The sequence below is a fragment of the Hippopotamus amphibius genome, chromosome 13 (assembly GCF_030028045.1).
Source record: "Hippopotamus amphibius kiboko isolate mHipAmp2 chromosome 13, mHipAmp2.hap2, whole genome shotgun sequence".
Classification (NCBI taxonomy): domain Eukaryota; kingdom Metazoa; phylum Chordata; class Mammalia; order Artiodactyla; family Hippopotamidae; genus Hippopotamus; species Hippopotamus amphibius.
Genome location: NC_080198.1, coordinates 67,242,275 through 67,386,453, shown reverse-complemented (window position 1 = coordinate 67,386,453; position 144,179 = coordinate 67,242,275). Strand labels below are relative to the sequence as shown.

Below are 144,179 nucleotides of genomic sequence, written 5' to 3'. Positions count from 1 at the left end.
TTGTTCTAATGTTGAAAGGTTGAAAGACTTTCCTCTAAAGATCAGGAAGAAGAAAAGGGTGCCTTCTCTCACCCCTCCTATTCAGTGTATTAGTGGTAAGCCCTAGCTAGAGCATAAGGCCAGAAAAAGAAATAAAAGGTATCAGAATGGGAAAGGGAGAAGTAAAGTTGTCTCTATTTACAGATGATATGATTTTATATATAGAAAAACCTAAAAACTCAATCAAAAAAATGTTAGATCTAATCAATTAATTCAGTAAAGTTGCAGGATACAAAATTAACATACAAAAATCAGTGATGTTTCTATACACTAACAACAAACATCCCACTTATAGTAGCACCAAAAACAACCAAATATTTAGGAATAAATTTGCCAGGGAAGGTGAAAGATACATTCTGAAAACTACAAGACATTAATGAAAGAAATTAAAGAAGACACAAGGAAGTGGAAAGATATCTTGTTCATGGATTGGAAGAATTGATATTGTTAAAATGTCAATACTACCAAAAGCCATCTATACATTCAATGCAATCCCTATCAAAATTCCAATGGCAATTTTTATAGAAGTAGAAAAAAACCCTCCTAAAATTTATATGAAATCACAAAGGCCCTGAATAGCCAAAGAAATTATGAGAGAGAAGAACAAAGCAGGAGGCATCATACTTTCTGATTTCAAGCTATTCTATAAAGCTATAGTCATCAAATAAGTATAGTAGTGGCATAAAAACAGACAAATAGATTAATGGAACAAAATCAAGAGCCCAGAAACAAATCCAAGCATATATGGCCAATATTTGACAAGGGAGCCAAGAATACTCAACGGTGAGAAGACAAGTCTCTTTAATAAGTGGTGTTGAGATAATTGAATATTCACATGTAAAAGAATGAAACTGGATCCATATCTTACACTCACAAAAATTAACCCAAATGGATTAAGACTTAAATGTAAGACCTGAAACCATAAAAATCCTACAATACGACATAGAAATAAAGCTCCTTAACATGGGTCTTGGTAGTGATTTTCTGGATATGACACCTGAAGCACAAGCAACAAAATAAGGAAAATAAGCAAGTGGAACTACACCAAACTGAAAAGCTTCTGCACAGCAAAAGAAACCATCAACAAAGTGAAAAGACAACACACAGAACAGGAAAAAGTATTTGCAAACCATATATCTATTAAGGGGTTACTATTACACATACGTAAAGAACTCCTATAACTCAATAGCAAAAAAACAAATATGCAATTCTAAAATGGGCAAAGGTCCTAAATAGACATTTCTTCAAAGAAGATATAAAAATACCAACAGAACCTGAAAAGATGCTCAATATCACTGGTCATTAGAGAGATGCAAATGAAAAGCACAATGAGATATTACCTCATGCCTATTAGAATGGCCATCACCAAAGAGACGAGAGAGAAGAGGGAATGCTTGGGTACTTTGCTGGGAATGCAAGTTGGTACAGCCACTATAGAAAACAGTATGAAGGATCCTTGGAAAATTGAGAATAGAACTACCATATGATCCAACAATTCCGCTTCTGGGAATACATCCAAAGAAAACAAAAACACGAACTTGAGAAGCTATTTGCGCCCTGATGCTCACAGCCATGTTATTTACAATAGCCATGACATGGAAACAACCTAAATGTTCACTGATGGGTGAACGGATAAAGAAGTTGTGGTATATACAGACAGTTCCATTATGTATAAACACATATACATATATACATGATAGAATATTATTCAGCCATAAAAAATGAGGAAATCCTACCATTTGTAAAACATGGATGGACTTTGTAGGGATTAGGCTAAAAGAAATTAGTCAGACAAAGACAAATACTATATGATCTCACTTATCTGTGGAGTATATATATATATATTTTTTTTTGCACATGGGCTTAGTTGCTGTGCAGCATGTGGGATCTTCCTGGGGCAGGGATCAAACCCTTGTCCTCTGCATTGGCAGGCGGATTCTTAACCACTGCGCCACCTAGGAAGCCCTGTGGAGTATATTTTTTAAAAAATTCATAGAAAAAGAGATCAGACTTGTGGTTACCAGAGGTGAAGGGTGGGGGGAGAGGGAATTGGAGGAAGGGAATCAAAAGGAATAAACCACCAGTTGTAAGATAAATAAATGCTAGAAATGTAATGTACAATATGATAACTATAGCTAACACTGATATACAGGAAAGTTGTTAAGAGAGTAAATCCCAAGAGTTTTCACCAGAAGGAGAAATTTTTTTCCTTTCTTCTTTTCTGTTGTACCTATATGAGAAGATGGATGTTAGCTGAACCTATAGTGTTCATCATTTCATGATATATATAAATCAAACCATCATGCTGTATGCCTTACACTTATACAGTGATCTATGTCAATTCTTTCTCAATAAATTGGAAAAAAACCTAATATTTGAAACTTTATTTTGACAAATGATTTAAAGAAAGACTATAAAATTGCTGTTAGTTTTTGAGAACTTTATTTGCTAAATTTTACTGTTAAGTAAATTATGTAAGGAAGAATATTTACTCTCAAAGCTTTAAAAAATATTTTTTAGTTGTGAGAGCTTTGACAAAAACTTTAAGAAAGTATTATAATTATTTCAATTTAATTTAGAAAGGTCCCCTCAAGATCAACTGTATGGTGATGGATGGTAACTGGACTTGTGGTGGTGGTCCCTTTGTAGCACATGCAGATGTTGAATTATGATGCTGACACTTACATGATAATGATAAAAAAAAAATTCCCCTCAGATTTTATAGAGAAAAAAGGAACCAGAGAATTGTCAATGACATCATGGTGACTCAGGCTTGCTATATGAAATACATACTCTTTGATGCCTCCAATCACTACCTCAAAGAGTTTGCCAAGCAACTGATAGATTTCTCTCTATAAATTGTTGAAAGTATACACTTGTGGGATGACATGTAGAGGAGGCTTATCATTAGGTTGAAGATTTGAAGCCTCAAACTAAAATGCTTTTATATTGCATCATAACTTTGCTTCCTTAGAACTGTACTTCCTACAGGCAATAAGTGAGTAATTCCAAAGCCATGTTTAATTATAAAACATGATATGCCATAAGTAAATACTTCACAAATAAGTAAATACTTTAAAAATACTAGTGATAAACATTATAGTAAGAACATGAAAAAACTGCTTTAGAAGCTTAAGTATACTAAACTAAGGGTAAATCATGACAAATTTCAGTTAGTAAAGAGAATTTTTATATTCATGTCAGCAAATGCAAACAGGAATGGAAAGTGACTTGCAACTTTACTATGCTATTTGCATTAGCAAATAGTAAAATATGCAATTTAAATACAGTTGTGTAAACTGGGCAAGAATGTGTGAATACACAGTGAGGTTGTTTTTTGAGAACCTGAGAAACATACCTAATAATAGGCACTCACACTTAATCTTTGTGTATGTGTTTCTGCACTTATGGTTTTATTATCTTTTTGTTAAGTACTTTAGTTTTAGGGCTTTTATTTAAACCCCTCTGAATTGTATTTTTAAATTTCTGACTCATTAAGCTAGTTTCCTCTGGTTTTAAGGAACATTTTACAGCTAAGATATTTTCGTTTGTTATTGTTAAACCAGTGAGTATACAGGAAAAAAAGTTTTAGAAAGAGAACTCCACATTGAGACAGCTTAACTAAATAAAGTCTTAGAGTGCAAAATGTCTTCAGAATATAAGCCTTCAAATGGCATGTGCTTTAAGTGGTGATGTTACTTACAAAAAAAGAAAATAGTTAAAAAAAAAGGCATCTTAACAGTTTTTATGGGAAAGCTTTAGAAATGGATCCTTTACAAGGCATCACCCTCTTCTTTTGAAACAATAGTTCCATCTAGTGGACATTTATTTAGAAACAAACCTTTGATTCCAAAAGTTGAGAAAGTTTTTTGTTTCTTTTTGCTTTGATGAAATCAGCATTAAAGGAAAATAAGGATAATAGCAGAAATAACTTGTTTAAAATATTAAACACAAGTAACAGGGTAGAAACCAAATAATTAAGCTGGAAAACAAAAAAAATCTACCTGTAAATGAAACAGTTTCTTGTGTTTAAGAACACACTAGAAATTTGGTGTAAAAAAAAAATCAGATAATCTAATTATTGTGGAGAGCCAAACTAGGTAACACTGGAATGACTGTGATGCAAAACAAAATACAATTTGATTTTAAAAAAATCTGGTACACATCTCCAAAAACAGAGAGTAATAGAAATCATTCATTTATTCATTTCAGCAACAATATTTATTGGCCTTCAACATCATATATATGCTGGTCACTTCCTAGGTTCTATGACACTGACAATTGCTTTAGTGCTATAGCATGAGAGGGCTTTCTCATCAATATCAGTGGCCATCTAAAGTGAACTATTAGAAATACAAAAACTTGAGCTCTGATAATGGCTCTAATTTGCAACACAATAGCGACGGCCAATCTATTCAGATGTTTCATTCAAATATTAATCATCTGGATGATTCCAAATATTAACACGGTAGGATTTTTTTTTTTTTTTTACTGATTTGGCAGTGTTATTTCTAATCAGGTTATGTCTAAAAGCAGATTGGAGGCCTACAGAGTAAACTTGGAATAAAGTAAGCCGGAAGAAGTCACAGTTCTTGTTATTGTTATCCTGGTTTCATGAACTATATCTATGAATGGCTCGGGTGGATTTCTTTTATTTCAAAGACCAAAATGGTTGATTGGATCATTATTTAATTTTAGTTTGGTTCAAAATTAAAATGATTAAGCTCTGGATAAATCTTTTAGAATGTGCGGACTGTGTTTCCAGGTGCAAGAGTCTGGATTGAGGTTGTTTCTGGCTCTCTTGTATCCCTTATATTCCTCAACCCAGAGCAGACAAACTACCAGGGCAATTTTGAGTTAAGTAGAATCTCTGTAACCCTTTTGCACACACTGGGACCAGTTCCAGGGTTTCCCAGGGTTTTTCCTGGATTTAGGCCTATGAGCTAGGATCCTCCTGGGGATCCCCATATATTTGCAGGGTGACTTAAATGCCCCTTTGCAATTAAAAAACAGTAGTTAAGTGATATGGTCCATGAATGTCTTTTATCTAGGCCTTAAAGGTCAATCATCCTTGCCCTTTCACTGTGATGGAAGAAGTCTTTGATACCATAAAACACTTTAATAGATGGGCCTCAAAGTAACTCATGCATGAATGATCTTGAATTTCTAAAAATATATTTTCCTATGATCTTTCTCCAAGTTATAAAATAGAGCAGAAAGTAAACTTGATAAAATAGAGTTTTTGATAATAAAATATTAAACAGGTCCAAAAATTGGGGAGTGGTATTGTGACCTATGCAAGTGATTGAAATAAAACTCTTGATAGCAATTAGAAGAAAAAGTGGGAACAAAGTCCAGATGGGTGACATGGGGATGACGAAAGCAGTTTGGTTAGATTAAAAGTGTAGGGGCTGGAGTATGTGGCCATTTGGAAATAATGCTAATACTTTCCAGTTGCTACTGTCTTAACTTGTTGCCAAACATTAGACCGGGTGCTTTATATATGCAGTCTCATTCATCCTCACTACAACCTGTGCAACAGAAATTATTACACCGGTCCATTTAACAGATGAGGAGATTAAGACCCTGAGGAGTTAAATTACTTGCTCAAGTTCACATGGAAAACAGAAGGCAGAAATGGCATCTCATCTGACTTCAAAGCCTTTGTTTGTTCTACTTTACCAGTAAGACTATTATTTTTAACCCTCAAATGGGATGCTGATATATAAAGAAAATGAAACTTCATGGAAAGCAATTTGAAACTACTGCATTACTCTGTACAGTAAAAGCTTTATTGTTCACAGTAGCATCATTCACAAGAGCCAAAAGGTTGAAACAATCCAAGTGTCCATTAACAGGTACATGGATAAACAAATGTGGTGTGTACATACAATGGAATATTATTTAGCTTTTAAAAGGAGTGGAGTTCTGACACATGCTACAACAAGGGTGAACCTTGAGAACATTAAGTGAAATAAGCTAAGTGAAATAAGCCAGACAGAAAAGGTCAAGTATTTTATGATTTCTTGCTACTGACTGAATCAGCATCTTAAGGGTCCGCTATGTTCATTCCCTGATCCTGTTTCCATGTAGACCTAGAAATAGAAACAAATGCTGCCCTAGACACAAGTCACTTAAATACTTTAATAAACAAATTTTATTATTAAACTAAAAGGGAGCAAAACAACTGAACAAGAGGAAGTAGCATATTATTTCAGATGCAATAAGGAAGGATGTTTTTGCTCATGAGTTTGTGAATTGATTGGAATTTTATACAAATGAAATTTCCAGCCCAACATCCTTTGGGGAGGTACCAATTCCCAGCCTGGTGACTACTTTATTCTTTGCCTATTTACTTGTTTACGTCTTCCTTCTGTGCTTTCTTCTATGTGAATTGAGTTCCTATTGCAGACAAAGCACTGTGCTGAGGGCTACAAAAACAAAGTTCAGTAAACACAGGTCCTACCCTCTTCTCCTCTTGAAGGAGCACTAACTTAAGTCACGGAAAGAGACATGTTGTCCAATGCAGTGCGTTAAACCTCATTGCACAGGGCAGTGATACAGACTTGGGTGAGAACACAGAGGGGGCATAGCCAGATGAGATGGAGGCCTGAGGAGGCTCAGGGAATGATGCTTGAGCTTAATTTTGATAAAGTTCATTAACTCATTCAACCAGCAAACATTTACTAAGTACCTGTTACCTGTCAGATAGTTTTCTAGTGTTTCCAAACTTTAGTGTGCATCAGAATCATCTGGTGGGCTTGTTTAAACAAAGATTGCTGCCTGCTGAGGCAGGAGGTCTGCAGTAGGGTTTGAGAGTTTGTGTTTCTAACACGCTTCTAGATGATGGTGCTGTTGATCTAAGAACTCTACTTTGAGAACCACTGATTTAGACAGAGCAGTAAGAAATGGGGGAAAAGACAAGCAATGCCATTGGTTGGGTCGTATAGTTTTATCATGAAACAAAGGCACCAACATGGGCTTCAGGTGGCAACGGAACTTGAAATCCAGCCTACTGCACTTGCTGGGCCCTGGAGGCAATGTAAGCATAAGGGAAGGGCCACCTGTCTGTATTTTGTCCACCCAGAAGGGCCTCTTTGTTAAATGTCTGCCCTGTGGGTATGTCTGCTCAGAGGGACCACTTTTTTTTTTTTATTTTTGTAACTTACACAAAGGCATGGGCTAAACCAAAAGCTGGAAGCAACAGGCATAGCAGGGCATGTGAGATGGAATCAGAGGTGGCTCCGAGTGCCCAGAACAAAACAAGTGATGCTGAGGTTATGGCTCCAGCTGGCCAACCTGACTTCCATCTGTGGTCTGTTTCACTCAACAACATCAGTCCTTTTCCACATACAGATAGACTCTATGTTAACAATGTTTCACCCACAAGGAGATTCTCTGCATCTCATCCTCTCTTGGATCCACCCTGTCACTGTGGACAGCCCCTCGGCTTACTTACGTTTAGGCCAGGAGATGCTATCAGAAATTAAACAGATGCCAGGAAAAGGCAAAGAGAAGAGACTCAAAGGACCAGTTGAAGGAAGTTAAGAAAATAATGGCTTGGGTAGAAGGTGGGTGAATGAATGGAGAAGAGCCACACAGAACCAAAAAGCCTGGTGAAGATTACTGGAGGGCATTAGGGCTCAAGATGTGAACTGGGTGATTAATGGGAAAAGACGAAAGGAAGTTACTGGCATGTCAAGTTGAGAAACAATAACAGAAAAGATGATCAGAGTGGCTGTATCTGGAGTTGACCTGAGAGGATTAAGAAAATGTTGCTTAAGAAGAAAGCCTATTAGGAGAAGGCTAGAGTCCATCGACAAAATTACATCCTAAATAAGAGATTCAGCTTAGTAAGGAGGAAAGGGAATAGTCTACAGATGAAGATTCTTATTTTTTAAATATTTAAAAGAAGCACAGCCTGTCGTTACTTTGTGGGAACCGTGCTTACTGTACATATCTAGGCTGTTTGCACTGCCTCGAGTTATTTACCCGCTTCTTTTCAACAGGACTTTCAGTTTCAGGGAATAAGATTCATGTGATAAAATGGATTGGGGTGAGAACAAGAAAATATTGAAATTTCAACCTTTCTGTAGTAAAGGCAAAAGGCTTCAAAAAGATTATTTAAGGTCCTCTATAGGGTGCTTTGTTTAGACTTTCCTCAGCACATGAGAGACTCTTCTCTGTGTTATCCAATTAACGTGCAGGTAAAATCTGCCGTCTGCGAACTCTCTCACACGTGAAAGCTCAGCAGGCATCAAGGCCCCGGGACAGATTGTTAAAACACCCCGGAGCATCTGATTCAACTTCGCACATACAACCCAAGAATGTCTACCAAGTTCCCGGCTGATGCTGTTGCAGCTGGTCTGGGGACCACACTTTGAGAACCACCATTTGTAAACATTCGCAATGTCATTTCTTACAGTGAAGAAATCAGTGTCTAAATGCCCCGAAGTCACAGCTGTTGGACAGTTCATAAAGCATCATGGTAAAGCCACTGAGTTAAGACAACACCCCAGGAAATATGGGCACCTCTCACTTTGTCACAAAGAGAGATTGCCAGTTTTCCCCAGTCTGCTATCGAGGATCTCATACCCAAAATGACAGATGCAACACAGCAGTGTTTCATAAATTTGACCTCAGTGGGTGAGAGGTGATGATAATGTCAGACAAGGCTGATCGGGTCACACCAAGTGAATGGAGGATGTGAACACTGTAGACAAGTTTGTTTTGGATATTCTATTAAAAGATGAAAAGATTCCATAAAGGTAAATGTGAGGGCATATATTTGCTCCAATTATGTCAGAGCCAAATTTACGCTACATATATCTTTGAACGTGCCACCCTGTATTTGAAGAACACTGTCGGCTGGAAACAAGCACAAAGAGAATAGCATAGAATAGACTTCCTGGTGGTGTCCACGGGCAGGTCTGGGAGCCCATAAGCATCTTAAATCAAAAGAGCCACCACTGAGATTCAGCTACAGCTCACCCGGGCGTTATTTAAACATGCCTAGATTAAGTGGCTTATTTGGTCTCAAATAAATCACTGAAATAATTGGAAGCAGAAAGAGCTTTTGCACACTGTCCTTCTTTCTTTGATCACTGGACTCATCTCTTCAGTAAACAGGTTTCATCCAACAAAATGATATGTGGTTCGGAACTACTACGGAATAAGCTCAAATTGGTGAACCAACAGCACTGTTGGTTCCGAAAATAAAATTGTGCAGGCACTGAATAAGTATCATAGGAAAACATTACCGGGTCTTATTAGGAAGGCTGTTGGAAGTAGCTGTGATGGGAGGGTGGAGCCCAGTTCCTTTAAGAGGAAGGTTGGGACTATTGAGTTTGCTCTCAGCTCCTCTCATTAAAAGGGACTTAAATGAAGACTCCTGACTGCGAAGGAGAGGCCAGGCAGGCTGGGTGAAGGAGGAGGCTTCTGCTAACAAGCCTGGTATGGGGCCTTACACAGAAATCAGCACAATTGACTTCCTTTGTTGTTTCTACATGGACTGATGTATGGGAGAGAAGGCCCTGATGGGTTAGTTAGGGATATCCCTTTTGAGGAAGCCCTGGAAAAGGAGCCAGATGGTGGAATAAAGACTAGCTGAGATCAATGTGACAGAGCCTTCACAGCACCTTTAGTTATGGCTCTGTTATACTGGGAAAAAACAGTTGTTCCCCTTCTTGTTACATGCTTTGCTTTTGTGGTGTGAGTGTCTTGAATGTGCCCCTATAAATGCAAAATGCCAAGACCAATATAGAGTATCGTTCACACGGTACACACAAAGACTCCTCAGTTAGACCTCTTCCCATGATGTAAGTATTTTGATGGTTGCCACGTTCCGCTCTGCGCATGGGGTAGAGCTAGGTAACCGTAAATCCCCGATGGGCTGATGGGCAAAGACTCACTCTCTCCCACCTCAGTCAAGCAGCTCATGTTCCTTTAAGCACTTAGGTCCTACTCAGCACCCTTATGTCCTCAGCGCTGGTGAGTACTTCGGCTTCCCCAGCATGGAGGATGACCTGGTCCCTACAGCTTATTCCCCACTGCTTGGCCTTCAGACAGTGCTTACCGTAAATGAGTCCAGGGAAAAGAACAGATTCAGGATCGGATTCAAAGTTAGTGGAATTCGACTTGAAAAGGAAATATATTTACCTCTTAAATGTAAGATTCATAGTGCTTTAGAATAAATTAAAGTTAACTTTAATATTACTACTATTAATAACAATGTTCAACACTACCATGTTTAATGCTATGGTGGTAATGTAGTTTCTGAGGCTTTGCTGAGACATGACTACTGCTAGTAACTACTGCTTTTCGAATACCTACTACGTGCCAGGGGATTTACATACATTATTAATCATCTAAAAACTCTGTTAGATGTGTAAACCTTGTAATTAAGATATAGGAACTCTGGCAAAAAAAAAAAAAGAGAAAAAAGAAAAGCCCAAGTAAATTGCTTGAGACTGTCCAAGTATTAAGTGGAAGAGATGAGCTCAAACTTAGGTCTGTCTGACTCAAAATCCTATGAGTTACCACAACATTGTGTTATTATTTTGGTATTTTTCGTTAGGAAGAAGGAAAATTATTTTAACATACTTGGAAACAATATTATCTTTTTATTTTAAAATTTTGCAAGGCAGAGTAGGAACATAATCTATCATAAAGCAAGTTTGGTATCTCAAACTCCAGGAAAATAATGGACACCTTTCCAAAGGATGCAGCCTTTCTCCTCCATTGATTTCGCATAGCTTTCATCTACAGAATTTAACTTTTTCTAGATTCCTGGTGAAAATATCCCCATTTTAAATAAAGCTACTTTTTGCATCTTCTACATTAATGACATTAATTTTAAAATATACTGCTTAGATGATGGACTGTGAACTAAGGAATTTTCACCTTCTAGTAAATGATGTGAAGTGGTGGCACCTACTGACGATGTATGATATTGCAGTCCTGCATCACTAGAAAAAAATTCGAAAAACTTTAATAAGGGAAGAAACTGTTTTGTTAGGTTTTAAAAATTACAGAATGCACTTTCCTGGAGAAATATAGTATGTCTGGAGTATAAGTAGTTACAGAATACGCATGGCATATCTTTCTGACATCTCAAGTTTGTTCAACATTTATATATGAAAATAAATATTTATTGTAGTTAGACTATGTAATTAGCCTGAATTTTTTTTTTAATCTATGATGGAAATCTTCCAAAAGTGTCTCTGTTTCAAACATGTTCATTTTCATCTTGCAATTAGAGATTCTTCAGTGGAAAACTTTTAGAAATATTGGGTCAATCTCATTTCCTTTGTATGAAAGATGAGAAAATCATGTTCCAGCTCTGGGTCTATGCTCAGAGACAAGCTCATGGAAGACAGAGTTCCAGACTTATTCTTCATTCTTTCCATCTGAATTTACCACAGGATCACAATTTGTATAGTAGATACCCAAACAAAATAGAAGAAAAAGTTCAATTTGGGGAATCACAAACATGGTTGAAAGAATTTGGGGAATGTGAGAAGTTTGATAACCTCAGAATCAATGAAAATTGGTAGCAGTGTTAGAATAAAAATCTCCCATGGGAGAAATTCTGCAAATTCTCAAAGGACTGTGAGTGACATCTAGCTATTCCAAGCACATCTTCTAACTGGATCATCAGTCTCTTTTTGCTGGAAGTTTTAAAATTCAATTCTGCTTAGGGGAATTTTTGGTTATGAATATGCCTTTAATTTTATCATGTAAAACAGCAAATAAACCTCCAGCATTAACTTTATAGCACAGTTAACATTCTGAAACACATCTATTCCAGATAATGAAGGATATTCAAATTTAGGCCAAATTTTTAAGTTCAAAGAATAGCTTTAAAATAAGACTGCCAATGAGTCTATTTATTGTTTGATTTGCAGCTAGTTAGGTATCCAGATTTTTCGGGGTCATACATGTCTTTGTGTTCTACTTTGCTTTATCTGAAAGCAAAAGACTTGGATGTAGCCTAACAATAAACAGATCACTTCAAAATTTCCAAATGATTCTTCAAAATGAAGTCATAGACTGAGGTTGGCAAAAAATAAGAACTGAAAATATGTAGGGGTCATTACTGTAGCAGATAGCCAAGCCGGGCTCAAATGGGTGTAAATTAGCTGCCACCATGTTGCTGAAGAGGCATGCCTTTGGCTTTTACTCAAAGTGACTTGGTCAATGTGGAAACTTTATTGTCCCACATAACTAGTGTTTCACATAGCCTGGGGAGGCTCCAGGGTTTGTTAATCCAGCAACTCAAGAAAGCTGTTAAATACCAAGAATTATTCTTTTACTTCTCTCAGCCTTGCCATCTGGGATAGGCCCTTTCATGCTTGCAAAAAGATTCCATCTGCAGACTTTACAGTCTCACACATCAATGTCCAGAGGCAAAACAAACTCAAGAGCCCTCTCTCACATGTCTCTTTTCTAAGAGCTTAGAATCTTTCTCCAGGAGTTACTCCAACAGATTTCCACTGATGCCTTATTTCTTAGATTTGGATCAGTTACCCCTTTCCAGCTCAATCTCAAAATTGCAAGGGAAATTGAACTACTATCTTATGATTAGTTGAAGGTAATCAAGATTCACCCTCTTCGGGCCGTGACTGGGGCAGGACCAACCTTCCCTAAGCCCTAATACCTGCTTCAAATATGGGTTCTACAATAGGAAAAAGGGCTCTTGGCAAAAAACCAAGTGTCTCCTAAATGGCACATCATAAAGCAACAGAAATTAACATCCCCAAAGACTGATGAGGATAAATTTTAGCATGGAAGGTACTGTGATAAAATAAAACGTATAAGTGAAAGATATGCTTAGAGGACTTGAAGAAAGGAAAACACATTAGGTCAATGTTTCCATCTGTCCCTTCTGTTATCTGGGAATTTTATCTCCAACTCCTAGTCACCAAAGGCAAGGGCAGCCTAACATCTTAAGGCCACTTTCCTCGGCTAGTAGGTATGCAAATACAAGAAGGATAATGACTTGTTCTGCAAAATACTAGGCTAGCAAAAGGGATTTGGTCTAGCTGCCTCATCCCCAGCACAACTCCATGGGCTTTTTGTGCTTACACACAGACACACACACACACACACACACACAAATTCATGAAGGCTGGGTCTAGCATTGTTGTGTGCCTGATCTTGGGTTGTGGTATCCCGTGGGAGGAGAGGGAGCACAGGAGGTGAGAAGGAAGGCATTTGTTCTCAGGAAGAGTTGTGAGCTCTTAGGGTTCTATGAAGTCAACATAAGGGTCCTGTCAAAAAATGTAGACTATGTAGATAATATAATGGAAGTTTATGTTGATAGTTTCAGTTATAGAGCATATTCTTATCATGTTCTACATTATCTTTAGAAAGTGGATTATAGGATTTTTTTTCCCTCAAACAAGAGTAAAAGGGCCAAAGGGATGTTGTTTTAATAAATCACTAAGCCAGAATCACATGACAATATCATTTGAAGAAGAATTTTTAATCTTCTCTGAGGAAATTGAAAAACATTAAAGAAAGGCAAACCTCAAGATTTTCTACTAAAGTGGTTATACACATTTTTTAACATAAAAGAAAATTGTACATGGATATCATATTTAATAGTAATTAATGCCCTACAGTTATATTTGGCTAAACCATATTTAGGTGTAGGAAAGCTCAGGCTCCTTTGAGATCTAATATGATTCCAAGAATTCTGAGATTCTATGTTGCTGTTCTTTTTGTTACTGAGTATTTAAGTATTGTCATTATAATATCATTGAAAGTATTTTCACTGCTCATAAAAACTTCCCCTCTCCCCCACAAACTCCTGGCAACCACTGATCTTTTTATTGTCTCCATAGTTTTGCCTTTTCCAGAATGGCATATAGAATCTATTTTTCTTTTTTTTTTTCCTTGAAAAGAGAGGTTTAAAGCCTTTATGTCTATAAGGCCACTCATGGCCCACCCACGTGTAGACCAGACAGGCTCTAGGTGGCAAACTCCCCCACTAAATACTGTAGCTTTTCTTCCAATTTTGAGCCCTGTCCCACTGGTCCTGTCCAGCAGCCACGTGGAGGGGCAGGGGGACATGTGTTGGGTATTTGTTGGATATTTTGTGCCCCTTGTCACAGTGAACCCAGATTCCTGTCGAGTGTCATGCAAACAGACGAGCCATTTCTTCAGTGAGGCAGGCTCCTCGCATGGTACCATCGCTACATTCTAACTAAATCTAGGTATGGTAGCACTTTAATGTATTTTTAAAATGAATTGGGAGATTGGGATACCAAATTGTATGCTCTAAATATATGCAGTTTATTGTATGTTAACTGTATCTCAATAAAATTTCTAAAAAAAAAAAGCAAATATATACTACTAAGAAATAAGGTACTTATAATCACTATCATAAATTAAGCCATTATAAAGCCATTTATATAAAATGTAATGCAATTTAATTTTTGCATATTATTTGTACAAGGATACCTGAAAGATGACTGAAAAGATAAATGAAAAATGAAAGTATAATGCCAAAAAAATAAGTGCTGCTCCATTATCTGCTTGTATACCACGTTGTCCAGCATTGGTTGGTATTCCCTCTACAGTTCCTTTGGAGACAAATTGATATTTTTAGTTTGGAAACTTGTATGAGAATTTTTTAAAATTTATGATTATTATCCTTGTAATACAAATACTTTTTTCAGAATGTGTCCAGACATTGTTTATTTTAGTTCATTCTGTCTGGATCAAGATGAGCTCTTTTAATTTGCCTGCTTTGGTTCATTTTCAGCTGCTTTCACATTGAACGTTACTGTCACTCCGTGTTGGGTCTTCCTGGGCTTACATCTAGATTGGTCTGCCCCTCTATCACCATCGGCTTGGCACATCCACGCCTCCCGTCATCTGCGGCTACGTCTCCCTCATCAGGGTCTATACCACCCACCCTGTGCGTGTGCTGTACTTCCTTCCTCACACTTCTAGCCTGTCCCAGCCACTGAAGCTGATCCTCTGTCTTTGAGTGGCATGTGATAGGATAACGCTTTCTGTGCTTGAGCCACTCTTTTAGTAAGCATAATATATCTGAACTTAGAGAATAATCACTTTTTATGCTTTTGTCTTGCAGAGATAATCTTTGGATGGCATCTGATTTTTGTGTTAATTCTATTTACGGTATCTTTATCAACATGGCTTAAAATCTCCACAAGTTGGAAACAGTACCCAGTGTGAATTTTGTAACTTGCAATGTCACATGAAAAGATCTGAGAAGTCCTACAATAAAAGCTGGGTTGGACAAAGCATATCTTACATTTACGAGGAAATCCTTTCCTGCACAGCTCCTATTTTCCTCCTACTAAGCCCCTTTTGGGAAATGTTACCCAAGAGAAGTTTCTTTAACCATTACAGTAAGCAAAGGGAGCTAACATATGATGAAAACCACCCAACTGCCAAACATTTCATATCTGATATCATTTAACTTTTCACAAAAATCTGAGATTGTTCTCCCGTTGTCCTTTTGCAGTTATGAGAACTGAGGTTGATTCACATCAGGCATACTTGCTCACGTTCATACTTGGGAAATCAGGACCAGAACCTGTACCTGACTCCAAATCTTGCGCTCTTTCTACAAGATTTTCTTTGAAATTTACTCATTATATTCTTATTTGATAAAAGTGAATCTCTTGCAAGACTTCAGATAAAAGCTCTTAAACTGTCTCAACTATTCCTATTGGGAAAAAAAACTCTGATTTTTACCTGATGATTTTTTCATTTTACTGGAAAGCAATTAGCGGAGGGTGAAGGAAATAGATGCTAAATTATTTGGTAACGAAGCAAGAATTAATTTCTAAAAGTAAATTAAAAGTTTGCAAAATATTGTTAGTGGTGATTTCTTTTGTAAAACATATAAAATTGGAAAAAAATTAAATTTATGAATATAAGTATAAATTTGTGTCAGAAGCATTGGCCTACCACTTCCTTATATTTAAAAAATTCATTTTAACTTTGTAAAATTTCTTAGTGATTAATCTATGTCCTGGGATTAACTTTAATGTTTTATGGGCAAGATAGATTTCTACCATGCTATGAATAATATAACTATTGAACTAGGAATAATATAAAAATAAATTAAAGGCTAGTTATTCTTTTGGGGAAAATGGATCTACATTTGGCTAGTTATTCGAATAATACATTTTGATTAAAAATTTACAAAATTTTGCTAGAATATTTGATTATTATAATAGTTTGCTCAATTTAAATTGCCAAATTTTGACTGATTGCCTCCTGTGATTTATAGACAGAAGAAAATACTTAGAGACCTTGAAAGACCAAGGAAGAGGTTAGAAATTAAAAGAAGATTCAATCTCCCCTGGCTTCCATGTATCCTCCCCACAGCTGCTAGAATACATTTCCTTAGACAATGAAAAGAATAGGAACTGCCTCTCTTTGGTATCATCCACCCACCGTGCCACACACAGTACAGTTTTAGGCAAACAAAGGAAGTTTCCAATAAAATGAAACTGACAAATAATAACATCCAAAATAGATAATTCACCAAGATGAGAGTTAGGATATATGTAGAATTGGCCTAATATCCAAAAATGTGTTGCTTTACAGAAAATTTTGAAGCCATCAGGAATTTTACCTTAACTTCTCATTGAGGAGCTGCTCTGTATTTGAATTAACATTTTGCTACAGAATAATCTGAAGCTTATAATGCTAGAGTTTAACTTTGCTGGAATGTAACACCATCATCTCACTGATTTTTATAGCAGGACTCATTTGGTATAGTTCTTTCACAAAGGAATTCTACTTCCTATGGTATATTTATTAACAACCTATTAAAATGTAAATTATCAGTTATATGCAATAGGTACTTCATAGAAAGAAATAAGGAAATTAGACATGGGCTTTGGTGGTTTTATTTCATTGGAACTTCTCCCAAAGTTGCTTCATTAAAATATTTTCTGGAGGGGTTCTGTCAAATTTTGGAGGAAATTCAATGAATAATTGTATTTTATTTTTATTATGGTGTTTTCCACTTTAAGATATATTAAAATGTACTGTGCAATGATCCAAGGTAATATTTTGTCAGACCTGCAAGCATAGCATTTGAATTGTTTAGCTCATCTGATTATATTGGATCTGATTATATTATTATAAGGCTACCACCAGTCCTACTTTCCATTTTCAAAGATATAGTAAAAAATATGTATATATATTCTTCACAAGACCCTTGACCTAAACTCTGAGCTTTAACTCCCACATTTGCGATTCAGATTCTTTTGTTTCAAACTAGAGAAGCTAACTCTGGCTGACTTAAAGAACTGGCTGGAGAGATACTAGGTTACTCACATGAATAATAGGGAAGCTGGAGAACATGGTCTGTCTTAAGGAGCTAAGGTAGCAACCACTGCCTCCTCAAGGCAGTCTGGGGCTTGAAGTTCAAATGTCAGCAAAGGAGAATGCAGCTGGTCTGGGCTGGATCACGTGGTTGTCCTTTGCCTAGGACAAGGCAGGATACTTTAGATCAAAGTGGGGATAAAGATAATTTTCCTAAAGGATGTTAAGGTGCTATTCCAAAAAGAAGATGGAATGGATGTTTGGAAATCAGGAAGCAACAAGCTCTCGAATACCTGTAATAAAGTATTGTTAGAGTAACTTTCCTCAGAGAACCAGAAAATATTACATTTATTTGTTATCATTCTTTTGAGTATGGACATGCAATAGAAGCCAAAGATATATAAGGAATAATATTGCCCAATAATTAATCTTAAAACATATAATTGACAAGGGGTATCAAGATATGTCTAAGATTGAGTTAATCGGAAGTGTCCCATTTTATAAATGAGCTAGTTATTGTATATGTAACCCAAGTTTTAACTTTGAGCTCATATAGACAGAGAAATTTATTACAGCATTTAGAAAACTGGTGATTTTATTCACACCTATCTGTTGGGAGAGAATTCTCTTTGGGAATATCCCGTTTCTTTGCATCTTGCAAGCAGAGGCAGTGATTGCCTTAGTTCTGGGTTACCTTTTCAAAAATATTTTTCAGAAGATAGTAGGAAGTATCTCCTTCTGGAGTAAATGGCAGACAGATTTGCTGCCCAGTATAATAAAGATAATGTCTCTTTCCAAAGCAACAGTCAGGCAGGCTTACTGCCCATTATAAAAGGCTTGTGTTCTCTAAATTTACGGTTCCTTTCCTGTAATGTGGCTCACTGCATGTACAGGTGTCACCTGGCTCTCTTCACTTTGCCCTGTGGGGATCAGGCTCAGATAACTGGCACAAGGAAATGCTGATACTGTGTCTACTGCTGTTGCTGTGAGTAATGAAGTCTTCCATCTCTGATGTAGGAGTCTTGTGTCTTCTGCTAGCATTTCTGAAATGATAGCAGGCTGACTTGTATATTTCAGACTTTTTCGGTTCTTGACTATATCAACTTTTACCAACATTGACATTTTTCTTTATAGATATAGAAACAAAGAATTTATTGAGTCCCTACCACGTACCAGCCACTGTGTTAAGCTCTGTATGTGCATTATATAATTTAATCCTTAAATAATCCCATAAATTAATAACTATTTTCTTCATTTTGTGCCTTAGCACTTAGAGAAAATTGAATTCATCAGAATTCATTTCAGAGAGAGACTTGCCATTTGTTTGTCTGCCTGTTTGTTTTGGTGACAGAATGCATTGATAATCCTCTTGAATAGAGGGGAAGACCTCAAGGACACATTTGAAAAATAAGTGACTATCATTATATTTACAACAAAGGGGTAAATGTTTGTTGCTACTGAAAGAAGGGAAAGAGTTGAAAGTTAGAGAAAAGATCAGAGACTGAATACTAAGTGGAAAAAGGCAGAAGACAAAGTAAAAATAACAAGGCAATAAAGCTGTGGTAGAGGGCCAGGCAGGGTACACAAATATTAGATAGGAACCTGTAGTGGGATGCTATGAGTGCAATCCCTGTGACCCCACAAATCTTCAGGACAGACTGTACAAACCTTGAGAAACTCATTGCAGGGATTAGATTACTTGTGGATCCTCTGTAAGGTTCTGAATTTCATATCCAAGTTTACATCCAGGGTGACATGAGGTTTGGAGGTCATGGTGAGTTGGTAAAACACAGATGGCAAAACAGAGATGGCAAGCCATATCAGAGGGTCCTGAAGCCCCCAAATAATATGTGGGATACTTATTCAAGGGAAACCTGAAGGTCATAGAGGTTGAGTATTTTGGTCAGACTCACAGAGTTACTGTGCTGTGTGTCAGAGGTATAAAAATAACTAGGGTACCTCTTTTCAGGAGCAAATAGACAAGCAAGGGAAACAGGCACATAAACCAGTATTAGTGTTACTAGTTATAATATTTTTTTCTTCCTTAAATATTTATTTATTTATTTATTGTCTGTGTTGGGTCTTCATTGCTGTGCTCAGGCTTCCTGTAATTGTGGTGATTGAGGGCTACTCTTTGTTGCGGTGCACGGGCTTCTCATTGTGGTGGCTTCTCTTGTTGCAGAGCACTGGCTCTAGGTGCATGGGCTTCAATAGTTGTGGCACATGAGCTCAGTAGCTGTGGCTCATGAGCTCTAGAGCACCGACTCTAGGTGCGTGGTTGTGGCACATGGGCATAATTGCTCCAACGCATGTGGGATCTTCCTGGCTCAAGAATAGAACCCGTGTCCCCTGCATTGGCAGGTGGATTCTTAACCACTGTGCCACTAGGGAAGCCCAATAGTATAATGTATGAAGCAGGTGTGGTTGGGAACATAGAAGAGGAAATGAGCAGTGCCCGGGAAAAACTCCTCTGTGGGACGCTCTCTAGGAGGCCAGGAAGGAGGCCACTGACTATTGGCAGCAGGAAGATGTTTGAGGAAGAGCTGTTTGGGTGTGGATTGTCTTGGAAATCATAAGAAGGATTTGTGCATTATTCTAAAGGCCACTGTTTTTTAAGCTTTTAAAAATAGTGTACACCTTTTGTCAAATGAACTCTTAAATGGAGCTCTATCTCCACAACCAAAGACAGTGGAGCTTCTCTCTGGATCAGACACAGGGCCCAGGCCCTGAGCACTTGTCTCTCTATCGCCCCTAGTGGTAACTCTTAGGACTGCTCCAGGGGACTTCAAGTACAGTTTCAAAATACCAGAGCCTCTGCCACTTTTACTCAGCTGCCAAAGGATGAAATATAAACTTTCTGATTCATTACTTGAAGTTTACTATTTCCACTTTTTCCCTCCCCTCCTATGCTCTGTGAGTATATATGAGCTGTATACAGATTTATTTTTTCACCAACATGAATTGTATTCCCACACTGTCTCCTTAGAAGATCTAAGCAATTGCAAACTAAAAATAGAGTTACCATATGACCCAGCAATCCCACTACGAGGCATATACCCAGAGAACACCGTAATTCAAAAAGACACATTCACTCCAATGTTCATAGCAGCACTATTTACAATAGCCAGGTCATGGAAGCAACCTAAATGTCCATCAACAGATGAATGGATAAAAAAGATGTGGTACATTTATACAATGGAATATTACTCAGCTGTAAAAAGGAATGAAACTGGGACATTTTTAGAGATATGGATGGACCTAGAGACTGTCATACATAGTGAAGTGAGTCAGAAAGAGAAAAACAAATATCGTATATTAACACATATATGCGGAATATAGAAAAGAGAAAAACAAATATCGTATATTAACACATATATGCGGAAATATTACAAAGCAACTGGTTTGCAAGGCAGAAATAGAGACACAGATGCAGAGAACAAACGTATGGACACCAAGTGGGGAAAGCGGGGAGGGGTGGGGGAAATGAATTGGGAGATTGGGATACCAAGTTGTACACTCTAAATATATGCAGTTTATTATATGTTAACTGTATCTCAATAAAAGTTCTTTAAAAAAAAGATCTAAGCAATTGCAGAGTGTTGGTTATAAAAAATAATCTTTAGTATATAGTATAATAGTGTCTTCACTGATCTCCCCAAGTTTCTTACATAGCACACACACGTGCATGTGAGGGATACTGGAGAAAAGAAGTCAGGCACCCTGGCTGGATGGTGGGGGTAGCTCAGTGTAGAGTGGGAGCTGCACTGAGATGATCTACAAAACTGAGCTCGTTCATCAGAAGCGGAAGCTCAGGGCCCAGTGCTGCTAAAAAATGTAAGCCTCCTCTGGAGAGGTTAGGAGGGATGCAAGGCAAGTTGTCCAGCCAACACTTGAACTACAGGTGTAGCCCAGGTGAGGACTAATGCGGGCGTGAACAGATGCTGAGGGCGAGGGATCTGGAGAGGAACAGAAAGAATCAAGAGATATTGGGGAGGTAGAATGGGCAGCGCTTGAAAGCCACTGCTTCACAGGTGTCTGGTTTGGGGGACTAGATGAATGACAATTCTGTAGATGAAAATAAGAAATATATTGAAGACGGTGGGTTTAGAAGGAAAGCTGTCATTCTTCACAGTCTGAGACGCATTGTGCTCTTTATGAGGAATCAGGAGAGGGGTCTGGATTAAGTCATGGGAATCTGGAGACCCGCATGTGAATTACCACATCTCCTAAGAGAACATGAGATCATACTGTTTACACGCATGCTAGCATCCACCATGCCTTTTTGAAACTTGTTGCTTAAAAGGAACATGGGAAGAGTACGAAAAAGGAAATAGAGGAAACTGAAGGGAAAGACATGTTTTTTGTTGGCATTCAAGAGCAGTCAGGAAGCAGGAAGACATGAGGGCCTCGAACCAGGAACAGAGAGAAAGAACCTATGGAAGTTAAACAGAATCAAAGGAGGAGAGAAGGCTTAAGTCTCATTCTTTACACGCTGAATCCTCCTCAGTGCTGTAACCCCTTCTGAGAAATGCAGCGTATTTCAGCATAGGCTGGACCCTGAGATCTCGACACGTGTTCCCTCAGCCCCCCTACCCAGGGGCAGATGGAAAGGGCCTGAGTGTGGCAAATGTACGTGATGCGACGCACTGAGCAGCTTCACCAGCACAAAGCCAGCCCCCTGCAGGGTGTCTCCAAGAGGAAAGGGTCGTGCTTGTCAGCTGCCTCTGTGTCTGTGTTGGCTGATGTGGGTCGTCGTCTGATGGCCGCAGAGGAGGAATAAGGGAGCTGTGAGTTTCCCCAGCAGATGTGCAAATGGGGTCGCCAGTCCACTCACGCGCACTCCCCCCAGGTCAAGGGCAGACTCAGGAAAATCAGTTCAAATGATGGGTTCTCCTAGCAAATTAATTCTCAGTAATAAGTTAAGTGCATTGGGAAGCCCTAAGGTTGGGTTTAGTTTACCAAAATACTTCATGAACCTCATAAATTGTGCTCTTCCTTCTGATGTTGGAGTGTAATAAAGTGGAAGAAGAGCAGAGAGAAATCATATTAACTTCTTAGTGCAGGACACACATTACTGAAACTCACACATTTCCACAAACATTAAATTCCCCTCACATTACTCAGCAATTATTGGCAAGTTAATTTGTTCTAGATCTCAACATTATCACTTCCTGTAGGAGGCTTAAGATAATTTGTCAATATTCTTGGCAATATATTATACACACACAAGCATTTGAGGCAAAATGAAAGAAACAGCTTTATTATGCAAAAATTTCAAGTTGAATATATCTATCCAGCTACAGATGGAGAAACTAGAGGCCCACAGTGTTGCCAGGAAGGTTGGGGAGGCAGAGGCAAGGGGTCTGTGTGTGTGTGTATGTGATGTCTGGTGTATATGGGTGTGTGTATAGCATGTGTGTGCTGGTAAAACTTTCCTTTTCTATGGAATCACAAAGGCTGGAGGTATAACTGTTTCCCTATGACACCTTTCTCCCTTGGAGCAAAGACTGATGAAAGTGAAGAGGTAGATATATAAGAAGGAAACTAGGCAAGAGAAATTATTTCTAAAATTATTAAAAAGTAAGGATTATAGCAAACATTTTCTTTTCTTTTGAGCTTGTACTTGGAGCGTAAGCAATTTTAAGCCAGCAAAAGGAGCACAGTGTGGCTGTAACAGCAATGCAACTGATTTTTATATCTCCCTAGAATTTAATATCATGCATTTAATATCATGCAGGTGCCCAGGAAGATTAGAAGAAAATGACAGAAATGAAATGGGGCAAAGAGACCCTCAAATTGGGGAGAATAATGGTCCTCCCCTCCAAATATGGAATCAACCAAAATTAGTGCACTGAGAAAGAAGCAGTGTGAGACGTTTTGAGCTGCCTGGACATTTTTGAAAATAAGTGAGTATTTACAGAATAACTGTTAAATTGAATTATTGAATTGGGAAGATAGATGTCTGTTAGAGTCAATCCTACCAGTGACTGAGCTACATGAAAAAATATCAATACATGAAAGCAACCAATCAGGCCTATACTAACTACCTTTAATGCATTTTAACATTAACTGTATATTTTTTCTATGTAGGAGCTTAAATGAGATACTTCTCTTAACTCAGGGGGTAACAAATTCTATAAAATACACAGTATTAAAAAAATAAAATATATAGTATTTTTAATCAAAATACTTTCTCCTAGAAGTATGCTCTGGTACTGCAACTTAATGAAGCCCCAAAGAAGCATATAACAAGTAGAACTTGCTGTAGTACTTTAGGGAGCAGAATTATAGCAGGCACAGGACTGGGTGGCTGACCCTGGCGCAGTTTTGAATCCTGGCTCTGCCATCTTCTTGCCTTGAGACTTGGATTAATCACCTGTATTAATCCAAGGGGATAATTATACCTATTTTGCCAGGTTATAGAGCTTAATAAATAAATTAAGAAAAATCATCTGAAGTTAGTCCATGCTTAATAATATTAGAAATTTACTTTGAAATGTTTTTGGTGATAAGGAAAATGGGGTTAAAAAATCCACGCTAGTGAGCGTTAGAGGCTGGCCTCACTCCCAGACCTAACTAGACTCCAAGGAAGGTTTACTTCTGACCTCACTTCACAACCATGACAAAGTGAATGCACCTTTCTCTTCATGTGATACCTTCAAGTCAAAGATCGAATTCTCCATGATCACAGAAAACCTAAAACAGGCCTGGTCTTACATTTCCAAAGTAATAGAGACCATAGTGCAGTGTGGCTTCCTCTCTTTTCAAAGAGGCAGAGCTATTCCTCACACAGCGTCTACAAACTGTGTGTGAAAATGAAGCCAGTGCCACAGCACAGGGGTATGACCTTTATAATGAGCTGAGACAGAGACGTCCCAGATGACTGGGGGAGAGGGACACAGGAGGGACTGGCTGACTCGCAGGCCAGGGATGTGGAAACCTGTCTTCTTGCAACCACAGTAGTACTCTGAGCAAGGGGTCCTCTTTGCACATTTGCAGTCACCCACTGGGAGTTCAAATGAAATTAGGTTTCACCTAAATTGGATTTTCTCCCAATACACTGGCATTTGTACAATCTTGCCAATGTTTGGCAATTTGCTAATTAGCAACAGGATGACTTCAGTAATAGTAATGGGATGATTAAATCATGTTTTACTGCTGTTGAATTGACCTAGAACAAGCCTATCAAGGAGCACTTCTTGCATATATGTTCAATTTTTATTCTGGTGGGCACACCTTGGTTGGCAAACAATCCATTACTTAGAAGTTGGATTACAATGACTTTTTCACTAATTCAAGGAAATGGAAATTTTAAAAAATACACCAAAATGTTACAATGCAACTGTTGTTTTTCCAATTCACTTATACTGAAGTATTGGCCAAGGATAATTTGTCTCTTTAATAAGTAGTAGAAAAAACAAAGCTTTAGTGAATTAATGTAACAGAAGGATAATTCTTTCTCAAGAATTATCAAGAATTAAGTAGCCAAAGGCTGAGGTTGAAAGTATTTAACTTCCTAAGTCTCTTTCATCTTCCTATTACACAAAGCTTCAAGTATTCCATAAATTGAAAAAAAAAAAAGATTGAGCTGGAATTATGCAGAATAACTTCTGGAAGTTGGAGCTAGATAGTCTCAGCTATATCTCTGGATTGTTTATTTGACTGCAGCTTCAGCTGACGTTCCTGGTTTTCTTTAGAAACTTCTAGAAATACAAATGTCTGTGGATCTCACACTCCTGCTTTATACCTCTGCACAAAGAGGATCTCCAGTTGGTCCTAGCAGAAATCTTATTAAATTGATGAACTTAATACTTTTAAATCTGCTTAATCTTTAGACATGTCATGTCACAGTATAATTTAATTGCAATAAAATTTGGATACATTAGTTTTCCATTTTAATTGGTTTGGAAAGACAGAGTTCTGTTTTTTGTTAATAATTATGCAAATGCACAGGAAGGAAAAACACAGATTTAAGTGCAAATCGATGTATCTCTGAACTACTTCTAGAAGTATATATACATATATGCAGCAAAGCCACCACCATCACATTAGGATTTTATCTTTTATAATCTAGTCCACCTAAAAATTAAGTAGGCTTACAATTTCTCATCTTCTTGGAATGATTTGTTTATAGTTTTAAGTTTACCATTTTATTCAGATTGGACCACTCAGTTTAAGAAAGTATATACACCACTTCAATTCTATTTACAGGTTCACTAAGGCCCAAAATGATGAACGTAGTATCTAGATTTACTGGCTAAAGAACTAAGCCCCTACAAAAAGAATGGGAGCAATGTTACAATTTTACCACCACAGAAACTTTTCCCCCAGGGAACACATATTTAAATCAACATACAGTATCATTGCACTGCAAATGGAGCTGCTGAAATTACGAAATTGTCCCTGTAAATCCAACAGCAATATGCTGAAGAGAGTTTCAAGGCATGGAGCATTAATCCTTCAATCAAATCTCATGCCGAGGAAGCTGGAAGTTGTGATAGGCTGTAGAATTTTGGCCTCTCGGAGTTGATCAGGATATCAGCTGTTGCAGCCTTGTCCTCCATCCGTGCCAAAGGGAAACATTCCCCAACACACGTGGTGGAGGTGGTGATGTGCAGCCGTGGTAGACACAAGCCACAGCAGAAAGGGGAACAAGGGCCCTCGGCCAGGCTCTCACTCAGCCTGTGTGCTCCTCCGCCACGTGTGCTTCTACTGATTGGCTTTCTTTTCTGAGGAGAAACCTATGAGAAACAGCAGGAAAATGTTTCAGATTGAAAATTAAAAATTCATTCTCTTCTTCTGGCGTAGGGCTAATACAAACTTCGACGCTGGCAAGAAAAGAAATATTTTACTCACGAGCCTCCACAAGTTTGCACTGAAAACTCAAGAGGTGGCCAATGGGAGGTTATTATTTTCAGGACTGACAAATGCTTCTTACTATTTCGTGAAACCACTGTGGCCTAGTTCTAATCAGGCCTGATGAAGATACACTACTTTTCATTCTTGCTGGCATTTTGGTGGCTCTGGCATTTGCTTTTGAAAGTGAGTCATATATGTTACTATTCGGTTCATTACTCACCCCACAGAGATAACTGCCAAAGAAACTACTTTAAAAATATGATACTGGGTGCATTATTGCCAAAGCCATAGAAAAGGTCACAGTTCTTACGATGTGAGAGTGTATTATGAAAACCTATATGAACAATTTAAAATATTTTAATAAGGCCAGGATAAAAATGCCATAAATGAGTGCCATAGGGAAAACACAATCAAAGAAGTCTAATCACGGCAATAGAAAAAAAATAACATATAGGCCAAGAAATAAGGTGTTTTCCTGATTCATGATAACGATTTAGTATATGCTAAATGTTTTATACTTGCTGCCCTGCATTCAGTATTTCAAAGACATGCTAAACTAACATTTTAGTAACAGTAAGATAAAAAGTTACTTTCTCAGGCTGAAAAAATATTCTTCTGAGGACGGTGGCCATTACATAAAAACGTATCTACTGGAAACCATAAAACTCCTAGAAGAAAACATAGGCAGAACTTCTTTGACATAAACTGTAGCAATATTTTTTTGTATCTGTCTCCTAAGGCAAAGGAACAAAAGCAAAAATAAACAAATGGGACTTAATAACACTAAAGAGCATTTGCACAGCAAAGGAAACCATCAACAAAATGAAAAAGCAAGCTACCGAATGGGAAAAAATACTTGCAAATGATATGACCAATAAGGGGTTAATATCTAACATATATAAATAGCTCATACAACTCAACATCAAGACAAACAAATGAACAACACAATTAAAAATGAGCACAAGACCCAAATAGACATTTTTCCAAAGAAGACAGACAGTTGACCAACAGGCACATGAAAAGATGTTCAACATCATTAATCATCAAAGAAATGAAAATTAAAACCATAATAAGATGTTAGCTCACACCTGCCACAATAGCTATCATCAAAAGGACCAGAAATAACAAATGTTGGCAAGAATGGGGAGAAATGGTAACCTTTGGACACTGTTGGTGGAAACGTAAATTGGTGTTGCACTGTGGAAAAAAGTACAGAGGTTCCTCAAGAAAACTAAAAATATAACTGCCATATGATCCAGCAATTCCACTCCTGGGTATATATCTGAAGAAAACAAAAGCACTAATTCAAGAAGATGTATGTACCCCAATGTTCACAGCAGCATTATTTACAATAGCCAAGATATGGAAGCAACCTATCAACAGATGAATGGATAAAGCAGATGTGGAAAGCAGATGTGGTACATTTATACACACACACAAATATGTGTGTGTGTGTGTATATATATATACAGGAATATTACTTAGCCATTAAAAAAGAATTTGCAACTACTAAGATGGACTTGGAGAGTATTATATGAAATGTCAGACAGAGAAAGAGAAATACTATATGATGTCACTTGTATGTGGAATCTAAAAAAATACAACAAACTAATGAATATAATAAAACATAAACAGACTCACAGATATAGAGAACAAATCAGCGGTTACCAGTGGGGAGAGGGACTGGAGAGGGACAAGAAAGGGTTAGGGGATTAAGAGGTACAAACTACCATGCATAAAATAAATAAGCTACAAGGATTTATTGCACAGCACAGGAAATGTAGCCAATATTCTATAATGAATGAATACTTCATAATGAACTATGAATGGAGTATAACCTTCAAAAATTGTGAATCACTATGTTATACACCTGAAACTTATATAATATTGTAAATCAACTATACCACAATAAAAAGAGAAAAAATATTTAATGCCTTTTTGGAAAGTTATATTAAACATAAGTATCTTACTTTCTCAGAAATGTTAGCTACAGTTTCTACAGGAACTTAGCCACATAACATTCATAACATATTTGTGGTGTACACTTTTGAAATTACATGCAATTTATGGCACTGAATTATAATTGATATGTAATTTACAATATATACCTGGATTTTTGGTGTATTTTAAAGACAAAACAGACATGATTATGCACTGAATTGAGAAAATACAAAAATATAGGTAAAACGTGTTTATATGGGAATATGATAACTTTATAATAGTTTTTTAAAATCTGGAAGCATTCCTTATTTTGATTAAAAAGCTCTTGCACTTCCAAAAAGAAAAAAAATCTGATATGGTAAGAACACATATTTGGACCCAGAAGCATAATCTACTGGTCTAGCCAATCCTGAAATTTAGAATTAGTCCATTAACGATACCTACCTCTAGGTATCTTAAAATATTAAGAAAAAGTAATCCCTATGTAGTTTTTACAGCACTCTTGTGAAATAGGTATAGAGGCAAGGGCTACTATCCCACGTTCTAGATGGAGAGCAACTATGGCCCACGAGACAATCCATGGAAGAATGGCAATCTGAACAAAGGTAAAGACAGGCCTCCAGTTCCTTGAATGGTAGGCAGAGTGTCTCCACATGGTGGAGGTGCTTAGAGACCTCTGTCGTGAGGACTTGGCTCTGTGGTTATGAGGGCAGGACAAGAGAAATGCCACAAGGGAATGTGGGTCCTCATGGTACTAGGAAGAGTTGGCTTTGCTTATTGGTTAGTGAAGAATTCCACACTAATTGTGTGAGTAACCATCTATTAATGATGTTGGTTACATTCTAGGTTTCCATGTTCACAGGAGCACAGGTTAAGTAGCCTGATGCCAAAGTGATCTGAATAGAACCCAGAGATCTTGGTAGCAGAAGCCATGTTTTGATTCTACATCAAGTGTTAGCTGAATCTGAAGTTCAGTTGGTGTTAGGAGTGGAGGCGGTATCCGTGTCGCAGAGGTGTTTTAACAGAAAGGATTGAGAGGACTCTGCTTCTCTACACGCTCGCCAACCTCTTAGAATGTGAACTCTTAGGCATGAACAATGAGGAAACCTAGATAAGCAGACTTTCTTCCCAGTTGGGAAGCAATAAAACAAAATACCAATATATACCTTGCTTTCCTTCCCTATGGATTTTTACCTTCCATTTAAGAGAATTACTACAATTTTATTTACCTGGTGGAACTGTGACTAGTCTAGACTTACTGTGTGTGCATATTTAATATTTTCTTAGCAAAATCACTTAGTTTACTGATAAGCTGACCTTTAGAGCATTAAAAGTGAGGTGGCTTTTCTCCTGTAATTCTTTTCTAACAATATGCCTCTAAGTTTCAATTAATTTCCTCTATTAACTAAGAAAGTAATGTATTTTATAAAGCAAAAATACTATTAATATTTTATCCATCCATATTTAAGATTATACAGAGTATGGTCTTTAAGTTTCTTCTGTTTCTTACATTTCTTAAGTACTTTTTACTGTTTACACTGGTTCCTTTATCTCTTCATAACATTAGGAACTGAAAAAAATCCAACTAATCCAAGCCATTTACCAATGTAAAATCATCTGTAATATTTAAATATAAAGACAGTTACATGAGACACACACTGAGAAATAAAGATTCTGGCTTTCAGGACAGGACCATTAGAATTTATTTAAATAGAGTAAATGAGAAGTAGGACACTATTACATTTTACAGTGTGGTCCACATTGTTTAGTGGTTACAATGTGGGCTTTGGCGCCAGACTGTGTGGGCTTGTTTGCGTCCTAGCCGATAACCAGCCATGTGGTGTTGGACAAGTTACATGATCTCTCTGCTCTTCAGTTTCCACATTTACGAACAGGGATAACAGCAATCTTCATTTCACATGGTTGCTATAAGGTTTTGACAAGATTATAAATGTAAAGCACCTAAAATAGTTACTGGCATATAGTTAGTGTTATGGGGTGAACTGTGTCCCCCCAAAAGATGTGTTTAAGTCCTTGCCCCTGGTACCTGTGAAAGTGTCCTTATTTGGGAAAAGGGGCTTTGCAGACATAATCAGGTTAATAGAGGTTATGCTGCATTCGCCTAATCCAATATGACTGGTGTCCTTATAAGAGGAGAAAAATTTAGACACAGAGGGAAGATAACCGTGTGAAGATAGAGGCGGAGATTGGTGTTATGCTGCCACAGCCAAGGGACATCTGGGGCTACTAGAAGCTGAAAGAGGCAGGGAAGGACTCTCCCCTACAGGCTCTGAAGGGAGCGCGACCTTGCCAACACCTTGATTTCAGACTTCTAGCCTCCAGAGCTGTGAGAGCATAAATTTTTGCTGTTTTAAGTCACCTAGTTTGTGGTACTTCGTTATGGTAGCCCTAGGAAATGAATTCAGGCAGAATTCAGTTAATCAGTTATTATTAGACATTGGTAAAGGCCAATTATAATGGTTGGGCTTTGATCTTCTACATTGTAAAGAAATAATGATGTCTGCTCACAACACAATCTCGCATGCCTACATTTCATGCCTTTCCAAATATGTAAGAATTGGGCTCCAGCTCATTAGACATAGCTCCATGCTACACCATGTGAAAATTTTGGAAGGTACAGAAGTGACTGGCATACAATACAATCAGAAAACATAGCCTTTTGACATTTCACAAAGGAGGAAACAAACAACATGTTTTCAAGGTTATACTAACTCTACTCTGCCATAATTGTTCTGGAAACATGGAAGTCATTTTGCATTCCATTCTGATAACAGATAAAATGAGATTAAAATGTTCTTTGCAAAATCACATGTTTAAACAGAAACTGTAACCCATTAATATCTGTGGACTTCAATGTAAAAAAATGCCATTATTTAATGCTATGCAGAGAGAAAGCCAAGAAAGTCTCAAAGCCTTGAAAACCTTTATTCAAATCTTTAGTTTCTGAAAGAAGATTTGATTTTCAGTGTGTCCCCAAAGCATTCTAAAATAATCACAGCCTGAGAGCGAGGCTAGAAATCAGTTGACCTGAAGACAGTTCCATGTGGTACTCAGTACCCACTGACCTTAATCCTCAGCCAGGGAGCCCTTCAGTGGGTCCCCACTCTTCAGAGGACCCTGCTCTGACCTTCCTCCAGCCACACTCCCCCTCATCACGTGAGCCTCCCTTCCTTTAGAACAAGCTCCTGGCCCACAAGCAGGCCCCCAGATTCTCTGCTAGGTGACCCTGGGTCTGCTTTCAGGCCCCATGTGGTCCTCTTCCCCAGGCCTGAAGCCAAGGGGTGCTGTTTGCAGGGTGGTGAGGGGTATATGAAAAGTTGAGTTGCGCCTGCTGGACTGTCCTCAAATTCACACTCAAGACCCCTCCCAGTGGGAAGGTGGGAGGGGGAGGGGGTGGGCCACGGCTCAGGTCTTCCTGTGCCACTGCGTTCTGGCACAGAACTGGCTGGAATCTGACGCTGGCCTTCCAGGTGTATTTATCAATAGGAGGACAGACTAAACTTTAATAGCTTCTAAGCCTGATCCATAACGTTTAAATATTTACACATAAAGTATACAGCACTCCTTGTGTTCTTGTCCCAGACCCTGGGAATGTCAGAGGAGGAGCTGGTGGTAGCACAGAAATTTAGTCACCCATTTTGCACCCACTGTACCTTTTAAAAACCACGAGGTACCGCTCTATGTATAGACATCAGAGCCATTATTTCAGGTTAAATTACAATAAAAGGAATGAATACAAAGGAAAATACTAAGATAAAAATATCCTATGTATATTGGGGTCAGAAAAATAAATTTGTCAGGAGTCACAGGAAATTAATAAAAACTGAGACCTACAACAATCCATAAAGCACAATTTGTGAATTGATATCGGTTTAAATATCCACATTTTAAAAAGGATCCTTTTTTATTTAAATATAAATTAAACATTTTATGTATTTATTGTATGAATAAAACATAGTGGTTTTCAGAAATAGTTTGTTTATAGATTATCAAAAACAGAGTCTAATTTTTCCACTAATTTTTCTTTCCATTGCTTGAATTTTGGTATTTCTAGACCCTAATGCAGGTTATATTGACTAGCAGTATATTCTTGAATAGTGGAGAATAAATACATTAGTCATATAATGAGACAAGAAAAATATCTTTATAATAAAAGATTTTTAAACCCATATTTTTAAACAATCAATACCACAAAATTATTCTTAAGAATTCTGAGCAACTGCGTTGGATTTGCAAAGCAAAAGGAGCATTCCAATTAAATGAAACAGAAAATAATAAGAATCACTAGAGAAATTAAATAATGGCATACACGATGTTCGTGACAGGGGTGATTTCAGAACTTCTGCCAAGTCTCATGACCTGACCTGACCTCTGAAACAGCACCAGCTTTGGAAGCTAGAAGAGGAGCAACAGGAATTCCAAGCAGGTAGATTTTTCAGTAAGGAGTTTCTTTCTATGGTGGTCCCCTAGTCATGATCAGCCCTCTTCCCTGCTCTAGGAAAGCCACAGTCAGCTGCAAAGCTGTATGGTACAGAGGACAGGTTTCAAATGGTAATATATTGCTTCAGTTTCCACCAGGACTGTCCAAGCAAGATTTAGCTCATAACACATTTCTTATGCGCTTATTCTTACATAGTACTGTGTCTTTTACCTGTGATATTCTAAGTGTCAAATAAGAAGCACAGAAAATATATGCTATGAGTTCTTAGAAAGAAGAGATTATCGAGGGTTGGATACTAGCCCTATAATTATCCACGTTAACACCCCCATTATCATTTTTATATCTATCATTTTAGAAAATTTTAATATAGTGAGAGAGGTAGGTTTTCAAGGGCACTATAGGATATGATTCAAAGCATAGGTTTTGAAGTCTTATACACTTGGAATCTAATCCCAGGGCTAAATCTTCCTAACTCTGTGATTTAGGCATACTACTTAAATTCTCCAAGCCTCAGTTTCTTCATCTGTAAAATGGTGTAATAATAAGACAATTTAGAGCATCACTGTGAAGATTAAAACACTGTTTTAAAAATACTTAGGTTGCCTAAATGTCCATCAACAGATGAATGGATAAAGAAGATGTGGTACATATATACAATGGAATATTACTCAGCTGTAAAAAGGAATGAAATTGGGACATTTATAGCGACATGGATGGACCTGGAGATTGTCATACAGAGGGAAGTGAGTCAGAAAGAGAAAAACAAATATCATATATTACTACATATATGTGGACTATAGAAAAATAGTACAAAGCAACTGGTTTGCAAGGCAGAAATAGAGACACAGATGTAGAGAACAAACATGGATACCAAGCGGGGAAAGCACGGGGGCGGGGGTTGGGGGGGAGATGAATTGGGAGATTGGGATTGCCATATATACATTACTAATAAGAAAAAAAAAATCAAATTGTACACTTTAAATATATGCTGTTTATTGTATGTCAATTGTATCTCAGTAAAAGTTCTTTAAAAAAAAGAAAAAAATACTTAGGTTGCTACATAATAGAGGTTTATTTTTTATTGTAATTTTACCTCTGTAGACCCTGTAACACATGTTTATACATCACAAAGCTCTTATATTCTTCCCAAGTAGACAAAAATCAGTAGGTCTCACACTCTGACTATAAAATTATATTTTTGGATATTATTTAGTTTCTGAAGGCCATCACAATTCATTTCTATTTTATATAATCATTAATTTCTATTACTTTGGTTCAGGATGAATACAATAGTGATATATAAATGGCTTTACGATATTATTGAATTCTCTACTGCATAGCTGTATTTTCTAGTGATTAAACTCCAACTCAGGAGAAAATACCTTTAATATTCATTCCAGACCAATATAATATAAAACGGGAAATTATAATTGGGTGGCAACTCAGCTATTATAAAATAATGGATTTCAAAAACACAGACATTATGCAGAAATCATTATGGTTAATAGTACGTCTTTCTATTAAAAGCTCTCCATTATGACTGGAACCCAAGAACTTCATTAAAACCAATGGTTATATTAGTAGCAGAAAGAAAAGAAAAAAGAAAGTCCTACAGTTTTCTGATAAATACCTAGACATATTATTATAGAGTTCCCACTTTTTATCTTTCTTCTCCATATTGGTACTGTGAGCTATGGTCTTTGCCACTCCCAGTGCTGCTATGTACAACTGTCCAGGTTGTGTACTGCACAGCTGTAGGAGGCTCCGTTTACGTAGACTACCATGAAAAGCCTTTGGACTTGTAAAGTTCTCAACCTGAAAAACTGCATATGGCATCCTTGGCTCCCTACTTCCACTCCATAATGGACTCCTTGTATTAGAAACTAGAATTCTGTGACCTCAGAGCTGAACTAAATGAGATAACATTTCAAGTGTGGCCTGAAATTGGAATATGGCTCATCTTCAGCTTTTCTAGATAAGATTCCAATCTCCGGAAATCAACAACTCAGAGTCACAGGTGTGTGTCATATGGGATTTTTAAACATGCAGCAGACATTGCTGACATTTGATTATATGTGATGAAAACAGAAGTGGGATTATGATTATAGCCCAGCTTACTCAGCCCACTCCTGGGTGGCCTCATGAGACCAGAGAAACAAGCAGTAGAAAGTATAGAAGATTCTGGAAAGAAAGAAAAGAATGGTAAACCAAAGAAAACTAAGATAAAAGAGTACTCTTAGTTGTACTTGGTAGGTGACTTTTTAGTTTTTCTCTGCATACTTAGAAGTGGGTGTTGTGGGCAACTCTGGCCTAAGCTTGGAGTCTGACATTTAGTCATTAGGGAACACAGCTCTGAGCCTTTGGTTTCCTCTGTCTGCCAGTGACATTTAAAACATCTGTCTAGCAAACTCAACCAGGAATAGTGGATGTGCATCTGTCTTTGTAGTAGAATCACAGAACTTTGTTGTTGTTACAATGCAGCTCTGCTGGAAGTTCTCATTTCTAACCCCAGATGGAATGCTGACTCTGAGATGGAATAGGAGCAGAAGCCAGAACTGAGATCCATGCATTTCTGCACTCGAACATTTTCTAAATGAGTTCAACTTAACCCCAGGTGCATCACATTAGAGTTGCGTATGCAACACAACTTTATAATGGGTCCTCCCCGAGTACGACTGAATGTATGTCAAGTAAACATCCCCAAAAGATCCCATTAAAATATAAACATGAAAGAATGCTCAATACATCTGTGGTCTTACCATTCGCCTTGTGCTGCACATCTGGCGGAAACGGGTCAGGAGCATACCACTGATGGTCTGCCTGTGTGGAACAATAAAGCATTACTATAGCAATATGGGCTTTAAACCAAACACAGTGGCACGTTAAAAATATAACTACTCTATGTGACTTTTGTTATGCAGGCAACACAAAAGGAGTTTCGATCCAAACCTGTGGCCAGTCTTGCTCACGTCTCTTTTCACCCTTGTTACTATTACCATCTCTCTATCCCCCTCCTAAAGCCCCTCTGTGTTCCGCCAGAATTTCTACCACTTTGAGATTGTGGCTTAAAAAAAAAAAAAAAAGATGTATTTTGGATATGTGCAGAAGTATAAACACTTTTGTAAAACTTACTATAGCCCATAAATAAAACAAAAGAAATTATCATCAACAAATACTCTTTTTAAAACCCTCACACAGGAGGCAACAGGAAGACCAAGACAAAAATGTACAAGTTTAATGTTTTCTGGTGGTTCAAGGAAGAAATCTAAGCCATTACATGAGGACATGGCTTGTAGAGGCTCAGGATGATAAAGGAGGGAAAATCTTTCCCTTTGCATTGTTCCTCTGCAAAAACTATTCTAAATTGCTTAGATAGTTTAGACTAGAGAGGCTGTGAGAAGAGAGGGCAGACCTGGATTTTTCTCTTGGGATTTTCTCCTAGATTTACACCAATTAAGAACAGCCAGATATTGAACATCCGGAAAACTGTTAAAAGAATTGCATTGTAATAAATCATAAGCTATAAACCTGAATTTCAAAATACAGTTCCAAGGCCAGAATCTTTGTATTTAACCACCTGGTACAAAGCAATCTCAGCTTTACCTGCCCAGGAGGCTGGTCTGTCTTCCTGCCCCAGATGCTTGTTCCTGCCTCCTCTACCTCTCTCCAAGACACAGAGAATACAGACCTTTTGTTTTATTATTCAATTACCACCTGAAAATAACTCAGGAAAATTTTCTTTAACAGCGAGCCAATAGAGGGCATTTTACAGGGCTGCCAGACCACTGAAAGTAGCCTAAAAATTCAATTACCTGACAAGACGCTAAGCAATGCTGCATTTGGTACAGTCTGACCCCACTTTACCCTCACTCAGACACCTAGGCTCTTGGCTCCTTTTGGTCCACAAAAAGTTAAAAGAGGAAATGAGATCACCTCTGTTTTTCATCTCCTCGTTTATTTTTAGATGTCTCAAATAACACATAGGATAAGTGACGTGAGCCTCAGTTTTATATTCCACAACAGTTGCCAAAAGAAGGTGAATATATCATAATTTTACAAACATGATCGCATGCGCTTTAATTTAGGCTTACACATAAGCATGAAACATGAAATATTCTTTTAAAATGAACTCTGGGAGTTTCTACAACTTCAATCCTTATATTTTGTTTAAGTGAATACTGCTTGAAAACGTAGTCTATACATGGCTTGGAATCTTGTTTCAAATACAGACATTTATTTGGTGATAATTTTACGTGATCTGGACTGCCTTATCTCTTGTAATTGATGAGCTTTTTCAATTTAATTATTCTTTTTTTCATTTTATTTATTTATTTATTTATTTTTTGAGGTACACAAAGTTCAATCATCTGCATTTATACACATATCCCTGTATTCCCTCCCTCCCTCGATGAGCTTTTAAAGTAGGTGAATTTCTGACTGCTTTCCATAAAAGAAGATTTGAGGAATCATTTTCACTTCTAGGGAAACTTGAATGACTTATTGGTTTTATAGTTAACCTTCTACAAGAGTATTTTCCTCAATTCCCTAACTTGTAGACAACAAAACTCCTTAGTAAATTTCTAGCTCTTTGTTACCCACAATATTAATTTCCTTCTACATTCTGGAAAAAATCCAGAATTATAGCTGTGGTTGGAAATTCCCAGAAATGTTTCTAGTGAAAAGTAAAAAGTAAGCAAACGGGTAAAGAAAAAATAAATGGAAGATGGAGAACAGACAGAAGTAGCAACCAACAGCAACACAAAAAGAACCAAACTCTTAGCTGAACGCTGGTCACGCCAGGATCCAATAAGAGATGCTTATTAAATTCTGACATCCTTCCGCCACCCAAAGAGTCATTATCTCCTCCCTTGGGAAACGGGCTTTTGAGTCACACTCAAATACAAAAATGTGAGAAGTGTCAGGCAACTAAGAGAACCATGCACTCCTTAAGTGTTCTGCTAGGAAAAATCCCATTTAAAATCTCAGATTCTTTGCATAATTAGAAACACAGTTAATAACAACTAAGGGGAAGGAAGTTGTCTTGAGCCAATCCAAAAATGCAGAAAAATGCATGATTTATTTCCTGTATAAAGATTCTGTCTATGCAGGCAAAATAGAGAGTAGAGACAAACTTCCAGACCATGGGGGAGGGTGGGTGGAATACTGCTATTGAGAACGAAAGGGAGGGTGCTTTGGGTCTGACTTATTCAGGTTGACTGTCCAAATCAATCCTACTCACAAATAATTGCTCCACTGTTCACTTCATTTTGCTTGGGTAGACACAGCCACAGAGAGCAACTTAAGTGGGTCACTTTTTCTTGGATCCTTTAAGAAGATCCTTTCAATTGGAAAATGTCAAAAACTATTTTGCACAGATGTAGCAATATTCATAGTAGTTGAATATAAGTTTACAACTGAAAAAGGCATCTCCCAGACTGTTTTGCTATATTCACTTTGCTTTTCTTTATGCACAGAAATATCTTTTTGGTAGAGTCAGGTATGTCATTAAAAATGATCCATATAAAATGTTATATGTGTGTTTGTGGAATTTTAGCTCAATTTGATACCTTTTGGTTAATGTATTCATATCTATATGTCCTGTGGACACAGTGTCCCAAAGGTAATTATAGTGTACACCAACCACTATAACTCTGCAAACTAGAGGCTGAGATAGAGGCTCTTTATGTAGACAGTATTATGTGCCCAAATTCCAGAGACAGACATCATTTCTTCCAAAAGAGAGTATTAGCACTTATTAGAGATATAAGCACTTATTAGTTGGAATGAGAGCTCTTACTTACTGGGTGCATCTGTAGATCCTGCACAGCCCCAGGGCCTGTCGGTAGGCATGGATCCCGCAGGTGGAAATTCCAGCCACAGTTACAGGTTGGGAAAAACATCTGAGGAGAGCAATGCTATTGGTTCACTGGAAGCGGGTGACACTGGGGATCACACTGACACTTGCTTTATACAACCACAAAGTTTGGTTGAAATCTTAAGGTTTAGCCTAAATCTGGCATAATATAAGTTCAAGATAGGTGGCCTGTCAATGCAGACTCTGGACTGATACAGATGAAGCTCACAGGCCAAATTTTACTTAAGGTGAAACTGTAGTTATTTTTCCATGTTGAAGAAATTAAAAATCACTTGAAAATTGTATATAGAGTTAACTCTGTGTTTCTGAGTTACCTTCACAGAGGGTCTTTGCTTAAGAAGAACCAGACTTTCAGCCATAAAATAAATTTTCTTAAACTGTAGCCAGAGACTCTGATGACATAACAAAAGTCTAGAGAGGAAATTAGGAACTAAGAGAAATAATATTCACTCCTTAAGGCTACCAGAGAACCAATGGAATAGAATGCTCTGATGTCCAAGAAGATACTCTACTTTCTCAAAAGAATGCACAAGTCTTTGATGCAGTTTTCCATTGTTGTGTAAGCAACTGCAAGAAATACCAAGGAAATATATTTCCCAGGTGTTTGTGAGTTTATGAGGAAATCTCCATTTGCATGAACACACACTAAGGCTTGTGCTACTATAAAAACATGCTCTGTAAAGCATGTGCTTTTCATGACTGTTAGCGTTGAGAGGCCTCAGTGGTACCTAAGCATTATCTCTTCACTGACATTTTAGTAGGCAATGAAAAGCATGAGTTGTCCTAGGCCATCTGTAGCAGAGCTTGAATATGCTTTTAATTAGGACCATGAGGAACTGCCGTACTTGGGAATAAGTGTGTGAGTAACACTTAAAGTTGGCATTTCAAACACAAGACGACTGGTGAATTTAAGTAAGGATCAACATACCTGTTTTAATTGCCTTTCTAGTTTTTCTTTCTCCATCTGACAAGCTTTTATCTGTGGACAAAACAAAGGTATTTGTGTATCAGAAAGAGCTCAAATGTCCTAAAGCTACTCTTAGCCCAGCTGGCACTGATTTGCTCAGAAATCGGTGGGGGTGGGGGGAGGGTGGGGGCGTGGGGGTGGGGGTGGGGGCGTGGGGGTGGGGGTGGGGGGGTGAAGCACTTATAACAGTAATGCCAGTGAAAATAGTTGAGTTTTGGATTTTTCAGACATGCATTTGTTCTATCTTGAAATTCCCCCACATGAAGTTTGGAAAGTTGGATAGTTTAAAATTGTTATTCCAATTTGTGTGGGCCACTATAATTCTCAGTTTTAGGCTGATATATTTATCTCTAGATATAAATATAGATATAGGCATAGATATGGCTATAGAAACAGCTTCTACTGCTTATTGAACGTAATTGGAATTGGTCAATCGTACAGTCAAAGGCTTCCACAATAAACTTTAGAAGTTGCATATACACTTAATACATGCCAGACACTGATCTAAAGTGCTTTACACTTAATAACTCATGTTCAATCCTTCCAATACCCCTATGTGATACTTAACATTATTATACCTGTTTTACAGATAAGGTCACTGAGGCCCGAGATGCTGAGTAACTTGTTCAAAGTCACACTGCTATACTTCACGCTTCTCACTATTTAAGGTCCAACATCATCCAGAGTCACCTACTCTGGGTTCCCCAACTTCTGACACATCTAGGGAAAGCTGGTTTTTCTTGGACTCTTTAGTAAGGCTATTGTCATCCTTACATCCTTCTAAAGCAAGGTCAAATGTCCCCTACTGTATGATATCTTTCCAATTCTCACCTATCAGCATTATTCTCTCCTTCCTTGGTCCTTCCACATAGGCAGCATTTTACATTCACTATATGACTTTTTAGAGTCTGGTGTGTACTATGTACAGTCAATTCTCATGATTCACAGTAAGAATTATATTCTATAAAGTCACTGTGAACACTGAAGTAGCAAACACTGAACCACTGCTCCCAGGGTAATGCAGGCTTAGCTTCCTGCCAGTCTCTGGTCATGCCATTTTTGTTAATCAATCAATACATAATCTTGTTTTATGTGTGTTTTTGTTAAAGATACCTCATTTAATAAATATTATAGATCCATTAACATTGAACTCATGGCCAATAGCACTATATTCACCCCTGAACGAAGCTTCTCTGACACGTCTTTTCTCCTTTAGGTACCTGATAGCCTTCCCTCGCTTAGGAACACTGGGCAGCACTTCAGCACTATGCTTGGGGTCCATTTAAAAAAAATGAAATCACCAACAAAAAAGCACAAATATGTGAAAAATGTGGCGCTAAATAGACCACGAAAATGACACTTTTTACAGTATGAGAGTTGAAAGAAGAAGACAGCATCACCTGTTGTACCTCCATAGGAACAAGTGTGTCAGGAGGCTCAAGTGTTTTGCTGCTCTGTACAAGTTCACAAATGACCTTAAAGGTGGCATAAGGATTGATTTGGGGGTGACAAATACATTTTAGTGAGTAGGCGAATTCACAAAAGTGGAATCTGTAAATGGTGAGGGCAGACTATACATGTCCCCTCATTATATTGTGAATCTTTTAATAGCATGGATCATTTTTTAGTTTCCTCACAACACATAGCAGAATGCCTTGCAGAAAGACAGCATCAAAATTAGATTACGAGGCACTGAATGTCGCAGGCTAATTATACAACTAAATGAAACTATTAAGAATTCTCCCTTCCAATAGACTATTTATGAAATACCTGTGAGCCACAGCTTGAGCTACGTGTTTTCACATAGATTTTTTTTCACTTAACCCTGAGAACAACTTTGTGAAGTCATGAGGTAGGGATCATTATCTATATTTTACAGGTGAGTGTGCTAAGAGAGGTTAAGCAACCTATTTTTAGAGACAGAGGTTTTAGAGTTGTAAGAGATATTTTAGAGATCATCTAGTCCAAATTTGTCATTTTACAGATGAAGAAAAGAGAGCACACAAAAGTTGAATATTTGCTCAAGGTTCTCACTGACTGTCAAATTTTATCCTTAAATTTCTCCTAAATATTTTTCACTTCACTACACTGTTTAACCTAGTCTTTGCTTTAATACATCCTTAGTGATAAGAGGAATAAACTCTGGTATGTAAGCAACTAGTGCCAGATTGATTTGACCTAAAAATTCCTTTGGTCAAGTGGTTCATTTGGATCACAGGTAATATGCTACTCAAAGAAGGTAATGCCTATTCTACTATATCATGGCATTTAATCTACTGTTAATACATTTAACATAGATTGTTAAACCATGTGTTAAATCTTATGAACTCTATCATCCTTTTACCTGAGTAAATGAGACTTTTGAAGAATAAATGCTTGGACTATCACTATAAAAATTTTTTTGATAGTTTTAACATATCACTAAGATCCTCCCTTAGTTCATAAGCACAGTTATACCATACTGTAATTAGACAATACATTTATTTTGTTGATATCAATAAAAAATTACAGATGACACAGGAATGAAAATTATTGTGGACTACAGTCTATAATGTAAGTAGATGGTTGTGTGTTTCTGGCTGTACTACAGCTTGCTTCTACAATGGCAAGAACATTGCCAATCTAGACAAGTATTTATCATCAATCTGAATTTAATGTAGAAGAACGAATAAAATTAAAATACGGCAGCAAGTGAAATGATTTGTGCCGCGACAACTTCAAAGAAATTAAGGCAAAGTTGCATGTAAGACATAAAATTGAGAGAGTGATTTTCTCACCAAGAACAATCAGAACATGTTCTCACCCACTGTTGTAAAAGTAGATTGCGTGAATTATTTTCAGAAAAGCATTTTATTATGTTTTTACCATTATTTTATTCCTTCCAATTTGTTACAAAGGAAATGATTCTGCCAAATAATTTTCCATGTAAAACTAGGAATTTAAAGTTTTAAAAAAGATGTCAAATAAACTAAATTTAATTCATGATCTACTTTGTATTAGGAAGAAGAGGATGACAAAGAGCTTAAAATTTCTTCTAAAACTAAGAATCTTGAAACTACAGAGCTGTCACAGCATGTTCCACAACAATTTCCTATTTATTAAAAAAGTTGCATAATTTTGCAAATTAAAAATTTGGTGGTTCATTTTCTTTTCTTAAGCCAAAATTGTGTTAGCTACATTTCCCTCATTAACATCAATATTTACCCATCATGTTCACTTCCTGAGTCTATGTTTAATAAATTCTATTGCACTTAATTTTATGCTTACAGTTAATATTCTATTCCAATAAAGTGGCTAACATTATCTGGTTTCCTTGAGAGTGCTCCAGTTACATTAAATCTGGAAACCCACTGAACAAAATTCTTGGTTTCGCTAGATATAGAAATGACATTTAGTATGTATGTTTTTGAAAGACAGGAACATTCCAACATAGCCCTTCAAAGAAACTGATAAGAATTTAGAAACAACCTCACTGTACTGAAGTGTTTTGGCTTTGAATTTGAGTGCTAGGTAGTTCCAACTCCTATCCTACCAAGGTAAATATTATGAGAAAAAGATCAAAAGAATTGGATTTTATAAAAGACTTTGGAATCCAATGTCTTGGATAACTCCTTAATATACTTAAGTTAAAAGAAATCTGCAGTCATTTTCATCTCTTTACAAAATTGTTTAAGAATGATTTCATCCCAGGTGCTAATCTCTCAAAAAAACAAACAAAAAAAACCCAATGGCAATTAACAGAAGCCAAAATGTCTAGATTTTTAAATGAGAAAATAAAAATACATATGTGCTGACAAAGATTATTTGGATGTATACCTGAGAATTCAGCCTGTTCAACTGGGATTGTGAAGTTTGATTAATTTTCTGTAGCTCTTCTTTTTCTTGATTCAGTCTTTCTCGGTCTGATCGCTCCTTTTTGAAGTCTTCTTCATATATTTGCACCTAGGAAATATTAACTTACTGTTACTGCTAGCTTCCTTTTCTCTTAAGCCATTTAAATGAGTTCTGGAGAGTGCTATTTGGGTTTGTCCCATCAGAGACATTTCCGTCCCCTTTTCATGAATATATACAAATTTATAAACATAAATAAATTTCCTTTTCTTGATACATATGACTATAATTTTATTTTTCACTTTGTTTAGAATGGCAGTTTTCAACTTTTTTCTCACTGAGCCTTTATCAGAAATTCATAAGTAAAGTAATAGCATGGATATTTTGAAAATAATTCCCCTCACTGATTTTTTGTTGCATATTCCATTCTTGTGATGAAACCTTGCTCCCCCCACCCCATCAGTGTTAAATGTCCCTGTTTTGGAGCAAATCATCCATCTCTAAAACCGGGCTTTTACGTATAAATATTGCTTGAAGTTCTGAAAGACAGTTTACTGACAGTTTCTAAGTGAAGCCACTAGATACTGACATCCCAAAGTTTTTTCCTTTTTCTTTTTTAAAAAATTTATTTATTTATTGGTCTTTGTTGCTGCACGCAGGCTTTCTCTAGTTGTGGTGAGTAGGGGCTACTCTTTGTTGTGGTGCGCAGGCTCCTCATTGCCATGGGTTCTCTTGTTGCAGAGCTCGGGCTCTAGGCACATGGGCTTCAGTAGTTGTGGCACAAGGGCTCAATAGTTGTGGCCCACGGGCTTAGTTGCTCTGTGGCGTGTGGGATCTTCCTGGAGCAGGGGTCGAATCCGTGTTCCCTGCATTGGCAGGCAGATTCTTAACCACTGCACCAACAAGGAAGGCCCATGTCAAAGTTTCTAAATATAAATTATAAGTTGAGCACAGGATAGAAATGAAAGGCTCATGTATGTGGGGAAACAAAGCATGTTTATTGAAAGATATTCACCACAGTTGGCATTTATAAGCAACTGTGGGGGTATATATCATAAAAAAGAGTAACATTTTAGTGGAATGCCTCTCAGGAGATACTCCAAATATTCCAGAAAAGTAATCAAAACAACCCCCCTCAAAAATCAGATTTAATTATTGTTGTTTTAATTGGCATAGTGTGGGCTGATGGCTTGGAAACTAGAATGTGGAGTTATGAAAACAATTGAAGCTTAAGAAATGAAACAAAGGAATTCCTCCAAAACCAGATTTAAATGACAACCTACATGGGAACCTACTAGCTAGATGTCTATTAAAGTTAATGTACATTGTACCGTCATCAGCAACAGAGCAACAAATCTTAACTAAAGGATTATCAACTTTAAGTCAATAATAATAGAGCAAAATGTAATAGCAGGGTGGTGGGGAAATTAAACATTTTACATGGGTCTATATGCAGATATACATATTTAATTTCAAGGCTTTATTCACTAGAAGCGTTGCAAGGGAATTATACCCAGCCAAGTTTTTGTTTTGGGGTGTTTTTTTTCTTTTTTTTTGGTTGAGAGCTGAAGTTCAAATCTAGACACAGTTAAACCAATGCTCTGTAAATAATTACCAGAGGCATTTGAAGTGGGAGAAGCTCATCTCATTAGAACAGAACACTCTAAAGACACTGATAGCGATGTCATCACTTAGGTGGCCAAGAATCAAGCTCAGTTTTTTTGTGAATTTAAATCCTTTAGGGTTTCACGCAGCACTTGGTAATGTAATAATTGTGGTACCCAATTAGAAACATACACAGTTAAAATGTGAATGCAGAAAGCTAGCAAAAGGGCCAAATAAAAATAAGATGGATTCTGGTCTACTCTTAGGGATTATGAGAAAAAGAATACCTGCCATTGTCTGTATCAAATATGAATTAAGCCATTACTGTAAACACCACGTATAAGAGCAACTCTCTCGCATGTGGTGTACATTACATGAGAGCACTGAGGATGACTCAAGTGTCTGAACATAAGCAGTACTTTTTCAGAGGAATCCTGGCTAGCACCAATGGTACTTCAGGGGTTGAGAATTTGGCAGAGTTTTAACACTCTGATTATACCCTTATTCTTTCCATGGGTCTATTTTTAAGCTGTATATTTGATCCTGAATATAATGAAGTAGATTAGTCGAATGGAGTTGATAGAAGAGAAAATCCAGTTTTATGTCAAATGCTCTGAATTTTTTAGATTTATAGATTACTTCCTATGAAGTACTAAGAGTAAAGTAAATAACAACACTATCACATTTGCTCTATTCTTCCTTATATTGTGTCAAGAATCCTTGTAATTGGCACTTGTTCAGAGCAAAACAGCCTACAAGTCATACCCAGGGATATCAGAAAATAATACTTCTCAGCTCTTTGTTCTGTTACATCCTCTCCTCCACCCCTGCCATTGCTAATATATGACTGACAATGTGTGCTTTGGGGATTGGAATTCCTATATTTCCTGTACTTATCAATATCACTTTGAACTGTTCCAGCCCTTTACCAATATTAGTTTATTTAACCTCTCATAGGAAAAAGAGATGTGATATGTATGGGTGGTCCCTCAGCTAAGCCAGCTCCAGCTGGCTGAGCTAAATTTAGACTCAAGTAGTTCAGGCAGTGCTATATCCCCACAGCCCTATGCTGCTGATGTATGCAGAAGCTTAGAGAGAGCATTCTTTACTCTTGCTGTGTGCTTAGAAACAGTGAGTGAAGCTGGGTGAGTGAGGAGGAGGAAGCCACTGTACATCAATAAATTTGTAGGTGGTGCCATCCACATGTAGGGGTAGATGCACAGATCTGGCTCTTCAGTGACTGTGATCAGTGCAGAGTATTCCCTTTAAAACTGCCCTCGTTGTTCAAAAGCCTGGAGGCTTGCAGCTATAGAATAACAGCCTGGATGCTACCATTTTCTGAAAAGGTCCAGAGTTTGGGTTAATAGTGTCTTCAAAATAAATCATGTCTACATGAAACTCTCTAGACCCAGTGCTAATAGAATTTCACTAAAAGGTTAATTAGCATGCCCCCTTTTTAAGTGTATGATCTTGGGCAAGCCACTTAACCCATCTGAAAATCAATCTTCTCTTTTATGAAGTGTGAGAGTTGGACTAGCTGATCTATATTTTCCCATAAAGCTTTATAATTAGGTAATTCTAATTTAACTACATGCAAAAACCTTTGGCGTTTTGAATAGCAGGGCTTCCAGAAATGTCTAAAGCAGCATGACAATGGGCCCTAAGTTCCACAAGATCACGTCACTTTCAACTTCTCACCTGCTGTTTGAGAACTTCCATTTCTGTTCTCATCTCCTCATGGCTGCACTCCATTTCAGACTTCCCCAAACAGTCCTCAGGAGGTGAAGAACACTCCACCTTCAAGGCATCCTGAAGGGCCTATATTATAAGAGAAGCACACTGTTGACCTAAGTGTTGCCACATCATACCAATTTCTCTACAATTGTTACAATCATCTCAAAGGCCTTCGCAAGGTAGAATTTCATTTTTAATGCTAGCTTCATCATTGGATAACTGTCTTCTGATTTTCTAGCATATATGCATTTTTTTCAGAATCTCCATCTTTTCTCCATGATGGCGCTTATGTTATTCAACTCTCACTGTTACTTGAGAAGGCTTTGATGTTAGAGCTCCCTTCACCTAGCCAACCATGAGTGGAAAACAGATATACAGCCTTTCTCTAGAGTCTCTGCTTCAGTCAAATATATGCTCCATCAGCAAGGCTCAAACTTCAGGGAGCATCAGAATCACATGGAGAGGTAGCAAACATGCCCACCCCTGGGCACTGCCTCCAAGGATCCTGAATCAGTATATCTGGAAGTAAGGTCTGAAAATCTGCATTCCTCAAAAGCTGATGCTGCTGATCTCAGATGACATTTTGAGTAATATATTTCTGCTATATAACCATGTCCCCTCCGGGAGAGAGGTAAACTCACGTAAACTGGAACCCATGCAGATTCATTATCCATTGTTGTACTGTTCTGCTCTGTACTTCTTCGGCATACCAAGCCCTGGCCTAGCCACAGTCATATATATTCTCCAATAAAACATCCATTAACCCACTACAGGGTGGAGAGAGTGCTCTGCTTTCTTGACATTCGGTACAACTTGGTATTTTCACCATGGGGTGAGGAAGTGAAGGAAATAAGAGGCGCTTAGATTTGCCAACCAGATCATCATCCTTACTCATAAGTCCATGGTACTCTTACATATGCTATACTTTGTCAGATTATATGAAAGACACTGTCTCTATTCTGAAGATTTTTGGCTCACGAGTTAAATAAAATAGCTACTGAAAACTCTGACAGGACATACCTCATCCTGTTGTGGCCTCAGAGCCCACACATGGGACTACTTGCTCATTATCAAATGAGTCCTTTAGACAACTAGAAAAGATTTACTTCCAAAGCTCCAAGACTTCACTTCCTCTGTATTTCTTTAGTAGCTTCAATGATGTTCATTTGATGATTCTATTAGTAACTCACTTCCCTGCATCACTATACAATATGGTCATATGGGTAGAAAAGAAAAGCAAACTTATGGTCTTAAATACGTATAGTTAAAACTAGAAATTTCCTAGTAGAATGTCTTATAGTCTATGGACACTGTCTAGCCTGATGTAAATATCATTTTTCAGGAAGTTGTAAGAAAAACAAGAAATTTTTCTTCCTCCAGGAATTATTAGACAACAGAAGTTGTTTAATGATTTGTGTTTTGTTAGAATTTATTGGTAAGCTACATAGTTCTAGGAATTATTGTAATAGTTATTTTTTTTTTAAATGTGTTACTAGTAATAGAGAGAATCTAGGGTGGGGTGGGCCAAGTGGGTCAAGATAATCAAATATGCTGGTTCCATATCCTACAGCTATGAATAGACTATTTTTGTGGGTCTTGTAATATTTGAATTTCTTGATCTTTCACGCTATTCAGACTTCTAGAAATCTTTTGCAAATGAGTCATGAATGAAAGGTGAGTCTAGTAGACATTTATTCCATCTTGGGGTTTTCCAACTTCCTTGAATGAACACCTGTAACCTATTCTAGAATAGCAATTTACCATAAGCAGAGATATACTAAACAGATCTACCATCTCCCAGTGGTGAGATGTCAGACACATCAACATTGCCCATGGGTGGCACTGGTTAACTACCCTCAGGTAATTTCTCTCACTTTGATTAAACATCTGGCTTCTCTGTCAAGAACTTGATGAAAACAATACCCTTGGGTATCTCCCTCAAAGCGAATAAGTAGAATTCAGTACACATAGTTGTGTGAACTCCTGAAAACCGTATGTTAATTGCTAAGCTGACACGCTACCAATTTCTGCTGAGAGACTGGGTCAGCAGGCAGTGGGTTTGTGCAAGCAGAATGAGCCCCCAATTCCATGCTGTGATGAATGGTGTGTACAATTAGCTACCCAAATCATCATTTTGAGTAACTTTTATTTACTACAGTAGTGAAAGAGAAAAGAAAAATCTACAGTGTAAAACAGAATAATAATTTCTTACATTTCATTAGACACATACTAAATGAGAAAAAAATCTAAATGAGAAAAAAATCTCTTTGCTCTAAACAAGAAAAAATCTCTTTTTATAGCTCATCACTTTCTATGTTTTTAAAGTGACAGTTGAAGGTATAGATGTGTGAGATGAAATCTTTTCTGGCTTGAAATACCCTTTTATTTTTTCTCACTGCTCATAAGTAATGTGTTACACCTATTAAAGCATTAATCTTAGGGACAAAATTGGCTATTGAACATACTACGTACCAGCAAATTACATTAATTAGTTAATTCATCCATTCATCCAGTCAACCAATATTTAAGAACACATGATGAGCAAGGCCCTGTTCTAGGCACTTGAACAAAATAGAGAAACTCAGGGCCCTATTATGACGTTGTCTTTGTGAGTCCCTTTCTCCCAATAAATATGTAGTAAAAGTATGTATTATAATTGCATTCTTACAAAGATGAATATGTTAATATTAACATGAAAAGGTTTTTCCAGTCTCAACCTTTAGTCTTTTTCCTCTGACTTTAAGAGAAATGAAGCATATTATTGGGTGGGTAAAAGTATTGTGAGCCCCCAACACTGTGTCCACTATGCCTAGGAGAGAAGTCTGTCCTGCAAAAATCCTGTCCCCATGCAGCTTACAATCAAGACTGGGAGACAGGAAACAAATAAGATAATAAACATAAGGCTATGCATATATTAGATAGCAATGAATTCCAAGGAAAAATTAAAACAGGAAATATTAGAGGTGGCGTATGTAATTTTAATTAGGATAACTGGAAAAATCCTCTTTGATGACATTTGTATTAAGCTCTGAATTTTACTCACATTATTTTTTCTCATTGACATTTTATGATTATAATCATGAGTTATAAAATGTTTACTAATTTAAAAAAATTTTCTGTTGACTATAAACACAGATACACAAAAATGAAGATTATACATGGGCTTGAGTAAAAAACAGAGTTCTTGGCAGCTCTAATTGGAGAATAGGCAAAAACTGATAAGTAATAACATATCATATCTTTGCTTTTCTATTATGCACATGTTAACTTTTAAGAAATACATGTTATTTTAAAAACCTTAAAAAAATGGGAGAGATTTCAAATATAATCTCAATTAATGTCAGTTCCTCTAATTCACTTGCGAAAGATTTCCAGCAGAGAATAAGAGAAAATTCATTTGCCCTGAATTTGTATCTCTGAACACTGTTTTTCTCTCTTAAAGGATCGAGAAGTACATTGTTTATGAAGTTAATCTCTAATTTCCCATTTTCTCCTGAATAACTTGCCCCATAAACAGATCAAATATAGCATCACATTTGTAAAGCACCCTATCAACTATACAGGCACACAGTTAACACTTTGGGGATCTTGAAGTTATACTTGTGAACACTGCTTAACTACAAGAGGGCACACAGTCCCAAATGCAAGCATGGAGCATGTGTTTAAGGCCAGTCAACCACCTAATCTTTTTTTAGAAGACAATTTCTGTTACTTTGGTCGAAAAATATCTAGCTTGAGAGATGAATATCTCAACTCAAGCATGTACTACAAGTATCCCTGTGGTCCACATATGACGTGGCTCTTGGAAAAGTCAACAGCAAAGGATTTACTTTTTTCTCTCAACAACTCAGCAATCCCTTCCCCCCAGAAAATTAAGGTTTAGTCCATAAAACAACACACACACACACACACACACACACACACACACACACACACTCTCACATGTCATCCTTTTGCAGCAGTTCACAGGTAGCCCCTCTGAATAGTTAAGTTGGAGCAAAGGCATTAAATCACCAGCATTTTCTTAGTAGACCTACACCCCACCCCCCCACCCCCTCATTAAAGGGGAGTTTTAGGCTTCTTCTCAGGAAGGCCGCCATTGCATTTTTGGATTTGGCATTTAGCCTGCTTCCATACAGTCTGCATCACACCCAGCAGCTCACCGTGATGATTTTAAAGAGCAGCCTGCTTCCTCAGGAAACTTTTGTGGTTGACCAAGAGATATGCTACTGTTCGCAAACACCCACTTGCTTTATGTGGTTCTTAGAACTACCAAAAAAAAGTTCCTATTCTCTTCTATAATTTCTCCTTATCTCTCTTTTTCATGACAATTCTTTGAATTCCTAAAAAAATCCTTAGCCAAGTATGGCTGAATGAGGCAGATAAGAGTGATTTGTAAAATGACAGAGACCTCCCTGTGCAAGCCCCTAAGACTGCGGGCTGCACTGCAGTGTGGATTTTGCTGTGGGTCTCAGCCCAGAAACTGCCTTTTATACAGAAACCTCTCATTTGATCTCTCCAACTTCCTCTGGACCAATACCTTATTGAGACGTTTTATTTCACATTCATAATGTTGCTTCTTCTGGTTCGCGAGAGCATTTTTTTCCTTCAAAAGCTTATTCTCTTTCTTCAATTCATGTAGTTCTTCATTTAGGCTCTCCTTCTCCTTCTGAAATAGAAAGCAAGAAAACAAATCCAAAATCAAAATTCAGATGAGGTGATATTGTAGGAATGCTTCTGAAATATTAAAAAAAAAAAAAACCCAGGATCTGCTAGATTTTCACTTAACATTTCATTTGAGCGATAATCTCTGGGTGGAGGTCAGGATTAGGATAGAAGAAATCTTTACATTATCCTTACTGCTACTAAGTTTTGTGACCCCAGAACAAGATAAAATCCCCAGTCCTCACTTTCAAGGTTCAGATGGGTCTGCAGAATAAGCTACTTGTTATGCACTCTTACATGGTGATGAAAGAGTGACTCACTAAAAATAATTGAAAGTTCTAAAATGCAAAGTATTATTGCAACAAAAAACACCAAATAACTCAAAGCCCAATTCTGCATCATTCTAGACTAGAGAAAGAGAGAAAAGGATAAAAGATAAAACCTCAGGCAATAAGACCCTTCACTACAGCTAATTACTCAGAGTACTGTATTGCTGTGACGATTACTTTTAAAAGGTAGAGAAGGGATAGTTCAAGTGCCATCATCCCTCCACTTTTCAGATCACCTTCAAGGAATGCAGTGTTTTAAGTAACTGAAGCAAAGTCGGTGGCTTAGACACTAACAGGCTCTGGATTCAGACAACATCTGTCTCCTATCTCTTAATTTTATACTCTGGGCAGTAAACTTTTTGTGGAGTGAATTGAAATTTTAATGAAACTGCAGTTTTAACCTAGTAAAATAAACATTCTGGAATTTAGGTCAATCAAGAGGAGGAAATAGCTAAGCTATATGTTAAAGTATATTATTTTAATAGCTAATATCGCCCAACACAATGATTAAAGAAATCAACTTTAGGTGAGTCGTTTTCTTTAAAAGCGAAAATATTTCTATTTGCCTTTGTTTAAACAGAATAGGTCTATATATACACATAGAAATTTTACCATTCTTTTTCTAATTTAGCATAGTTTAAGAGAAAATGATTTCAACAAGAAAATGGTCCGAACTGCAAAGGGAAAAATTAGCATAATTCCTGTGCTTTGTGTCAATGGAACCCAAAGGGACTCTTAAATGGCAGAAAGGGAGCTGCTAAAGATATCCTTAGTAAGGTAGGAAATCTGGACTGATGTTGTCTGCACTGATTTGTGACTGTCTTAAGATTTATGCACGTTTTAAAATACAGCCACTGCATCACAATATCAGTCACAAAACTTCACCTGAGAAAATTTATCCTTCTCGTTTTTTCCTAACATGCCTGAAAAAATGAGAGGCTATTAGAGCTCACGGGGCTCCTCCCATTTTCTACAACATCCATGAAGTCCCATAACTAAAAGCAAAACCGGAAGTCTATTCTTAGAGAAGCCACCTGCTAATTCTCAGGAGGATTAAAAGGGCCTTCAAATCTGGACACTGGGTGCAAGTCCTATTTTCCAGGTGCTATGTTATGGACACTGACAAGTCATCTAAACTCTACATCTCGACCTCCTCATCTCTAAAATGGCAAAAGTAAGATTTTCCTTACCGATGAGAAGGTTCAGTGAGATGCTGAGGGTGAGGTACTTTTCAAAAACGTTATATTTTTAGGATGACAAAAGCAATACTTATTTGTAAAGCTCTCTGTAAGCTGAAAAGCGGCTGTGCAAATACAAGATATTGTCATATCATCGACACTGGTAATTAAAAATAATCAGTATGATTAAAAGCAAAAAAGCAAAATGAACTTTCTGCTAGGTTGCAATGCCCTAGAAAGATATTCTCCAGTCCCTGGCTCAGTTCTCCCCGCGGGTGGAGCCTGGAAAATTAAGTCCTGCCCATTTCTGCGAGAAGGAAGCGAGCAGGGCACCTCCCACCTCCTGATTCTAGAGAAGTGGCGCCTATTTTTGGCTCTGGGGACTTGCGTAACCCATACCCCCGGTCACCTCGCCGCAGAGGGTGGATTTGAATAAACGGTCGGTTTTCAACGGTTGGTTTTCAACGGTCTGGAGGCAGGTGCCCCCCCGCGCCGCTGGGGGCGGGGAGGTCGCTGCCCGAGCCCCGCCCACCTCCTGGCGCCGCAGCCGCTCGCGCGTCTGGTCGCGCTGCTGCTCGCTCTCGCTCTGGCTCTGCAGCGGCTCCTTCTCCAGCGTGCTCGGGAATCTTTCCGCAGCGTCCAGTTTCGTTTTCAGCTCTGCGACCTGCAGCAGTGGTTCACAGACAGCTGCAGACACCTTGTCTGAGGCCTACCACCCCCTCCCCCCCCCCCCCCCCCCCCCGCCGCCCCTGGATGTATTCCCAGTCTAAGAGCCCGGGGACTAAACCAAGATCAGGTCTTTTGCTTTTAAAAAGAAGCTTCCTCTGCACGAAAACAGCCAACACCAAAACAGCCTCCAGCCTCCTTTCTCTAGACCACACCACTTTCGAGGAAATAAATCCTTAGACCTCGAGGGCGCCTTCTAGGCTTGTCATTCTATTCTCAGCTCTCAAGGTGAGACCTGCCTGATCTGAAAAGGACAGGGAAGGATAGGGGATCGGTGAATAGGCCTACATCACAGAAAAACAGACATCATCAGTAACCGGCAGCACTTGACCTGCTACGAAATGCCTCCTTAGTCGTCTGAGTGCCAAGACTCCAGGGAAAGAAGCCTTGGGACAGGCACTTCAACAAAGATGGGAACTGTGACCATTGTTAACCCTGGGTCTTCACGCCGCTGTCAGCCGTTCAGGAAGACAGCGGAAACATTTTCTCTGGGATCCAGTGCTTTAAAATTTGGAGACCCCGAAGCTGCCCTGACTGAATGTTATAAGATGGCTTGACCGTGGCCTGGTGTAGTGGGAACATTATCCTTCTCTTTCTAAATTTAATACTGCTGAATATCAAAAGGGAGAAGAAAACAGCAATACTGCTGTATTAGTCACTTGTGGTCAAGTTTCTTAATTCTGAATTATTTAGGGGAGTTTACTTTCTCTTTCCTCTTTCTGAACATGGAATGGTTTTAAACTGTAAGTTGACTTTTACCCTTTAAAATATATTTTCTCTAAAAAAAAATTCTTTCTCACCAAAGCAAGTTTCTGGACAGAGGACATGCTTTAGAGAGAAGAGGGGATGCCCCACTTCCCCTCACACTTTCACTGTTAACACTGTTTCTTTATCTGTGGAAAACAGTTTATGCTATAAATGATTAGAGAACTAGCCTTGCATAAAACGGTATAACCTTTAAGCCATCTCTCACCTCACATATAACTTTGTGTTAGTAATAAAGCCAAGGCCCAGATGCTCTGTGAGCTATGATAAATGTGTGTAAGAACTCTAGAGACATCGCTGGAGGCTATGTTTAGCACCTTTCTTCTGCCATGCTCAAGACAATTCACTGGCATCTTTCCTCCGGTCATTAATCTTCAGTACCAAGAGGCCAATAATGCACTCAGCACCCCCTGCCCCTTATCATTTTTTAACAGACAGCTGGCTATCCACAAACCTCCTGTAGCTGAAATCAATGAGAATCTTCACATACTTGACTCCCCCAGATTATTGATTTAAAGCAAACACCAGAGACGTGTTTACCTTTCTTTCATATAACTCTTTCATGCTTCTAAATTGCAGATCCCATTGCTGGTTAACGTCCAGGAGCTGAAATTATTAAAATTTGGTAAATCAACAAACGATCTTGCCCATTTGGAAATTTAGCCAAAATGAAATCACTTTTCAAGGTTACTAAGATTTTGGAAGCTATGAATGAAGACACTATACCTTCTACCAAGTTCTGGTAGATCTGGGATGAGTTAATTGAAGTTTCATAATCACCGTTCGTACTTGGTTTCACATATGAAGAACTATTAAGTCTTAAGTATATCTTGACTAGTCAGCTGAACTTTTAACTTTGCTTAGTTATTTGAATTTTCATCTTTGTTTAATACAACCAGAATCTGGTAAAAAAAATTGTAAGTATTAGTGGTTTTCTATAAGGTTTATTAATATTTGAAGGGCCTTTTTTTTCAAACCTTTCCATATTTTTTCTGTGTGCTTACATTATAATGAAATATTTCTTCTAGGTTTTTAAAGACAGAATTTATATTAAAAAATTCCAAGTCCCTTTAACTGATAGTCATTTGCTTGCAGCAATATATTTTTAAAAAATCAGTACCTGATTTGTATTCTATACTCAACTAATGGATAATATCACCTTTTTGAAAGCATAGATTTTTCAAGGAATAACAGTTTTGTCATAAAATAATATTTGGAAACAATTTAGGCTGGAAACAATTTGAAAGTTTTAAAACTGTGTGCTAAATAGATTAAAGAGAAAACACTATGACCTGTTCTTAGTTTTCTTGTAAGGGAAGTCTACAGCTTTCCACATTAAGAGAAATTCCCACACCTATAAATATGAGACAGACATGAAGAGGACAGTCACAATGACTAAAAAGTAGCAAGACTTTCTCTAAATTACAAACCAAAATATCTAATCCAGAGTGGTAGTTGCTATGTAACTCTTACGCTGGAAATAGACAGGACTTATTTAGTATAAGAATATATAATATTATTATGTAAAGATCCCTGATCTGTTATTATTTTAGGGACTAACATTTCTATGCTATGGTAACATTACTCTGCTATAGTTCAGTAATTTTCCAGTAGGGCTCACTGTTTTATGCAGTATCAAAGAAGGGTAGAGGGCACCATAGGAGAAAACATGAAAGCTGTGATACAGAAAATGATTTAGAAAAGGAATTACAAAATTGACAACAGAGTGCCAAAATTCTTAACTTTTTACCTCTTTCTCTGTCAAGGAGAATAAAGAGGTCCTAATGTAAAACTCAGAAAAACGGAACTCAAAATAATATCCATCACATTCCCAATGACATTTTAAAACAAACTTCTTTTATGATAATGCTCCTTAACCCTCATTGGCCAGATGCCCAGCTCATGAAGTCATATCACCAAAGTCAACGATACAATAAAGCCTTTGACAGTTTAAGTTTCAAGGTGTGTCAAGTTGCAGAGTGTAAAAGGCAAAGATGATAAGCTCACCTGGCTCATGTGGAGGAAACATCTAAGTTTTGAAAAAAAGATTATAATTATTGGATTCATGGCTTTGTCATTTTTTATTCATTTGCACAAGCACTGAGATACCGAGTAAGAGATATGTAGGTGAATAAGAAAGAAGTATTTGCTCTCAAAATAATGCAGTCCAGTATCCTAAAGATAAATACTGTGACCCCATAACAAAAATAAAAGGCACGAGGTGCATATTTTATTCTCAGCATTAATCCACGGCACATGTTACTTCAAATAATATTTCAAAATTACCTCTTTTCTCTGTTTTTCCAGGCACCTTATCTTTTGTTCAAGAGAATTTAAGTTCTTTCTTCTCGATGACTGAGCACACTTAAAAAAAAAAAGTGAAACAGAATAGTCTATAAAGTAAACAGGAGAAATGCTGCCCTTCACAAACTCTCATGTTATAATTTATAAAAATATTTTAGCAATAGTAATCCTCACACCATAGTCCTTCGTAGAGACCCGTTGATGAAAAAGCTTTATATTTTAGACTCATGTGAATTAAGTACCAAAATAATTCTCTAATAAATTATAAATGTATCCATATAATAGGCAAACAAGAAATTAGGATTTTATGAATTTGGATTTCAATCCTTTTCCAAAAAAAATGAAAATTCAGAGTATAATGTGTATAGAAGTCAGGTAAGTTTCATGGATACATGTTAGATATTTAGACACATGTTAGGTATTTACTTGGTAAACTTTTCTAAAAAGTCATTTTTGTAGAATACAAGCCCATGACCTGAAATGTGGCCCTGGCAAAAGTCAAAAGAGTGAAAGAACCATCAAGAAAAAAGACCAACACACTACAGTTAAACGGCAACAAAATGATTCTGAAACAATAATAATATAATAAATTAACTACCTCAATAATCATCATCTGGTTATGTTATAGAGGTGGGCATAGATTATCCGGTATTTTGTCATTTTAACCAGCCCTTTGTGTAAAGCTGCTAGGTGACAAATTTAGATTAATAATAAAACATTGGCACAGTGAAAAATTAACTACCTTTTCAATCTTTTAAAATACCATTCATTTAAAGAAAGCACAAAAGCTCTAGAAACTGCCTGCCATCTGTCTAAATCAACCACCAACAAAGTTCTTATTTTCTCTGTTCTAACTCAATAGTCTTAAAACCATTGCATGGCTGAGTCATACAAGTAATACAATGGATCAGGTGATGAGGATCGTCTCTAAATCTGCTATTCAGTTTCAGGCTTAATAGCTATTGTGGACCATGAAATTGCTTAAGGGTATTCACGAACAATTAAGAAATATTTTCAAAACATGTTGGCCTTTGTCAGAAATGTTACAGGAAATACTGTTTTGCAATCATCATGGGATTTCAAGGGCTTTTTTTAAATTAGATATGATTTATAAAACTATTTTTCTATCTTCAGTTTGTCTCACTCAATGTTTCAGGATTCGATGGTATTTTATACCTCTATAGATGCTGTTCTTAGTGTTCTTAGCTACTTCCTATTCAGACCCATGTATAACTAAGACTGCATTTGAAAAGAGACATTCTTGTGTAGGTCAACACAATCAGAATGATTATACCTGCTTCTGACCTCAAGCTGGTTTAATTAGCCCAGTGCCAGAAGCAATATCAATTTCTAGGTGACAAGTATATTGGGTTCTGCAATTGAGATTTCCTTTTTTAAGGAGGACTTCTGAGGGACTGGACTTATTCTGGATCAGAATAGACTAAATGTTAGGCATCTTTGATTTGGAAAGTGCTGTGAGCTAACCCTACTTAGTGTGTCCTGGGCTCAGCGAAGCAGAGGTGCAGTGAGACAGGATTCTAGAACAGTGGTTCTCACCACTAGAGCTCATCAGAGCCACTCTGGGAGCTTGCTAAACATAGGGCACCCTGAACACTGATCAGAATTTCTGAAAGGGAGCCATAGCATCTCTATCTTCTTTTTAATAGACTACTTTTTAGAGCAGTTCTTGGTTCACAGAAAAATTGAGTGGAGAATATAGAGATTTCCCATATACCTGTTGCCCCAGCGCATGTGTAGCCTTCCCCATTATTGGCATCCCCCACTAGAATAGTATGTTTGTTCACAGATGAGCCTACACTGACACATCATTATCACCCAGATCTACAGTTTACACTGGGGTTCCCTCTTGCTGTTGTACATTCTGTGGATTTAGACGGATGTGCGATGACCTGTATGTATCACTGTAGTATCATGCGGAATAGTTTCACTGTCTTAAAAATCCTTTGGGCTTCACCTATTTATCCCACCTCTATTTTTAATAAATATCACTGATTATCATGATTCACACTAAAGTTCAAGATTCTTGCATTCCACACCATGCTTCACAACATGAATTTTAGGTCCTCAAAAAGTCTTTTTTCTATTTGCAGTATAGACAAAAAAAAAAAAAATCTGTGACCAACGAACATTTGTATGACCCTGCCTTCTGGGAATCTAGATTAAGAATAATCAGATAGTATGTATTTTTTTCCATATATAATTTTCTCTGGAGAAAATATGAAATATTTTGACCCTTGATTTCCTTATAAATAAGTTATTTTTAAATAACTCCATAAAAATCATTTATAAAATGATTTAGGAAAGATCCTAAATCTGCAAAACAGAGAAAGCACAGCAGTTGGTATGGCTTATAAGTCATAAAAGCATCACTAGGGATTTCTCTGAAGATAATCAACATTTTACCACCATTCATGTCTTAGGTATGTATTAAAATGAAAGAAAATCAATTAAATACAAAGTTTTGGGGAAATTTTTCACTTGTTTTTGCTGTGCTTCCCAGTTGCTAATAAAGACATAGAAAGATTTTTAGTCACTGGTCCTTTAAGGGCTCATTTAAAGAACAATTATTCCCTATTAAATATAATCTGTGTTAAAAGTATTTGGACCTTACTTTCTCATTTACCCTAATTGCAGACCAATTCCTAAGAGATCCAAGTTCTGAGACTGCTAAATTAAATACCTACATGTACAAAAAAGTCTCAGTTTCCTATTATATCTTAGTTATCTCTAAAAAAACTTTAAGAAAGCACTTTCATTCATTCACTCAATTAGTAAGTATCTGCTATAGTAACCAGCAACAGAACAAAGACTGTGGTATTAATTGCATACATAGAAGTAGTTTGCCATAGATACTCTATGTTGATAATTTTATTTCTAACCACACCAATACAATCTTTTAAAATTTTACATTCAACCAAATTCCTTTAAACCAAGAGCAAAATATGAAACACAGAGTTGAAAAGCTGACAGGACAAGATTTTATTTCTCACTTTGTAAGAGAAGAAAGTAGCTCAGAGGTGTCAAAGAAAATGCAACCAGTCACCCAGATATTTTTTCTTTATTGAATAACATTGTTGAAATATATAGAGCAGATCTTCACTAAAGAAAGCAAACTAGCCATTTCTATTCATTAATCATTCCATAATTAGCCATTGGCAATGCTGTCAATGCTATATATGGTCAATTCATCCCCTAGAAATGTGTTCTTACCTCTGCATGCTCCGTAGAACTTTCTGCACCACTCATTCTAGTTGTGCTCTGTAGGAAATGTGCCACGGAAGCTGTTTTTCCTGGAGGCTTGGAGAGCAGAAAGAAAAAAAGAAAAGAAAATGTCTCTTATGAGTCTTTTAAAGTGAGAGCAAATATATATATAATATAAATATATATATAATTTTTAAAATACCACATAAATGGTTAACTCATGATAGAAAATAATACTAACAGTTTTTCACTGAAAATGTACAGAAGTGACTCTGTATATGAATTACACAGAATAAGATTAAAAGCACAGCAACTGTGATTATAACTTTTCTTCTCTTCCAGATAGGGATTTCCCAGGATGTCTCAAGCTGGCAGGCTGTGACTAACACACAAGGCAGATTAGCCCTGCTATGGTATGTAAATTGTCATTCTTCCTTTACTGGCAGTTTCTCCCACTGGAGGAGGAAGTTACCACAGAGAGCCTAGGCAAACCAAGTCTTTCCTCAGTAGCCTAATTGCCATAACTTTACTGTATTTCCCAGATCAATTAGGTAACTGTTGACTTTTTGACAACCCAGTTACTTGCTTCCCTAAGGGCAGGATTTTCTGGCAATGCCTTATACATGTCAGCTTAGCTGTGTAGAATTTAATGAGTCATACATAATTCTATAAGTGCTACTAATTCTTATGGAACTAAGATAGAAAATAATTCATTACAGAGTTATTGGGTATTGTTTATAAAACTAATCTTCTGTATTGGCAGGAAGTTTAAACTTGGTTCTCAACTTTAAAGTCTTGACTGTCTTTCCCATAAGTCATCCACATTTTCTCCATGACTCCACGGAAGTAAAATTTTTGTTTGCACTAATATTTAGGTTTAATGAGTTGGCTTGTTGTTGTTGTTGTTTTTTAAGCTCTATTGGAATATAATTGCTTTACACTTTTGTACCAGCTTTTGAGGTACACCAAAGTGAATCAGCTGCATTTATACATATATCTCCATATCCTCTCCCTCCCGTGACTCCCTCCCACCCTCCCTGTCCTGGCCCTCAAAGGCATCACCCAACACTGAGTTGATCTCCCTTTGTTATACAGCAACTTCCCACTAGCTATCTATTTTACAGTTGGTAGTGTATATATCTCTGTGCTACTCTCTCACTTCATCCCAGCTTCCCCTTTGCCCCCCACCCCCCCAACCCCATGTCCTCCAGTCCATTCTCTGCATCTGCATCATATTCTTGCCCTGTCACTAGGTTCATCAGTACAATTTTTTTTTTTTTTTAGATTCTGTATATATGAGTTAGCATACAGTATTTGTTTTTCTCTTTCTGGCTTACTTCACTCTGTATGACAGACTCTAGGTCTATCCACCTCATTACATATAGCTCCATTTCATTCCTTTTTATGGCTGAGTAATATTCCATTGTGTATATGTGCCACATCTTCTTTATCCATTCATCTGTCGATGGGCATTTAGGTTGCTTCCATGTCCTGGCTATTGTACATAGTGCTACAATGAACATTGTGGTACATGTTTCTTTTTGGATTATGGTTTTCTCTGGGTATATGCCCAGGAGTGGGATTACTGGGTCATATGGTAGTTCTATTTGTAGTTTTTTAAGGAACCTCTAAACTGTTTTCCATAATGGCTGTACCAGCTTACATTCCTACCAACAATGCAGGAGAGTTCCCTTTTCTCCACCTCCTCTCCAACATTTATTGTTTCTAGATGTTTTGATGATGGCCATTATGACCGGGGTGAGGTGATACCTCATTGTGGCTTTGACTTGCATTTCTCTGATGATTAGTGATGTTGAGCATCTTTTCATGTGTTTGTTGGCCATCTGTATGTCTTCTTTGGAGAAATGTCTATTTAGGTCTTCTGCCCATTTGTGGATTGGGTTATTTGCTTTTTTGGTATTAAGCTGCATGAGCTGCTTGTATATTTTGGAGATTAACCCTTTGTCCGTTGCTTCATTGGCAAGTATTTTCTCCCATTCTGAAGATTGTCTTCTTGTCTTGTTTGTGGTTTCTTTTGCTGTGCAAAAGCTTTTAAGTTTCATGAGGTCCCATTTGTTTATTCTTGATTTTATTTCCACGATTCTAGGAGGTGGGTCAAAAAGGATCTTGCTTTGGTGTACATCATAGAGTGTTCTGCCTATGTTTTCCTCGAGGAGTTTGATAGTGTCTGGCCTTACATGTAGGTCTTTAATCCATTTGGAGTTTATTTTTGTGTATGGTGTTAGGAAGTGTTCTAATTTCATTCTTTTACATGTTGCTGTTCAAGTTTCCCAGCACCACTTATTGAAGAGGCTGTCTTTTTTCAATTGTATATTCTTGCCTCCTTTGTCAAAGATAAGGTGCCCATATGTGCTTGGGCTTACCTCTGGGTTCTCTATTCTGTTCCATTGATCTTCCTTTCTATTTTTGTGCCAGTACCATACTGTCTTGATCACTGTGGCCTTGTAGTATAGTTTGAAGTCAGGAAGCCTAATTCCACCAACTCCATCTTTCCTTCTCAAGATTGCTTTGGCTACTCGGGGTCTTTTGCGTTTCCATACAAATTGTAAGATTTCTTGTTCTAGTTCTGTGAAAAATGCTGTTGGTCATTTGATAGGGATTGCATTGAATCTGTAAATTGCTTTGGGTAGTATAGTCATTTTCACAATGTTGATTCTTCCAATCCAAGAACATGGCATGTCCCTCCATCTGTTTGTGTCGTCTTTGATTTCTTTCATCAGTGTCTTATAGTTTTCTGCATACAGATCTTTTGCCTCCTTAGGCAGGTTTATTCCTAGGTATTTTATTCTTTTTGTTGCAATGGTAAATGAGAGGGTTTCCTTAATTTCTCTTTCTGCTTTTTCGTTGTCAGTGTATAGGAATGCAAGAGATTTCTGTGCATTAATTTTGTATCCTGCTACTTAACTAAATTCATCAATTAATGCTAGCAGTTTTCTGGTAGAGTCTTTAGGGTTTCCTATGTATAATATGATGTCATCTGCAAAGAGTGACAATTTTACTTCTTTTTCAATTTGGATTCCTCTTATTTCATTTTCTTCTCTGGTTGCTGTGGCTAAAACTTCCAAAACTATGTTGAATAATAATGGTGAGAGTGGGCACCCTTGTCTTGTTCCTGTTCTTAGAGGGAATGCTTTCAGTTTTTCACCATTTAGAACGATATTGGCTTTTAGTTTCTCATATGTGGCTTTTATTTTGTTGAGGTAATTTCCTTCTATGCCCATTTTCTGGAGAGTTTTTTCATAAATGGATGTTGAATGTTGTCAAAAGCTTTTTCTGCATCTATTGAGATGATCATATGGTTTTTATCCTTCAGTTTGTTGATATGATGTATCACATTGATTGATTTGCATATATTGAAGAATCCTTGCATTCCAGGGATAAACCCCACTTGATCATGGTGTATGATCTTTTTAATGTGCTGTTGGTTTCTGTTAGCTAGTATTTTGTTGAGGATTTTTGCATCTAGGCTTGTTGTTTTACAGGGCACTGAGCCAATGGTAGTGCAGATAAAAGCACAGAAAGCAGATGTTTGGAGCTACACAAATGGGCTGTGATGGAGCAGAAGACCTCATTTTTGACTTGGAGTAGAGAGAACAAAAGAAAAGGCAAGAATGTAGAAAGGAAAAAATGTGTCGCTGAAAGGAAAAAGAATTTAATTTAGTCAATCACTTAATTTACTTTTTTCTTTAGACCTCCCTATTTGATATCCACATATATGTAGGATAAATCCTAAAACTCCTGAAATTCAGACTCTTTAAAAGGGAATGAATGGGTGCCTAAGATTTGGCCCTCCTTTGTCTCCTTTAGATCTTCTACCCATCTCCAGTTCTTCTTGCGCTCCAACCGTACTGAATTTGAATTTTCTCTGCTTCCTGAACTGGTCACGCCCCTAATATCTGTGGTTCTCTCCAACTGGAGTGTGTGTGTGTGTGTGTGTGTGTGTGTGTGTGTGTGTGTGTGTTTACTTTCTGCTAGTTTCTTGGTCTGTTTTGGGGGTACACTTGAGTGAAACAGAATGATATTTCCTGAAGGCAATATCCAAAAATACAAGTGGGAATAAAATTGTTCAGCGTTCTAAAGGTAAAACTTATGACTCACATATGTTCTAATTTTAGGGAACATAAACAGGAATTTCCTGGAGACTGACACTTCATTAACAGTAAAATATACTCATAAGAAAAGAAAAAAAAGACAAAAACATAATAATATATTTTTTGCCCTCTCAACCTCCCCCCCCCCACCCTGGCCAAACACATACACGTACACAAAACATAGTTATATATGGTTCAGGTTTCCCTTCAGCCTCATCTGTGTATTTGGTAGTAATAATCCAGTGGATGTGTTAACACTGACCTAAAGAAATGGTTGGAAAGAACATTTTCTTGCCAGGCACTGTCATCCTTGGTCCCCTCTGTATAGGTATCCTGTTGCACATTAATTGTTGTAGCCCAGCATGGTGTGAGTGCTTCTATTGAATGGAAATCCTGTATCTTTGCATTTTTTCATTATAATTTTTTTTGCCTCTTCTGCTATGGCAGTTTAACAACAAACAGATTTTCTGTTAGCTCCAGAGAGCCATGTGGTGATTTATGAATAAACAATAACTCTTCTGGAGTGCCCCGAGTTTGGTTTGAGAAAAAAGGAATTTGCATTAGTACAGTTCTAGGAATAAACTGAATATTTTTTGTTACATATGTCCTCTTCGCTTCACCTCCATCCCTCTCATATATGTTATATACTTTAAGAGCCTGGCTTTTAGTCAAGCTTTGTTTCATGAGAAGTCTTATTAGCTGTAATACCTTTCAGAGAAATGGACGTGTCACTCCATGCTTCCAAAGTAATTTTGAAGAGCCCTCATTTCTCATGTGACTAAAATAAAATCTAGAGGAAAACAACTAACAGAGGGAAATATGATGAAGAAAAGGACCAAGGAACTACCAGTCAGTGGTCTGTAACTATCATTCTGGTTGATGATAATTCTCTCCAAATTAGTCCAAGGGAGATCATCACATTTCTATAAATGCTTGGTAGGTAAAATAAACATGGCTTTTTCTTTAATATCCTTTTAGAATGAGGGATGAAAAACCTCCTTTGCTTCCTGAATCTATTTGCATGGATTTTTAAGTGAATGTCCTATCTAGGTTGGAGATGGAGTACCTAGCAGTGACTAAAACATCTGACTCTGGAGTCCAGTTATCTGGATTCTTATCTCAGCTCTACCTTCACTGCTGGTAAATTTAGGAATGATGCTTAAGGCCCCTAAGTCTCAACTTCCACATTTGTAAACAAGGGATAGTAGAGGTGTCCTCTTCCTAGGGTTGCTGTCTATGATAATACATATAAGAGCTTAGATGTTGATAGTAATATGACCTTAAAGATCGGGACAATCAATCAGTTACATATCACTTACTATGCACGTGGCACTAAGTGGGTTCCAAAGGAAAATAAACAAAAGTTCCTACTTCCAATGAGAGAGAGAGACAGAGACAGAGAGAGCTGTAAGAGAGCTCATTCTGAGCTTTAATTGTTACTGCAGGAGTTGGAATTTCTGCTGGGCTTTGAAGTTTGGATAGGGTTTTCATAGATGGTGAGAGCTAAGATACATTACCATAAGGGGAGCAAGTTAAATGAAACAGGGATGGATAAGCCTAAATATGAAGGATTCTAGCAAGCCCAGAAAAACTAGAGTGGGGCTCATGTGATCTCTCTAAAGCTGATTTGGATCAAATTGTGAAAGGCTTTTAATTTCAGACTAAGAAATTTTAACTTTATTGCATCGGCCATGGGGCACTACTGAAGAACCTTGAGCAAAGGAATTATATGATCAAAGAGGCTTTTTAGTAAAAATAAACCTGGGTATATGCATTATGTACTAAATAGGTTAGACTGACAATTGCAATACCACTTAATAGACATTATCAAAAGTAATATTCCAAATATTTAACAACTCATGGTAATCAAAATATTTAATAATCAGTTCACCTGGGGCACTTAGAATGAACCACACCTCTGAACTCTAAACACCTATATTAATTGCCTACTCTCCATATCTGTTTGGATGCTTAATGGGTAACTTCTCCACTTATATAAAAGCTATTTCCTGATCTTCCCCCACAAAACTTGTCTTTCTCTTCACAATGACAACTTTCATGCTCTGGACTAAGAAGCTTGGAGTCATACTTGACTCCTCTTTTTCCTCACAGCGTGTACCCAATCTATCTGAACATTTTTTAGGCTCTCTATAAACATAAACAGAAGGGAGAGCAGCATGTTGCCACAAGAGCCTAGAGACTTCCCAGTTTAAGGAGAAAGTGAAATAAACATGCATTTTTATAAATTTTCAAAATGGAAACTTTAATGATTGCTTCCTGATTTTATTCACATGAAAATTCTTAAGAGAGCACCCAGTAGTGACTGATATCTGCCTCTGTGTCAAATCCTAGTTCCATCCTTTACTAGCTGTGTGACCTTGGGCAAGATGCTTAGCATCTTTGCACTGACCAAGCCACCCTCATCTTCTACCTGGATTATTGCAATAATGTAACTGCTTCCTTGCTTCCACTCTTGCTCCTTTCCCATCTATTATCAGCCCAGTAGCCACTGTGAGTCTTTAAAATATGCCATTTCATGGTCACTCCTCTGCTCAAAACCTTTCAATGGCTTTCCATCTCACTCAGAGTGAAAGCAGAATTCTTCATAGTGGCCCACAGGGTACTAGACACTCTAGCCTGGGCCCCTCCCGCTTGTTAACTTTGCGCTGTATGTCATACTCTGTATATTTTTCTTCTTTGTTCATTGCCTCATACCATTAGAATGTAAACTACATGACAGAAGTTGTCTGCTGTGTTCATTCTGCATTTCTCAAACTTAAAATAGTGTCAATTATTTTAGCGCCTATGCAAGTACAAGTAATGCTCAGACTCATGTACAGCCTCTTCCTCACCCAAAACTAAATCTGTAATGTTGCTGAATCAGGTATCTTCTCAAGAGGTTATAAATCTCAAGATCAGAAACGTCAACTTATTGGCCTCCAAAGTGGCAAATTACCTCTCTTTCATACCCCCAAACTGGGCTTGGACTAGAAGTGTTCCATGAGAGGCGTGTCCCAAATTCCACAACCTCATGGGGGATACAGGCTTATGTCCCTCCAGGTTGGAGCTTTGAAGCACTTCTTCCATGCAGTACATTCATGTCTGTTTCCACTGCACACTTTCAGTTTTTAGGGCATCTCAGATACATCACAGGGCAAATTGGACTTTGGTGACTATTCTCTAGTCTTTATGAAACTGCACACTTTGTGAAACTTGCGTGTCTAAAGATTTCTCAGCACTGCCCAAAGTAGTAAACCATCTGACCCAGCCTGACCACCACCCCCTTTGAAGGCTCCTGTAGTTTTCCAGAGCAGTTAGTTACTTCCTCCTTTGTGATCCCAAGGTGCTTTGTGAAGCATCTTGTTGTAAAACCGTCATTAATTTTATGTACCTTTCTCTCCCAAGGCTGTAAGTGTCTTGAAATTAGGGTCAGTATTTATCATTACAGCCTTGGGAACTAACATAGTACCTTCAGAGTACAGAGTAGTGATATACACATTTTAAAAAAATAAGTCTATTTATGTATAAATTTTTAGTAGGAAATCATAGTACACTTTTACAACTTAGAACACAGCCGGGAGGAGAATGATCACAGGGATAAACAAAGTTATATGTTTTGTCTCTAAATCAGAAAGGATCAAGTAGGAGTATGCATTTTTAGAAAGCTGTTCTGTTTCAATGTATTTTCTTTTTATTCATTTTATAGGTAAATATTTCAGCCTGATTTTGGTTAAGTGATCAATATTATTTTGTCTCCATACAAAGCCTTCTTAAATTTTTTTCTCCTAATCCTAGCTAATGTTTAATAAATACTTAATATAAATGATTATACATGCTATGAGGGAGTTTTTAAAAGGTATCAATGTGGTCTTCAGTAATATTTCCTATATTTGTACAGTGCTTATAAGTTAATCTCTTGAAGTATTAACTGGTGATTCCCCAAAAACACATGGTTCTTTGTTTCATGTAACTAATCCTTTCTTTGCTCAGTAAGAGATATTTTTTGTCTCAGGGCTGAATAAGTTTGTCATTGAATGCAAAGGGAAAAACAGTCCCTGTTCAGCTTTTGAACTTCAAAATAGACTTTTCAAACTCTAGAGACCATCCTGAAAACCAAAGCTTTGAACTGCAAGAGCTACTAGTATTTCTGAAAGTAATATATATATTTAAAAATTTTTAAAGATTAATTTCTTTTGTGAAATTTATTTTGAAATGCCTCAAAAAGTAACATGGATTGATGGATGAAACAAGTGGTGGGTAGATGGATAAATACATGATAAAGAGAGTGAAGTTTTAATATTAAAATCTATAGGTGTACACCATCATATCCTTTCAGCTTGGCTATATATTTGAAATATTCTTAACAAAATGTTTGAGAAAAAATCAGAATCAAGTCATAAAATCTTATACCATAAACAACTGACAGAAAAGAGGGTAGATGAGGAGATGGTATAACCTATTCCTCACATCTTCCACACTCCCTGCCTACCCCACCCAGAGAAGAGTAAATAAAGGTGCATGGCCCTGAGGAAAAATGAGAACAGAATCAGGGGAAAAGAGTTACCTGAATGTTGTGAGTCTACTTGGGGAAACTGAGCCCGGCTCGTCTAGGGACTCCTCTGTCATCTATCGAACTGCCTAGATTGAACATCAAAGAGCAGAGAGAACTTTGGCCTTACCCCCTGAGTTAAACCTGGGAAGGGGCAAGTCTTGAGATCTTCTGCACAGCCCTACGGCACACAGCTGAGACTTTGGGGCATGTCTAGGTATGGACGTCCTGAGACAGACACCTCAAACCCAGAGTAGTGCGGAAGCAGAGCCAGAAATTTCCTGCATTTCTGAGAAGGATGGTTAACTAGGGTTTTGTGGATTTAAGGATGATTTGCTGTCAAATTGAGGAAAATGCAGTATTTATCACATGGATCTGAGGATAGGAGATGAGGAGAGGGACCTGGAAGCTTCAATGATTGCCAGTGAAACTGTAAGGCAATGAAAAGACCATAAGGAGTAGATTATACCAGTGCTAGTGGCAGTGTAAGATGATGGATTATTGCAACCTGGTGCCTTTACCCTGAAGTTGCCAGAAAAATGTAGGACATCCAGATAAACTTGAGTGTTAGAAGCACAATAAATTTTTTTGTAAAAGTATGAACCATGATATATTTAGTTCTTTATCTGAAATTCAAACTTAAGTAGGCATCCTGCATTTTCATTTGCCACATCTAGCAACTCTACTGCACCTGGATTTCTTCAGAAAATCTCCTTCACAGACTGTAGGTTCTGCTATGGAGAGAAGAAGACAGAGGAGAGAATTCCTGCATAAGGCTGCACTAGAAATATAAATTGCCTGAGAAAACACTGAAGTGGCTGAGATTTCTTGTAGTCAACTGGATTAAATTCTAAAAGTCAGGATGGGGTCCTAGATTGAAACTAAATTCAGCTCAAAAAACAGAGAAAATTACAATTTTGCACCTGTGAGCTCTGTGGTTTGAAAAATTTTATCTGCTTCAATTTGAACTTCATAACAGCCCTGTGAGGCCGTCAGGAGCGGCATCTTCGATGTTAAGAAGGCTTAAATTGAAGTTCAGAGATGTGAAGTGACTTGCCCATGGTCATTACATGATGAGTGGGTGACTGAACCCACACCAGAACTCAGCCCGCCTGGCTTATTTCCCACAAAAAACCTTTTACCTCTGTGAGGAGACATGAATAACATAGCTAAAGATCATTGGACAAAACATAATTTACTTTGTTTGATGTAGGAGCCTGAACCATTAAGAAATATAACTCAGAAAACTTTTAAGGGAATTGAGCTTTCTTGAGGGCTCCATGTGAACTGTCTTGACCTTCAAGATCATCTCCAGACAAAATCTTACCAGTTCCTGTCACTACTTCCCTAGAGATTAATTTCTACTGCCAATGACTGGTGGTCAGAAAAGAAAAAGCCTTCGAGAATTGTAATCCTGCATTTGAATTTTTTAAAATGTTCTCTTCTCGGCCAGGACTTTAATCCATGATCACTCAATATCTTTGCAAATCACTTAATTTTTTTCTTGTACTTAGCTTACGTGTTGACTTCACCTTCATTCATATACTTATTCTTATAATAAATATTTATTGATTATGGGACTGTGAATTGAGTATGTGATAAGTACTAGATGAGCAAAACAGACATATCTTTCATATATTTTCTGGGTTTTGAACATAAAATCTGAAGATTAGGGGGACTGCTCAATTGATGATGAAATCATTTCTGCATCATTTTATAATCACCAAGTGATTAGCCTGGAGACCTCAGGTGAAAGAGACTACTTTCTTCCTGAGACAACACATCTCACCATATCACAGATTTAGATACTATTTTTAAATATCAAAAATTATAGTTACATATAATAATTAAGAAAGGGTATGTACATATAAAGATGATGTAGGAATAATGGGATCCTGTGGTGATGACTTGTGGAAACACAAGTGATCAAATAGTGTATATCGGGGCTGTTTTGTCTGAAAATGAGCCTGACTGAAAATCTCTCAATATGATAGCTTGCAAAAATTTCAAATATTTGCTAACCTTAATGATTTAAGGAACACTTACTTTAAAAAGTAAACCTTCTTTACTGGAGAGGAAAAGAAAGGAATAAATGATCCAACTTTTTGCTACGTATCCCAGAATCCCATAGGAAAAGATATTTATATACTTTGTGGGTCAAACTTCACCCTCCTCACAAGTACGAAAGACGGTAAAAAGAGTCTTAAGATGCACTTCATCTAGAAGGTGGACGTTAGAATGCTATGAGCCTTCTTCAGTGAAAGCTGAAAGTGCCCACTTTGCTAGTACTTTCCCTGCACCCATTAAAGAAATTGTTTTTAACCACACTAGAAACGGGGAGGCTTGCTTGAGATAGAAGTCTTCTTGAGGCATTAGATTTCAAAACCCAGCTTAGGTATGGAAGTCCCTAAAGAGATTCACATTTTATCACAAAGCTAAACAGATCAAGAACATAAAGAATACATATTAGCTGTTTATTCATGGTATCTCCCAAGCCAAGAATTTTGCTTCCTTAATAGTGTCACAAGTTTACAAATCTCTGAACCCAGAGGCTGATGTTACTCTTCTTTTTGCATAATAAGAAAGACACATCTAAAGTTTTTTCAAACGTAATTGCTGAAGTCACATAAGTTTAGGAGAAGACAATGCTTCCAAAAGTAACGATAATTTGAGCTCCAAAAGTCTGTTCAGTAGAAGCCCTGAGACTCCGAATTCTTTTTCTTCTTTTTGCAGCCTCCTGGATGCCTTATGATCTTTTAATCAGTGAAAATTATAAACTCTATTATAATTCCCACCCAGATGTCACCCTTCATTTCAAGCCTTGGTGACTTCCTCCACTAAAACCCCCCTAGTGTTGTGGCACTGCTCCTCTGGCCACCAAAGCAGCCTGCATTGGAGCTTCCAGGAGTATTATTTTCACTGAGGCAGAAGGAATCCTCTTGCACCTACTGCTTACATCTTCCAAAGGACAGCCTGCATCTTCCAGTGTTCTCTAACCCCTCTCTTGTGGAACTTGAGGCACATCCAGCAAAGGAAGAGAAAACCTTTGAGTAAGAAAATGTCCTACTCAAAAGTGTCTCTTACTTATCAACCAAGAGGAGCCTGAGTTTATCGCCTCACTTCTCTATCCAATAGACAGCCATGTGTCCGACAAATGCGTGCCTCTCAAGTGTTAGGGAGAGTTTTTGTCTCCCTTCTTTTCTAAGAGTTCTAATTGTGTCTTAGAGTTCGAGTTTAGCTTACAGACCTGTGTCTCTGTTTTCCTGTGGTGCCTGGTGTCATACCTTATTGTAAAATAGAGCTCAAGGCGAACATACACAACAAGATCTCCTTATCTGGACGTATACCTGATAGTCACGCACAGTGGAAGCTTTTAAAATCTTTGTAATGAATGAAAGGAGTAATATGCCATAGATTTGGCATAGTGGTATTTTGGGAAACACAACCTGGCCTCGTTATCCACTAATCTGTTTAGTTTTGAGATTTGATTATACTTTTAGAACTACAAAACTAAAAACTGCTAGCTAAACTTAGAGATAAGAGAAAGATACATAGCTCATTTAAATAACTTCACCCAGGTTGCCAACTGTGAGCTTCAAACACCACACAGTGCATCAGCTGAGTTGAGACAGACTTTCTCATTGCCTAAGAACTTGCTGTTTTTCTAGTCAGTTATTCAAACATTTCCCAGGGGATAGTAAACAGATCCTCACACAACAATACAACTTTTTTTCCTAACAGGAAAAAAAAAAAAAGAAGGATCAAAACATTCCACAGTTACCACGACTAAAAATTAAATAATAGGATTCAAAGAGGAAGCCAGCAATTGTATGACAAAAACTAGGGTGACTTGGAGGCTCAAAGTAATCCCACTAGCATAATAATAATATTAATATTAATAGTGTTGTGTTTTAGCTCTTTAGATTCACAAAATGCTTTCACATGTTCACTCACTTTAGTATATTCTTGTCACAACCCATTTTAGAGATGAGAAAACAAGATTTCAATAATCAGAATTTTACTTTGATAAAGAAATAGCTTAACTTTCAAAAAAGGGAAATAAGGAAAAGGAAACTAGATCTTTTTTTTTCCCCCAACATATGTGGTTACAGAAAACGTGTGTCAACTTACTGTACTTTCCAAGAAGTTTTTCTCTCATAATCTTTTAAAGTGTCATAAGTTCATATTACTCTTTGAACCTTTCAAAGCATTTCCCAAGGCTTTTTGCCTTGAGAAGGATGTCCAGAGAATTTGTCTCCAGTTACTGGGAAATCTTCCCTCAGCTGGTACCAAAGTTATTAAAAGCCAATTTCTAGTGCTCTTAGTTAAAATCAGAAAAGCAAAATGGAATCTAAACACAAGACAATGCTCTTAAGCAAATTCAGTTCTGGTAGATCCTCTTAAAATTTGGACACTTTTCTCTCCCACTCCCAAGTTGCACCCTTGTTTCCAAGCATTACTGGAATGTATTTGTTTGTCCAAGAAATACATCCCAAGCCTCCTACCACTTTCTTTTGTATTTGAAGACATACAATTACTGAGTCATAAATTAATGTTCATATATTAATTTTCTCATAGTGTTAAGACCATGTCTTTGTTCAGTGTAACTTCCATTTAACACCCATTTTGGAATTGAATATTATTCTCACTTAGAAAATTATTTGTCCTTTGCCTACAAGACTTTCAATGCCTTCTGTTCACTAACTTTCTACTTGAACTCTCCCAGAATATTAAAACCTACTTTCATACTGATAGAGTTCCTCATGTTCATCAATAATTTTTTTTCTGTTTCCTCAAAGCAATGAGTCAGTCTGCTCATTTTCTCTTATAGTAATTCTCTCTCTTATTCTTGGCAAAGTAGAGCAAAAAGGGAACATGACATATGTCTCAGGACTTTTCATTAAATCATATTTCTTTTATTCAGCTACACTCTTCCCATCTCATAAAGTCATAAAGAAATCCATTTCCTCTTCCTGAAAAGGGAGTCTACCTTACTGCTATTATGCTTACTTCATCCAGTGGGAAACTTAGAGATGCCCTCCACAGTTCTTCTGTTATTGGCTCACCCTTGTCTCACCCCAAAAGATTTTTCTTATACTTTTTCAGTTCCATCAATATCTCGGTGAGAATGTAAAAGTTTTTGTTTGTTTTGAATGCAGGATTTACTTCTGCAGAGTGCTTTTGTAAATAGTAATTCAGCAGAGCTTCCAGTTGGAAACTAAGCTGTGTTTATTTAAGGAATCAAATATTTGAAGATAGTTCATATAACAATTGAGGAGAAGATGCCAGAAGTCTGTGAGATAAAGAGAGACTTCCAGGTATTGTTCCTGGGAGACCTTACCCTCAGAGAGAGAGAGTAAAGGCACAGCAGCTTGATCCAATGGTGATGCTTTAAGCCAGAAAAGAGGGTTTGCTCTGACAACAGCATCATTCCTGATGCCAGATTGAACATGGGCCCAGTCACTGAAAGATTCTTATGTGAGGGAGGGGGAATTAAGAGCAGGATATACAGGGCAACCCAGACAGATCTCAGTGTAGGTCCAGAATCCAATTTCTACTAGCTGTAGGACCATGAGAAAATTATTTTAGCTTCACTGAACATCAGTTTCCCCATAGGCAGAAGGATGAAAATCAAAAAGACTATTACACATATTTCTGGCAAATACTAGATGCATAAAGTAGCATTGGGGGCCCGTGTAGCTAAAATTGGGAAAGAAAAGATCTTTCCATTGAAGTAGAGAGAGAAATATCACTTAGCTACATTTGGGCTCTGGAGAATATATCCAAATATTAGGCTTACTTGTCACAGTGAGTGGTACCACAATAATGCCACCAAGAGTGGTACAGCTAACATCTAGAAGCAGCAGAGATAGGTGGACATCTGACAATCACTGGCAGTCAAAAGCTTTAAGATGGTAAACTGGGCTTATAAGTGTATAGTCAATATTCCCCTGTAGACTTTGAGAATTATTTGTGAAGGGATTCTAGAGGTAAGTTGATTGTAAATCTAGTTTTCTCACAGTTCGTGAAACCAAGCATGTTTTATAACACTGGTATCTTCTAGAAAAACCTATGTTGTGATACTTTACACGTCCATGTGACACTTTATACCCCATTCTCAGGAAGTCCATGACTAGTGGGGAAGACGTATCTATACATGAATGATTACAAAACCAAGGTGATAAAGCCTATGAATCAGGTATAAAAAGGGTATTTATTTAGGACATAGCAAAAGGGGGCTGGAGAACTCTGTGGGACTAAATAAAGAAGGGGGTACCATGAAATGTTCAAACTTTGGCATAAAAGTCAGTTTATCCAGTGGGCAAGGCGACAAGGGTTTCCATGAAGAATAAACAGCATGTGAAAAGACATAGCACATGAAACCACATGGTTGCTTAAAGGATTGTGGGCTGGTGGGACATGGTTGCATCTTAGGAAACGGGAAATGAAGAGTGGAAAAAAAATCAGTTTTAACAAGAAAGATACTGAATTCACCTTTGAAAATGCTGAGTGGAGTTGATATGAATATAGAATTCCATGTTTAGTAAGTATATGTGTCGGAAGTCATAAGCATATATATTTTAGTTTAGTAAGCCAACGATTACAGACAGATCCCTGGGTGACAGTAGTGTAACACAGGCAGGTGGTGTAAGAGAAGTCAGTGAAGGTCAGTGAGAAGAAAAGATCAGAGGGAAAAAGGAGGGTGTTGAGGGATACTTCTATAGATGTAAATGGAGTAAGACATTTTAAGAAAGTTGAATTAGTGAATAATATCAAATGCAAATGCGAGGTCAAGTGAAAAATCAGATGCAAAATGACCATGGATTTATCAGGGTAGAGCTTACTAGTGGTGAGATAAGGGGCTGGAAAGTCTTGGACGTCATGATCAATAAGCTTTGCTATGATGTGTAAGAGTGAATTAGAACATTTCCCCTAAAATGAGGGCTGGGGAGGGATAAATTAGGAGTTTGGTATTAACAGATACACAGTACTATATATAAAATAGATACATAGCAAGGGCCTACCGTATAGCACAGGGAACTACATTCAATGTCTTATAATAACCTATAATGGAAAAGACTCTGAAAAAGAATATATACTTATCACTTTGCTATCCACCTGAAACTAACACAACATTGTAAATCAACTAGACATCAATAAAAAATTAAAAAATCAAATCAAATCATACTTAATGGTGAAAAAAGAACATACACATAAAATAATATGAAGTCTCATAAATGTTTAAAAGTTGAGGAGAATTAAGCTGGTAAGAGGTGATCGAGAGATTGCGGATTTAGGAGCCCAAACACTCTTTAATGATTGGTCTTATAAAATGGTCCTCACTGCTACTCAGCAACTCATTTTAGTTTTGTGGCTCTCTCCTGTCTCTGTGTCTCTCAATGGCCATTTTGTATCTTCCCCTGTTTTATCCACTGGACTTCACCTCTACCCTCTCATTCCCTGTAGATGTCTTTACCTCACACTTCATAAGGAAAATAAAAAAACATCAGCCAGGTATCTGTTCTCCTTTGCCTGGATATGTATAGAAAAGTGAGCAAATTTCATCAACAAAGTCATAGGGGAAACAGTATCTAAAAGAGAGAGAGAAGTTCCAGTTAAGTCCCCAGAACAGAGGGAACTAATTACCAGGAGGATGGCAATAAGGATGCAGAAGAGGTCTTGACCACATAAGGAGGTCAAGGAAACAAAACAAACAGAATGGGGAGGGAAGTCAGTCATGAGCAAATGAGTCTTAGGGGCTGATTATCAGAGAATATCAGGCTCAGGGTACCGGAGGGGATTCAAATTCTCATCATTAAATTTCTTTCCAGGATTAAAGATGGCCACTACAAAAAAGCACATGTTTCCACGAAGGAAGAAAGTCTTAGCTGGGAGTTAGAGGTATGTGTATGAGGGTGAGGGTGGAGGTGAGACAAGAAGAAAGGAAGGGGAGAGAAAAGCCTCCTTGGCCCCTCATCATTAGCAGAGAGTCATTTCTTACTTTGAAAAGAAATTCTTCTTTTTCAGGGAGAAGCGGGAAGAACACACACAATCCTACTTGGTCAGTAAATGAATGAAAGAGGTACAGGAGTATCCACAATGTATTATTAAGTGAAAAACGGTGACTTTAGCAAAACAGGGTGTGTGTGTGTGTTTGTGCGTGTGTGTGCACGCGTGTGTGACACAGAAGGAGAAACACAGACTCCAAATGCTAAGCGAGGCTCTCTAGGAGCATGTTTGGTGCCGCCTGGGGCTTACACAATTCCAGGATCTCCTTTAAGAGAAAAAAGACACAAATTTGTGAATGCAAATTAGTTACAAAAGTAAATATTTGTTTGGAGGAATCCAAGCTTCATTAGCTCCACAATAAATCTGTCTCCACATGGTTTTTATAGTTTTCTCTATGCTTAGTATAGCTTTTCCACAATGAGCAGGAATTATTTTAGAGCTAAGAACCAAAGCAGAAGTTATGTAAATGTTTTTAATGTCAGCCATGCTCTCTAATTTACTTACATTAGATTAATTTTGAAATGATTATTAGAGACGGTTTCTAATCAGAGATGTTGCAGAGCGTAAGAGCTTACGTTGTCATTTATGATGTATTTCTAGAAAGTCATCCACAAAATTCCTAGCTTGAGCTTACCCTTGAATTTTATTTGCTTATGTAAAGCACCATAGACAAATATCCTGAAACAAAGGAAATTCAAACAACTTCTCTAATCAGGAAAATCTTGTTTTTCATTAAAAAATGGACATGAGTTGTGCAGATTTTAGTAACCCAATGTAAGTGGGTTTACAAAAGTCAGGTTAGGTCCTCCTAATGAAAGAGCTGTCGCTGCATTAAGCATTTTTTCTCATGGCTTGAGCTCCGCCTCCCTTTCCTGTAGAGACACTGGTATCACACTTTAAACTGGAAGGAGCTCCTGCTGAGTGTTTCTTTAGTAACAGGAAGTGACTGTGTCAGAGACGTTTGTACTGGTTCACTTTGTCCTCTCAGCCATCAAGGAAGGGCATTACTGTAAATGATTCAGGGACTATCCCCACACATGCGTCTTGGTGAACACGCTGCTGAAGGTATATTGAGAAAAAGTAGAAAGAAGGTGTTTTCTTACCTTCACAGAACACGGACTTCTGTGACTCGGCATGGCCCCCACGGTGACCCCTCTGGGATCAGAAACATTCCTCTCAATCAGATCGCGGATTTTATTATCCAGCTCCATGCTTTCACATCTGGCCGGGGGACATGGGAAAGTCACATTTTACAAAGGTAATTAAAAATGATTGTGTTTGTGAATGATGTGGAGGTGTTATTTGTGTATGATACTCCTTTAGAATCTCCAGGTCCCTAATCTCATTTTGTGTCTACGGCCATACCACCCTGAACATGCTGGATCTCATCTAATCTCATTTTGTATTCATTCGTTGCTGCCATTAGAGAGCTTTAAAGAGTATTGGAGTTTAATTTCTACTTATTCTTGCACACTTATTCTAAGTAATCAAGTAAGATACAGGCAAGTTTAGGATTTTCACAGTCTGATAATGATGGCCAGAACTGAGCACTCACAGTAAGCCCGGGGCTTTACATCCATTTTCTTATTTAGTGGGTACAGTGATCTGTTATAGCAGTTGATAATACCTGCATTATATAGATGGGCAAACTTGGGCTTAGGAAGTTAACTAACTTACTAATTTATGTCACACTGCAGAACATTGGCAGGGCCAAGATCAAACTCAGATCTGTAGGACTCTATAGCCTGTCTCTTGGCTATTTTTGCTGTGTCTTCAATTAACCTGAGAACAAATCTGTAAGGATTACTTGCCACCAAATGGAAATATTATATGAGTCAAAGAGTATCTGGAAGTTACCTTAAAATGAATCTGGTCCAACTTGCATCATTTATCTGAGAACCAGAATGAAATTGCTTACATTCCCATGACTATTAATTGATAACATCAAAATTTAAATCAGGTTTTTTTGACTCCAGTCCATTTTTCTTTCCATTATATCATGTTGGCATGGTGGAGAAATCATCTCACTGAAAGCACAATTCATCAGTACCATGTTTTTAGATTCCATATATATGCGTTAGCATATGGTATTTGTTTTTCTCTTTCTGGCTTACTTCACTCTGTATGACAGACTCTAGATCCATCCACCTCACTACAGATAACTCAATTTCATTCCTTTTTATGGCTGAGTAATATAAATACAGCTGATTCCCTTTGTTGTACAGCAGAAACTGGCACAACAGTGTAAAGCAATTATACTCTAATAAGGAGCTAAAAAACAAAACAAAATACAATTCAAGGGAAAAATGCATTCATTTTGCGATTTTTCTTTAAATATATATATATATGTATATATATATTTGCCATAAATATATGTCTTTGCCTTCCTTGTCATTTTTCATCCCCTAAAAACAACTCCTTGGATTGGGGTAGGAGTTTTTTCAGAAATATCTCTCCAAATTGTCTCCAAGTGAAATCAATATGTAGGTGGCTAACCTAATTGCATGTCCATGTGGCAGAGGTTGCTTGGGCTGTCTGCACAACCCTCTACCAGAAGCAGGCTCTAACAGCTTTGCTTGCTGACAGTACTTGATCTCACTTGCTTGGTTACAGCTAATTGGACCAAGCATAAACAACTGATTCCATCTTGGCCAATGAGATTCTCTTCTGTGTGCAGAGGAAGCCAAGAATGAAGCAGCTGGGTAGGGAAAGGAAGAGCTGTGAGATGGAGAGAGTCTTCTCTCCTAGGAAACTAGTCCTGAATCAGCCCTTTCTAAGGCATGACTGCCTTCCTACCCTTATAGTCTGCTAATCACCCCATATCTTTGTAATGAATTATCTCTTTTTTTTTTGGTATCTGTGATTTGTAATAGACAAAAATCTCTAAATAATACACCTTAACCCTCATATTTCTATTTATTCTTTCTCTTGGGCTGTGAAATATCTGTACCTTACATCCCACATATGATATCACCATATACAACAAAGTACTGGGTATACAGTAAACCCTTCATGGCCCCAAATTCTGTATATGTGTAGCATTCAGTTTGGACCTATCTTCAAAGTTTGCCACAACCCTCTGAGAACAGTCACAAAATTCCTTTAATAACTGCCCCAAATCCTTCAGCTTAATTAGATTCCCAATTAATTAGTCCAATGAAACTGGACTAGACTGAATGTTAAGCCCCTGAGGCAGCTTTCTGACCTACTCTGAACCATACTTGCCTGCCAAGAGGTCACAATACTTTCTGGTACTACATTCCTCTGTGGCAAACATGTTACTGAGCCCAAACCCTAGGGGAGATCATTTTGATAGGACCCTCTGTGACCTCCAAGTCCCCAAATGATCTGGCTCCCTCACTACATTGCTGAGCTCACCGTCCACCCCCTCCCCTCTGCCCTGCCATTTTCTTCTTGGTACACTTGCTCTATCACAGTTTACGGAACATGTCAAGCACGCGTCCCACACTGGGGTGTTTGCTGTTTCCTCCGTGTGTCTTGCTTCCCCCGTGCTGTTCAGGGCCTGCCTCAAATGTCACTTTATCAATAAAGTCTCTGCTGATGAAGTTATCTGAAATAGCTTTCTCACACCCATCATTACCAGCCCTTATTTCTGTCTAATTTTCTCCATAGAATTTTTTATTATTTTGATTTCTTATTTGTTTACTGTTCTTCTCCCCAACCCCCATATAGGCCTCATATATGTCCCATGAAAGAAGAAGGGCACTTGTCTGCTTTTATTCACTGCTCTTTCTTGGCACATAGTATGACCTCCCTCAATAAATATTTGTTATTGAATAAAAGTCATTCCATGATGAAGTTTCATTCAAAACATTAACTCAAATCTAATAGTAAAATAGATGCTTATTTAAAATGTATGCAAATAACCTCAAACTCATAGGACTGATAAAGTTGGGACACAAATCATTAAGCAAGGAAACATTACGGCAGCTTTAGAATGGACACTTAAGCTTAGCGATTACTACCTTGTGCTTTTTTCCTTGAATTATGTTACTTCACTCTTCAACAATAATTCATTTAGTATCCACTATTGCAGGGTCCTGACTTCACAGAAATAATCACAATCAGCTGAAGATCCTCAAACTGTTTCGACATTAGTGGTGAACCTGCTTAGAGGCCAGCAGCCACCCCTTCCTTTCTTGCTGGGACAAGTGAGTGAAGTTTCTGCCTCAGAGCGGGGGCCACACACGTCCCTCAGAACAATAGCCAAAGAGTGAGGGGCCCTTGTGGGGCTCGTGACTTCCTGGACTTGGAGCAGTGTAAGCCTCAGGGTGGTGACGACAGCTTCAGTGACGCTGGCTGCCATAGGAAGAGGAGAAGTGATGGCAAAGGGGAAGAGAAGCATGCGGTGGTGACTGGAGGCAGGGAGCTTCCGGTCACACCTATGGAGATGGTGGGTCTTGGTGCTCAGGGACAGGGCTTGGCGCCCAGGAACCCAGCTGGGAGCTGAAAGGACATGGGCAGGACGGAGCTCCAGGGCGTATATCTCAGTCAGGACTCAGCGCTTCTTTGTCTTCTCATTGCCATTGTCACGGCCACTGTCATTGCCCCAATAATGAGTATGCCTCAGAACTTACGTATGAAACCCCTGAAAGAAGCATTATGATGCAGAAGAAAGTAGAAAATAAGTTTTTAGGTTTGAACATATCAGTGGGACCTAGCGTAAGTCCCTCACCTTCTGTGAATCCTATTGGCCTTGTTTATAAAAAGAGAAAAATAATGCTGTACCGTGAGGCTGTCAGTAGGATTAGTGATAACATATGCACAATGCACAGTGCTAGGTATGCTGTAGGTACTTAATAATTGATATCGCTGTTACTATTCTGAGGGTCTGGCACAGTAACCAAACATTCTAATAAATGAGATTGGAAAGTAGGAACCATAAATTTAGTATATTGCTGAAAGGAAAAATAATTTAGAAAGCACAATCATTTTAATTTGGTTAAAAAAATAAAAAGTTTAGTCACACCTTGGATAAAAGCCATGTTACCTACATGGGTTTCATGAAATTCTTAGCAAATCTTTTGGATTATTCTTTAAGAACTTAGTGAATGAAAATATATTTATACTCTGTTTTTTAACTTGTGAAATTCATTGTGTCATTAATTTCAATTGGCCTTAGATTTATTTTACAAAAGAGAATACAATTTTCAAGATTTCTTTCTTTCTTATAAAGCTCAAAATTGTGACAATTGAGAGGCAGAATTAAAGTTTATAAACTCTGCTTTCTTCTTTAGATCACTAAATAATTGCATGCAACAAAGGTATATTCTTAATATAACATTATAACCCAAGGTTTGGAGTGGAGTAAAAAAAGAAAAAGGCTCTACCAAACTTTTAAACACAAATAGAACAAATCCTACATAACCTTGCATTAGGTTTACTGGATACACCTTATCCTCACCTGGGATCTGTTCCCTGATTCTACTCAGCTGATTAGATGAGGGGTGTGGCTCCAGTTGTCTGGGCTTTTGGCATCACGCCTTAATCATCCTTATTTTTCAATTAAGAACACTTAGCCTTAGTGAAGTTAAGTACCTTTTTTTTTTTAAGGTCACTTGACTTATAAGGGGCAGGGTAAGAATGCACTCTGAAGCCCATGACTTTTTAATCCACCTTTGGGTTGCTAGTGATTTTAGGAATTCTCACTACAGCAGGACCATAGAGGACTGTGTTATTCACAAATAATTGGGTTTAGGTTTTCCATTGTGATGGGCATTTCTGCTTTAGTTCCATAGAAAACAACCTATTGGTGCCTGCAACTGGAAGGTAGCTGATTTATAAAGTCGGATATCAGGAGAGGCTTGGGAGACAAGCTGTGAGGACCAGGTGCTTCATGGATGGCCTTTTACATGGCTCCTTGTTTTTCAAAGTTGGGAGTTATGGGCTAGGGTCCAGGATGAAATGCAGGGGGTCCATGAGTCATCCCAAATCAAATTAAGTACAAAAATTATATATATATATATACATATATATTATAATATATGTGTTATATGCTCATTGTCTTTTTCTTAGAGAGGGCCTATATTTGTTCTGACCTCCCTAAAAAGCTAAAACTCAATGACCCATCTTAAGTTTTTGCCGTGAGTGGTCACTTTAAATCTCATCGTGGCTTTCTTTGTCTAAGAATACATTTGATTTAAAAAAAATATATATTTTTTACCATGGAAGAACTATGAAAATTCAAAAATGGCTCAATTAAATGTTATTAAGTAAATCTTTATTTGAGGTGGCCTCCTTGTGAAATTGCAAGTTAGGCTAAGCATTTTGTTGTTAGGCTAAGAGTTTTCCAAGATGTTGGTAACAAAATTCAATGAAGCCCAATAAATCCCTGTTGGATCTTTGGCTTATTCATTGCTTGTTTTAAACTTACATGGAAATAAATCTCCTATGTTAGTATTGCTCCTCCCCACCCTTCACTCAAAAAGAATAAATCAACCTAGAAAGTGAATAGAAATGATATTAATATGAATTAGATTTTACCAATAGGCTAGTAGGTTAGGCCAATGTGGCCATGAAGCTTATTTTACAAATAGTTTCCCCTAAGTCACATATGATGTGTGAACTGTTTTTCCCCTAGACTACTGTTGGGAGGTAACAGTCTGCCCAGTAACCCAGCAACCAGAGAGATCAGGGAAAGAGGCGAATGAGTTTCCAGCATATTTGGAGCCCTCAGACTTTTATTACATATTCAAGGCTCTCCAGTACGGACGCCTCCAAAAAATTATCCAATAAAGCGAAGTCTTTGTATGCCATTGTTTAATAGCCTCATCCAAGGATTATTTATTTAAATTTTACCATTTGATTAGAGCCAAGACATTGTTAATTTGTAGAATCCTCTCTGGTAGAAAAGATAATCTCCAAGTTTATGGTTTACTGCCGTTTAGGGAATTACCGTTTTTGTATCTAATCTAACATTTTATACTAACATTCCTTTATTAAATTGCCTGTAAATACCCAGCTCTTCAAATGCTCTTTGAATGAGCCTTCTTATCTTTCTGGATACCTCATTAATTAATGAGTTGAATTAAAACTGTGGACACATGTTCATTTTATTTGTAGGACAGTCATATTTTTAACTTTCTGTGCCTTGTACATTAACACCACTGGATGTCTATGCTTTAAGACCATGGAATTTCCAGTCGCTGATAATGACAGGTGAGCACACAACCCCAAACCACCAGACTTGGTTTTTATGGTTACATGCTATGGTTGCCTCATTAGTACTGGCAAATAGTGTAAATTCCTAAAGAAAACAATTACACTCAATAGACAAAACAGAAACCACAATCTTGGAAATAACCCGAAGATCATTTAATTCCTCTCCTGCATTTAGAAGACAGAGAAATGAGGCTCAGAGGGGTTAACTGGCAGATAGCAAAGCCAGGACAAAAATTAAGGACGCTAGTGTTCTTTCTTCCTCCACATACTCGCCCACCTCATATGTCCACATTTCCTCCCAGCCTGCTGCCAAGGTCACATGTTATGCTTTGATCTTATGTCATAAGCCAAGTCTTTTTAGAGAAGATTCTGGAGAACAAAGCATATTTTCAAATATAAGGCAAGGAAGAATCAATAGCACGTTTCTTCTATAATGGAAACACTTCCAGATGTTCAAAGACCAGCAATCTTTGAGGACCCAGAATGAGAAGTGCTGCCTAAAATCCTATAATCAAGCAGTGACTTTTAGGTTTTCCATTTTGTTATGGTGATTAGCACTCCAAGTGTGCTCCTGGCTATTACTCAGGAGAAGTAACTTCTTTATTACTCAATAAAGAAGTTACTTCCGTGTAACTTCCACAAGGCACGCTGGCTTAATTATTTTAGTAATCGGGAGCTTTAGCAGTTGTGGCTTAAGGAGGTAATAGAAGAGAAAAGATTTGCTCACAAAATTTTCAAAGTAGCTTTGGCCTCGGGCAAGAATGAATATTTCTAGAGTTTAAACCCAAGGCTATTTGGCTTAATAATTTAAATAAGTGTCTAAAAATGGTCTTTGCATGTCTGAAACATAAGTCTAGAGGATAGGGATACTTCTTATAAACATGGGCTCTGTTAAACTGCCCTCAGTCTGCATTCTTGGCTGGATCCCTGCTTATTTCCTTTCTGCTTTTGTGAAGTGCCAGGTTGCTGAACTGATGCCACTTACCCCAGCCAAGCCTCTTGTGGCTGCTCCCTGGAGGAACGTGTGGGCAGAGGAGCCAGATTGGAGGGAGATAAAGTGCGGCTGCAGGTGCTGTTCAGACCACAGAAGGTTACAGGTGAGCACAGTTCTGTAGAAACCACATCCTCCTACAACTATCCTACAGAGACAAGGTTTGGCCTCCTTGTTGGAACTGTTCTGTGCCTGTGAAACATTCTTGATCACAAGGGCAGAGTGACAGATTGAGACAGGATACAGCATCTATGAATACACACTGTTTCAACAGCGTGTAGATGCAAACCTTGGCCTTTTTGTTTGGCTACATGTTAGCAGTTCTCACCTTAAGTATGGGAGGGTGACAAAACCCTAGATCGCATGAGATGTTCCAACTATGTATTTCCATAGCAACCCGTATTTCCTACTTTAGGCAGCTTATTATGCTTGATTGTAATTGCGTGTTCACTCACATGTATCCTCCATTAGATCAGAAACTCCTGGAGGCAGGCACGGGTTCGGCTTGCGCATCATTGTATCTCCAAAATCTCACAGTGAGACTATTAAATGTTTGACAAGAGAACAAATAGTCAAGAACAACGAGGTCTGAGGTCAACAAGGGTACCAGGTAGTCCTGAAGGAGGGGACACTTGTTAAAAAGTCACGTGTAAGCTGCTCATCTGTCTTCTCTAGATGCGTGCTCTCCGTGGGATCCATGTGATTTCTTCCCTCCCCATCTCAGCACATCAGCCTCTGGGAGAAGCAGCTGACAAAGTCCCAGTGGCTATGGAGATAACAGGAGGCACACCTTTCTGCTACAAGCCGTAGAGCTTTTGGAATCAGCAGGCAGGGTTCTGGAGGGATTTTGGAGTTAAGTCCTTCCTGATTCCCTGGAATCAAACCTGTCGTCAGGTTGATGCTTGAGAAGAAACATAAATCAGGATAAAATCTTGCATGATTCTGTCCTCTCCTAACAAGCTTTCTGAGCTTTTATTGAGAGAAAAATGACACCATTTTTAGATCTTAGATCTGCTGGAATACCAAGGTTTGTTAGGATGTGGGTTTCTCTATTCCAGGGAGCAGGGACCCTAGTGCAGGAACAGCAGAAAAATGAAGAAGTCATGCAAGCGTTGCTACTCTCCCTACCATTTATTACGGGGTTGAAAAAACACAAAATACATCCTCGAACAGGGATATAGGAAGGACATAGCTTGAGAGCTTCATGGGTCAATAAGGGTAGAATCCTTGGTGTTTTTGTTATTATTATTGTTTTAATATGGCATCCTATCATCAAGGTTGTTTTTTATTTAATTAAGATTCCATTCTTTTGAAGAAGCAGAGACTATAAAAAGTGAATACTCTTAAGGATTCAAGTGATAGGAAACAATTCTCAACCAGCATTATGAATAAGCCTCTATTTTTAGGTCAAGAAAACCTTGGCACTTACTCTTAACGTTTGCATCATGCAGTTAATGCTTTTCCACATTGTTCTGCAGAGTAAATATGCTCATACTGATTTATTGAGAACAAAATTAAACTAGCTCTACACGCAGAGAAAGATTATAAATTTTATTGTGAATATTGAACAATGGAGATTATGCCACCCCAGAATATGCCACTTCGGTATAAGGATTATTCTGAACGAAAGACACTTGAAAAATAACAGATACAAAAAAAGCATTCCGATTGCCCCTTTTTCTTCCTGAAAACAGGAGATAAACTCCCTTTTGAAAGATGCCCTCCCTATACTAGGAGGAAAGACGCATTCTTATCATCAAGGATGGGAAATTAAGATGATGAGAAATCTGTACAAACAGACCTTGTTAAAATAATTATCTTCCTTTAGCTTCATCATATGTTTCAGTTACTTTTCCATAATTGTCTTTCTTTGATCAATTTAGCATAAAAGCATTTAGGTTTTGCCACTTCTTTGAGTTTTTGTTTCCTAAGAGGGATCCCATGTCACAGAAAACTTTTGTTTGTGTGATTTTCTCTCATTGAGCTGTCTTTTCTTACAGAGCCCAGCCAAGAATTTTCCTCGCCTACACTGTTCTTGGAAATAAGCATTTCAACAGGAACATTAAATTATATATTTTACAATTGTGTCTGTATCAAAAAAGCAAAGTAGATAAATTAGATCTGGTTATACTCATCTGATATAACCACATTTTGGTGTCAACTATAGTTTTCCTTTAATTTATCAAAATGTATCTCTCATATCTCTTCTTTACACAATACCAAGTTGTGACATTCTCTAGGAAGATCAGAAGACAAAATTTTGAGTCGTCTAATAATTACAATATTTTCCCTAGTATCTCATTGCTATTTAATATTGACTAGGTATTTAGATAAAACTATCATCAAATAAAACAATATTATCTTAAAACTATTCTCTTAACTCAAATCTATATTGTTAAAGCTGAATTTCATTGGGACAAATATTTGAAAGGACTTTTTAAAGGAACAGCCATTGGTAAAATAATTTTATTCAGATTATTTTAAATTATTGCAAAGAAGGTGAGAAAGTGGAACTTTTAATAACTATATCTGAAGTGTTAAGTGATTTAGACACCGTATGCTTGAGAGCTGTATAAAAATTTTATAATAGGAGAAATAGTTTACCTTTCTATTTCATTATTCATTAAGTAATATTTATTTAAACTATATCAGTTTAAATGTGAATTTTTCACATCTGAGTTGGAGTTTCATTTCAAGGCATGACTACTGTTCTTGATTTTAATTCAGCAGTTCTGAAGTTTGCGGCAGCACATAAAAGGTACAGAGTCAAGTGACGACTGCCAAGTGAGACAGTTTCCACGCTGAGTCTACACCTGCTTTGTCTGTGGATGGTGAGGAAATAATGGAATAAATTATGGAGACATTTCTTCTGCATGAAATTTTTGGGAAATTTCAGATTTGGTAACAGCTTTACCAAAAATCACAAACTGACATATGACAATTTCATGTCTCATCTTGTGATCATGTCCCAATTCTTTTGCCTAGCTGATAAAGTGGGAGCCACTTTTTGTTGGACCCCTTGCATTAGTTTTGTTAGAGGTGGTACATAATATGCTGAATCAAATCATGGTGGGTTATTAGTATGTGTAGAGTAAACCTAGATATTTAATGAGAGCTGCTTCTGAAACTTTTCTACACAGGTGTAAATAGGTTCATTTGCAGTTGGCAATACTGCATTGATTAAGTGATGCCTCTAGAGGGCACTCTGCATTCAATTCAGGTAGAAACTAGTTTCTGGTGTTGCTCACATTTTCTGTTACGATACTTTGAATTTTGAGTTCAGCAGAGAGAGAGAAATGTGAGGTGTGCACATTTGTAATAATTGTAACTTGTCCCCCCCCTTTTTAAATTGAATTTTAAACTTCTAATAAAATTTTTTTTTCTTTTTTAATAAAGTTTTTTTTTTTTTTTTTTTTTTTTAATTTGCAGTCATTGTTTAACATTTCTCTAATAGACTTACACCAAATAGCTTTCCTACTGTAGTGGTAAGTTAATTTTCTTAAAGATTGCAATGATCCATATTCATTTCTTTCTTTCGTTCTTTCTTTCTTTCTTTCTGCAGTGTTCACATGGATGTGAAATTGATAAGCCCAGAATTTTTTTTTGTGCCAGAAAATAGGAAATACTTAAAGAATTGGTTAAATATGGGACAATTTCACATCAAAATAAGTAATGATAAAAATCCTCTACCTCATTAAATAAGGTAGGATTAATTTATACTGATAAAAAGTTAGAAGTAGACATAAATGGGGACAGGAGAAATCTTTTCTTTACATTAGAATAGCTACTGAATGTAGAAGAAATTATGGCATCAGAAGATCACTATCTGGCAGCCATCATAGTAATGATTTAAATAGGAATATTAATGGATGCTAAAAACTTATGCTTGAAATTTTGATAAGGAATGGGATCTTTACATAATTTCATAGGCTCTCCATCCCCCAATACTTAATGAATACAAAAGGAATACTGAAGAATAACTTTACATTGGAAAATATTGGTAGGCTCCACCTTAATGAAATGACCAAGCATAAAGTTATCTGTAATGAGAAAAATCTAAACTGGCCATCTGAGAGGATGCGTCAGAAACAGAGCTTCACATCTGCTATATTCCTGCTAAACATGTATAAAATGTCAGGTCATGAAAGTCAAGTAAAGACTGGGGAACTGTCCCAGATTGAAAGAGGCTAAAAATTATGAAAACTACATGCAATCTATGATCCTGGATTGGATCCTTCCTTTTCTAGGAAAGACATGAACAGAATAATGGGCAAAAACATGTCTGGCTTTGAGGATTAGCTGGTAGTATTGAAACAATGTTCATTTTTGGACTCTGATGTGAAGGGGATCCGAATATGCGACCCGCAATATCTACCACTTGGATGGGAAGATTATTTTGAGCTGAAGTTAAGAATCAGCAAGTAACAGTAAGAGTTATGTGCCCTCCATGATCTCCCTAAAAGCAGGGCATAAATTTCCTTTTGTGAAGGTGGCATAAATTTTGTCCTTTTCCTGTACCAGGGTGAGAAGAACGACTCATCAACCGAGATGAAGAGCTGGCCACCAAAATGAGTCTGCAGAAACAAACCTTACTAAAATGGCCCATATATTTCCTAGGTACTTCCCTACAATTTATCATCCCCTGAAGCCCAAATGCTATTTACTTTGCTAAGAAGGGTGTAGAAGCTCCTGAGTCTAACTGCTTCTTTGAATTTCATTTCTTTTCTGTGAACTCCCATACAAATACAAATATTCATATATGTGTATTCCTTTTCTCCTGTTAATCAGTCTTTGCCAGTTAAATTAGCAGGCCACGCTGACACTGAACCTAAATGGGTAGAGGAAAAGTTTTTTTCTTTCTTGTGGTTACGTGGGAGAATGTCCTTGGTTGTAGAAATGCACACTAAATAATCCAGTGGCAATTTATTTCTGAACAGCTCATTAAAAAAAAAAAAAAAGATCTTTGGTACACTTAGAAATTCTTGGGAGTTTGAAATTATTTAAAAAACATACATAAATATTAAACCTAAAAAATAAAATCTGATTTGACACTTTATCTTACCTTCAATATAGAAATCATCTTATGAAAATGAAATTAGCATTTCATTATGTTGCAGAAACTAAGACACAGGCCAATAAATCTTTGAGATTTGTAAAATTAGCGCAAATTGAAACAGAGCAAAAGATGATTTTGTGTTTTGTTTTTATAAAAGAACGTGGAAGAAGAGTATTTGTGCAAATCAAATTACTTTGATAATCTGTTCTAGCTCAAGGATTCCAAAAATGAAATGAACTATTTCCATCATAATATTTAAAGCTCAGATAGGAAAAAACACAAAGTAAACAAACAAACCCCTCAAACACTGAATGTTTTCATCTTTGCTCTGTAATATCTGGCATTTCACCTCCCTGTGGACTTCTCATAATAAACATATTGAAAATTGTTGAAGTCCTCAGATTATAGAAGCCTGCCTTTGGAAATTTGGGTTAGTGCTAAAATCCATGCACAATAGGAAATAAAAAAACAACAACACTGAACTCAGACTTTTTTCTCATCAAAAGCCTGTGTCCTCATGATTTTGGATGAGATTACAAAAGAAAGAAATGTGCATAAAGGGCGATTTTTTTTCATTAATTACTTTTTTTTTAACTCAACAATATGACCTTTGGCATCAAAGAATATCATAGGGATTTAAAATGGATTTTTATCACAGCATTATTTTTAGATACAAAAACTATAAAATAAAACTATTGTTGACTTTGTCTATTTCTGAGTATAGAGAATGGATCATTTATTCTTTAGTGAAATGGAAAAAAAACCCCACTGGCTTCTCTTTGTTATAAAACATCAAACCATTGAATTTAGATGGAAATTATCAAGGGTCATGATTATGAGAGAAACCAGCAAAGTGAAATAGTTATTTGGTATAAAATTGTTTTTTGTTCTTCAAACATCTTTACAGGACTGACATAAAAGCAACGTAAGTATTTGTATACGTGCAACTCTACAAAGACTAGAGGAGGAATCCCTAAACCTGGGTAAGTTTGCTTCTACTTGGCAGAAGAAGCAATCCTCACATTTAACTGGCATTTCCGAGATCAAATGAAAAAAAAAATCATCTCCGAAGGCCAGGTAGCATTCTGTAGTGAAAACAAAATCAGCAGGTGGGTGAGGTGACACTATTCTTATGAGTGATGACAGAACGGATGGGAAACGGTAACATTCTACCAGAAAAATGACATGCACCCTGACTCAGCTGACACGTTGAAATATGTACAAACATACAGTCCCCCAGCCAGGCTAGTCACAGTGATGGCAGCGTCTGCTGAGCCAGGCACGGCACTAAGCATTGTATATGCTTTATCCCATCCCCATAGAAGGCCTCCTTGAGGTAGGAACTGCTTCCTGCTTCCCCTGTCCTAGAGGTGAGGGAACGGAGGTCCACAGAGATGAAGTAACTTGCTTGAGGTGAGCTCTTCTCATTGAATTTCATTGAGCAGAGCTTTTGTGTAGATACCAAAGATAAAGAATTAGAACAGATCAACTGTTCTAATACTGGTTGAGAAAGATCTTTTTAATAAACAGTTCTTTTCTCTGTAATAAGTACTTAAAAAAAGACAGCCACGTACAATGTTTGGTTTTTAAGAGCTAAAAATTAGGAACTGGTCCAGGAAGTAATTGCGTGTGCTTGACTGTGTAATGGAGATCATAACACAATTAAATTCAAAATTCCAGTGAAATTTGGAAAACCAAAGAATCGGTCAGACTTAAGTTTTAAAAACAGGATTATAAATAGCCAGGGAAAAGTGTTTTGTTTTGAAGATGAAACAAATTAATAATTACTTAAAAATATACATTTGGACCAAATATAAGTATGCATTACTAGGAGCATTTTCTGTAGTAAAGATTTTTATAATTATTATAATTGTAATACAACTTTAATATAGAAAACTTAGAATAAAATCATGGTAAATTTACCCTTTTCATTTATATGCACATATATATTTTTGTAAGTTGGGACTAGGGGTACATAAAGTATTTTTTTTCTGATTAATATATCATCAGAGTATTAAAGGCCTTTCCTTTAGTAAAGAGACCCATGGGTAGAATAGAAATTTAACTTAAAACATTCAAGAACAAAGATGAATGGACTTGGCTCAAAGCATTAGGCTTAATGAACTTTAATAAAATACAATGCATTTAAGCACACCAAAGACAGGCAGAAACCAGTTAGAAAGCAGTGGGGCCATCAGTACAATGTAAAAGTTGTATTCATCAAGTAGATGGCTGTTCAGAGTTAAGAAACTTGATTTTTGACTTAATTGTTAAAGATTTTGAGTGTTCCTTAACATCTAGGTCCAAGCTTAAGTATACATAGATCTATTCTAAGCCTAGTTATAGAGCTAAACGTAAACAAAATAGTGGGATTCATCCAAGAATTTGGAAGAAATTTGAGGACAAATTTAGGATTCTTCCTCAATATACGTTAGCCAACAGAAAAACAAGGATAGCTAATACTATTCTAATTAATAAGAATAGCCGTATAAGAAATTCAAAGACCTTATCAGTGAGCAGTAGAATTCATGATACAGGTTTACTAACATGAAAGTAATTTAAGCTGTGGAAAGAAAAGTTTCTGTAAGGACAATCTTGCTTGATTGATTAAATACTCAAATATAAAATCTCTTCAATCTTCAATAAGATTATAGGCAAAGGCAATTTTAAAAACTGAATACATATAAAAATGTTTTGTCATGTTTAAAAAAATAGATTTTAGAAAAGAACTAAAGAGAGTAAGATAATAGACAAATTTCTGGGCAAGCATAAGGATTTGGTTTCTCTTAGGGATCTGGGCTAGGAAGGCTTTCATTCTGTTTTTTTTGTAAACTACAGGAAAGAAAAGGTAAACAATAACAACATTTTAAGAGACTTTTCAAACCAAAATGCTAAAGCAAAAGGAATGGACTACAGGAAAGATACAGAAACTTAAGCGAATAGTCTGAATGTGATTCTCTACCTTCATCGTAGAGAAGGTAGAGAAAATATAACCCAAGACATAGGAGTTTGATATCTGTGGCCTAAATTTTTAGTTACAAAGAGGTTTACACGGCATGGAAGGCACTGAAGATTTTTTGCCTATAAACTCATCCTCACAGTGCTACAGAGGTAAAAAAGGAAAATAAAAAATGACTGGATTTTATCATTTATCCATTCAGCAAATGACTAATGAACATCTATTATATGCCAGACACTCTTCCTCGTGGTTGGCACATTATATTAATGAGCAGAAAAGAAAAAAAAAAAAACAAAAAACCTTACGCCTGTGGAGCTTACATTCCAGGATTTCTTAAAAACGGCAACTATAACATTTTCCTGCCTCCAAGCAAACTGTAGTGAAATTGCTGTCAAGATCGTTAATAAACATGGCTCAGAAGATCCAGTGAGGGCCAACCATGCTCATCAGGAAGATTAATTGCCTTAAGGTTATCAAGAGTTGAGTATATCTGCTTGGAAAATATGAGTAGCTTCCAAGAGAGTGGTAACAAAATCGTCGAATATGTTATAAGAAGAACTCTTCCTCTCAAAAGTGACTGCAGTTGGCACTGTGACCCTAGAGGTTGTCATAAAATACTCATACAGCTCTGAGGTATTTAAATAAAAAAAAAAAAGAATTATGGAGCTGTACTAAAAAGAGATTATCTCTAACATGAACTATTTTTAAAGAGGTCTTTTGAAAAGGGCATAGATCTTCTGTGATGGCTAAAGACACAAAGTTGGAGAAAAATTAGGAGGAAGGTTAGTGAAATGTGAAAACAAAACAAAAAACTTGAGAGTACCCAGATGCAACATGGCAGGCCCAGTTGAAAGCATTGTCAAGGACAAGAGAGAAGAGACAGTTCAAACCTAAAGAACCAAAAAGAAAACAAGAAAATCTAGAGGAAATCAGGAGAAAAGGAAACCCAAGAAGTGTTCAAGGAGGTGGGGATTGGCACCACCTTAGGGATCCCGCAAGTGATGAATGGGAGAGCCAGGACAAGTTAATATTGGTAGGGTACTGAGCTTAAAGATACATTGATGAAGCTCATTGTTACTCTGACAGCAGCTTTCATTTAAAAGTAAAAGAAGTTGGGCATGGGGCCTATAAGAAAGGACTCTTGCTATTCATGTAGCTTGGAAATACCCCTGCCTGGCAGAAGTAAGTGGGCCTGGGAAACAAGGACTCCAGGCATCCTGGCCATGGGTCAGGGTCAGTGGATTAGAAAAGGAAGTGGCAATCAGGAACCACTGATTGGAGATTTCAACCCATGACAAGCTGAGAGATATGAGACTAAACTAATAATTGAACTGATTTTTATCTTCCAAACTCCCCCTCACTGAACTGGAACTACTTGTGTGTACCTAGCTGCAATGGCTGGGGAAGAATGTCCCAGAGAAGAGGAAATGGATCACGTCAACCCCAAGTCACAATGTCTGGAGTTGAAGCATCCCTCTGATACCCTCAGATAAGAAAGGAAGCTAAAGAAGCTTTCTTAATCCTTCTGCGGTGACAGAGCAGGTAACTTGTCAGGGTAACTCACTGAGGACATTTGTGTGGATTGCTGTATCAGAGCACCTGGCTGGTGCTAGGAAAGTCCGAGATCTCACCCATTCTTCTCTTGCCAAGCCAGGAGCTCTTGTGTATGGCTGCATACACCCAGAAGAAGGAACACCTATTTCTCAATTCCACAAAGGCACTCTCTGGGCTAGGGGTCCCCTGGTAACTATGTCCCCTCTCAAAAATCATCAGAAGCGAAGTCCTTACCTGGCAACACTGGGTGGCATTTGGAACTGGTTCCTTTACTGCCCCCCAAATGAACACAGACACGCTAAAGGGAATTCCTCTTGCCTTTGTTCTCACTCAAAGAGGTGACACCAATCACACCTGAGAGTGCTAAACAATGGGTTTACTGGGACAAGTGCGGAAAGGATTTGATGAAGAGGACACTACAAAAATTACAAATTCCCTTTGCATAGTCGTAAGAAGAGGACACTTTCAAGTCCAAGATTTGTCAAAAACCTCAGAGTAGGGGCCTCAACTGTCTTTATTTAGACCCAATTTCTCAAAACTGTACCTAATTAGAACTTGCTAGGCTCAGGGGGTTTTCCACACTTCTGAGCAACGTTTTTCATCTTCACACAAAGTTTTGGCAGTTGGCAGCTGCCGAGTCACCAGCAGTCTCTGGATGCAGAAAGGGACCCCTGAAGACACGTGTCCTGACTAGCAGGCTCCCAGCTCCTTGGCTGCTTTAGGTAACCACCAACGACTGCTAATTAGAAAGCAGCCTTTTCTTATGACAGAACAATCTAGTTCAAACAGAACTGTGACTGGCACTTACTGTGTGATTGATTTAATGATCAGGGAATTACTGCCAGAGAACAGGCATATTGGCTATCTTTTCCTTAACAGATTTTTGTTTGTTTGTTTTTGTTTTTATTCCCTCAGAGAGCTTTTTGTTCCTTTTCATCCAGCAAATTTCTGGAACCCCCAGCCCAGCTGTGCATTTCCAGTCCTCTGCTCAGGCTCTTTTAAGAGGCAAAAATAGAACTGAACTGGAAAATAACGTACCTTACCTTAGGTGAAACTAAACCCTGAGGGAAGTATTACAAAGTGAAACTGGTTCTCTGGATCTGCTAGGTGAGAGTGAAAGTAAAGGTCACTTTTTGGTAAGAAGCTCTGAATGTTAGTAAAAGCAGAAGTGTGTGTTGGGGAAAAGAGTAGGAGTTGAAGGTCAACGGGGAAATTTGGTGGCTGCAATAACTAGGGTTAATTTATGAATGGACTCTAAGCCACGTCAGTGGACGCCTCTGACGAGCCTGAGTGAGCAGGGGGCAAGAAAGGAAGTTTTGGGGTGTGAGGAAAGTCCAGAAAACATGCTAATCAAATGTTCCACAAAAGGGAACAACTGGGTAGCCATATTGATACTTTATTTAGTACTTGGAAGGACCAGAGCAGGACTCACCACAGAACCCACAACGCCATTCAATGCAAGATGGTGTGGGGTCACTGGCCTGCTTCTGGCAGAGTAGAACATCTCGTTGTTAGGCATTGTTTTGCGTCTCGTGGGTTTAAAATTCATTTCTAAGCATTATTTTGTATGTTTCAAAAAGCAAAACACACACACACACACACACACACACACAAAGCAAAACACAAAACCAAAAAACCCATAACAAAAAGTAATAAGCTTTCTAAGAGGAAAAGATAATTATGGTTCTTTACTATGTGCATCATGGTTTTTGCCTTAGGCAAATTTAGAGCCAGAGTTCATCATTGCTTTAGGCAATACACACGTCTTTCTCCATGTTGCTTTCCCAAACCTGTGTCCTAAGGGAAAGAGCCCAGCACCTGGAGTCAGAAGATCTGTATTCTAGATGTACCTCTGCCACTAACTAGCTGTGATTTGGGCAAGTACTTAGCTCATTCTTTGTCTAGTAGTTAATGCATCCATTCATTTAGTCAACGGCCTTATACTGAGAACCTGCCTTGTACATGATAATCTCATTTTATTCACATGTAAACTAAAGGAACTACCCTAGATCAATTCAATGTTGGAATCATATAATTAATTTTAAATGTCACCTTTTTTGGAGCACTGAGATAGAAATCTAGGTCCTCTGATATGATATATACACTTCTTCTGCATTTATCATAATATTAGGCTATGTATTTTCAAATAATAGCCTGTTTCATGTTTTTTCTTTATTGGATATTTTCACACTATAAACATACACCCTCTTTAACAAGCCAACATTAGAGAAGATTAAAAAATAATAGCCTTATTCTTCCCTCAGTTCCACCTTACTGTGATAATTAGTATTAGCACCATTATTCCATATCTTTCTCTATGCTCATATAATATATATCTTATATAATATATGATATTTCTTTTCTTCTTTTTAAAAAATAAAAATATAGTCATATTATACATTACTCTGAAAATTACTTGGTTATTTTGCATTTTTCTGAACATTCCTCCAGGTTCATACATAGAGATCTAACCAATGATTTTTAATGGCTGAATAATATTGAAAATTATAAATGGGCCAAATTTATTTAACTGTCTCCCTATGATGGAATATCAAGTTGTTTCTAATAGTTTTTTCTTTTTAATGTCACTACAATCAATGCTGTAAAAGAAATATTTGTCTAGATATATTCTTACACACTGGTACTTCATTTACACAGAACAGATTAGATTCTATTAGATTGCTGAGTCAAAGGGTATAAACGTTTAAATTTTTAATAATGCTTCTAGATTACTTTCCAACTTGGTTATAGCAATTTTCATTTCTATCTGCTATATATAAGAATTCTTATTTTCCTACAACTGATGTCAGCTCTAGATACATTAATATCTTTGCCAACGAGTATTCCATTGTTGTTTTAATTTGTATTTTCCTAATTACCAATGATGTTGATCATATTTCAATATATTTGTTTTTATTTGCTTGTTCTCTTTTGTAATTGTTAGTCTTGGTTCTTGACTGACTTTTTTTTGTGGGTATCTTTTCCCTTTCCCATTTGTGGTACTTCTTTGTCTAGTCATCATTTTAACAAGTAGAGGTGTTACAGAAAAAAATACAAAGCGAGGTAAGCAGCATCAGAACTATGGAGTGGTGGCCTGGAGAGGTAGGGATTCCAACTTTATGTAGGGTAATCAAAGGAGAGGCTCACTGAGAAGGTGACATTTGAGCAAGCCTTGAAGGAGGTATAGGAGTGAGCCACGTGGCTTACTGGGAAACGGCATCCCACTCCCTGTTGAGGTAGCTAGTGCCCAAACTCTAAAGCTTTTGCCTTGTGTGTCCATACCAAGGAGGAAGGTGTGCCTCAAGTAGAGGGAGCTGGAGGGGGAGTTGTAGTCAATAATACTAGAGGTAAAAGGGAGCCAGCTCACAGAGGGCTTGTGAGCATTAACAAAATCTTGACTTTTACTCTGGGGAGATGAGGGTTTTGAGCAAAAGAGTAATATGATGTGACATATTTTGGAAAGATCACACTGGTTGCTGGGTTTAGAGTAGCCTGCAAAGGTAAATGCATGGAGACTACTTAGAAGGCTACTCAGTAATCTAGGCAGAGGTGTTAAATGCCCTTTACTGAGAAAGAAGACTGAGGGAGGAGCAAATTTGGGTAATCTGAGAAATGAGAAGTCTACAAAGTACCCATTACTGTCAGAGGCATTTTTTCATAGACACATTACTTAGTGTTCTGACTTTTAAAATACAAATTTACTTAAAAGGTGTTGAAATGTTAGACTTGGATATAACCTGGACTTTTTTCTTGTACTAAACCCCTGAGGGTACAGAGCTATCTCATTTTATATTTATGGGGGTTGCCTCTTGACATTTTGCCTCAAAATAGAAATAAATTTAAGTATTGACGCCAAAGGGCAAAGAGCTAAGAGCAGAAAAAGGTGGTCTGGTAGAGGAAAATCTCATTGGAAAAGAACAGTCATTGAGAGTCACATTAATGAGACTACCTTAAGTGTGGTCTGGGTTTTTTTGTTTTATTTTTTTTGCTGTTTGTTGTTGTTGTTAAATACCCACAATTGAAGAGAAAAGATGAAGGGACCATGGAAGTTCAGAGAATTGTTCAGAAGTGCAGAGAAAAATAGCCTCAAGATGAGTAAAATACAATGATCAATGATATATAACTGAGAACATGAAGAAGACATTAAGCTTTGACAGCTTTAAATGCAGGCGCTTCTAAATCACAAAGAGAAATTAATTAAGTCTCAGGAAAATCAAAGAAGATTTCATTAATATTAAATCTATCCGAGTTTTGTAGAAACAGGATACACTAATACAGATCTTGCTCAATTTACGATGGGGCTACATCTCAATAAACCCATCGTAAGCTGAAAATGCATTTAATACACCCACCCTACCCAACATCATGGCTTAGCCTCACCTACCTTAAAGGTGCTCAGAACATATATACTACCCTACAGTTGGACGAAATTATCTAACATCTAACACAAAGCTTATTTTATTGAACACTTTACTGAAAGTGAAAGACAGAATGGTTGTATGGGGACACAATGGTAGTAGGTGTATTGGTTGCTTATCTTCGTGATCGAGCGGGTGACTGGGAGCTGTGGCTCCTGCCGCTGCCTGGCATCAGCAGAGAGAGCAGTAACGCACGTCGCTAGCCAGAGAAAAGATCAAAACTCAAAATGTGACGTACAGTTTCTACTGAGTCCATATCGCTTTCGCACCGCCATAAATTAAATAAATCATAAGTCAAACCATCTTAAGTTGGGGACCTCTGTACATGATTTATTAAATGGCAATGAATTAAGCAACTAATTCTGTATAGATGCTATATTTCTTTACATCTCTCTACACTATTTCATAAGTCTGATCATTTTTAATGTTCTCTTTAACTGCTCTAACACTTTAATATTCTACCAAATTATAGAACCTGAGGAGAGGGTTATAGGACCTCCCAAATTTATAAGCAGTCAGTCAGAAGTATAGGTAGCCCCTGTGACTGGAATTCAAAGGAGGCCAGTCTTGTGGGACTGAGCCCTTAACCTGTGGGGTCTGTTCTAATTCCAGGTAGCTAGTGTCAGAATTGAATTGAATTGCCGGACACACAGTTGGTGTTGGAGAACTGGTGGTGGAAGAAGTCACTCATTTGGCGTCAGAAAAAAGATGTTACAATAGGGCAGAAGTGATGCTTACATAAACACAAGCAGCATTATACACAGAAAGAATATTGCCTTGTAAATTCAGATCAGTGAACTTATGGAAAGTCTCACATATACTTATGTGTGTCGCTGAAGCTCTATAAAATAATTGCAGGAGAATCAAGGTCCTCTATCCTTTGATCCCAAATGGGGTGAGATAAATATCAGTTACATAATTGTATTATGTGATTTTAATTCACTCACTTGACAAATATTTATTGAAGTTTACTATGGGCCAAGGACTGTCCTCGATGCTTCTTGGGTTTCTTATTTTAAGAAAGAATTCAGTGACGCATTTGGGGGTATTATATAGACTTGTACCTAATTTTACGTGACTGCTTCTAAAGATAGAGAAAATTATTGACATTTGAAATATTTTTAAGGCAAAACATTTTCTATACATAACCTAAGTTGGTTGTTTGTTGGTTGTTTTAGACACATCTGTAGGATGACTGAGTGCTTACTGTGTGTCAGACGCGCTATGTATTATCTTATTTAACCCTCAGGACTATTACTATCTCCATCAGGAAGATGAGAAAATGAAGATTTTTAGAGAGATTAAGTAACTCAACCTAAAAAGTGCGATTTGAACTCAGGCAGTCTGACTCAAGAAACCACACTCTTAACCACAAGACTGTTTTTAAATGGTGTCACTGAGATAGTGGATGCTCTTTACTTGTCAATAAATAAGAACTTCTGTCCGCTTTGTTCAAAAGGATAGGTAGGAGTTTCCCTGAGCCGTTGATGAGAAGGGGTCTCGTCAACCTCTAATAAATTACACCATACAATAAAGAAGAGAAAGATTACCAGTATATAGAGATGAAATAAATCCATGTATTTTGGAACATTTCTAACAGTCTTAAGTTGAACCAGGTTTGGCAACCATATCTTTGATAATAAGAGAACACATGTTTCTTTAGGGGAATATTTCTCAATATATTGCCTGGACTTCTAGATTCCTGTTACATTTTAGCAGTTGCCTAATCCAAATTCCTCCACACATCCTCCAAAATTCTTACAGATCAACAAAAAAGGGCAAATAAAACCCATAATAGGCATCTGTAGCATAAATAAGCGTTTTAGCCTACTCGAACTTTCACAAGAAAATACCACAGATTGGGTGGCTTCAACAGCAGAAATTTATTTGTCACGGTTCTGGAAGCTGGTAAGTTCAAGATCAAGGTGCCAGCCAAGTGGGCCTTTCTCCGAGGCCTCTTCTCTTGGCTTGCGGATTGTGCCATCTTGCTGTGTGCTCATTTTATCTCTTCTTTTTCTTGGTGTCTGTGTGTGGAGAGAGCTCAAGCCAGCACTCTGATGTCTTTTCCCATAAGGACACTAATCCTATTGCACCAGGAGCCCACCTTTTTGACCTCATTTAACCTTAATTGTCCTCTAAAGGCCCTATCTCCAAATACTGTCACATTGGTTTAAGGATTCAACATATGAATTTGGGGAGAACACAATTCAATCCACAGCAATAGGACACAGAGAATACTACAAATTTCAGTCTCAAACCGACAAAGCTAGAACCATGCCAGAACAGGGTCTGATGAAGAATGAGTTGAAAAGAGGAGCAAACCCACTGGGGTCTAGTGGTGATGAACATCGATAATATCTCTCTGAGAAAAAGAAGGTCCTTATTATTTAAAAATAGGTGCGCAACAGAATCAAGTTACTTATATTGCCTCTCCTATATAATCTGTATCTCAGAATAGTCATATAGGTTTTTAGGGGGAAATTTTTTATAGAGTTATTCTACATAGTAAAGAAGAAATGGTAAATGCTCTATTGCTATTTTATAATCACAATAATAGATGAATGGATATCATCAGAGGCTGATAGTAATCCAAACAAGAGATGACCAAACATTAAGTATCTTCTGGTAGAACTATCCAACGTCCCCTATCAAGTAGTCTTGCCAAATGAATAAATAAAATCTGATTCTGACCAAGCCTTAAGATCTAAGGAGCAATTTATAGTAAATACAGTGGACAGAGGAACATCTATTATATGACCAACGTGATTGCTGTTGGCAAACTGTAAATCACCCAGTTTCTTCAAGAAACAACAGCAGCAAAACAAAAGAAAACAAACAAAAAAAAACAACCACAAAACTGCAAGAAAAAAAAAAGAGAAACATAAGAGGAAGCTATAGACCAAAAGACAAAAGACAATTAAGAGCTAGAATAATCAAATGTTTGATCCTAGTTCAATAAACTGTATATAGAAACAAGTCAATTGGGAAAAATATTAACACTGGATATTTTGTGATGTTAAGGAATTATTGTTAATATTGTTAAATGTGGTAAGTGTAATGATGATATTGTGGGTATTTTTTTAAGAGAAAGTCTTATCTTTCAGAAATACTGAAATATTCACGGTTGAAATGAGATGACATCTTGGATTTTCTTCAAAATAATCCAAAGTTGGGGATAGCTGTGGCTATAGATGAGATTAGATTGCCCATGTATTGAATATTATAAAAACTGCTGTGATGATTAAGGGCTTCACCATAATATTCTCCCTGCTTTTGTATACGTTTAAAAATATTCATAATATATTTTTTAGAGGAATATATCAGAATTTTGAGAAGAAAAAAAAAGTCTCATTCTGAATGAGAAAATACTCAGAACGTGGCTGAGAACTGGCTTCTGGGAACCCAAAGCTCAAAAGGCCACTATCAACAACTGTGAAGAGGCTGAGACGTTCTATTTGCAGACTAACGCTTTAGCCCATCAGTGTTTCATGGATACTGACAGAAGAGATGAGACTTCTATGTCAGAGATAAGGGACTTTATTGGTCACAGAAAAGCAGTAGCCAGAGAACCAGTGTTCCTGATAAACTGGGCTAGTTCCTCAGGCCTAGTTTTCACAGTGAGGTCTAAAGGTAGCCAGGTGGCCCTTGCGAACAAATTTACTGCATTACAGAGAAGGAGCCCTGATCGTAGGAAAATGAATATTTTATACTGGACAGTAAATGACTGCCCCTGCTATGAAGGGAGACACAATATTCCAGAACTGTAAGCAATTGTGCCCTTTAGTCCGGAGAAGACATTACTTTTGTCTCCTAAGAATTTTTTAAAATAAATATCTTGGAAAGGTAACCCAGAACAAAGGCAGTCAGTGTCTCTGCTTGTTTAAGACATGCATGAATGTGAGAGACCCACGGAGAATTGTCTCCTGACAGTGGCGGCCTTGGGAAGGCACCACTGTGAAGGAGAAGATGAGATCTGGAAGGGGGAAGCATCCTGTGGAGTCTGGTGGTGAAGGTGTATAAGAAAGCAGGCTGTGGAACTGAACCCTATGAAAACAAAATCAGAACATATATCAACCTCGAACGCACCAACTAGCAAAGAAAAAGCATTTATCTTCACTGGCAGAGGAGGGTCCTCTTGAACTAAGAAACCTAGTAAGACATTCTCACCAAGTTTACAAAGAGACATCTATTATTTCCAGTCCAGGAAACTGATTGTAAAATGGGCAGTTGACAGCCACTAAAAACTGCAAGAAGAAAAACAGAAAGTGAGAATCAACAGATTTTATCTGATCAAAATATTCTCTAAAAAACCAAATATGAAGCACAAGAAAACTGTAACAAAATCTCAACAAGCATAAACATCTCTAAATAAGCATTTTTAGATATAAAAGAGGACCTTAAATCATAAATTCAAGAAAACCCAGGACAGAAGTGTGCAAAAGCACAATTTAAGATGAGATATAACCAAATTCAGGAAAGAAAATTGAAAAAAAGATAAAAATCATGTCATAGGTGAAGGCCAAATTACAAAGTCTCCAAGGAAGGATATATTTGACAACAAGTCTCATAAGAGATTTTGAGTACAGAAACAAAAATAAAATGAAGAAATAAGTAAGAGCAGAAAGAAAGTGCTTGATATAGGATAGCAAAAAATATCCAATACACATTTGATTTTTCTGAACAAGAAAAATAAAACAATGAAGTAGAACAACTGTTGAAACTATAATCAAAGTAAAAAACGGAAAGCTTATTGTTGAAAGTGCCCTCCCCCCAACCATATGCCTTCGAAATTACAATACAGAGTTATTCAGTTTTTAAGAATCGGTCCTCTGGGGGAAAAAAATACCAAGAAACTTACAAAGTTTCTTGACTGAAACATAAGAAGCAAGACAAAAATGACACAGCATTTAAAAAAATTTTTAGGAAAGTATGAGTAAAGAATCTTTTATCCAACTAAGCTGTTTTACATATATCAAAACTAAAGGAAATTTTGGTGAAGAGACTGCTGATGAGTATTAAAATAGTAGATCTAAGAATATGCCCAAGATTAAAACAAAAGGGAGAACAAGTATGAAAAAGCATTATCTAAAATGGGTTCTGACAAAATAAAAAGTTGTAGGAGAAGGGAAAAAGTAAAAATTAGAATAAGTTCATTGCTGCATGGATTATAGGTGAGTCAAAGAGCATTATAATAATCTGACAAACCAGGTAGGAGAAACCTAGTTAAAGGGGAAAAAAAGATCAAGGGAATTTTAAGAGTTATTAGCATACAGTTAGGCAACTACTAGAATAAAAATAGAAGCTTTTCTAAATGCAAAATTAAGTACTAAAAATAAGCGAAGAAGACAGACCAAGTAGAGAAGGAAACACAGTAAATCTAAAATTAATATTAACATCAAATAGTAAGACAGAATTGAGAACAAACATGCTGATCATATCAACAAATGTAAATGGGCTTAACTAGGCTATTTAATGAACAAGATTTTGGATGTGGCTTACAAAGCAAGACCTATATCTTTGCTGAGTAGAAAAGACACTCCAAAACCAAGTGATCCTGAGAGGCTCAAAGTAAGGGATTGGGCTAACAGACAAATGAAAACAACAGTAAGAGGGCTGGGGTTGAGATCAGCAAAGTAGAATTTGGGTGCAAAGCTTTAAATGTGACAAATTAATACTCTCTGAAGTTAACTGGATGTAAATACACTTGATGATATACCAAGTCTCTGGCCATTGAATTGAAAATGTCAGAAAACATCAAGCCTCAGACAGTATCTAAACACCTAGTTTCACTTATAAAATAATTCTCAAAATTGACCTTGACTTACTCTGTTTCAGTAATAGGTAGCTATCCATAATGTATATAGCACATATGAATTTAACCTTTTTTCTTAAAGCTCTGTTAAAATACAAAGCAATGAATTCTTTAAATCATCATTAATCCACAACAACACATAGAATTGGGAGAGGAGACAACTTAGATTAATTTTTTTCAATTGATGTTTGGAAGAGGAAAAGCAGAAGTCGTAACTCAATTACTGGAGCAGAGGAAGTTAAAACCTGTGCCTTCAGAGAGAGAAGCTGCCGAGAAGTGAGGCCAATTTACCCCTAGAATCTCTGAGAGGCTGAGCACTTGAAAGGACTGAAGAAAAGGCTGAAGCAAGGGAACGGAGCACTTGAGTTCCTGAGGTCTCCTCTCATGGGAACCTGGGCAGCCAGGAAACTATCTGAATACCCCAGGCAAGGCCAGAAGCTGATTCTTTTGGGAAGATGAAACCCACAGCCTCTAGATTCAGAGACAGGAGGCACAGAAGAGGTCTGGGATGGGGGTGAGAGGTTGCATGACAATCTACATAGTAAACTGTTGTAGTGTGAGATCTCCTCCCTCACTGTTGGTCTAAATAGTACAGCCATTCACATATCTCAAGACTACAAATTGGAAAGACCCTCACTAGAAAAACTGGACAGCCAGAAGAGACCAACAATTAGAAATTCTGAGGTGGTGAAGAAGGTTCTAGGAAAAAGACTGCACTGTTGGCCAGAGAGTAACAATCCAGATTGGAGAGAAGGAGAGAGAGCTTAAGAAGTGAGGGTGTTAGAAAGAGAAGGAACGGGAGGGGGTTGACGGTAGAGAAAATACTACGAGTAGGTTGTCTCACCTGGTGAGAAGGACTTCTAGAAAGCTGACCAACTGAAGTGGCAGGGCAACTTTAATTTCAGTAAGGGAGAGTCTTCTTAGGAAAGAAAATTTTGACCAGAATGAAGTACTTGGTTCGACAGTGAATAAAATTTGAAGCAATAATGACACTGTAGAAAAATCGGTCTATTTCTGGAAAGAGAGTAAACTGGTGTTATTTTGCTTGAGAGCATTGTTAAGTACCTATCAAAAGTTTTAAATTTTTCTGTACTTTCACTCAACATTCCACATTTAGGAATTTACTCTAAGAAAACAAAACTGAATGTGCACAAAGATTTAAATACAAGTATGTCTGTTGCAGCATTGTTCCTAATAGTAAAAGACTGAATACAACTTAAATATCTCAAACAGGGAATCAGTTAAATCAATGTTGATACAGCTACATAACTGGATACTATAGAGATGAATATTTACCTGCGAAAATATTTATCATATACCTACTTAAAAATTTTCAAAAGCAACTTTTCCGTTATAGTCCCATTTTTAAAGAAAAAGATAAAAAGAGGTAGAGAGAGATCTGAAAAATTCTATCAGTAGTTATTTTGGGTGTTAGGACTAAACTTGAGTTTTCTTTTCTTTCTTTTCATCTGTATTTGCAAACACTGAAGCCTTCTACATAAATATAGCAACTCTTAGAGTTGCCACACACAGAAAGAACTGACTTATAAGTCATGTTTTACTGTTATAATTACAACATAGAAACTATTGGACTTCCCTGGTGGCACAGTGGTTAAGAATCCGCCTGCCAATGCAGGGGACATTTGAGCCCTGGTCCAGGGAGATCCCACATGCCGAGGAGCAACTAAGCTCATGTGCCCACAACTACTGAGCCTGTGCTCTAGAGCCCATGCTCCGCAACAAGAGAAGCCACCTACAATGAGAAGCCCATGCACTGCAAGGAAGAGTAGCCCCCACTCGCCACAACTAGAGAAAACCTGTACGCAGCAATGAAGACCCAACACAGCCAAAAATAAATGAATGAATAAATAAATAATAATAATAATAATAAATACTATTTTCAAAAAGAAAAGGAAAGGCAAGGAGAATAAGAAGGTGGCATTGTGGCAGGTTAATTTGTGATGATCAGAAAAATGTTCTGTTTAGCAGAGGAGTAGAGCAACCTTACAGGCTAAATTAGTCTCCACTTACTCACTCATTCAACAAACATGTCAGAGCCCTTACCATGTGCTACTCACTGTGATCTGCTCTTTTTCTATAAAGAGCAGCTAACTTTTCAGCAGGTAAGACACAGAAGCAATTGGAAATAATCAAGAAGCACATACTGAAGTTTACTTTTCTGCGTAGCTTGTTATCTACTCTAAATCTAGATACAAGTGTGAAAAAGACTGTCCAAGCTGTATAAAATACTAAATAAATGGAAATCTGATTATGAAGAATAGCCCTCCAAGAAAGTCACATTCAACTACTGATAGTAACAATATAGGGTGTGAAACTCATCTAAGTTTTGTTGCTAATATTTACATTTCCCTTCGTGTTTATATTCTAAAATAAAGTGTGATATAGTACACAGTAAAAAAATTTAACAAAGGCAAATCATCCAAATGATTGGAGTCTTAAAATAATGTGCTGATATTTTCTGCAATACTTGAAAACTGCTCTGGTAATATAAGGAGAATAATGGAACTTACATGGTTAGAACAATGAATGTAATTGTATTTGGAAAGCAGATGTCTCCAGCTTAGAAATATTTCCTAGATGTGAAACGAAAAATGATTCTCTAGTACGGTTGCTTTGGAAAGTGAGGTGATGTGTGATTCAGGTAATTACAAGCCTTCCTAACACAGCAATATATTCAGAATATAAAGTGAGCACTATGTCACTTTATATTCTGAATATCATTTGATATAAAAATTACCAAATGATATAAATGACTAAAAGCAGGGAATAAAAATTTACTTCAAGCAAGTTCTGAACATAACCTCCCTAATTTCTAAAGTTAATCTATGTTTGAACAGAGACGTATGTAGTACTCGAAGTAGAAGCCTACTAGCGATGAAAAAACCCAATTCACCGAGGGTATTAAATTTTTAATTTATATGAAGGAATAAAAGAGAAAGATCCAAAGAAAAACCAACTTGAATTTTCCAAACCCAAGTGCCTTCGTTTTTCTGCATTATTTCCTCACTTAGTGTTTTGACTTAACTTCCTGTCATGGCAGCATAAAGAGTTGTGAACTTGTTATTTCCAAATTTCCCGGAAAACTGGAATTTTGCTAATGTAGTATCTTCCATCATGTTCATTGGCTTTGATCCACATCACATTCAAGCCACGGAAACTAAATGTACTGCCTTAGAAGGGTCTGTGTATTTAATTACCATGTTGGAGAACCGGCCATTAGCTTAAACTCTGAAGCCTTCTGCAAAAAAAGGGCAACCCTTAGGAGCTGCCACACACAGAAAGAACAGACTTACAGCTCACTCAGCTGGCTGCAGGCTGTCTGCAGCCTGCCGGGGGCCTAGTGAGACCTCCAAGCGAGCTATGTGCCTCCACAGTTAATGTCAAAGATGCTTCCACTGAGGTCAAAGCTGGCGGATCCAGTCTCCAGATACTCAAATTTCATGCGGAGAGGTAGTACCAGTTCTTCCAAGATAAGTGATTAGCAGCACCTTTGGAAATTTTTAATTTGGTATTCTTTCCAACAGTATTTCCCCAAACACTTCCTAGCACATAGCAGTAACTTTACAAGTGACTGTTACATTAAATCAAACAAACAGACAGAACAAAAGATATACCGTAGATACCTTCTTGGGCATTTTGTTTAAGCTGGGCCTTAGAAAATAGAAAGTTCATCCCGTGGGTGTTGTCTGTATGGAAAAAGCTTTTCCTAAATGTGCTTTATGGAGTCTGGCTGAAAACACAAGTTTTCCAAAAGCAACCCCTCCCCCCCCTTAAATCTCTGTGAATGTATCCATCTAATAATAGTTAATTTTATGTAATATGTTACACAGAAACAGGTGCTTGAGATGCTACTTTCTTATTTTGGAAAGAGAAGAGACTTAATTACACTGTTGTCCAGAAACCCAATGTAACTTTGATGTTTATTAGTTTGAAGAGCTACAATTTCTGAAAAACTGACAAATTTGTCTCATGAGTTTTAATATTGAAACTATTTAAATTCAAGCATGACTAAGAATTAGCAAAATTTATGAGAAAAAATAGATGACTATCTGTGATGTTCTGTGAGTCATTAAAAACACTTATTCAGCACTTCGAAATTAATTTCTCTTTTATCTGACAAAACAATGTGAATGGATAGAAAATAGATATGTTAGTCTGAGAAAGTGGATGATAGCATTAACTTCTCTCTTCACAATGTGGACAGCAACTGTATAAACTGCCCTTTATTCTGCCCTTCCAGAATAGTTTAATTTAGGGTCAGGTAAGAAGTAGGTTAAAAACGAAGAGGCCAAAAGAATTGTAAAAATGCTTATGATATCATAAAAATGATCATTTTAGCTTTCGCTTACCACATAGTCTTATTCCAACCAAAACATCTGCCTCTCACCCCATAAACGTCCCTAATGCTATTCTTCCCTTTATGAGCAAAAAATGAAGCTTTAAGGGACGTTTAATAGCCAGCAGCTGTTTGGCTGCCAAATACTGCATCTGGAGGGGAATGTACTATTCATGTGGGGGATTAAAAAAAAACCTATTGTTTAATTTTCTTAAAGTCCACCAGCGTTTTGCATCAAGACATTTAAATGTTCTGAATATGCGGAAAGACACAGGAGCTCCTTAAGTGCATCTGAAACCAGTGTATTGTTCCCAGAAGGCAATGAATAACAGAGATTGTATTTGACCATATTCAATACATAGGCTGAACAAGTGCTAACGTGAATGAGTTTAATGCCAGGTAAAGGAGGCTTGTCATGGGAATTTAACATTCATTTTGTTCTACTGCCATTACCTCTACTTGAGGCTATAATCAATCATAATAGTTCTCCTTGCTAGGTAATAATTATAATTTTCTGAATACACAATGTATTTTAAAAATACATTTCTCAAAATAAATGTTAGGACAGAGGGAAAATTCTGCTTTAGAAAAATTTAAATGAGGAGCTGGTCTTATAAGAGTACATCAAAGCAAGGATGACCCCAGGATCATGGTATGTTGAGTGGGGCTGCTTTTTAAACAATATGCTTTGAGATTTTGCTAACAGGAAGTATAAAAACATAACATATTGTATTTACTTTGATGATTTCTCACTGGGATCAGTTGTTTCCTCTACTCCTTTACTTTAAAAAGTAGTTTGGTACGACAACCACGATATCAGTGTATCATCTCTAAGACGTGGCAAATTTTACCCTTGCAGAACCTAAAATGGTTCAAGTAGGAAGGGATCAGTTCAGGAGAGAAGGAGGGAAAGATGACCAGCACTCACTATTCAGTTCCTATTCTGTGGTCTATCATCTCCCTTCTTTCTTCTCTCTTTCTCACCTGACCTGAGAGGAAGGCGGGGACTGCATCTGTCTCATCCACCCATCCTTCTTCCAGAGGACCCCAAGTCATATACACCAAAAGGTTGACCTGAAAACCATCTCCTGAGCATTTTAAATTACTGTCAAAGGACCTGCTTGTCTCATTCTCTTAGAAATACAAAAATTTTACTAGTGTAGAAAAAAATATGTTAACTACTAAATTCTGAGTAGTTTCTATCATGGGTAAATGTAGAGAATCTAAACATTAATTTGGGTTGCTGAGGAGAGAAGGCAACAGAATGGGACTCAGGAGCTTACAGAGTCCTATAATTCTCCACATGGAAGAAAATGGTTTGTGTGGGGGGTGGGGTAGGGGGGGTAATCCCTACGTTTCTGCATCGTGGTTATACTGAACGAAAAGCTAGGCTATTCATATCTTCAACACCCAGAAACAATAGGTTTGTCTGCCTGCTTTTCTCCCTTCCTTCCTTCCTCCCTTCTTCTCTTTCTTTTCCTCTCTTTCATTCATTTTTTTTTAAACCGGTAAAATTTGCCAAATGTGGACCTTTGCTACCAATGGAGAATGGGATATCATCTTTCCTAGAAATCGTTCAACATCATATATTGTCTTCTATACTTCTGTAACAGCTATAGTATCTTAGAGGTTGTCAATATAATCAGTTAATCCTCAAACTACTGCTGTGAGGTGAATTTCTATTTTACTTACACATTTTATAATAATTTATATGAAACTGATCAATGGTTATTGTAGACCTACTGCTAAAGTGGGTTATACTGTTGTATGCCGAGTTCTTTCCCTTGAGGTAGATAAAATCTTACTAAGCAGACAAGACTTATACATACAGCACAATTATAGAATAATAAAGAGTAGTGCATAATAAAATGCTAAATTAATGCAATTAAAGGCTAAAATGTTTGTTATTGATACTGAATGTAACTGGTTGAGAGGGATGGGAGAAATCAACATTTCTACATTTATTCAAGCTTCTAGTCGCACCTCTGTCCCCCCCCCACGCCAATTTCAGACACTGTGGCCAGATTAGCCTATTGTCAATCCTTTTTCAGAATTCTTAATGGCTCCCTTGTGCATGGTCGTGATTCTCACAGTGGAAGTACATATGGGCTTCTTTTAATGAAAAGTTTTTCACAGACCAAGAACCCTGAGAATATGTCTCCAGATCCACAGGCTATGAGAACCCAAGTTTGAGCAACACTGACTTGAGAACCTGAGGGTAATTATTTCCTTAAATTATCTTTCACTTGAAAGAAGTTTTGTCTTTATACACAGAGAAACACTGGCCTGTACAATAAGTTCTCAGCTATTTAGTCTCTCATTCAAGATGTGTTTTGTATTCCATGCCAGATGTGGAAGTCAAACTGAACTGCTCACCAGTACTCAACTTACCTACACGACATTTTTGTACACATTCTGCTTTCAGCTTGGAATACCCTTTCCTTTCTCTTTTTTTTGATCTGTCCCCCTATTTTCTTTTTGCCGGAAATTAGGTCAAACATACCCATCTTCACACATCTTTTTATGCCCACAACTAGGATTCTCACCTTCCTCTGATTTCTCAGGGCAGATTATCTGTGCCTCTTTTATGAGACAGAACATTCAACGTTTATTATACTTAGGTGTGTGTGTGGCTTTTCACTTCTGAACTGCAAGCAGCTAGAGGAAAAGCACTGGATCCGATTCATCTTCTAGAAGCAGCTGGCATGATATCTTGCACAAAAAGGTGCCAAATAAGAAGTCAAAGAAATAACTATATGGATCAATGAACAGAGTAAAGCTTGAGAAAAGCCATAAATGGTTGATAGAATGTAGAAAGTGACTGAAGAAGGGATTTTTTGATAAGGGATTTAGTAAATTTCTCACCCTATACCTGAGCTAAGGATTTAATCATTCAGGAGAGAAGATATAGTTACTCTTCACCTTATTAATGAAATAGAGTTGTTTCCTAGGAGAAAATGTGTGCTATTCAAGAGAAATTATCTTAAGATCCAAACTTGTCAAGCGAAAAAAAATCAAATAACTTCCATAACTTGCTATGATTCTTGCCTCCTTGAATAGCAGCAAAAGAAAATGTGTTCAAATAGTCCACACTGTTATCTACCATACTTTCTTATCAACTCTTTGTGGCTGTATCCAGATAAGTTCTCATCTATGCTTGAGAGACTGAAAACCTTTGTCTGAAAGCTGAAGTGCTCCTATTAGAATATTACTATTAGAGGCATACATCCTCTAAATAATGTCTGTCATTACCTTTCAGAATCTTCTGACTGATTGGTGAGCATGACCAGTTTCTCTTCGTGCTTCTCGTTTTTAAGAGTCGTCCACATGGAATCTAAAGGAAAAAAAATATAAAGGACATGAGACTTTTGGCCACATCTCAAGGGAAGATAACCTTGTCAGTCAATGGAGGAGAAACCACCTGTTATGCATGTTTCCCAAAAGCCATGTTTTTATTCTCATGTCTTGTTTTCAGCACTGCCAGTTATGAGAAGACAGACCATGAACTTGCCTTCTGTCTAGTTTCAATCAAAGGTAAAATACTGGGTGTAAACATAAGGACCCAGTCTTCCAGTTAAGGAAGAGTCTCATGACAGTGAGAAATTGTCCAGGAGTAAGTGAAGAAAGCTGGACATTCCAACACACGAGTCATAAACTGTTAACACTGTCAGACTGACATGTTTGTAGTTCAATTAGCCAAGTCCAAGAATGAGTTTTCCAGGAGTGCCTAACGACCCAATGACACCAAGAGCTTTCTTCTCAGAATCGCATTCATTCCAGCTTTTTCTCCAATAGGAGTTAGTAATTATTTCCAGGATTTTCAGGATAACAAGGGAACTGGTAATGTGGTCATTAAAAAAGGAGGAAATTTGAAAAAGTGTGTAAGACAGAATTTTTTTCATTTCCCACTTTTTTCTATTTGATATTAATTGCAACTTAAGCACCAAACTGTGGTCAGACATTACACAGACATCATAGTCCCTCCTGGGGGTTATAGTAGATTCTTGAGATTGAAGCACTGGAAGACTTGTGTATGTTTTAAAAGCCAATTCCTGCAGGCACTTAACACATTTGATATGCATCTGGAAACCACTAATTGCTGTGATCCCATCAGAAAAGTTGGGCAGTTCAGGTCTGTAAGAAACATGAAACCAGTTTGTTTGAGTTTTATGAGTTTCTATTTAATTGTAACAACAATCCCAAGAAAAGTTTGTTAAAATGCTCCAAGAAGGATTTGTTTTAGCTATTGGCAAGCTGTCTTTACATAGTGTGGGAGGATGGCTTTTTTATTTTCTTTTGTTTTCAGCTTGTGACAGCTGTTTAAAAGTGTTTAAAAGTCATCCACTACCACCATGGTAGCCAGTTACTAGATGAAAGCAAATGCATTTCAGGGCTGTTGTAGGAATTAGACCACCAACTAATACAACTATCTTTTAGCTATACAAAATTGCAGAACTGCCCAGTTTCTTCATGTGGCACTCTGGAAATACCGTACAATTCTGCAAATGCTTTGAAAAAGCAAGCAAGTGAGGTGCTACCTGACAAAGCAGGACTTGCAATTAAGTGTGCACTCTGTAATTTCTGGAAGATGAGGTTTTTAAAACAATTCATTTATAAAATAAAATTTCAGTAAGGTTTTAAAAATATCTTCAAAGGTTTCTTTATTCCTAAAATTACTTTTTAAAAAAATGTTGATTTCCCAGAAGTCCTGAAATGACACATGGAGACCTGGAGTATTAGAGAATCATAGAATTTGAGACCTTGAAGAATACTAAGAATTATGACATCATTTTACAAGAGAGGAAACAGAAGCCCAAAGAGGACCCAATGATTTGGCTAATTAATGGCTGATCTAGGATTAGATGTCAAGCCATTTGACGCCTAGTCCATGACTTTCTGTTGTTGTTCCACAATTGAACATTATACAGGTGAAGTTTCAAGTCTGAAATAAGCTGAGATCTAATGTTAATGTTAAAATATTTAAAAACTAATGTAGGAAATGTTTACCTGATAAATGAAACCTCCTAGAAACGTATTTCTTAGGCAAGGACATTATACTATTTGAACACTGGTGGTAAAAAATCCTGAAAACAGCATGTGGAGAGGGAAATTTGAAGACTTAAAATGTTAGAGTCTATACCATAATAAAAAAAAAAAAATCAAAACCAAAAACAAAAACCAAACTTTTGTTTTGTTATAGTTTTAAATTCTCAGATAATACTTCCGAGGCACTAAAAACAGATGAAATAGGTATTGTCTCAAAGGGGTACTTTACCAAAGATTGTATTTCCTTCTAAAGAGCCTTTGCAAAGCCTGGAATTTTACACTTGTTATTCTTTTACCCAGGAAGTTAAAGTATCAGCTAGTGATAATCAGAAAAATCAACATCACAGGAATAATCATAATTTCCAATAGTTTATCCATTTCCCCCTATAAGGGGTGTTTTCCCATCAGAACAGAAACAAGACCATCAGCAAAAGACACTCAGCAATTAAAGGGCTTCTTTTTCAAGTGGAAGCAAACAAATCAGGCCAACCCTGAAGACATAGGGCCTTTCTCAACTTCCGTGCTTCATTTTTTTTTTTTTTTTTTTTAGTTGTAGAGAAAATGAACCACTTTAGAAGCCTCATAAGACTTGGTAAACAGGTGTGTGCCTCTCTGCACTTTAATCTCTGAAATTATAAGTCAGGGTGACATTAAACCATAAGATAAGGAATTCTACTGAAGTTCTTGCTCCTTCAGTTTTTCCCAGAATCAGCCTGGAAGGAAGGGCATGGACTTCCTGAATTGTAATTGGCTGGCGTGGAGACATGAAAACAGGCAGGACCAAAGCACCTGCTACACCGAGCCAGGAGACAGTGCAGTGAGAATCCCCAAGCCTGTAGCAGCACATTGCAGCCTATTGCAGCTTGACAGGTTCATTTATTTCTTATAAAATGTGTCATTCAAACGTTTTTGCTTTGCTAAACATTTTAAATGTTTCAGGCAGATCCTCAATGGGACAACTAAGTCAGACATAGAACATCGTGAACTTTCATTAAAACGAATAGTATCTGAATATCACATAGCAGAAAGATAAAGGAAAGATAGGGCACCTGACCCCTCTTAACCTTTGTCCACTCAAGATGAATTTCTCAGATAGTTTATCCTGAAATACTTACAATATAAACTGGTCAAGTTTGTACTGCAGATTATGGTGTCTGCCTGCTATACTCATTTCTGTTAACTCTTAGGTAGAAGTCAACAGATCTTTCTCTCATGTCTGTGATATTTGTCTCTACCCTGCAGGGTCATCTGAGAAGCTGTTTTTCTCCCAGAAATGTTCACATATGTGGTCCCTGAGACACAGAACCTTTGTACACTATCATCCTTGATAAGAGATGTGACTGTACTGTGACTGCTCTCTGCCAACAAAGCTACTGTGAATTAAGTCCTGCTATCTCTCTTCTGAAATTACTTCTAGAACCCATAGCACGTTCTTTAAAAAATTTTTGGAAAAGGCCTAAGTTAGGTTAAACTTCAGTAAATAAGGTGAAGACAGTAAAGCTACGTAAAATCAATGGTTTAAAATAGGGTGAAAAATAGAGCTGTCTTCCTTCCCTTGTTGTAAACTTTTAAAATATGTTTCCTTTGCATCTACAGAAGCAGAGTTGCATAGTGATTAAGAGCAAGCTCGGAAGCGAGACTGCCCAAGTACAGTCCTGGGTCCTCTAGTGACTCATTGACTGAGAGATTACAACCTTTCTGTGTCTCTGTTTCCACTTTGGTAAGATGGGGATAATAATCGTACCCTAATGAGGCTTAAATATGTTGATAGATGTAAAATTTATACAGTGGTGCCTGGCGTGTAGTTAGTGCGCTAGAATTGTTTATGGGTGTCATTGTGACAGAGTCTTAGGAGGAAGGAGATAAATAATGTGATCATTTCACCACCTTGGCTCATGGTGGGTGGGAAGAGCTCATATCAGGAGAGCTTGGTGAATGGGGTTGGTATAGATGATATCTTTTAAGGCTCCTTTTGACTCTAAAATTCTCTGCCTCTTAAGATTCCAAGTAAAGAAATAGTACTTGCTTTCAAAGAACTCATCATGCTATTGAGAAAATAGGATGCTGAGCCTTACAGGCTCAAATCCAGGTGTTTCTTATTTTCATATCTCCAGGATCCTACCTGGTACATGTCTCACAGTGCGGACCAAATATTTTAACAGTAGAATTAAGGATACCTAACTGTATAAAAGGAGAGATGTGAAAATGAAAAATAACTGATATTGACAATTAAGAGTTTGAGTGTAACAGGACTTACTATGGCCAACAGCAGTTGCTCAGACGTTTTTAGTGGGTTATTTACATTGTTTTATTTTTACCTTTTATATCAAGGAAATTTGAACACAAGAGGGCTTAAAATAAAGTTGTTTTATACGTTTGTTTTCCTGGGGGAAGACTAGTATAAATCACATATAATTTCTGGGAACCCAAAGATTTACAATTAAAGACCACGGAAGTTAGAGTACCTAATTGGCTGACAGCATCCTCTCAGCTAAAAGCAAACACATTTCTTTGTTTCCATTGTTTGGTTACTTTCTTCTTCCTCTTCTTCTCCCCCACCAGTTCCTCCTCTTTCTAAGGAGCTTCTTACTGCTCAAGTTGCTTTCTGTTTAACTTAACCAAAAGATCTCCTGGATTCTTGGATGGATTTCAGTGCATCAGTGAAGATCATAAACTCTTTGATTGTTTAAGCGGAAGTTTACACAATCCACAGTTCCAAAATAACCCAACTTTAGAGGATAAACTTACTTTTGGAAGTAAACCAAGTTTTATGAGCTTTTTGCCATTTGTGGTGACAAGCTTTTAATACACTTGGATTTCTAATGTCAGGTTCAAGGACTAAGGCGTGCGCATTACCAGTCATAGTCAACTATGCAGAAATGGGTTTTACAGACCTTGAAAATATCACATTAAAAATTGCCAAAGAATTCTTCTACCATTGTATAAGATTGTTATGTTGGTCAAGTCTATGCTATAGCATTGGAATGTGTCAAAATAAATGGTGCAATCAAAGGCATGAAAGTTTTACTTAAAACAGAAAGAACCTGAGGCTGACAAGTGATTTCTATCTATATAAAATGCTCTGCCCTCTGGGGGATACAATTTAGAACTCATACTACCCAGAAAATCTGTTTCATTCCAGAGTCCACCTTAACTAAATTCAAAATCAAATGGTAACCAGGTTTAACACATTTAGAATGAAATGTCCTAGGTAGGTACTAAACCATCATGAAAATTATTATCCTTATATTAAATGTATATGATAAATAATAAAGATTTTATAAGATATTATGCTGAAAAACATACATACCTATACACTCATACTTACATACATGAAATCACATATTGAGTTTTAAAGAAATGATATATTGGTGTCTAATACATAAATGCTTATCACATAAGAGATCTACAAGTAGTCAGTTGATCAAAAAATTGATTAAAATTGGGACTCATAAAGAATAATACATTACTATCATAATAATTTGTTGTAACTTAAAATACACAAGTGCACATCAGTTGCTAAGCCCTCTTTTCCCAGCAGGGATTTACTGACGTGTTCCACACAGGCTTTCTGGCCCACAACAAATCCTCCATGAGTTCTAGTTTTAGTTTCTTTACAAGGGAATTAGACTTGTAAGACTTTGACAAAGCTGTCTGAAAATAGAATGCTTTTAGATCTTTATGATATTTTTCCAATCTTTTAAATTTGTCTCACCCACATCCAATTTAAATTTGGCAACTCACCTTTATTGGATGTTTCCAAGGTACTCAATTTAGCTTGCACAGAACAATTCTTTTATCTTTTTATGTACTCATGAATCATAAGCTTATACAAATTTTATTTAAATTATGTAATTGCAAAAAATTAAAATTGCCACACATAGCTTGGGGAAAAATAAGACTGACTTTTGGTAAACTCTTATTTTCTTGGCAGAAATAAGTGAATGTCCTTAGCTGCGAGTATTCAGTGTGCCTTGAGTGCCAGTTTACAGAGAGACTAGACAGCATGGTTAATCCATGCTGAGCTGGTTAAGTGGAGTTTGGAAAAAGAGCAGTGGTTTCTGTCAGGAGTGGGAAAATGCCCACAGGGTATCAGTAAGCTAAGACAAATTGGTGACATTAGGTGGTGGTAGGGCCTATGGAGAACAGGTAAATGAATGTCCTGCCTGAAGGCTTTAAAATTCAATCTTTTTAAGAAAGGAAAGTGAATGAACAAAAAACAATGTTCTTAAACAATATTTCTGTTAACTTTCAGCAGCCATTGGGTCTATTTTTCATAGTCCTTTGTAACTTCCAAAGCATGAGCTTATTTGTTGCTAGTATGTGGATAATCACGCATAAGTTTTGAGATCCTTGCGATTATTAGTAAGAAAGAAATAGGAAAAAAAAAAGCACTAGATTAGAAATTAGAAGTTCTTTTGTTTTCATTCTTTTTCTGGTCCCAATTCCTAAATTAAGTAGATGCAAAATTTTAAGCGTTTTAATTATATTCTGTAGATTTCAGCCCTCTTCAGTAGAATCAAGGCCTGATTGGATTATCTCTAATATCCCTTGAATTCTAAAATTCTATGAAGATCACTGTCAAATATTTACTGTCAGCACTGGGGACGATGACCAGGATCACTACTGGATTAACCCTTATGGTGGGAAGAAGACAAGGGTGCTATTGTTCTCTGTGTTTGGTTCTCCTTAAAGTAGAATTAAGTGACTTGCACAAAACTCAAGAACAAATTGGGGAGCTAAAGGGCCAGACAAACTTTTCCTTTGCTTAATGTTCTATTACATTGGCTGGTAAGAAATAACTTCAAGTATTTTATAGCTTCTTTCCATTCTTTTTTACCTGGACCACTAAAGTAGCATCCTAACTGGTCTGCCTCTTCCCAGTTTTGCCTCCCTTCAATCTGCTCTCCACAATGTAGACATAGTGTTCCTTTCAAAACACATATTTGATCTTGTCATCTCCCCTCTTTCCACCCCCAAAATAAACCACCTTCATGGTTTTCCATTACAGTGACCAAAGTCCTTATCATAACTAAAGGGTTTTGCTTGTCTCAAACTAGTCACTGTGGGATATAGGAAGTGATGGTTCTTTGCTGTGTGGCTCCTCTTCTGGTATTGACATCACGGGCCAGTCATGATAACTGAAAATGCTCCCCTCTCCCCCATTGACCCAGAAGCACCTTCCAACCACTTTTCTTATCATCCTAGCCTTTTTGTCAGTTCCTTGAAGGTGTCGTGTTTCCTTCTGCTGTAACCTTTGAGGCTGCTGTTGCTTCTCCTTAGATTGCTCTTCCCCTCAAAGTAAATCTTTCCTGACTTGTACTGTACAAATTCCCTCAATATACATTCTTACAACTGTACACGTCTCCCCTTTGTAGCATTTATCATAATTGTAATTTCACTATTTTGGTGTGTGAGTATTTTCTTAAGGCCATTCTTCTTCACCAGACTGTAAATTCTGTGATTTTTACATCTGTTTTGCACACAACTGAACTCCCAGTACCTGGTGTGGTGCCTGTAATATGCTAAATGTGCCACACATATTAAATGAATGAATTGAAGGATGTAAATTATGCCAGCAGTTAGTTGCACATGGAACTTTAACATTTTAAATATGAAATCTTGAATGAGGTTTCCTAATAATACCTTAATTTAGTCTAAATTACTCTTTAAACCAGTTTGTATGTTGAAGAAATTTTATCCCCAGAGCTCCCAATCAAAATAATTTTATATTCAAAAAATTAAAAAAGAAAAAAGGAAAAAGGAATTCACTTAGCCTAGAAAACAGGGCTAGATTCCACTAGAATATTTCAGATAATTTCTATGATAAATAAGACAAATGCTCAGGGTTTTTTTTTAAGAATACAATAATGCCATTACAAAAAAAAAAATTTGTTCTAAGTTTTCATTAGTTTATTTTCTCTGGCAAAGAAAAGATTCCTGTATCTAAATAGGTACTTAAGGACCTTTGATTGCGGTTGTGAAAGAAATTGGAAGAGAGAAAAATTACACATCACTCTCATTTACAGTAATGGCTCGAGGGAAATTGAGAATAGGAAAGAGATTTTTGGCTACACATTGTTTGGCTAAACCAAAAGAAAGAGACACCTAAAAGAAGAGCCGTGTTTTTTTTTTTTGTTTTTTTTTTTTTCCATTTCATGTTTCTGAGAAAGGTGTCCAATTAGGGGACTTTTATCATCTATTTCCTTCTAAGAAGTCTTTTTGTTCTATAGCAATAAAGTAAAATTCTTTACCGCCACAGTTCCTCTGTTGTTCAAGCACTTCAGGGCACCTGTATTACTTCTACATGAAAAACTAACATTTGGGGACTGAAACTGGAAAAGTTCCTGAATCAGAAGTCAAGATCAAGATACTGTCACTAAAATTGCTCATCCCTGGATAAGTTATTTACCACCATCTCACAGATTTGAAAAGATTGAACATTATAATTGCTAAGAGCTTTTCCAACTCTTAGGTGCTATGAAATTGGTCATCCTGGAATTATATATATTGCTATATCACTTGCGACACACGTCTTAGAGGCTTACTGAGATATGACCAATGGCCAATTCTTACCCCATAGAGAGGACCTTGTTGTCCATAGAATGGCCCTTCATTCTGCTGCAAAACAAGCATGTGCTTACTCTGGGCCATTATCTTGCTCTATCTGGGGAATTATTCTCATACTGTGGATTTCTATTGAAGAACTTCATTGAGGTCCCCCACTTCATAAATTCACCTTTCTTAACATGTTTATTACAAAAATGATTGGATTAAGTGTCAAAAGGTGTGAGTCCCAATCTCTCTCTTAACTCAACAAGCTTCATGACTTTTGGCAAATTATTTAAACTCTCTGAGCCCTAATATCCTCATCTGTGAAGTAACAGTAATACTTCCTATCTTCAAAAGGAAAAACATAAAGGTTAAACAAGAGGTTGCATTTGAAAGCACTGCCACTTTGCCTCCACTACAAGGAGATTTGTCCCGAGTTGTCTGGTGAACAGTAAGTTCTAAATAAATATTGTAGAATTTAAATACTGTTTAGCATTCAAAACTCATTGGAAAACCTGTAGAGAAAGTGATTTTTACGGGACATGAATGTTTTATGTATGTTATTATGAATGTTGATTATTTTGTTGATAATCATGAAAATGCGAGATTAAGGAGGCATTGTTTTATGGAAATATGCTTAAGATGAGTGTATTCTGACCTGCACTGAATTTTTAGCAATAGAAGCCATGTCAGAGACTATACTTTCAAAATAATAATAATGTTATTGTTATTATTATTAAGTACTTACCATTATTTACCATATTATGTTATTATAATAATATGTTATATTATTATTAGTAGTAGTAACATCAAGGAGTTGTGATAAATCTAAATATCCATTACCTTGGAATTTTAACATCCAGGTGATTGTCACTAGATTAACAAATACATATATAAAGAACTATGCTATCTCAATATGACTCGAATGAAAATAAATGACTGCTTAGCATAATAAAAATTAGTAGTTAAAGAGCCCAGCCCTGAGACTTCAAAAAATGCTTTCTGTTGGTAATGAGAAGCTGAGATGAGACCTGACCCCTGGACACAGGATTTCATATACAGAATCTGTTCTTTGGTTTTTTCCCGTGAAATTCAAGATTCTTTCAGACTAATTATATAGTCTCTGCTTTAGTCTTATCTACCCTTAATGTTTATGGTTTTATTTTCTGATATTTTTTTCTTATTTTTAAACAAGCAACAGACTAATCTCTGATTAGAAATGTATCTTATTTTTTGACACACATTTAGGTAGGATTAAATTTGTCTACATGAAACACTTTAAGGTTGAGAATCTTCCTACTCACTTTTTTCAATTATAAATCAAATTTGATTGTTTTGATACTGTTGCAATATTTTGTCTTCCTCTCTACAAGAAAAATACAAAAGGGAAGCACATTTTCCTATTATTCAGGCTGAACGGTTTTTTGCTTATTTTAATATCTACAGTTGTTTTGCCTTTTGTAGTTAAAAAAAAAAGTAAGCTTTCTTCCCAGAACACTTTTGAACAGCTTCTCCTAGTAAAAAGTTTGTGGAAAGTGATAATGCATTCTTTAAAACTGAAGGAAAAAAAGTGAATATGGCAACCTATCAAAGAATGTACTAATATACCTTGTAAGCATACAATCTGTCATCTGGACATAATCTATTTATCAATATTTGTTCACATCGAAAGGAAACATTTCACTATCTTTGTAATTTATGCTGTATTTTAAAACTGTGAAAGGAGTAATTTACTTTCAAATGTATTTGATGAATTATGCTGCTTAATATATTTTTTCTTGCAGAATTTATGTGTCATATTAGCAAAAACATAGAATAATTAACTTTATTTACCATAATAATCTATTAATCTATTAACTGTACTAACTGCCCCACTGTCACTTTTTCTCTGTCATCCAAGGTTTTTTACTTTCTTAGATCAGTCAAGGGATCCCTTTGTTGGGACTGTGCTTTGCAGCCACTAGAATAATTTTCACCCATATGTTGTTTTTATTTTAAAACCCTGGGGATATTTCATCTTGGTAGTGTTTTCAAATAAAATTGATTTTTTACTCACGCTCTGTGCAATTTCAGTAGAAAGACATTTTTAAAAGTCTCGCCTTTCTTAAAGACTTGAGGACATATGTGTGTAAAATATGTTTCTTTTATTTTAAATCCTTCTTCCTTCATGAAAACAATATTTGAAATATCTAAACTGTCACAACTCCAAACAGATGGGAGTACAACTGTGACTAACAAGGTTTCCTGTGAGGCTTGTTCATTATCTCATCTTAATGAGGAAGCAAAGTTAACAAATTGATAGCGAACGCACTTAAGAGGAAAACATTAGAGAACAATTTTTAAAAGGTAACAGTTAAAACAAGGTCTAAAGTTTTATCCTCAGGATAAAAGAACTTAGTAAGCATCTCCATTCTCTCCTCCTGCCCCCACCTCACTATCTAGGTAAAGATGCTTAACCCCAGTGGAGGAAGATGGTCCAAAAGTCAGCGACCTTGATTGATGAGGCACATAGGACGGTGCCTGTCTCTTCTGTTGTCCCACAGTTCCCTCTGACGCCTGTGTTTTGGGTTCCTTTAACAGGAGCAACTGAATTTAAGACTAAATTTCCCATGTTTAAGAATTATTATTTCTCCCTCACTCATGCCTCATTTATCTCATTAAAATTAGGAAATCGTAGAGTGGCTGCAAATTGCAATGGAAAAATTATACTGGAAGCCAATGATGTACTAATTAAAATGCAGGCTTAGTGGAGATCGAGGGAAGCCAGCTGAGAGGGAGACAGAGATGGAAAGACAGGAAAGAGACAGAGACAGAGATAAAGAGAGAGTGAGAAGGAAAGGAGAAAATGAAAGGATTTGTTTCCCATTAGTTTCTGGATTTTACAAATAAATTACAATTCTGATTTTTAAAAAAAAATAGCCTCAAAAATTTGAGGAGAACATATCTGAAAATAGTCTGTGTTCGCATTGACCTATTCTGCAGATTCTTACTTGTCCCACACCATGTTAAGACCCTGAGCAGGCCTTGTGCTGTGGGAGCAGGTCCTTGGATGATCTGGCATTTAAAAAAGGGCTTTCAGAGTTTCTGCAACAGGGGATTGCCTGAGATTCCCAAGAATAATGAAGCCCCTTAGTATTTCACAACAGAAAATTCTGTGGCTAAGTCACAAACTTAATGTTGCTGCGTTAATGAAAACATCACCACTGTGCTCACAACCATCTCATCTACTTTGTCCACTGCTGGCTTTTAAAATGAACATTCCTTGGATGTGAATCTGATTGCCTACACTTAAATTACACCTAGGGAAGTTTATTTCCAATCTCCTTTGGAAAATTTGACTATTTAAATAAATCAACCCAGTGACTTTATATTTAGAAATACATTCTTGTAGAACTTTTTATGCTTCCCATCAGCATAATTCTGTAATACCATGAAGAATACAATGGAGGTTACCCACTACAGCGACACACACTGCCTGGATCCTTGCCCTGTTCATTGCTTAATCGAGATTGTTGAACCCTGCAATATTGCCTAAGAGGACAGGCATAGTAAAATTATTCAAATGAGTGCTTAAATTTAGTTATTATTTACAGAATTGTTAGAAATAGTAAATAGGATAACATTACATAATTAAATGTGTCATTTCAAAATCTTCTCTTATCTGACGTGGACGAAGGGGCTAACTGGTGAAAGCTATAAAAATTTTTAAAGGCGAGCATCACACATTATTACATTTTATACATTCTATCACATTTCCCACCTGGAAGACACGAAACCAGATCTTAATTGCTAATATTACCAAACTCAAAAATCTGTCACACATGCCATTTTAATATGAAAACTCTAGGCATTTTAGAAAGAAATTAAGTTACAGCAAACTCTCGTAAGTAAGCGAAATGAAAGTAAAGGCACGAGCATACGTTACTCACCGTGTTCTATGCTGAAAGTTCCTCTCAGATCTAGGTAAGTGTACTACAAGCTCTAATAAAGAAGTGGCGAGGTTGTCTTTATGACAGCCTTTGAATCAAACAGTAACTAAGTGGTTTAAGTAGAAACATATATTTTGAAAGGTTAATCCACCCATACACAGGGAAACCCCTTTTTTAAGAAAGTCACTCTGCTGGCAAGAGGCTATTAATATTCACCTCTCGGATACAAATACAACCTACAGATAAAAGATTCACAACCTATGTGAAAATACCACAGAGGATTCCCTCTTAGTCTCTATGTTGTAATGGAAACACAAGAAAACAATATACCTCTTGAGGCTCTTGGGGGTACTACAGGAAATCCACCTGCCCACCTAATGGAAAAGTTATATCAGCTTAATAGGGCCACAACACACAAACATAAATGTAGAATTAGTATAATTTACTGTAAGGACCACATAGGTCACACACTCATTTCTAGGAATGTTCCTCTGTTTCATCTTCCTATTTCTTTCCCTGAGAGAACTAGCACCCAGGTTAACATTTAAATACTCATTCTTTAAAGTAATTTAGAAATAAGCCAACTCCCTTTTCAAAAAAGGCATTGCTGAGTGTTTTCTTATAGGGGAAGTTGTATTTATGGCCTCTATATTGCTTCACTGGCATTATAGGATAGGAATTATGTTTATTTTTCGCATTATAGGAGAAAATAGTCTGTATAATTTTTAGGAGTGGCAAACCTCTCCAAAGTAATAAAAAATAAAGTGTACGAGTTCAGAAATGAAATCATTGTGGATGAAGTACCCAACAGTAATCATTAATGGTTATTTACATCATTTGATTATATTGAAGTATTAATTTTTCTGGTAGACATGATGAGAGTAAGTCAACTGCCAATAGCATGTGGGCAATACGCTGGAGAAAACAGATTGTATGGGAGTTTGGTACATTTTAGCTCTTATCACAACAGGCACTGTACTTCAGAAAAATAGATTGATACCATGAGAAGATCCCACTTCCATAATTCTACTTCTACAAACACACTATGGAAAGTCAGTGAATTCCAAAGAGAACTTCAACATTATCTTTTTATGACAAAAATGTTATAAATATCAATTCCTGAATGGTGAAATCATATGTGTTTGTTATATTTTTTCACTTTTTAAATGTATTTTCAAAAATTTTCCACAAGAAAAAAGGTCTATAATGTAACATAGTTTGCACATACAATCAACCTAAAAAAAAATCTAAACAGAAACCAGGAAGTAAACAATCTGTCTTTGATCTGAGTTATTAAAGTAAATATATTTGATATGAAAATACCAATACTGTTGTTTTAAGATCTCCTAAAGTCTTTTGAACATGTCTTCTAAAAGGTCTTTTGAATTAGCACAAAATGACATTTACCCTGTCAGTTTCTTTCCGTGTGAGAAAAATAATTACTTAACGTTTCACAACAATATGCCATTTTAGTGTGATATGGAAAGAGCAAGGAGACATTTATCAGCCAACAGCAATAAGGTGGAAAGTCAGGTCATTCTTATAGATTGGAAGCTTTAGATCTGATATTTTCCTTTTCTGAAATCTCTTTAAAAATTACAGAGTGCTGTGCAAATACACCACATAATCGCTGCTATTAAAACTTTGAAGTGTTCCCAGAGTGTGTCTCAGGACCAATCTTGTGATGATCCCATAAATTAAAGTGTGTGAAGAGAGCATAGACATTTCTTTCAGAGTTTATTGACGTTGAAACAAGAGGATTATTTCTATTAAAAACTATGGGATGGACAGTGGAGATGGCGATGGTAGTCAGTTGCAAATGGAATAAGACATCATTTTCATTTACCTCATGAAAATGTTGGAGAAGGGAGAGTTTCTAAAATATAAGGACTGATCTTTTTATCTCTACCTCCCACCATCCTGACTGTAAAAGGGAAGCTGGACCCTCTATAGAACACCGTCATGAAATAAAGGCATTACTGGTCCATAAAGTACTGCATTGCTTCTAGTACACATCTAAGCCACTTAACATCAACTGCAAGCAAAATCTGGCTATCTGCCGACCAAACGATTTTTACTATTCACAAAAGAGCACTTTGTTTAGTGATTTACCTCCGGGGAAAAATAAGGAAATGAGTAGAAAAAAATTTAATAAAACGTGAAGACTAGTACCTAAAGTGATTGATCCAAAACTAATTTCACATGGCTTGAGGGTACAAGTGTCTGAGGGAAAAGGGGGAAAACGGCGAAAATGAGACTGGTGAAGTAAGACAAAGCCATTGAGAGTTGAGTTTGGGGAAAAGAAAATCATATTCAATATTTCTTCCTTTGTCCGGAAGTAATATTAAGAGTATGAAAGAGGCTAAGGTAAGGAAGTGTCCCAGCTTTAGGCTTGGGAAAGGGCAAATCCAACCTGTCTCTGAAGATGAGCTGAATGTGTCACTCAGTAATCAGGCTCCCATGGACCTCAGCTGCGCCTCGTGTGCAGGCGTCCACAGGCGTCCTCAGGAAGACAGGCAAAGTGCTTCCACATGCTTGTTTTCTGGCATGATTCCAGCACCCCCCCCACCCCCCACCACTAACTCAGGCTCCTTTTCCTCTCAGCCTCTCAACATCCCAGATTCTGAAGCATGAATAAGAATGGAGGTTGAATGGAGACAATCACGTAGGTACTGCAGTTGAGAAATTCACTTTCAAAGGCTTCATCATTGTAAGGCTTTTAAAGCAATGTGGTAAAACCAACCTAGCAAAGTGTGTCGCATTAAAATACAGTGTCCTTAGGAATTGTTGAAACTAGATTCCGTTTGTTGGGTGAGAGCTTCCTGCAGATTAGACACGTTTGGCAATCCTCCACAGTCCTTCAAGAGGGGGACTGTGGCCTCTTGCCAAACGTTGGTCCTCATTGTTTCCATGAGCGATTCAAACCAGAGAGTGTATTTCCATTAAAGCTTCAGGACATCACCTGTAATGTTACTTAAAGGATGGAGATGGTCGTGCCAGGGGCCTCAGCTGGATGGCTATCAAACCAGAAGAATGATATTACGAACTTCTGCTCTTATTGTCTCCTAGCCTAGTTTATGAAGAATAAACCTTAGTGTTAATTTGGGCTTTCTACTTCATAAAAAAAAGTGGCATTTTTTTTTTCTCTCAGGATCAAACTCCCATAATAACCAGGAATAGAGCTGATTTCACTATTTGATAAACTTTCAAATGATGAAAATTGGGAACAGATAGAGAACAGATAATGTTTGTCATCATTTTGCAAAATTGAATACCCCTTTATAAAACTCTGGGAAGTTACACGCAAGCTATAATGGTTAAATATGATTTCCTTTGGTCCATTCCGTTTTTTTCCAATAGGAAAAAATTTTAAGGAATTGAGGAGTTCTACACATTTTCACTGAGTTCTTCCCCATTATCGTGTGCGTGCGCGCGAGCATACACGCTTTAAAAAAAAAAACTCCAGTATAGATAACAAAGGGCTAAACAGCATATAATGTAAACCACTGAAATATCACAGTTCTACTTTTTCCTAAGGACTAGATCTGATTTTTTTTTCTGCCAGGAAAGAGGATGATATATCAGGCAAATAATTGGGAGGGAGAAGGGGCATAAATCTCATTTCTAAAGAGAGTGAGAGAATGAGTATGAATCACGGATGCAGATAAATCAGAAACGCAGCTGTCTGGGACCAAAGTCTAGTTATCACTATACGCCAGGCCCAAAGATGTGGTGATCTTTAAAAGGCAACCCCACAGGCTTCCCTGGTAGCACAGTGGTTAAGAATCTGCCTGCCAGTGCTGGGGACACGGGTTCGATCCCTAGTCCAGGAAGATCCCACATGCCATGGAGCAACTAAGCCCAAGGAGCCACTACCGAGCCTCTGTGCCCCAACTACTGAAGCCCTCAGGCATAGAGCCAGTGTTCCGCAACAAGAGAAGCCACTGCAATAAGTCTGCGCACTGCGATGAGGAGTAGCCCCTGCTCTCCACAACTACAGAAAGCCTGCGTGCAGCAACAAAGACCCAATGCAGCCAATAAATAGAAATAAATAAATAAATTTATATATAAAAAAGGCAACCCCAGGTGTTGACAGTGTAGAGACATCCCAGGAGAACTCTTTGACACTCAACCCCTTAGACTTTTACCTTCACCACAACTGTATCCCTTCCTGCTTTCAATACACATGAATGTATTTTCTCATCCAAATTCAGGAACCATACCTGTTTTCAACATTAAATTTGCTTTGGATCATTCCTGTCTTACAGGAATTACCACCCAAAGAGCATTAACTTAGAAGTCAGGCATTTTGGACCAAATTTTATAAGACCAACACTGAATAATTTATACATTCTCCAGCTGTGCAAAAACTGAGCTTGGGTATTAGAAGGCATACACATCTTACGTGAAGAGACATATTTCTTATAGTAGTTTCTTGTTTTCAATTGAGAATCTAAAACAGAAAAATAATTTCTGATCTTAAGCTGTGATTTCCACCTTCTATGACCCTCATTTGCAGCCAATGGTCTTCATGTAACCTTCAGATCTTAACTCCAAATCTACAGCATCGTGGGGTTCACACACTTGGGAATAGACAGGAACTTTAAAACTGTAGGAATAGTTACTAAAATAATTAGCTTTATGGATATTTTAAGGAAAAGTCATTTATTGTGCTAAAGTTTGGGAGGGCCCCTCAGTGTTTTATCCCGAAGAACTTGGAAGGTTACATAACAAATGTAAAACTTTACCTCCATCAGTTTGAAACTCACAAGATAATTTTAAAGCTTATATTGGAAATAATTTTGTACACCAAGGAGCAAAATGCTGAGATCTGTTTATAGAAGTTTAATTTAAACCAATGCATTACTCTCCCATGGCATGCATTCTAACAACCTCACTATAAATCAGACTCATTCAACACCTGGAGATCTCACCACTCCTTTACCTAAAAATGAGATTGGGACAGATGATGCCTAAAAATCCCATCTGGGTCAAAGATTCTATAATTTGCTATCACCCTAAATAGCAAACAACACATTTCCATTTTGATTGGTTTTATGCTTTTTAAGTCCCCTTGTATAGATGAGAAAAAAAAAATCACAAAAATTTAACTCTCACATTGTTCTACAACATGTCTACTCTGAGTTGATTCTACTAATGGAATTATATTAATTCTTTCAGCTCTTAAACCAAAGTATTAAAGACTTAGACGAGCTGGACTCCTAGCACAATTAAAAAGTTGTATACTTGGGCTTCCTAGGTGGCGCAGTGATTAAGAATCCGCTTGCCAATGCAGAGGTCACGGGTTCAATCCCAGCTCCAGGAAGATCCCACATGCTGCGGAGCAACTAAGCCCATGTGCCAAAAAAAAAAAAAAAAAAAGTTGTATACTTGAATGCCTAATTTACTTACTGCCAAGGGGTAACTAGGCCTGAGGAAAAACTGTTCTCATCATGTCCTTCATTATTCTTTTGTAAAAATGTTTGACAGTAAGGGAAAGCACATCACTCTGAAGCAAATTTTCTCTATTTTACAAAGATGCTGGTGCTCTAGAAGGTCAAGAGTAAACAAAGACCCAAAATAATAATTATTTTTCCTTTAATTTTTAAATTACAAATTCAAACATAGGACTTATGCAAAGATGAAGAGTATAAAACTCTATTAAAGGAAGAGAGAAAATGGAGAAGTAACTTCTGACATGAGGCTGTGATTTTGAAAGACACCACCATTTTCAGATAATTTGGTGCACCATTTTTTTCTTCTCCATACACATAATAATTGGTATCAATACTGAGCATAATATTTTGTTACCGGATGAAGCGAAGTATTTCTGGTGACAATAATATTTTTTGATTGGGTAAAACTAGGAATACTTCTTGCAGTTCAATAAATTACAGTTTCTTCTTTATATACTAAAGTGGAGACAGAGAGAGAGAATAAAAAAAATATAAACCGAAGTAGTTTTCACAGTCATTCTCTCTGTGGTTTTTAAAATTGTGACTAAATGAGCCATGTAATATAAAGAATAAACACATATGGACAGAGACCATTGATGAAATTAAGCCAAGTTTGTAAGAAAAGTTAGCTTGCATCATTTAATAACTTATCTTTGTTGTGTTGCATGATAATTAAATATAAATGGAAGCAATTTACATTTATAAGTTTGAGGATGATGGTAATTGAAAATAATGACCAGTAATAATTTCTGATCATCTGTTATGTACCAGATGCTTTACAAACATTATCTCCTTGCTACTTAAATGAGGTCTTTGGACCAGGAAAAAGCTTGTAAGAAGGGCAGAATCTCAGGCCCCAACCCAAACTTACTGAATCAGAATCTGCATTTTAAAAAGATCTCCAGGTAGGTAAAAGAGGGAATCTCATTAATGTACAGTAAAGTCTGAGAAGCATTGCATTATCTCATTTATTCTTTTCAATAACTAGCAAATAAGGTGTACTAACCCCCTATTACCCATGCAGAAAAGGAAACTCAGAGAAGCAGAGGTAATATTCAAGATATTTGACACCTGATTCAACACAGGCATCAGCCAATAAGAGAGGAGACCTGAACAAGGGTAGGTGCAGGTATCCAATTCAACCCTGCCAAGAACTGAAGGACCCAGCTAAGACACCTTATCTCAGCCAGTAATTATATGAGTCGCAGAAACATATTTTTCACACTATCGCACAGAGTGACTGTTATGACTGTTACACAAATAAACGAAGAATTTCTAAGATTAGTTGGGATGAGAGGTAGATTCAAAGCTAAACTTAAAAGACTTCACTCTTTTCAGTTTTCCTCTGCCCATTTACTTCTTCATTTCAATCCCTCTGCCCTACCAGAATTGAGTTGAATTCGTGGACACCCAGCTGATGTGGCAAAGAATTACTTGTTGTAGGGGAAAACCTCCACATGTATGGGGAGAGAAGGGCCAGAAGTGAAGTGTCCTATGTGAGAGGGGTAATAGTTTAAAAGCAAAAGAGACATAACAGGAATAAGACTCATAGGTGGAAGACTGGGGTGTTTTCTAACCCAGCCTCCAAAATGTAAGGATTTTGTCTCTGTGACTGCTCTTCTCACAATAAATGGTAATGGAGGTTTTCTGGCGACACCCAAATGAAATCTATGTCATCCTCTGTTTCAAGAAAGTCCAGATTCATTTTGTTCCCCACAGTCTTTCTATTCACAGCCTGGCAGGTACCTTTATCTCCTTCTTCCTTCGTCAGTGTCACTGCACTTCCCCTGCATTTACCAGGCTCTGCTGGGGAAGTGTCTACGTGATTTCTCTTTTTATTCCTAGGGTTGTGACCAAAGGGAATGGGAAAAGGGATATTTGTTTCTCTGGAAAATATCATCTCACAGTTACAAGCAAAGTCAGGGATATGTCCAAATCTCAGTATTGGCAGCATCTAGGCGGTAGTCATTTTTTCTTTTTTAGACTTTTTATTGATGTATAATATATAGAAATGGTGCATATATCATGAGTATGCAGCTTGATGAATTTTTAAAACCTGAATATACCTGTGTAACCAACACCCAGTTCAAGAAACAGAGCATTAGCAAGGAGGCAGCCTTTTAGCTGCCCACTCATGGCAAGGTTTGCGATTTGCCAGGGGTCGTCAGCCCTCCTGGTTGTGACCCATCTCATACTGAGGAAGTCAACTTTGTACGTGTAGCCACAGTCTCAGCTCCAGGTGGACAGGAAGGTGTGGATGTGGAGAGTAAGCGTGGCTGGGGTGTTTGCTGATTAGAATAGGGGGACGTGATTATTTCGACCACCAGGTTCTCGTTTGTTGGGTCTGACTTCAGAAGCTATGGCATTATTTGCAGCTCTCAAAATTCACTGCATTTTCTGGGATTGAATCTCCCTCCTTTCTCTTGCTCCCGGAGGGCCACTGAAGATTCATCTTTTTGTACTTCATCTTAGTGTGTGACTATCAAAATTCTTCAGCCATCATTAACTATAAATAATTTCCACTTGGACCTGGTTGCTTTTCTGCTTTATCAAACATTTTCCTGTCACTTCTCCCAGTTGATCTGTTGTGGTTTGCCGACTGAAAAAAAAAAGGTACAACCTAAAAGTTGAGAATCACGTTTTATTTGGCAAACTTGCTGAGGACTTAGGCCTGGGAGATAGCCTTTCAGACAGCTCTGAGGGACTGTTCCAAAGAGGCAAGGGAGGAGCCAGAATATATAGGAGTTTTTGCAACAAAACCCAGGTAGAACATCAAAAGATTACTGTTAATTAAAAAAAAAAAGCCCAGATATCTCAAGTTAATGAATTTAGCACTTTTCTATGTATGGGAAAATGCAGGAGACTGGGCTCATTGAAATCATTCCTTTGATATGCACCTCAGCTTTCTAGGGCCAGTGCCCTCTTCTTTCCATCTTGAATCCCCTGAGGGCGCACATTCAGGGGTGGCTGCAGTGGCTCATGGCTTGATGGCTACAGCATCCTTTGTTTACTGGCACAGCAGGTGACATTCTTCAACCACAGGTTGCCTTCCAATTGGAATGGGAAGCTGAAGCCATGAGAACCCTAGTCACTGTACTCTGAATCACTTGTTCTTGGGAGGTGAGGTCATTCTACATGTTTTGTACGTCTCTGAGATCATGAACGGCCCCAGAAACCTTTCTTCTGCCTGTTTTTTTTTTTTTTTCGGCCTCTGAGACTTCCATCCTGTCTTGTGTCACTGGTATAATTTACAAGACTCAGTCTTCTCTTTAGGGTCTTAGAGATACATGCTCTCTGTGAATTTCTCCAATTTATGGTGAAATACTTTATGCCCATAATTCAAAGCTTGCCTGATTACAAGTCACACAGTAATAGCCACCTCCATAAAGAATCTGGGATCGATTAGTGAAGCAGAGCAACAAGTCTGCAATAGTCAAACCAAGAAGAATATCCACCTGGATATTTGTCATTTCTCAGGAAACTTAGTGCATCATGGATGTTGGGTGAAAAGTGACGACAGCTTCACAACTTCATAAGAGAGATATCGAGTTTTCCTTAAGTTATTGAAGCAACACAATATCATGTAAGTTTGATTTTCTACCTGAAGTAGCCAGTTTTGAACCATATGTTCACCTCCATATTGCAATTCAGATTTCAATGACATTTCATTGTTGTTTCATTGGTAACCTGGTAGTGTTCTAAAAAAGGAGAGGAGAGGCAAAGAGCCTCAGAAATGATACAACTTGGCTTCCTGCATGTTAAATCAGCAATGCAAGCTACAAGGCCAGCCCAGATTCAGGGAGCAGAGAAATAGACTCCACCCTAGTGATGGGAGAAGCAATGTGACTTTTCAGTTTTTCCCAACAAGAGAAGAGAAGTGTATCCCAGATGCCCCCATCTCCTGCCTAGCTAATGGCAAGCAACACCCCAAAGTGTAATTGCCTTGCTTGACCAGCTGCTGACTGCAAACATACATGAGTCCCATTGAGATGAGAACTTTCCTGTCTGAGCCCTGGCCAAACGGGCAACCCACAGCATTGTGAGCTAAATAATTAGTTGTTTTCTCACATCACTAATTTTTAGAGTGCTTTGCTACATAGCAAAAACAAAGCGATAGACCGCCCTATGAGATACTAAAAAAAATGTACAACAACCATCAAACATTACAATTTAATTCTGGTTTTATTTATGTCTTTTGAAAAACCTTAAAGGGTATCCGACTCACAGCCCACAGCACCACTTCTGAGAAAAATAAACAAAACAGCACAAACAATCCCCTATCCTTCACTCTGCAATCCGTCAAGCAGATCTGGGCACTTCTTGTCTCATTCTGAAACCACTCCTCAAAATTCTGTCGAACACCTGCCCACGCATGCTCCTCACTTCCTGTCTCTCAAAGAGCCAAGCTTGGCTGCCCTTGTGAGGGAGTGATTCCGGGGACCTGCCCCTGCCTGCTCAGGGGCAGCCAGGGATCCAGAAGCTTCCTGCCCTCTTGTCCTTGCTTGTTCAGGGAGACAACTGTGGCCATGCTTCTTGGAAAAGCTGGGCTCTTTTTCTTACTCTGATGGCGTTTCTTATGAAGAACCTCCTAAAAATCTTCCCAAAAAATTCCCCACATCTCTGCTTGTTGCCTAAGCAAATTCTACTGGGAATGATAAGAAGAAGTAAAGGGACCTGGGAATGTGAGATTCATTCCCAACTTCACATGGGGGCTGCCTCTACTCTCTACTGGACATATTGCCAAAGTTATCCCTCAAGAATGTACCCAGACCAAGAGCTTGAATGGGGAAAAAGAAGGGGAGGTGAGGCTTTGAGCAAACAGAATGGACAAGTAGAAAATAACTTTTTTTTTTTTTTTTTATAAATATACATAACGTCCTCAAATGGGCAGTAGCTCCGAAACAAGTGGAAATCAGAAAGCCAGAACTTTAATGGAAATGTCTCAGCACAGATTCAGCTTCAGCTGACAGCACTGCTAGACAGTGTTAGTACTACCAGGCAGTATTGATTGGTACTACTAGAGTTCTGTATGGGTAAACCATGGGCATCAGGGGCTTTCTGTGGGAGACTGGGAGGTCTGACTTGCCAGTTAGTACAAAAACTCAGTCAAGGGACTTCCCTGGTGGCGCAGTAGTTAAGAATCCGCCTGCCAATGCAGGGGACACGTGTTCGATCCCTGCTCCGGGAAGATCTCACGTGCTGCGGAGCAACTAAGCCCGTGTGCCACAACTATTGAGCCTGCGCTCTACAGCCTGTGAGCCACAGCTATTGAGCCCGTGTGCCGCAACTACCGAAGCCCATGCACCTAGAGCCCGTGCTCTGCAACAAGAGAAACCACAGCAATGAGGAGCCCACACACCACAATGAAGAGTAGCCTCTGCTCGCTGCAACTAGAGAAAGCCTGTGTGCAGCAACAAAGACCCAACGCAGCCAATAAATAAATAAATAAATAAATAAATAAATAATATTATAAAAAAACACCTCAGTTAAAACAATGAATCAGGATGTTAAGTTCCTGCAGAAATTAGGAACAAGAACCAAGAGGTGAATAAGCCAAACTATTCAGATAAGGAGCTGGGTCAGAATCCATGATCACATCTTGGAAGTAGCCATGAGGGTCAGGAGTAAGAAAAAATATTGTACCCAGAACCCCCTGAGATGAGACACTAAGATTTCTTACTTGGTTCTTTCCTTCCTAAAAGGGGTCTGTATCTATGAGTGGAAAGCTGTACAGAGCTAGGCAGTGTGCTACTGCCCACTGTTAGGAAAACCATAGGGGGAGAGTAAGGTAAGACTTTAAGCTTGTTGGGTATGAGCAGCAGAAGGTGGAAAAGGTCAAAGGCCCCAAGCGAAATCCTCCAGTCCCCAGGGCTTTTCCCTGGGTCCATGCCATCAGTCATGGAATGGACGTGTTAGGGATTAAAGGTTTTATCCTGGACTAAAAATTCTTTTTGACCCCTCACTTTGATGGTAGACAGCAAAACTAAGTTGGACAAATAGAAGAGGAATCGAGGTAAACACGAATGTAGCAGTTACAGTAGACCTGAAAAAATTGGTAAGGGATCAATGAAATAATCGTTTACTTATTAGAAATATATAAGAAGGAAGTGAGAATCACAGTCTATCTTTGACCTGAAGAAATTCTCTCAGTATGATTTTATCCATTTGCCATTTGTTAGTAATCCTGACCAATGAAAGGATGACTTGAGATCATGCGTGTGTGTGGTTGAACAAAAGCACTAAATTGTATTAGGTCAGAGTCTGGAAAGTTTAGTAAAACATAAGTTCCAGGGGAAGGTCATTTTAGGTAGGGTGGATTCTAGTATTAACATATGGACACTGTTCTTTAGACGGAATTGCTGGTTGGTTGAGGATGCCTGTACAAGTCCGGAAGCTCTATTTGAAAGATGCTCCTCTACCGCTGGTCTGAGAATTTGGGGTTAGGAAGTCAAGTTCAGTTATACTTAGAGGGTAGGGCTAGAATATGTTGTTTAAGAATATTTGTACATCTTTAGTAATCATCTTTATACCCTGACTGGGGAAGAAGTGTGCTATCTCGATCCTGCATTTAATTCCCTTGAAGATAGTATCATGTTGTTAGGACAGAGATTTCTGCAATAAAATATCACAAAGGCATTCCAGTTTCTCAACTCAGGCTTTTTTTTTTTTATAAATTTATTTATTTTACTGGCTGTATTGGGGCTTTTTTGCTGTGCGCAGGCTTTCTTTTAGTTGCGGTGAGTGGGGGCTACTCTTTGTTGTGGTGCACGGGCTCCTCATTGCCGTGGCTTCTCTTGTTGTGGAGCACAGGCTCTAGGCACGTGGGCCTCAGTAGTTGTGGCTCACGGGCTCTAAAGCGCAGGCTCAATAGTTGTGGCACACGGGCTTAGTTTCTCCGCAGCATGTGGGATCTTCCTGGAGCAGGGATCGAACCTGTGCCTCCTGCATTGGCAGGAGGATTCTCAGCCACTGCGCCACCTAGGAAGCCCTCAACTCAGGGTTTAACTTGAGCACACACTTCATAATTCTACAGGAATTGTTGTCACTATAATTGCTGCCTAGTGCTTGCAGAATCTTGAAGGTAACAGTGCTATGACTTGAAGCTGTTGCATTAAATAATTTGCAAGAGCAGAGGAAACGAAGTAATAGGCCATTAAAATGCTGTATTTTCATAATAGTTGTATAATTTACATGACAATGCAAAGAATTATACCATCTGCAGTAGTTTAATTATGTCAGACGGGCACAACTACAAATTGTCACTCATATTTTTGAGGACGAGAGAACACTCATTCTTGCCTGTCTCACTGATGAGTAACTTGCCTTGATCTTACTGCTTGACTCCTGACTGCCCACCAGGTGGAGACCCACTATTTCTTGTTCACCTCTGGCCTCTGTTCTCTGTAGTGGTGACCATCCTCTTGTGGAGGTCACACCCCATATCCTCAGCCTTGGCCTTTGGGTCCCCAGGGTATGGCGTTTGGCTCTATAGCATCCATGTCACTTTCCACGTCTCCGTAAGAGAGCATTGTAAATTCTGACTTGTGACATCTACATATATTCACCTTCATAGTCCAAGCCAGCAGATGGATCATGGCTTACCTGTAAGCATCTTCCTACTCTTTGGAATAGGAAAGACGTTTTCTTAAGGACAAGAGAAATAATATCATCTTTCTCTCTGTCCTCCCTGCTGCGGCTCATGACATTGGGGGTACAGTATTAGGATATGCTGGGATTCCTGCCACAACGTGAGGCAGATGTGGCTGAGTTGTGTGGCTGGAGGAAGGTCTTTTCCTCTGGATCCAGAGTGCATCAACTTTAACGCTGCAAAGTTTAGAGGGTCAAAATAAAATAGTGTATTCTCTTTCAGAGTCAGTGCTTCCTCCTTGTCCATCCAGAGTATGCGGTGTTTCCCTCCCTCTCCTGGATCCCTCCTCATAGCCAAGTGCTCCCTCATCCCCTTCACCCAACAGTCTGTCCGGATTTTACTAAATCATGTTTGAGGTTAGCTCTTGGAACACTACAGGAATTTGAGTTGCCTCTATATTCCTGAAGTGAGGGAGTCAGACACTTCTGGTTTTCAAATCCTGGCTTTGTGATCTTCAGCAAGAGGACTTTTAACCTCTTTGGGCCTTATTTTCCTCAGCTGTAAAGAGGATTGTTATGGTCGTGGTTATTATTATTGGTATCACTACAGGGTTGTTGTGACGATTGAAGAGGATGTGTATAAAGTAACTAGAACAGAGCAAGCATTCTGTCAATGAGCTTGGGAAGAAGAGAACATGTCCCTTCATCAGAGCCTGGACCCTGAAGTGTGGATGTCTAAAGCTTCCTATCCGTCAGGGGTTATGCTGTCCTCAGCTGCAGGCTACCTGGGGTTATAAAGGGTCATCTTCAGGTCTCTAGTAGCCATTGTAAACTGCTTTTGAAGTTACATGTCTGTTATCTTTACCTCTTCAGGAAATTCTTGTAAAAATCACATCTCGGTCTTAGCTGGGCAGTGAAAATTAGGGGGAGCAGCACCCTTGCAAGGCCATCAAGGGAGTACCAGCAGCGTCACGCTGGGGGGCTGTCTCAAAGGACCGTAAGCTTGTGAGGGTCTCCCCGCCACGGCAGCTGAGTGACTGCAGGTCAAGTCTGCTGGAATCTGAAAACCTGAGATCTTTATCCTGGAGGGTATGTGATAAGGTTCCCTTGGGCTCTCAGATATAACTGGGTTGATAATTTGAGTAATTTCTGGAAATTAAGCCAAAGAAATTTGTGCCAAAATTGGGGATAAAGGGGAAGTACCTTCTTACCACCTCAGGTTGTGGTGATAGGTGTTGAGGCCAGGGAAGTCAGCATTGCATTCAGTTTAATCACCCCATATTAATGAGGAGAAAAAGGGCTCCTTGAATGACAGAGAGGCATGGCCTCACGATCCTTTCAAAGCTCTAGGGAAAATACAGCTGCATGTAGTCATCTCCATCTGCTCGATTTTCAATGCCACCAGAGACTTTTTCTGGTGGTGGTAGGATTGTAAAAATAACAGAAAAGTTGTGAAAATGTAATGTTCTACTGTGACTTCTGCTTTACTTTTTATTTCGTTTACCTTTATATGTGTGTGTGTGTGTGCGTGTGTGCATACACAAACTATATATAAAGCTACAGATACTTACACATACATTTACACAAAACACACATAATATGCAAGTTTGAGATTGGTTTTTGATAGAATGAAAGCTAATTAACATTTTAAAGATTTAAATGATAATTCTTTTAAGAAGAAAAAAAGTGACATCCAGAATATCAATTTCTGTCTGGTAGGGTTTCTGTGGGAGAGTGCATTCACTTCTAAGGTAATTTTGAGACACAATCTTAAATTGAACAATACAAAGATAGAAACTATTTCCTTGGTAAAAACCAATGAACACTATGACCCAAGGCCTTGGAGAATTTCAGATGAAATGCTGAATGTAATACATTGAATGACACAGCATCTTTATTTTTAAATGGAACAACTCAATAAGATATTTACAGGAACACATGGTTTGAATGATGAAATGTGTGTGAAGACGCTCTTAACAACTTATTCCATTTGCTGATGCAAGTTGAGACAACCTCAAGTGTTTGAATGAGAAGTGTAAGCTGTTTTTTGAACATGCGTGTTGAACTTGAGGGGGAGAGAGAGAGAGTAAAAACAGACCCACCAAGCAACTAAAAAGTAGCTGGGAACCGCTCAAGCTAGATGACTCGGAGCCTGATTTTTGGGCTCTGAGGCGTCCCCGACCACCTACAGCTTCCCACACAGATCGGAACCTCCTCCCACACTGCCCCCACCGTTACCTCGTGTAGGAGTTTATCTTTTCTAGCTATCACTATGGGGAGGGTAAAAACTACTTTTATGAAAACTACCTTCATGGTTACTGAAAGCTGAGGAGGGATACTTCACTAATTGTGCCTCATGACTCATAGTTTAAAGACTGAACTAGTAAGCATTTATAAGACTTCTTGGGGCTAGATTTTTTCTCGTATAAAGATTACTTTCATTTCATCCACATCATAGCGGCAGTTTCTGGATGATGTACTACATGTAACTCTCTGAACTCAATCCTTCGCAGGGGCATAGAGAATTCTGATGGCTATTTCATTTATGCTTCCTCTAAAAAGTAGTTCTCTTTTTAGAAAAGCTCTTTCAAAAATGGCCACGGTGTGCAAAACACTCAAAAGAGTTTATAAAGAATTTCAAAAGGACAGAAGACGTTTGGATGATAGAAATCAACATAGACAATCCACTTCAGCTGTACATTAACTAATTCATGTATTAAGGACAGTGCTAGAAATTAGGAGACTTGGACAAGACATCCTGGTGCATGGAAAAATGATTTTATGGGAAACTTTTTTTTTTATTATTATGACTGCTTTTCTAAGCCTTTAATTTCGGCAACTAAAATGCAGGGAGCTTTATAGAAACTCGACATGACAAATGAGCCTGGTGGTTAGATGTAAAAATATCTGTCTATACTTCCTTTGAAGGGTGAGGACCTTCACTCGAGTACCGTTCTCAAAGCCCAACAATGCCAGTAATACAGGGAACTTCAACTTGTGCTGAGCTTAGAACCTACCTTTTGCCTTAGAGAAGCACTCTCATGTAAACTTCCCCTCTGTGATTCTCTCCTTTCTTTCACAAACTATTTGCTAAAAAGCTCCTAATATACTTAATATACTTATAAATAGATTGAGTAAAACATCCATTTCTACAACCTCCAGGAGACAAGGGAAATGTTCAAAGGAAAAAGCAGGAAAAAAGAATAATAAGATAAAGGAAATTTAAGCTCTCTAGAAAAAAATAATTTCAACAATAATATTCTCAAGCAAATTATAGCCTATCACTTATCTTTATATCCTAACATTATATATAATAACATTTCTTCAATGATTTGACATCAGTGAATTACATATAATTAAAAATCCTGTTAACTTATCTCTTTATTTTTCAATCTAAAAATGATGTATTTTATATTATTTTCCCCAGATTTGTTGAGGTATAATTACCAAATAAAATTGCAATAGATGTGGATTTAATATTTCATTTTTCAGCTTTCACCAATGTTGGTCTTACGGTCTATAAACCAGTTTATTGGTACTGTTGTCTACAGAAACTCCATATATTACAGTGTAAAGTGCATTAATATGAGCATAGGGTACGATGTGTGTGTGGGCGCACATGTGTGCGTGTGCATGTGCGTGTGGGGTGGGTTGTAGATGCATCAAATGCTTGTGTCTGTTTAACTAAGAGTGCTTCTGGAAGGATTTGATTCCAGAAAGATAGGAGAAGATGACAGGAGGCCAAGGTTGAGAGAAAGGAAGTAAAGAGGGAGACAAAGAGGACTGCTTCACATATTCCCAGGATATTTTTAGTTCTTGGAAGTTTCTGGGGTTGGTAGACACAAATAGCAGGAAGTGGATTTGGCCGTAAAAGGGAAGCTGGACATTTGCAGGTTTACTCTCCAGTTCATCCGGCATCTTCCCCTCAGTGTTCCTCCTCCTTATCAGCAAACTGCAACTGACATCCAACCATCTCAACCTCTGGGATTCCTAGCATTAAGCTCAAACTAGTGAAAACTAGTCCTTTGAGGATAATCTTAAATACTCCTTTTGTGAAAGAAAAAATCTCTAGAATGTATTTTACAAAATTCTATTTGAAAATCTTAAATTGATTTAATTCATTTGGAAGTAAATTGTTGATAAAATACACTCCCTAAACTGATTTTAATATAACAAAGAAAGGTTTCTTGTCTTCATTGATTAAAGTGATAATTAAGTGGAATTTCCGAATTTAACACTGAACTTTGCCTTTGCTCAGTGCCTTGGCTTAGATATCATTAATGCGTTAGTAGAAAGATGGTGTCTCAGACATTCACCACACTTTGTTAAAGCTGGTCAGAGGCTGTTGGATGTAATAGTCTCAGAACTCTTCCAATTGGCACTATGTGGATGAGGTAAAGCATTTCTTGGCTTAAGCAACGCCTTTTTTGGTTCCAAATTACTATATTATCTACAATCTGAAGATTTCATAGCAGATCAATGACATGAATGAAAATTTGTCACCTGGTTTCCATTTTTAAACACGTATCTATATCTACCTGTTTAATTTTTTTAAAAGTTTGTTTCGATTTTATATCCCCCCCAAGGTGATTTTTCCCCCAAACCTGTTATAATTATTGTATATTTAAATTTTTGTTTCTTACATTTAGTATTCTGGAAACCTTAGCTCTCATCAGCTTTTCTTCCTCATCAACTTTGTTTATTTTAAATACTTAAATGTCTTGAAACATATAGAACCATGAGGCACATAAATGAGTGGGGGGAAAATGTGTCTTTAAAACTGCCTACAGAGGGTAACATTATTAACTAAATTTCTCTCTTTGGAGGAAGTGGGAAGGTAGTAGAAACAGCAGTTTGTTTTTGTCATCCATTCATTCACTCAGCCGATCTCTATGAGCACCTACTATGTGCCAGACACTGTTCTAGGTGGGGACCAGAAGTAAGTAGAACAAAATTTCATGCCTTGGTGGAACATAAGATTAACTGGAGAGGCGGAACATTAGCAGGCAAGTACAACTTAGAATGTGTCAGCTGGTGATAAATGAAATGCAGAAGCATAAAACCTGGAAGTGGTGGAGGTGTGGGATTTGATTGTCAGAAGGCGCCGCTGACGACGTGATATTTGAGCCAAGATACAGAGGGGGAGAAGGGGTGAACATCTGGATCTCTGGAGGGGAGTATTCCCGGCAGAGAGAACAGCAAGAGCAAAGGCCCTTGGAAGGGCATGGGCGGAAGGGAGAGATGTCTAGCGGTTAGAAGGGTATGAGGGGCAGATTGTGTAGGGCTTCTTGGCCTTCAAAAGGCTCTTGCTTTTTACTCTGGGAGACACTGAAAGACACTGGATAGTTTTGAGGAGGGGAATAACATAATCTGATTTTGTTTCCAAAAGCATATTTCTAGTTGCTATGTTGGGAATAAACTCTAGAAGAGCAAAGGTACGAACAAGGAACCGGTTAGGAGGCTGTTTAGGACAAAAAGATTCTGAGGTCTGAGACCAGGGGAGTGTTGTTGGTGGAGTATAATCTGAAGTCGACCCAGTAGGATTTGCTGGTGAAAGGGATATGGGGTATTAGACAAAGAGAGTTCAAGGATGACCTTGAGGTTTTGGGTGTGAGCAACTGGATGGATTGTGTTATTTACTGAGATGAGGAGCCCTGTGTGAGGAGGAGATTGAATTGTGATATGTTACAGTTAATATACATCCAAGTAGAGCCAGTAAAGTAGATGGTTGTAAAAATTAGCTGGGAGTTATGGAGGGAAGTCCAGGTCAGTTATATCAATATTAATTAAAGAAGCATTTGTATATAGAAAGTACTTAAAGCCCTGAGACTAGATGAAATATTACCAGCACAGTGAGTGTAAAAGAGAAAGGTCCAGAGACTGAGCTCCCGGGTACGCCAATGTTGAAAGATGGGGAAAGAGGAGGAATCAGGGAAAAAAGACTGGAAGAAAGCATCTGCTTTGTGGGGGGTGGGGGTGGGGGTGGGGAGGTGTGGATTAGAGTGTGTGGTGCCCTGGAAGCCAAGTGAAGAAAATATATCCAGGAGGACAAAGGATCTGACAAATCAAGTTAGCTGCCTGAAAATTTCTCACTGGATTTTCAAAAGTGGAGTTCATTTGGTGACCTTGACAAGAGCTGTTTTGTTGGCGGGTTGAGGGGAAGGCCAAATTGGAAGGAGTTATAGAAAAAACAAAAAAGAAGAGTTCTGGAGTCAAAACAAGTTTTCATAACTAAGAGCATTCTGCTATTTCCCGTGAAAATTAATAAAAGGAAATCTTATTTAAGGTGGAGTCCTGGAGGGGGAGCTCTCAGGCACTAGCCCCCACTGCCATCCGAAGAGGGCAAACAGGAAGAGACCTACCCTACATCTCCAACAGGAGGAAGGAAAACTTGCCCCTTGATCAGCAACAGCCCCAGCCATTGAGAAACTGTCACCCTGAACTCTCACTTTCCTCCAATGGACTTTTGTTGGAAGCAGCTCCTCCCAACGTCCTCCTTTTTCTATAGAAAATAATGTTCCTCTCCTTTATGTGCCTATGGTTTTGCCATAGCGTGCATATCCCAAATTGCAGTTCCTCTGCTCTTCCTGAATGAATGCATTTTGCTGCTAAAATAACTGGCTGTTTTATTTTTAAGGTCAACAACCTCCTCTGACTCAGGCCCTGATAGGCCAGATGATATAGAGTAGAAACCAGCAGCTCCTCCTGAATCACTGGTGAATCATGACTAGAACTGTTCCACTAATTTTGGGGATAGAATAAAGGACAACAGAGATTTTTTTTTTCAT

General features: G+C 37.6%; 1 protein-coding gene across 1 annotated transcript; it reads right to left on the bottom strand.

Annotated features, from left to right (window-relative positions):
* Positions 1-26,010: 26,010 nt before the first annotated feature.
* On the bottom strand, positions 26,011-112,129 carry TNIP3 (TNFAIP3 interacting protein 3). Its single transcript, XM_057706379.1, has 13 exons — positions 112,074-112,129; positions 77,596-77,713; positions 59,831-59,917; positions 56,582-56,659; positions 54,836-54,901; positions 53,337-53,468; positions 51,173-51,301; positions 46,597-46,716; positions 43,279-43,404; positions 39,424-39,474; positions 38,422-38,520; positions 35,380-35,440; positions 26,011-26,099 (listed from the first exon to the last, which is right to left on the bottom strand). The coding sequence occupies exons 1-13, from the start codon at positions 112,103-112,105 to the stop codon at positions 26,068-26,070; spliced, it is 1,131 nt and encodes a 376-aa protein (XP_057562362.1). The 5' UTR covers positions 112,106-112,129; the 3' UTR covers positions 26,011-26,067.
* Positions 112,130-144,179: the final 32,050 nt, after the last annotated feature.

What these genes read in the sequence shown, in the direction of transcription:
- TNIP3 (XM_057706379.1), bottom strand. Translation starts at nt 112,105, where the DNA reads ATGCTCACCAATCAGTCAGAAGATTCTGAAAG. An exon ending in GTTCTACGGAGCATGCAGAG is followed by an intron (nt 56,660 to 59,830) that starts GTAAGAACACAT and finishes TTTTTTTTTAAG; the next exon opens with TGTGCTCAGTCATCGAGAAG. An exon ending in AAGAGTTATATGAAAGAAAG is followed by an intron (nt 53,469 to 54,835) that starts GTAAACACGTCT and finishes CCACTGCTGCAG; the next exon opens with GTCGCAGAGCTGAAAACGAA.